The 118465-nt window shown below is 36.5% G+C and overlaps 16 protein-coding genes, 1 non-coding gene and 2 pseudogenes across 29 annotated transcripts; 13 read left to right on the top strand and 6 right to left on the bottom strand.

The window, feature by feature from the left end:
- Positions 1-6974: 6974 nt before the first annotated feature.
- LOC125194416 (uncharacterized) lies at positions 6975-9140 on the top strand. Of its 2 annotated transcripts, none has more exons than XM_048092614.2 (3): positions 6975-7224; positions 7319-7394; positions 7789-9140. In XM_048092614.2, exons 1-3 carry the CDS (start codon positions 7201-7203, stop codon positions 8979-8981), a joined length of 1293 nt encoding a protein of 430 aa, XP_047948571.1. In that variant the 5' UTR covers positions 6975-7200; the 3' UTR covers positions 8982-9140. The 2 variants fall into 2 exon arrangements, with proteins under 2 accessions (XP_047948571.1, XP_047948570.1); XM_048092613.2 differs by having other exon boundaries at positions 6977-7230.
- Positions 9141-14608: 5468 nt separating this feature from the next.
- LOC125192909 (uncharacterized) lies at positions 14609-20230 on the top strand. Of its 2 annotated transcripts, none has more exons than XM_048090585.2 (9): positions 14609-15664; positions 15910-16260; positions 16345-16413; positions 16962-17453; positions 17580-17648; positions 18109-18255; positions 18516-18732; positions 18875-19207; positions 19698-20230. In XM_048090585.2, the coding sequence occupies exons 1-9, from the start codon at positions 14774-14776 to the stop codon at positions 19808-19810; spliced, it is 2682 nt and encodes an 893-aa protein (XP_047946542.2). In that variant the 5' UTR covers positions 14609-14773; the 3' UTR covers positions 19811-20230. The 2 variants fall into 2 exon arrangements, with proteins under 2 accessions (XP_047946542.2, XP_047946543.2); XM_048090586.2 differs by having other exon boundaries at positions 14610-15664; positions 18148-18255.
- Positions 20231-20594: 364 nt separating this feature from the next.
- Positions 20595-23426, bottom strand: LOC125193326 (uncharacterized). The gene is made up of 8 exons (XM_048091095.2): positions 23258-23426; positions 22294-22350; positions 22086-22199; positions 21723-22001; positions 21502-21615; positions 21137-21209; positions 20990-21051; positions 20595-20804 (listed from the first exon to the last, which is right to left on the bottom strand). The coding sequence occupies exons 2-7, from the start codon at positions 22348-22350 to the stop codon at positions 21014-21016; spliced, it is 675 nt and encodes a 224-aa protein (XP_047947052.2). The 5' UTR covers positions 23258-23426; the 3' UTR covers positions 20595-20804; positions 20990-21013.
- A 265-nt stretch (positions 23427-23691) lies between these two features.
- On the top strand, positions 23692-27001 carry LOC125193325 (DUF1995 domain protein, putative (DUF1995)). Its single transcript, XM_048091094.2, has 9 exons — positions 23692-24005; positions 24147-24234; positions 24693-24806; positions 25249-25331; positions 25760-25874; positions 25970-26061; positions 26173-26238; positions 26472-26565; positions 26739-27001. Exons 1-9 carry the CDS (start codon positions 23770-23772, stop codon positions 26844-26846), a joined length of 996 nt encoding a protein of 331 aa, XP_047947051.1. The 5' UTR covers positions 23692-23769; the 3' UTR covers positions 26847-27001.
- Positions 27002-28471: 1470 nt separating this feature from the next.
- Positions 28472-32262, top strand: LOC125193327 (deSI-like protein At4g17486). Its single transcript, XM_048091097.2, has 5 exons — positions 28472-28645; positions 28873-29143; positions 29911-30198; positions 30938-31018; positions 31881-32262. Exons 2-5 carry the CDS (start codon positions 28984-28986, stop codon positions 32021-32023), a joined length of 672 nt encoding a protein of 223 aa, XP_047947054.1. The 5' UTR covers positions 28472-28645; positions 28873-28983; the 3' UTR covers positions 32024-32262.
- A 5557-nt stretch (positions 32263-37819) lies between these two features.
- AXR4 (alpha/beta-Hydrolases superfamily protein) lies at positions 37820-40701 on the top strand. The gene is made up of 2 exons (XM_048094335.2): positions 37820-39126; positions 40293-40701. The coding sequence occupies exons 1-2, from the start codon at positions 37921-37923 to the stop codon at positions 40542-40544; spliced, it is 1458 nt and encodes a 485-aa protein (XP_047950292.2). The 5' UTR covers positions 37820-37920; the 3' UTR covers positions 40545-40701.
- A 2876-nt stretch (positions 40702-43577) lies between these two features.
- Positions 43578-50016, top strand: LOC125197298 (putative linoleate 9S-lipoxygenase 5). The gene is made up of 8 exons (XM_048096025.2): positions 43578-43959; positions 46570-47112; positions 47582-47923; positions 47995-48080; positions 48156-48263; positions 48341-48645; positions 48759-49022; positions 49100-50016. The coding sequence occupies exons 1-8, from the start codon at positions 43761-43763 to the stop codon at positions 49851-49853; spliced, it is 2601 nt and encodes an 866-aa protein (XP_047951982.1). The 5' UTR covers positions 43578-43760; the 3' UTR covers positions 49854-50016.
- A 233-nt stretch (positions 50017-50249) lies between these two features.
- LOC125196155 (sucrose nonfermenting 4-like protein) lies at positions 50250-57125 on the bottom strand. Of its 4 annotated transcripts, none has more exons than XM_048094550.2 (14): positions 56735-57123; positions 56319-56636; positions 56132-56219; positions 55705-55878; positions 55262-55369; positions 55100-55159; positions 54192-54281; positions 53667-53801; positions 52703-52847; positions 52456-52629; positions 51970-52033; positions 51796-51865; positions 51110-51227; positions 50250-50812 (listed from the first exon to the last, which is right to left on the bottom strand). In XM_048094550.2, the coding sequence occupies exons 2-14, from the start codon at positions 56441-56443 to the stop codon at positions 50721-50723; spliced, it is 1443 nt and encodes a 480-aa protein (XP_047950507.1). In that variant the 5' UTR covers positions 56444-56636; positions 56735-57123; the 3' UTR covers positions 50250-50720. The 4 variants fall into 4 exon arrangements, with proteins under 4 accessions (XP_047950507.1, XP_047950508.1, XP_088913412.1 ...); XM_048094551.2 differs by having other exon boundaries at positions 56739-57123; XM_089057286.1 differs by having other exon boundaries at positions 56319-57123.
- Positions 57126-58430: 1305 nt separating this feature from the next.
- On the top strand, positions 58431-63963 carry LOC125195780 (dynamin-related protein 5A-like). The gene is made up of 16 exons (XM_048094011.2): positions 58431-58734; positions 59404-59467; positions 59572-59676; positions 59946-60050; positions 60313-60363; positions 60477-60538; positions 60757-60847; positions 61067-61131; positions 61319-61513; positions 61641-61760; positions 61924-61994; positions 62095-62320; positions 62736-62786; positions 63013-63241; positions 63328-63467; positions 63632-63963. Exons 1-16 carry the CDS (start codon positions 58606-58608, stop codon positions 63758-63760), a joined length of 1833 nt encoding a protein of 610 aa, XP_047949968.1. The 5' UTR covers positions 58431-58605; the 3' UTR covers positions 63761-63963.
- A 347-nt stretch (positions 63964-64310) lies between these two features.
- Positions 64311-64383, bottom strand: TRNAA-CGC (transfer RNA alanine (anticodon CGC)). Its single transcript has one exon. It is a non-coding gene; the product is annotated as a tRNA-Ala (tRNA).
- A 664-nt stretch (positions 64384-65047) lies between these two features.
- LOC125193768 (protein REDUCED CHLOROPLAST COVERAGE 1-like) lies at positions 65048-77597 on the bottom strand. Its single transcript, XM_048091640.2, has 25 exons — positions 77420-77597; positions 77041-77130; positions 76898-76959; positions 76251-76343; positions 75453-75525; positions 74970-75341; positions 74384-74454; positions 74168-74299; positions 73718-73759; positions 73107-73631; positions 72856-73013; positions 72094-72622; positions 71952-72014; positions 71769-71870; positions 71231-71548; positions 70580-70672; positions 70376-70477; positions 70020-70124; positions 69738-69871; positions 69135-69318; positions 68708-68839; positions 68406-68518; positions 68097-68187; positions 65618-67913; positions 65048-65278 (listed from the first exon to the last, which is right to left on the bottom strand). Exons 2-24 carry the CDS (start codon positions 77099-77101, stop codon positions 65790-65792), a joined length of 5679 nt encoding a protein of 1892 aa, XP_047947597.1. The 5' UTR covers positions 77102-77130; positions 77420-77597; the 3' UTR covers positions 65048-65278; positions 65618-65789.
- Positions 77598-85015: 7418 nt separating this feature from the next.
- LOC125192235 (putative F-box protein At3g61730) lies at positions 85016-87472 on the top strand. Its single transcript, XM_048089748.2, has 8 exons — positions 85016-85170; positions 85658-85857; positions 85940-85984; positions 86199-86363; positions 86466-86513; positions 86732-86902; positions 87021-87128; positions 87249-87472. The coding sequence occupies exons 1-8, from the start codon at positions 85082-85084 to the stop codon at positions 87329-87331; spliced, it is 909 nt and encodes a 302-aa protein (XP_047945705.1). The 5' UTR covers positions 85016-85081; the 3' UTR covers positions 87332-87472.
- A 1987-nt stretch (positions 87473-89459) lies between these two features.
- On the top strand, positions 89460-91882 carry LOC125192358 (putative F-box protein At3g61730). Its single transcript, XM_048089898.2, has 8 exons — positions 89460-89548; positions 90098-90297; positions 90379-90423; positions 90680-90844; positions 90928-90975; positions 91120-91290; positions 91399-91506; positions 91648-91882. Exons 1-8 carry the CDS (start codon positions 89460-89462, stop codon positions 91728-91730), a joined length of 909 nt encoding a protein of 302 aa, XP_047945855.1. The 3' UTR covers positions 91731-91882.
- Positions 91883-92429: 547 nt separating this feature from the next.
- Positions 92430-94428, top strand: LOC125197148 (putative RING-H2 finger protein ATL21A). The gene is made up of 2 exons (XM_048095858.2): positions 92430-93108; positions 93879-94428. The coding sequence occupies exons 1-2, from the start codon at positions 92430-92432 to the stop codon at positions 94286-94288; spliced, it is 1089 nt and encodes a 362-aa protein (XP_047951815.1). The 3' UTR covers positions 94289-94428.
- Positions 94429-94984: 556 nt separating this feature from the next.
- On the top strand, positions 94985-97691 carry LOC125196330 (uncharacterized). Of its 2 annotated transcripts, none has more exons than XM_048094807.2 (2): positions 94985-95821; positions 96151-97691. In XM_048094807.2, the coding sequence occupies exons 1-2, from the start codon at positions 95227-95229 to the stop codon at positions 97557-97559; spliced, it is 2004 nt and encodes a 667-aa protein (XP_047950764.1). In that variant the 5' UTR covers positions 94985-95226; the 3' UTR covers positions 97560-97691. The 2 variants fall into 2 exon arrangements, with proteins under 2 accessions (XP_047950764.1, XP_047950763.1); XM_048094806.2 differs by having other exon boundaries at positions 94994-95833.
- Positions 97692-98034: 343 nt separating this feature from the next.
- On the bottom strand, positions 98035-100176 carry LOC125196333 (uncharacterized; annotated as a pseudogene). The gene is made up of 4 exons (XR_016128902.1): positions 99483-100176; positions 98718-99029; positions 98467-98611; positions 98035-98356 (listed from the first exon to the last, which is right to left on the bottom strand). The product of XR_016128902.1 is annotated as an uncharacterized LOC125196333 (transcript).
- Positions 100126-104991, top strand: LOC125196334 (beclin-1-like protein; annotated as a pseudogene). Its single transcript, XR_016128811.1, has 10 exons — positions 100126-100821; positions 101756-102071; positions 102198-102365; positions 102690-102817; positions 102996-103044; positions 103252-103410; positions 103493-103578; positions 103776-103847; positions 104272-104421; positions 104581-104991. The product of XR_016128811.1 is annotated as a beclin-1-like protein (transcript).
- Positions 104992-105920: 929 nt separating this feature from the next.
- On the top strand, positions 105921-110319 carry LOC125196331 (long chain acyl-CoA synthetase 4-like). Of its 2 annotated transcripts, none has more exons than XR_007171881.2 (18): positions 105921-106114; positions 106568-106900; positions 107089-107152; positions 107250-107339; positions 107471-107576; positions 107742-107818; positions 107901-107940; positions 108017-108111; positions 108195-108362; positions 108443-108553; positions 108656-108743; positions 108829-108895; positions 108992-109067; positions 109146-109263; positions 109346-109591; positions 109695-109772; positions 109902-110084; positions 110164-110301. XR_007171881.2 is itself a non-coding variant. In XM_048094808.1 (18 exons), the coding sequence occupies exons 2-18, from the start codon at positions 106746-106748 to the stop codon at positions 110317-110319; spliced, it is 1980 nt and encodes a 659-aa protein (XP_047950765.1). In that variant the 5' UTR covers positions 105925-106114; positions 106568-106745. The 2 variants fall into 2 exon arrangements, 1 of the variants encoding a protein (XP_047950765.1); XM_048094808.1 differs by having other exon boundaries at positions 105925-106114; positions 109695-109834; positions 110164-110319.
- A 10-nt stretch (positions 110320-110329) lies between these two features.
- Positions 110330-114623, bottom strand: LOC125196332 (uncharacterized). Of its 4 annotated transcripts, none has more exons than XM_048094811.1 (9): positions 114248-114623; positions 113132-113261; positions 112682-112840; positions 112464-112569; positions 112139-112321; positions 111706-111871; positions 111282-111598; positions 111086-111175; positions 110330-110740 (listed from the first exon to the last, which is right to left on the bottom strand). In XM_048094811.1, exons 2-9 carry the CDS (start codon positions 113144-113146, stop codon positions 110670-110672), a joined length of 1107 nt encoding a protein of 368 aa, XP_047950768.1. In that variant the 5' UTR covers positions 113147-113261; positions 114248-114623; the 3' UTR covers positions 110330-110669. The 4 variants fall into 4 exon arrangements, with proteins under 4 accessions (XP_047950768.1, XP_047950767.1, XP_088912386.1 ...); XM_048094810.1 differs by having other exon boundaries at positions 114402-114623; XM_089056260.1 differs by lacking the exons at positions 113132-113261; positions 114248-114623 and having other exon boundaries at positions 112682-112882.
- Positions 114624-118465: the final 3842 nt, after the last annotated feature.

The following is a 118465-nucleotide window of genomic DNA, read 5'->3' as shown; positions in this document are numbered from 1 at the left end:
ATCGGGAGTTCGGGACACACTGCACCCAGCAGGTGGAGCATCCTAAACGCATATTTTGTTGATGAAAACCCTTTTCTCACATGTATAAATACCCTTCTTTCATTATGGAGAGAAATGTTTTTATATTTTTTTGAGAGCGTACCTTCCAATTGTTGGGTCGAGATGATCTTTAAGTTCCATAGCAATGGCGACATTGGGCCATTTAGAAGTGTGCCTCTAATATGGTGTTTACTTAGAGCATCTCCAAGGGAAGATGTAAATGGAGAGGTAAAGAAAAATAACTACCATATTTTTTTCTTCTATATAAAATTTCATTTTTCAAGGGGAAGGGTAATTGAGAAGGTATTATACCTTCTTTCATTTTGAGAATGTATCTTTACCTCTTTTTGGAATAAAAGGAAAAGTTAGTTATTTTATTTGTTTTTTTCGTTTACATTGTTCTCTTAGAGTTCATTGCTTTTTGAGAAGGTATAATTGTATAATTTCCTGTTTGATAAGGTAAATGAGAAATATACCTTCTCAATTTTTCTTTTTCCCTTTGAATTAGGGGTGGAGTTTTGTAAATAGTTGCTTGGATAAAATTCTTTAGTATCCTATGTTATTTACTCAACACTTTTCTTATTGTCTTAATTAATTTTATGCTTGTTGAGTTGTTTCAATATTTGGTTAGTTTAAAACGTATTATTACTTTCTTCGTTCACTAATAAATCGTCTTATTTTGTTATTTTCATCCGCCCACCGATAAATACTCATTTACTTTTTTACTACTTTTGATAATAAACTCGTATTATACTAATTTTATTTCATTCATATTTTATTACTATGACTTATTTTATATTGATTTTTTTTTATTCACTTTCCATTACGTTCTTTAAAACATATGCTCGGTCAAAATGAGCAACTTTTGGTGGAGGAGTGTCATTTGTGTTTATTTCTAATGTTGCTTACAAGAATTTATCTATCCTATATACTACATCGCAATTTAATTCTCTTATAAATTATGGGGGAAAATCAGTCGAAATTTCATGCCCATTTTGAGGCTCTTATTATATATTCAGACCAACACATTTAAGCCCAAAGCCCACCTCTGCATTCGATTTGCTCCTTTTGAGGCTCTCACTATACATCCTCCTTTTCAGCCCGCGACTAATACGACTGATATAAGATTGGTTTATAATTGTATCTACTCTATTGGCGTAGTTTCTTTCAAATCTATTTTATTTCGTATTGTATTATGCCTGACAAATGTTTCTGTACCACAATATCAACATACTAGAACTATTACTAATTAAATTCAAAATATTTAATTATATTAAGATTCTTTTTGTTCATGCATATTAATATGAGTAGTATATGATTTCATTAAATTATAGTATTTGGAGATAATTAGTCATGATGGGACAATTATATAATAAGACGGTGCATCATATATAGACTATAACGTTAACTCACTATACTAGGCTTGATAAATCACCATTTTTCAACGACACTAATTGCAATATATCATTTCGAATCAATAATACTCTTAAGGTAGTCCAATTTATAGTATATGGGGAGACGCCCCATCAAAAAAGATGTCTCAACCATCATCGCATTGAAGATTGAAGTGACATTTCAAATATTTTTCAAAAAAGATAATCTTATAGCAATCACTAATTCAAGATCAAAATAGTAATAATCATGTATTGGCAATAATAAAGTCAAACTCCATCAACCTTATATTGATGATTAATTGATGCAATTATGCAAACTCAAATGCTAGTTATAACATCCACAAATATCATGGAAAACAACATCCAATTTGAAATCAAGAAAATAAATCCCCCCGAATTAATATTTGTCGAGTAAAAATTCGAGCATAGAAAAATTTGATCCGTTAACTGATTTTCCTATTTCTTTTTTCTTTTTCTTCTATTTCATTTTTGTTTATATTCACTTTCTCTTTTTTTTTTTGCCTTTTTCCCTTTTTTCTACATTATTTGTTTTTATTTATTATTTTTTGATTAAAAATATGTGCTGTGTATTCTATAAATGAGACTCTTAGTATTAATTTTAAAAATAATTTATTCATGTTAGTAATAGTCAAATTTTCAAAAGAAAATTATAAAAATATTAATTAATAATTATGTGTGTATCTATGTAAAATGTGTTGTAAAAATAGAATTATGATAGGTAAATTATAGTACGTCTTACTAGTACTCCATATTTGGATAGATTCCTTATTGAAGTAGATTTAGAGAATTTTGGAATATATAATTATGGATAGGACACACATGAATAGGAATTTTTATTTTCATTTTCATTTTCATTTTCATTTTCATTTTCATTTTCTACCATGACCTCAAAAAGAGAAAGAGAAAGGGATAGAAAAACTGAAAAGTGAGGAGCTTTTGTTGGTTTCGATCGGAAGGGGCCCCTGGCATGTGTTCTTTTCAATTTTCTTGGCATTGTTCAAACCTACTTTTTCTGTCCAAAGTAGATTTTGAGAGCGTCGAAAATGGTTGGAATGTCTCATCAACCTTCACATACAAATTAATCAATTATTGCGAAATTTTTATTGAATTATTTAGATATTTTAGTGCCTTACTATAATCTAATCTGTCTTGTTCTTATTGGCTTAGGAACAAATTGCACTGATATTATTGCATGATTAATTCTCCAAGTATAGTATTTTAGCTACTTGTTTAATCATTGTACTAATTTTCTAGGTAAAAAGATCAATTAATAATTGCACCATCTTATCTTGCTAAATAAAGTTGAAGTATGATGTACATTAGTCAATCAATAATTTATTAAGGCCATGACGTTATTAGTTAAGCAGGGTGTGATTTGTTTTTAATCATGAAATGCATAAATTTAAAGATCGTATCACGATGGAGCCGAACCCAAGACTTTTGACCTTATACATTAACGTTATACTACTAGCGTCTATGCAAACACTCACAATCATTTTCATTATTATGCTAATTTAGTTATATGTGTATTTCAATAAATAATTTAACAAAGTAGAATGTTAACCATTCTTTTAAATCTTAATTTATTTTTACTTTCCATTTATAATTTGAATCATGTAAAAATCTTTTCTATCCCTTGAGTTAAGCGGGTTGTTTTTCACATGATTTCATAAAAATTGGTAGTTTTGCATTTTGCTTATGAGAAGTGGACTGTATCACCCTAACCCATTCACACAAAATTTATCACTACTAAAGACAAACTACAATTCACACTAATTATACAAATTCGATTAATAATTATTTGTGTTATCAGCATTAAAAATTTTCTGAAAAATGCTTCCCATTTTTATTTTTATTTTTCATTTTAGAACCCCACAGCCCCCGAAAAGTCAGAAAACACTCAAAATTGGACATACAAATACAAATCAATGTACATCTTGTACGTTTATTTAGTGTAACTAAACCAAATGATAGTCTATTTTTTAAAATTTGTTAATTTATTAATATTACTAATAATTATACTGCTTGGCAAAGATGCCATTTTATTAATGAATGTTTCCTTTTCACAATTTTGTACGAGTATATATAAATGATACCACATGATGTGGTTGTAGTGTCACATGGTGGTATCAATTATTCTTAACTTGGGTCATAGGTCCACATTAATTTCTGGATCTTACTCATATTAATGATGACGATGTAGTCTTTTCTATATACATGGCCCATTTCCACCCTTATCATAAATGGATATTTTACACTTTTAATTTTTTATTTTTTATTTTGGTGCACTATAACATTTTTCTTTCATTTTTAGAAACGCACATGATATATTTTACTCACTGATAAAAGTTGGAATAGTTGTGAATAAATTTGGACTTAGAGGCAAAAGTTTATTCAAATAAATTAAATTAGATTTTCCACTGGAAAATGGGAAGATTATATAACCTTCACAAATTATTATCTAGATTTATCATTTTTATAATTCAAGCATATGATAAAATTAATACAAAATGTTTGCACCAGTGAAATGTGAAATGGTTACATTTTTCCACCTTTAAATTAAGTTGATTTTTGTAACATGCAATATAGTACTAGTATATTTTTACATATATATGTGGTTTATAAACTATCTAGTATAAAATAGTTTCTCAAAATATAAAATAGAAGTAGGAGTATTTACTTGGAAATGGCAAATATTAGCTAGAGAGGATGAGGTCCCTCTATAGTCTATATACCAATGTGGTGGTACATTTTCATAAGACAACAACTTCACAACTGAAACTATTATGAAGCAGACGTAGGCATGTCTATCAAATTAAATGTATATATATACTCCATAAGGTTGAATGAAAGTTCACAAAAAATAATCTTATTCCTTAAAATGTAGTACTAAAATTTTTGCTTTCATGCTTTACCTTTATTTTCCCCTCTTTTTCATATTTTACCCAATTTTCCATCTTATTTCTCATACTTTATCTAGTATTTTTTTTTTCATTCTCTCTTAAATATTTTACTAGTTTTTTTTTTTAAAAATTGTGTCATTCACAATTTTTTTTTTTTAACATAGCAACTGGGAGTACTTTATAATTTGGTGGCAGCAGTGTTAAATTTTTATACGTACATGTTGTATAAGCTATAGCTGTCAGTGGTCAAATTCCACCTGTTTCCACATTCATTTAAATTTCTATCATAATGCTTGCTTTTATTTTATTAAATTATTATTTGGCATATATTAAGCCGACACAAATAAAATTTAGAATAAAAAAACTCTTTATTGGGATAGCTGCTGTCCTGCCTCCTGCCCAACCCCAGTCGCTATCTTCTTCCCACTTACATAAAGTTGCAATATTGTCTCTACTCACCAAATAATTTTAGTACTTTGAGATGAACATACTCTGATAAATAATTTCAATTATAGTGATATTTCACACTGTTTGTCAAATTTATAATACTCTAAAACTTAATCATCCATCTTTATAATTCGACGAAGAGTTTTTAAAGTTTGGTAAATATTGTGTCAGAGAAAAATTGAAACTCATTAAATTCACATAATGTGGTACTAGTAAATTGATTTGACATCCAGTCCACTAATTAGTTATATTTCCATCACGTCTTCTTTAATTTTTAAATAACCTTTTGACGATCTCGATACCTTTTGGATTTTTTAGAATTTTTGGAAAAGAAAGAAATTGAGTAGTGTTTTAAGGAGTATTACTCTTTATTCAGAGTACAAAGTAGGTAAATCTAAAATGAAAACTACCAAAATAATTATAATGATTAATAATAGAGGCATCGCAGCGATTGGCGAAAGTACACTATGATTTCGAATTGACTGAGATAATTTTGTGGAATTTTGCAGTGAGAGTACGATCTTAATTTCCTATAGTAAACTGCCAAGTTCATGATATAATTTTAAAAATCAGTTAAAAATATTTCTTGATATGATGGAAGTAGGAATCACACCATTTATAGATATTAGATTTTCTTTATATATGTTATGATAAAAAAAATAGATTTACTTCTGTAGTATACTAATGTCATATATTTTCAAATAAGCAATGACAATTTTTTTTTATAAATAAATAATGTTAATTTATTATCCATGACATCCATACAAAATTTTCGAGTATTAATATAATACTACTACAATTTACCAAAAATTACCATTGAATAATTGAGACAATTCAAGGTTTATTACTACTTTTCTAAACAAAATTTAAAGTTATTTATCAAACCAGAATTTCCACATTTTATATTTTTTTATAAAAATTATCCTTGAATAATTTGAAGATATTCTCTCCAATTATATATTGTCACTGCACTTCATTGAAGTGTGTAAACATGAGACACGATGAGCTTACAATTTCTTTGTAGATACACACTTGTACAAGCTCGCGTTTCATAATATTTAAAAAAAGCAATGATAAACAACTAAATTTTGTACAACTAAAACAAGATTATATCAGTAATTTTAATGTGTTAATTAAATATTAAAATAATAGATATAGTTAGTTAGCAAATTAAAACCAATTTATTAGTTTTTAGTCTCATTTTCAATTTTTTATTTTTATATTTGAATTATTTCTTTATTATTTTTAAAATTTGTATTAAAGTATGCATTAATTACATTTTATGGTTCAAAAAAATTTAAAAAAATTATACACAAATACCATAATATTGTGCACATTCCCTATACTATATATATGTCTATACTTTTTAATTAAATGCATAAATAAATTAACTTTTTAATCAAATAAACCAATTTTTGGTTGTACAAAATTTGGTTGCATAGACTTATTGTTTAAAAAATGATACGAGATTTTTTAGAAGACAGTATCCCTTCCGTTATATAATAATAGAGTCATTTTATCATTTTAGTACGTTTCATAGCAGTAGAATCATTTTCTTTTCTATTAAAAGTCAATATATTTTTACACACCTACTTTATTCTCTCTTACTTTTTTTTTCTCTCTCTCTATCTTTTTCATTTTCCACTTTACTCTCCATTTGCTTAACTCATAGTATAACACAATTTTTTTAATCTCTGCAACGAAAAGAAACGCCTCCATTATTATGGAACGGAGGGAGTATTGTTTTGTGTGGAGACAGAAAATAATATAATTATATTAACATAAGATAATTTTTTTTAAAAATAAATGTAATATTTTTTATGAACAAATTAAAAAAAAGTTATGGGACGAAGTAAGCACTGTACTACCTAATATACTTTAATTTCTTAGTAGATGCACAGTCTGAAAAAATACATATACTTTAATTTCTTTGTAGATACATACTCCTAGATGAAAAGAAGATGCTTATATTTAAATGTCTTTGTAGATACACACTCATAGATAAAAAAAAGATACTTATATTTGAAAGATTTATTAGGATTTCTAGATAAGAAGATTAAATAGAAAAGAAAATTGAATAGTAATTGAACAATTATGTTCCCATTAAAATGTTGATGAAGAAAGCAAGTTGCAATGAAACACACTGCTGCTTTTACACCAGTCAACAGCAGGTTTAGCATGTTTTAAAACATCACACAAAACAGCAAACCGCCTTTTCTCTCTCTATCCATGGCCGGTGCTCGGTAAGATACATATCTCCATAAATATCTCTTCCTTTATCGCATTTCAACCATTCTCTCGCTTGGAGAGAGTGAGTCGGTGAATAGTAAGTTCCTCTTTTTAAGAAAAGATTTCCTGTGTCCTATCGATCCATCATCTTCTACTCCTAGGTCGCCATGAGCAAACAGGATATGCTGAAGGTTCAGGTACTTCTTCTTCTTCTTCTTATACTAGTAGGAGTACTATTTTAAGTTTAAGCCTCTCTCTCTAAATTCAGCTGTTTAATCTGTGCAGACATGTGTTCTAAGAGTGAATATACACTGCGAGGGGTGTATGCACAAGGTCAAAAAGAAGCTGCAGAAGGTTGATGGTAAGTTCTTATTTTCATTTGTTATGATTGTTTTTGACAAAAAAAAATTGTACGAGTGTATAAAGTGATTCTATTTAGTAGGAGTGTTATTTTGGTTTCAAGGATATTTGGGTGAGTAATTATTTGATTGTTTTTGGAAAAAAGTACAAGGTGATTCTATTTAGTAGGAGTGTTATTTTCATTTTAAGGTGAAAAATTCTTTGATTGTTTTTGAAAAAAAATATAAGGTGATTCTGTTTGGTAGGAGTGTTATTTTGATTTTAAGGAAATTTGGGTGAAAAATTCTTTTGATTGTTTTTGGAAAAAAATGTGTGCATTTAGTATGTAGTGTTATTTCAATTTGAAGGGAATTAGGATGAAATTTATTTTGATTGTTTTTTTGAAAAAAATGCAGGAGTGTATAAGGTGAGTATAGATGCGGAGCAGGGGAAGGTGATGGTGTCGGGAAATGCGGATCCGGCGAGCCTCATCGAGAAGCTGGAGAAATCCGGCAAGCACGCCGAGCTGTGGGGCCCGCAGAAGGGAGGTGGAGCGATGCCGTTTCAGATCTCTCAGGAGCAGCTGAAGAAGTTTCAATTGGAGAACTTCAACAAGAATAATCAGAAGAAGGGAAACGACCATCACCACCACAACCAGATGAAGAATGGATTCGTTGAGCTTCCTTTTAAGAAAGGAGGGGGCGAGAAAGCTCCGGCCAAGGAACAGAAGGCGGTCAGATTCGAGCTCCCCGAAGATGAGGATGACTTTGATGATGATGACGACTACGATGATGATGATTATTCGGATGACTTTGATGAGGATGAGGATGATTTCGAGGATGAGTTTGAGGATGTGAAGCATAGTAAGCCACTGAAAGGGGGAGAGAAGCCGGGTAAAGGGGATAAATTAGATAAAGGAGGTGGTGGAAAAGAGGGGAAGAAGGCTAAGAAGGGGGGCGGCGGCGGTGGGATTGATATGTTTTTCAAAGGAATGTTGAGCAAGGCCGCCGGCGGGAAGAAGGGGAAATCGGAGAAGAGTGGCAAGAAGGGTGAGAGCAAGAAAGAGGATGGCGGCAAGAAGGGTGGTGGTGGATTTGAGTTGGGAGATGGTAAAAAGGGGAAGAAAGATGATGATGGTTGGGGCAAGAAAGGTGGAGAAAATTTCCATGGAGGTAAACAGCAACAACATGGCTTTGGTGAGATGAAAGCCAACCATAAAGGCGGCGGTGGCGGCGGAGGTGGTGGAAGGAATATGGAGATGATGGGGGGTTTTCCGGCGGTGGCGGGGATGCCGGCGATCAACGGTAGCCGCTTCCCGGGGACGGGACAGGGGAATCCGTATAGCCAGCAGCAGCAATACATGGCACAGATGATGATGATGAATCAGATGAATCAGCAGCGTGAGCATGGTCATGAGGCGGCCTATCATCCGATGGCGTATGCAAGGCCGCCGCCTCCCGCGCACATGGGCTATGGATCGGTGCAGCCCATGGGGTACGGAGGGCCGCCCCCGATGCATCCCATGGGATACGGGCCGCCGCAACAGGCCACGGGGGAGTATGCTCATATGTTCAGTGATGAGAACACTGATAGTTGTAGTATTATGTAAATTTTTGGTTGTGTTTTGCCATGAATTAGTATTATTATGATCGATTGTTATTTTTATCAAGTTTTAATGTTATGAAGTAGTAGTAGTAAAGTTGATTATGAGGAGAAACTGGGATATGTTTTGATAACTTTTATTTGAATGTGGATTTGTTTGGTCAAATATTGTCCGTGACAGCTTGGGAATATTTTATGGCAGGAAACAGCAAATGTTATTGATTGTTGCATTATTTATTTTGTTACAGCTTTATTTGGATGGATTGTTGAATTTTGAAAGAGATAGTCCATTTATTTGGTTTTGTGCACATGCAGGATTTGGACGTTGGGATAGTTGCTTTCTTTGGTGTGTGTCAGTGTGTGTTTTCTTTTTTGTTTTGGTTTGTGTGTAGCGTTACATCTACACTTTTAGACTCGTGAAATATCAATTTTGACTTGGGATATAAATATAACTGAATAAATTTTATTTACTCAACTAGTCAATAGATTATTATTTGCATAAGCCAGTAATTAATTAATAAATGGAGTAGTTAATAGATCCAATATTTTATTACAGGTGATTGGATCGTAGCCAGACATGCTACCATTGCTAGAGTCGAGTAGTACTAATATAAATACTCATGTATTGAATCTCAGGCAAATATAATCAAGAGATAAGATATACTGTCCCCCCACGGCCCCACCCCACCACAAAATAAAATTAATGAAAACAAAAAATAGTGGAGTAATATTATTATAATGATAAAATGCAACTGAGCAGTCTGATCCAACTAAGTTGGGATATGAATAATATGATACGACAAGCTGTAAAACTCCAAACCATTTCAGGAACCCAACATTTTGTGTGCAATCCAGAGCATCCGCAACGCTGCCTCGTTGCGGACTCGATCTCGTCTTGACGAGACGAGACGCCATCGAGACAGCGTTGCGGCTCCCGTCTCGTCTCGACGAGACGAGATGTCTCGACGCCCAACGCGTCCCGGCGAGGCAAGTCTCGAGGTCGCGAGACACGCGCCCGGCGCCACGTGGCGCGCGCGGGCTGTTGGCGTGACGCCCACTCGCCGACCCGCGAGTGAGCGTCGGATTTATGATGTCATAATTCAATTTTTTAAAAAAAAAAAATCAGATTTTTCAAAAAAAAAAAAAAAATTAAAACAAAAAACGGTAATATTACCGTTGAACGGTAATATTTTTAATTTTTTTTTTTTATATATTCTATATATACTCTTCTCCATTCTCCATTTTACACACAAACACACATTTATCCTCTCATCTCTCTTTCTTTCCTCTCCAATCACTTCTATAAAATCATTCCTTTATTTTTTTCTTCTCCCAAATTTAATCAATTATGGATCCATTTGAGCAAATGCGTCGAATAATGGAAGAATCGCTAGAAGCAGATCGACGTAGGGAGGAGGAAGCCGCCGCGCCTCCTAGGCAACGCCGGACATACATCCACCGTAACCGGGAGGAAGCCGCCGCAAGGTTGGAACGTGATTACTTCAGTCCGAACCCGGTGTGGGGAGATATCTACTTCCGTCGCCGTTTCCGTATGTCACGCCCGCTATTTTTGCATATCGCGAATACATTGGCGGCACGGGAACAGTTCTTCAGAGAAGGGTTCGGCGCTGTTGGCCGTCCTAGCCACACGACGCTCCAGAAATGTACTGCGGCGATCCGTCAGCTTGCTACTGGACAAACGGCGGATGCGTTCGACGAATACCTGCACGTCGGAGAATCCACTGGGCGACTTTGTTTGTTGAACTTCTGCAAAGGCGTCCGGGCAGCCTCACCGCCGAATTTCTGAAGAAGCCAACCACCGCAGATTGTCAGTTTCTGCTCCGTCTTCACGAACAAGTGCACGGATTCCCCGAGATGCTCGGGAGTGTCGATTGCATGCATTGGCAATGGAAGAATTGCCCTGTGGCGTTGAAGGGGTGATACACGAGCGGCCACAAAGGCACCCACCCCACCGTTATACTCGAGGCCGTCGCCGACTACCGGCTATGGATTTGGCATGCGTATTTCGGGGTCCCCGGCTCGAACAACGACATCAACGTGCTCAACAACTCCGACCTCTTCGCTGAAGTTCTGAATGGTAAAGCGCCGGCCATCAACTTCGTCGCTAACAATCGCCAGTATAAAATGGGGTACTATCTTGCCGACGGCATCTATCCGAAGTGGCCAACCTTCGTGAAGACGTTCAACAGGCCTATGGACGAAAAGCAGTCTCTTTTTGCGCAGAAGCAAGAGTCTGCTCGCAGGGATGTGGAGAGAGCGTTTGGGGTTCTCCAAGCTCGATGGAACATTATCAAAGCCCCGGCTCGACAGTGGTTTATAGAGAATATGGTCAACATCATGTATACGTGCATAATCTTGCACAACATGATTGTCGCCGACGAAGGACCTGAGGCGGGAAATTGGTTCGACCCTGAAACCCCGGGAAGCTCAACCGCAAGTAGTCCGCCTCGAACGGGAGTGCATCCGTCTTTGCAAGAGCGGTTGTCTATTCGGGCAAGGACACGTGATTCTATTGCCCACGCCCAACTCCAGGAGGATCTAATGGAGCACATTTGGGCAAAATTTGGCAACCATTAGATGATCGTCACTAGAGAACTCCTTCTTCTGCTTCTTTGCCTCCATTTTTTTTATTTTGAGTTTAAGTGTGCAATTTGTAATTTCTAGTTTTTTAATTATGTCTTTTTTATTTTTTTATGTATTTTAAATTGTAATTTTATTTTATTTATAATGAAGTGTGTTTTTTATTAATTGAATTTGTTGGAATTAAAAATAAAAAATGAAATTGAATGAATAGTTAAGAGATGGTTAAGAGATGGAGGGTTGCAGGTGCTGTCTCTTAGTTAAGAGATGAGCTGAAAAGTACAGTGGGGCCCATAAATAGTGAAGAGATGAGACGGTTAAGAGACGGATAAGAGATAGCGTTGCGGATGGCCTCATCATCTTTGTTTATCAACATAATTCCATTCCAAATTTTTTTTTTATGTAACATTGCTAGTAAGTTTAATTGGAAAATTGTAATTTTGGCCGGGTTTCGTGTCGAGTTTATTTATATGCTAATTATTTTGAAGATTTAAAATGTTTTAGATTTGTTTTTATTTTAATCGATATATAACTAAAAAAACATTTTTTTTTCATTCAAATATCTGCTTATTTTTCTTTAATAATCATTTCTAAAAATAGGAAGCAATTATGAACTAATAATAATAACAATTTGTATTTTGCACAATTATAACATTAATTTCTGTTTTATGTAAAGAAATTAAATGTCATGCAAAATAATAACCAGGCCCAATAAATTCAGCCCAACATTCAAACAAACTTCAAATTTGTGGCCCATCGCAGCTCTTTATAATAGCCCGTAGACAATTCGTTAGGCCCAAGCCGCTCATTCTCTTCTTCACTAAGCAATTTATGTCGCTACAAAATATACATGAGTATTAAGCATTATTCTACTTCACTAAATCTATATCTTTTAGTAATTTAATTTATTGATGACTTTATGAAATATAGGTACTGTTGTAGTATTGTACTTTAAAATAGGTTTAAATATTCTACACTTTTTTTTGCATCCTTTTTATGTGTGTTTCTGCCAATATATAAACAAGTTAAAATTAGAAATCAAAGATATTAAAATCATAAATTAATGACATTAGAAATTGATTAGATACCACACACAATGAAAAAGATTAAAGTGATTATACTGTTATAGTGTATCAAATACACTATATATTATTTTAATAATGTAGCAGAATAATAAATACAATAGATCATCTACCAGTATATTAAAAAGTCATGCATTTAAATTAAATTGATAGTAACTACTCAAACTGGTTTATAATTAGTGTATATTTTTAGACTATTAGTCCTAGACTCCTAGGTGGTAGTAGTTGAAATATTCATTACTAATTTATTGCATAAATTACACAGATATATCACCAACCGACTTTCCTAAACGTTATCTACATAGACCATAGTCTTGATAATTCTTGCTTCAAGTCACACTATGATTCCACATTTAGTCATTTATCCGTATACCCTCTTTGATTGTCGGCTAACTATTTAAATTAATATAAAATGTTGGAAAATGCACACTTTGCTGATATCAATATAATTTACAATGAAACTTATAGTACTCCTATCATTTTAGATAATATTATCTTTTTAATACTACTAAGTTATTCATTTTAGAATTATTCAATCTCCGAATAAAGAAAATAGTTCTCTATTCCTTAAACTCATAAAATTTGAACATAGTCAAACTCAAAGTATAAGATTTTTACTTCGATGGTAGAGTTAAGATAATTTACACTGGTAATACTCCGTATTATATTAGTATTAACTTAAAAGTAAAGGCCAAATATTGTCTCTAACATATGGTTGTTTTGTCAATTTGCTCTTTAACATTATCTTTATGATTATTTGGTCCCTCACAAATAAATTTGGACCCGAATCGGTCCTACTTAACAGAACCGTTAAAAAATTGACGGTCAACATTATTTAATCATGTTTTGACCGAAATTAACCATTTTTAATTAACATCTTTAATTATTTCAGAAAGATAAAAATATAATTGTGTAAAACACACAAAAAAGAACGATGAACACGTCTTCGTTCTCTTCATTCTCATTCTCCTTTCTTCATTCTCTCTCTTCCGGCGACGGCTGCAACTGGGTCCGGTGAGAGTAGCGGTGGTCGCGACCTCCGATTTCGGTACGAGTTTTGCAATTGCAAGAAACTTGCTTCACTCCGAATCGTGAGAAGCAATGGCAAACCGAGTAAAGGGAAGCTCTACTTTGTTTGTGAGAGAAAAGATTTTGAATTTTTTAGATGGTGCGAGCCAATCGACTCAATCGATGACGACGACGACGACGGAGATAAAAAATTTACCTTTATGGCTCGAATGCGACTAAATTTGAGCCGGAGCTCGTACAGGAAGGTTTTGAGGCGGCATGGGTTTTGGCGGGTTTTGAGGCGGCGAGGGTTGCGGCGGGTTTTGAGGCGGCGGAGTGATTGAGGCGGGCATCGGAGCTGAATTTCTTTGGGAAGAAGGAGAAATTGAAAGTCGCATTTTCCAGTCTGTGTGTTTAATTTATTAAGTGTTGTATTTGTATTTTTTACGTTTTTTTTCCAATTTTTTCTAATAGAAATTAAAAATTATAATTAGACATAATTAATTATCATTATTAAGTTAATATAGTCAAATTGTAGTTGACCGTCTATTTTTTAACAGAACCGTTAAGTGAGGACCGATTCAAGTCCGAATTTATTTGTGAGGGACCAAATAATCATAAAAATAATGTTAAGGACCAAATTGATAAAACGGCCATATGTTAGGGACCTTATTCGCCTTTACTTTTAACTTAATTATATCATCCATTTTAAAAATATTCAATTACCGACTAAAGTAAATAATTCAACGTCTCTATTCCTTAAACTTACGAATTAACATAATCCAATTTAATACTACAAGATTTTTTACTCAGATTATATCAATTTATGGTAATATTTTCTTATTTTCCATAAAAGTAAAATTTTACTACCAGTAGTAGTATTGCAGAATAAATACCAATAAATTGATTACGGAGTAAAAAACAAAAATAATAAAATATGCAGCGTTAGCAAGTAGAAACAAAAAAGCTAAGCGTGGTGAGGAACAATCCATTTTAATGGCAGATCCATCTTCTCAGTGCCTTTCAACGTAAAGCAAACACAACTTTTTTTCATTTCAAGGATTATCATCGAACAGAAGAGGCGCAATCGATCCGCGTCCTTCTCCACATGGCGGAGGACGACGATGATGAGGCGTTCGGAGATTTCTCTTTCGCTCCCTTCCAATCGAATTCTCTATTCACCGCGCCAAATTCGTCGCCCGCTCCCGCCGCAGAAGACGAGGACGACGAGTGGGGAGATTTCGTGGAACCGCCGTCGCAATCGAAGCCATCGGGAACTGCTGTGAATGGAGATCATCGATCGGATGTTTCTGCATCGCCGGCTTCGTGGATGAAGCCGCGAGGCGCTCTGCCGCTTTCGCTGTTTGGGGATGCGGAGGAGGAGGCGGTCGCAGGTGATTTGGCTGTTCCAGTGGATTTGAATCGGCAGAAGAGCAATGGAATTTCTGAAGGAGGCGTCGGTTTAGGCTTAGCTGGTAATGGTGTGTTGAAAACAAAAAGTTTTAGTATTGCCGATCTGTACGATAGGTATTCACAGACGAAGCTTGAAAGCCGCGATTTGGTTGTTAAGGATGATTCAGTTGTCAATGGAGTTTATCCGAGTGCGAACCAGAGTACTGCAGAATCAGCTGTTCCTGAGATGAAAAATGTGGAGCTGAGTAATGATTTGGTTTTGAGTGATCATATGCAGCTTGCAAATAAGAGTGATGATGTGGAGTTCAGTTTTAACTCTTATATGTCGGATCCGAGCAAGGAGGAGGACCTCTTTGGCGGATGGAATGGGGAGTTTAATGGAGTTGGATCTAATTTGAAGACATCTCCTGAAAAGGAAAATACAAATGCGTTGAAGTTGAATTTAGATTTGGATATGAATGGTGATAAGCAACAATTGGATGGCTCTATTACTGCCATTAATGATGAGGATGATGGTGATGATGATGAGGAGTGGGACTTTAAGGATGCAGACTCGGAATTTCAGGCTCAAGATATGAATAATAATGTAAGCAAGCATTCTGATACTGCAAAGCCAAGAAATGAACTTTATATTTTACTATGCATATGATCTTAACTTCTTACTTGGACAATCGGCATTAATCAGCTGTAGAATAGGTGGAATTAGCTTAATTCAATTACATAAAGTGTGGCTACTTGTGTTAGTCTACATAATGAACTGTATATGTCTGAGGAAAACTGTGTATTGTCTTCCACGTTTACTTTGCTGAAAGTGATGAGTTTTGTCTGAAGGTCGGGTTGATGGTACCAGAGGCTTCTGAAAGTAGTCCATATCTCTCTGGGACTGGCATTGACCCAACTAAATCACTTGATTTGTTTGGGACTCCTAGTGGATCCTTTGATTTCTTTGCAAGCTCAAATGAACCAGTTGATTTTTTTGCCAACCCAAGCAGTATTTCTACCACTTCCCAGGAAGTGGATTTGATTGGTATTCCAAGTTCATCTACTCCAAATGGTTTTACTTCATACGAAAACTCAACTATTGATCACAATAATGTTGGAGGTGACCATGGGATTGAGGAACTTGATGATGATTTTGGAGATTTTAGTGATGCTTCTGCAAAAACTGGACCAAAGCCAAAGGTAAGTTACTCTTGTTTTGTATTTGTCACTCTAAATACCTATATCAGAGTATTGTGCCTGATAGACTCACAATTCTTGGTTCAGGAACTATTTATCAATGGTATTCACTCACCCGTTAAAGATGCAGTGCAAACACCAGATGAAAAAGACCAGGTGAAGTCACAAATTGTCTCACATGCAATCCCCCTTTTTACCTGACTAACTCCATGCTTTCTTTGTACTACCAAGAAATGCCTTGCAACTCTAACAAATACTACTAAAATTAACAAAAGATTAATCTTGGAGGGGTGAGGGGTAAGACAGAGATCTTTGGCTGATTAATCAATTTCTAATTGTTTCCCTTTAATTATTGCTCTCATTAAACCGGTCTGTGCTCCCTCCATGTTTATGGCTTTCTTGATATTTTAAATTGAGTTCCTCAGTTGAAGTGATGATTATATATATAATGACCTAAATATTTTTATCCCATGTCTGTCTTCATCCAGATCTCTACTTGGATTTCAGGGGTGATGTTTTGGCTATCTTAGTTATGTCATTTTAATACTCTTCTCCAAATATTAAGCATAATAATTCACTATCTTTAACCAAAATCTATCTTAATCTGTCCCGACCTCGCACATCCCGGAAGTCTTGGTTCCTTTACTTCCTAGATAGGTTTATTTTTCATTATTTTGTTCACTGGTGGAATTTTGACTTTGCAGGAGAAGGATACAAATTTAAATCATCACAGAGGAGTGATTCCCCTCTCCATATTTGGTGATGAAGAGCCAGAAAGTGGCAGTTCCTCAGATGTTCAAGATATTTTTTCACACCAGTCTATTCCTGCAAAAAAAAGTGATCATATTGCTAGCAGTGTTAACTCTATCAGTGATATGATATCAAATTTATACAGCCAAGCTGAGCAGACTTCTTCTTTAAAAACTGAGCATAACCTCAGTGAAAGTCAGTTAAATCCGCTCAGTGTAGTTTCAAGTTCTGATTTGGTAGATAATGATGATGACGATGATGATGGTTCATGGGATTTCAAGGATGCCTCAGAAATGGGATTTGATATTAAGGCTTCTCTTACTAGCACGGGAGATGCATACATGAGCAAATCATCAAAGCTGAAGCTGGATAGTTATTTGGCTTTCTATTTAAAATTGAAGGAAGAGTTGTGCTTTATTGGGAAAAACCATATTGACGGGCTAAAGGTATTTACTGTTATTATATGCTTTTCTTCTGAAGTGACAAAATGAACTTCAGTTCACTTGCATTTCACTAGTGCCATCATTAAGCTCCTCCGCTAACTCTACATGATTTTCTGTTTTTCCAATTAGAATGACCAAGGTAATACTGTCCTTTCTGTTGAAGGTGCAAGAGCTGAATCTTTTGATAGTGAGTTCCAGGTGAATGATCTACCAGTCCTATCCATGGTTGTTTTTATGTTTTGGATTTGATTATTGAAATTTTGATTTGCCGAATATCCTTAATATTTTCTGTGAAGATGCATATTTCTTATACGTATGTAAATATAAAATTAGCCAAGGTATGACATAGGTGTGTTTCCCATTTGTTATATCATCACCATAGTCTTAGGCTTAGAATCAGACAGCTGTCTTCCAGGGTGAAAGGCTTGTTTTTTTAACCAGGTGTAAGTCCAAAGACATTCTTAGTTTGTTAACAAAAGGGGATGCTTTTTAGTTGATGCAAACTTAATTTCTTGATTAAGTTTCTAGAAATGTCTCTTCAGGGTTGCACTTTACCTTTGTGCAAGTAACTTTTGTTTACTCTTATTAGTTGTTAACCCTGTTGTCTTTTGCAAATATTATGGAGTGATTGGTGACTGATTTCCTCAATCTCCTGTAGTTTCTCTGCAATGAACTCACTGAAGACGGTGCTTTTCAGGATCACAATACAAGAGATAGTCATCTACATGAATTTGCTGAAGTTTTGTTGGAGCCACAATTTCAACGACTTGAGTCAGAGTATCACTTATCACAGAAGTTGTTAATAGTATGTAGCTTTTTCCTTTATATTCAGCTGTCACTTATGAGCACTGTACTATTGATATGTTCAATTGATTGAATATGAATTATGGAGGTACATAAATTTTTATCTGCACAAATATCAAGCACTCATAATATGGCTGGATTTTATCTTTTAATTTGTTATCCTGTGTTGGAAGATTTAGTTTTTTTGAGTTGAGAACTGGCTGGCTGGTCTTCTCCCCTCGTCCTTTGATTTCTTTCTTTCTCCTGGTTTTTGGACAATAGGTGGAGAAGGATCTGGGATCATATATGGAACTCTTAAGACATACAAATGCAATGCTTAAGATCTTGAACATAGGAACGCAGGAAGAACAAAAGGTATATCTTTCCTTATGGTCTGAGATTATATCTGTCTGCGCTCAAGAATTAAGACACGGTGCCTCAATTTGGAACGATGCACTGATGAAGCATGTTCATAGCCAATTTCTATCCGAACCTCAAGGTAAATTCTATATAAAATGCTTTGTTAAAGGAACCACTGCACAAGATTAGCCTTTCCGATTACAGTAATAAAAATAAAGTAGCTGATAGTAGATTGTGTTTCATAGATGATGAATAAGGCTAAACTTCCTTTCTGATTACAGGACGGAATTTTGTTTTGGCCCTTGGAGAGGTATATAGGGTGGTTGTAGTTCTTGGAGCTTCAGCCAAACTTTTCAAGCCTTGGATTTTATCCAATTCAGTAGATTCGCCTTCTATCTATATCTTACTAGAGGAATGCCATGCTGTATGGTCAACTTCCAGACTTGAAGAAGCTCTTGCAAGTGTATCAGCGCCAACTACTTTGAGCGAGACATCATTATTCAAGTCCATCATACATATCATTGGTCTAGATGTACTTGAGCTTGAGAACTATGTTTTTGCAGAAAAAGAATCTAGGTGTTGGCTGTCTCTCCTAACAGCTGGAGTGGTCCCAGGTACACAACACTTTCAAACTTAGCTCTAACATCTTTGTTCCTTGCTTTCCCAAACTCATCAGTGTCCTTTGCGTGATATATTATGCATGAATGTATCTTGTTAGTCTTGCCATTATCTTCTGAAATCATCAATTTTTCCTCCTCAAAAAATGCAGGGTCTTTCTTTCTTTTTTTCTCTTAAATCTTTTGAGCTTATTCCAAAATTGAATACTCCATATTGGATGACAACACTTTTCTCAGAAAATAGTGGCATTATGTATAGATAGAAGGTGCCAAACTGGATTAGGACGTGAAATTGTCGTGTAGGGCATATTTTCATGTATGTTCAAGGATAAATAGAAGAATACTTGAGCATGGCTCCCAATGTTCTATTTTCATTATAATCGTATTACGGAAGCTGATTGCTTAAAACCATCTGCCTCCAAGCTCATGGGGTTTAAATTTTACGGAGTTCTACTAAAATATTTTTGTTCGATTAATCTTTTTACAGACTTGAACATCGTAACGTGGGGAAACGAGCAGTGCTTTGTTACACTCGCGAATCTGTGGACAAATATGATAAGCCGTTATCCCCCGAATTTGCCACAGTTAAATCTTGGATGAAAAGGATAATTAGTGGACACATTCGAAATCCCAATCTTTTGTATCCAGAGTGGCTTTGTGGATATTTGCTATGGCAATGCATACTGGAAAAGATCGAGCGATGCCTGGTTTGTATTATGTTGAAGAGGTTGCGTTCTTGGAGTTGGCGCCTCTATCTGCTCGTCAAACTGCAGAATCAGTGTTTTGAGTTGCAGAAACAGTTTTGTCCAAAGAAATGATTCTTTTGTACTTGTCCCTTTTAAAGTTATTTGTATCAGTTAGAGAAGTTCTGTTTTGTGAGGCATCCACTTCTCTATGTTTGTAGTAATGTGAATGTAGCTTTGTTTTGTTGTATCAGTGTGTAGTTCTTGTACCTAAATCATTATTTACCCCAAAATTCAGGTTAATTATATAGTAATTTCTTACTACAGTTTTAAACAAGCAATGTCCTCATCATTCTTACATTCAGTTTGTAATTAACTTTATGGCCAGTGCAGCCACATTCTCACAGCCAGTATCTTATATGCCTAAATCAGTTCCATTACTTCATAAAATATCGTAAAAATTAGGACAAAATAATCAACTTCGTCACACTGTTCTAGTGTTTTAACAAAAATGGCTCAATTTTTGGGTAATTGTAAAGAAATATCCAGTGTATAAATTTTCGTTTAAAAAGTTTAGCATAATTTTACAGTATCTCTTGGCTTAATTTTCTGAATCAAAAACAATATTTTAATCGATTTATTTCCTCCTGGGCATGGTGAGGTAAAATCTCTCTCTAATGAAGTTACAAACATGCAAAAGATGATAGGGAAATACGATACAAAAATGATGTAATAAAATGGTGATTACAATTTCCAATCCAAACTTACAGGCCAATGATTAACTAATGTCTTTGCTTTCAGTTTCGAACATCAACTCATACCCAAAAGCATAAGTTTACTAGTGAAATGTAAAGCCCACATAGCTTCTGCTATACCTTCATATCCTTTTTAACCAACGATTTATGATATCACTGCACACCAAACACAAAGGAAATTTACAAAACCTGTATGCTTCCATGGTAATAAAAGATCCAACAATCGAGAAAAACTCAAGAGAAGACAAAATCAAATATTGCATTCAAAATTTCAAATTCCCACTATTCAATTACTCCATATCAATTCATTATGAACACACTATCATATTTACAAGTCTTACCTGGTCGAGAGAAGGGCGAAGAGCTCATCCGATCATTGTGCGTTTTCTTCCTCTGTGTCGCACTGCAATCAGAAATATATAATTGATCAAATATTGCTTTTTGGGAAGCAAAAGATACGAGAATCCAGAGCACGAATCAAGTGGTACCTTGAGCTAGCTTGTTCAATGTTGCACACCACTGCTTCGAGGATTTCCTGTATGCAGCAAGGATACGGTCCATCTAGAAGAGACGATGAAATAGAAATTGGCAACATCAGTTAACATTTCTTTTCCCAATGATCACTACACAGCAAAGTTTAGCAACACAACAATTTCTTTTTGATTAGTGAGTACCATTTTCACTACTGAGGAAAAATTAAAATGCATGTATGATACTACTACTAGTACTAGCCAAATATCTAGGAAAACTATTTTCAGCTAAAAGAGGAATGGCATAAAACAAAAATATTTGATTCAATGCTTCAAGTCATTTTTGAACACCAACTCTCTTATTGAAAACGATGACTACTCACCACATTCCCACATGAAGAGTGCATAGATAGCAATGCTCTTTCAAGAACATAAAGATCCACAGCTTTATCTTCTGGAAGTGTTGAAGTGAAGCTTAGACCGAAATCGATGAGAGCCTTTGGTAATATTCAGCAAATTCATTGAAGAAGTCAGCAAAATAAGCAACATGGAAAGTATACCACAAAATATGCTCACACCCAAAAAAGAAAAATTAGTGACCTACCAACTTATTAGTACCGTTTTGAACTAACATGTTTGATGTTGTCAAATCACCATGGATCAGGCCACCATCATGTAGTTTCCCAATGGCATCACCGATCTGTGTTGCGATATCATCTAATCGCTCTTCAACAATACCATGCAAGCCAAATTCGAGCAATACATCTTTCACAGCGGGACCTTCAACATACTCAAATGTGAGAGTATGTAGCAGAGGATCAACAGCATAGAGGGCTGGAGTCGAGACCCCAAGCTTTCTAGCTTTTGTCAAGCACCGAGCTTCCTGCTCTAGGATTCAGCGAGAGTCAAGCAAATGGCAAAGGAATTGACTGCTACAGTGTGATCTCTGATTAGAAGACTAACTAACCGCATTAAGACGTTTGAGAGTCAGCTTTGAGTCCAGCAACGGATGCCGATATTTTTTTGAAAACCGTTCCTTAACAACCGACCTTCTACCAACAAAATTCGACTCAAACACCCTCTAGAAAAACAACATAAAATCAGATATTAACATACGACAAGAGACACTAACAAGATGCAACAAACATTTTAACAAGGTTTGGGATTTAACTTACAGCCTCAGCGCCCTGCTTCATCAAAACTAAGGATCCTTCTATTCCCTCTAACTTCATCTACGCAGTGAAAATTTCAGTAACTCAGATGTCAATATAGAAAATTTGTACTAAACAAATGAAAACAGTAAGACTCTGCAGTCATCAGTCAGTCTAGTGTGTGCAGAAGTTGTGAAATGTAATGCATGAATGGTTGCTCCTACTATCATATTTTACAATATAAATATGAATGTGTTCCTTTCTCATCAAAGAATCTAAATGAACTTTGATAGATATCGTGAAAAAAAATCACGAATCCCTCAGCATGGAACCCATTTATTTCGTTGGTTACTTTCATCAGACTCAAACAAAATGAAGCAAACTCCAAATATAAAATGATAAGTATAAGCATTCTGAGCTAAGAGATGACTACTTTGATATAAAATTACAAACTCAACTTGCAAAATTGGGTGATTCATTATCAATCCTAATTTGGAACTCTAACAATTCCCCCCCCCCCCCCAACGTCTTTTTGCTCATTTCGCACTCAGTAACACAAAAGCTGAATCTACTATACAAGGAGTATAATTTAACCTTCATTTACTTGTTATCATCACAAAGCCATTAAATCCAATCTTAATCTACATAAGGTAATCACAGAATAATGTTCAAATAAATGTCAACAGAGTGAGCTGAACCAACTAATAGTACAAAAAAAATGTCAAAACTCAATGAACATATCACCAGCTAGTCAAAGAAGAAAACCTAAACAAACGATAGCACAAATAAACATTGTACAGCTTAATCCAATAGGGACACCGGACACCAACTAATCATCATGAAAGTTATCGTTCCGGGGCCAAATACTGACGCAAAAGCATAATTAGAATAGAATTCAGAATAAATTATGATTAAAAGAGAAAATGGCCCAATAATAAACGCACTTTTACAGAAATGCAGCAAAAGAAAGGTAACTTGAAATAGATACCGATAAAGCGGAAGCAGAGAGGAAGAGCGTGTGGTGTGTTTGTGCGGCAGAGTGTAACCTTGTTTTTACTGTGTTGGAGGAAGAAATTGTCTGAGAGAGAAGAAAACGAAAAAGAGAGGAGAGGGAAAGAGGGAAAGAAGAGTACTGTGCTTGATTTAACTGATGGTGGAGTGGATGAATTAAGATTCAATTAAAATTTTATTTAGTCCAACAAAATTCATTATTTGTAGATGAAAATGAAATAATGAATTAATTACTAGTGTATTTAATTAAAAAAGTTAATTAACATTCATTTTATTTTTATACTATAAATTAAAAAATGGAACCTAATTAAGATCAATTTTAATCGTTCTTAGCAATACTAATAAGCTCTTTTTATACGGTCTGATGTAACGTGGCATAATATGATTGGCATTTGGCACGATTTACCGTTAGCTACTTGCAAGACGCAGAATTCTAATTCTATCTCTACTTTCTGAAGCAGTTGAGGACGGAGAAGAAGGAGAGAGAAGATGGCTTCTGCTACCTTCTCAATTTCAACAGTTGCTGCTTACACTCACCTTCCCTCACTTCCCAGACTCCCCTCCATCTCTCATTTCTCCATCACTCCTACTTTCCCCATAACCCAACGCCTCACGCTCACACGTGCCAAGTTCGACAAGTTTCAAGGCGATGATAGCGTCGAGCCAGATGATGATGGCGGTGAGGATCCACCGCAATTTCAAATTTCCGAAGAAGAGGATGACAGGTGCGCGCTCATTCCGATTTCTCATTACCACTCCATCCATATCCCATTTGCTCCTGAACTATAATTCTAATATCTAAGTTGTTGCAATTTGTGAGTTAAAGTGTGATTTTAGGTCAACGTTCTCTTAATCGTGTTTTTCAGTTGCCTTCCTTCTGATTTGGAGGGTGCAGTTCGCCAGTCGGGCCAAGCAAGTGCGCAGTTTGTTTCTGCCGGAGGACTAAGAGCCATAGTAAGTCATTGAGGAACTTTCAATGGAATTGCTTATTGACTTTAGTGATGGATGAGGATGTTTTAGGCTAATTGATTAAAAGGAGTTTCTATGTTGCTCTTATGCATAATCAAATTATAGCTGTGTCGTTAGGCTAAGTAGATGCTTGATGCACATCCACGAAGAGATTGTTGGATGTATTTCTCTGATCTTTTAGCTTCTTAATAAATTAACCAGCGTTGTGATTTTTTCTTCGTTGTAAACTGGAACTCAAAATGACTCTTCTGTTCTACTGCTATTTGCTAGTACTATGGAAAGGGGCTTGGGGATCTGTTGTTCATTTGGCTGTATGTTTTTTTTTTCAATCAAAGGGCAATAGAGAATGAGCAACTACTCACATCATGTGCTCATTCATTTTATACTTGTATAAATTTTCATAGTAAACCATCTTCCATGTAATTTTCTCCTTTACGCTGTAGGTGGAGCTTTTAATTCCACAGTTGCAATTTCTTGACGATGAAGGAGCACAAGCTGAGCTTTGGGGGCTTTCAAGGATCTTCTTGGAAACACTTATTGAAGAAACAGGGGGCCAGGTTGGTTTGTCATGTGTTAGAGTTATGTTACGTATCCTGAAACTCACATGGTCCTGGTTACAGACTTTGTTAGCTTGCAAGGAATTATTATATCCACATGTACATATCTATGAACTTTGTATGTACTTTTCTGCATATGTACATGCTTAGGTACATATATACATATAAATATGGATATCCATAAGTCTATAGAGAGAGAAAGCTCATAGCTAACCAGTGTGGATATATATATAGGATATATATACCAATATATCCATATCCTTTAATATATTTGAGCTGACTCTTTGCTATGGGCTTTCTTCCACTTCTTAATATATATTTTTGTGCCTTGTTTTGTTCGCATGACCACCCTTGTTTTGAAGTGTTTTTTCTTCCACGTGCCACTTTCTCCTAGTTTAATCAAGTAAAATTTTCAGAATGAGATGTAAAATTCTGTATACAGAGAGTTAAAGCCATATTTCCAGATGCTGGTGCTGCTGCACTGCTAAAGTATCAGTGGAAAGATGCTGCATTTGGTTTCTCCAGGTAAATGGTGCACAAGCATTATTTTTTAACATCAGTGGAAACATTGTTTACTATGAAGTTTGGTTGTGTCCTTGAATCTGATTGCAGCTTCTTAGGTTGGACCGTTGTAAATGTATCCATTTCATTCATTTTAAAGTGAAAAGTAAATCATTGTTTATTATTCTGACTGTCTTTTAAATATAGCCTTGAAACATTGAGTATCCACAGTGCTTATATATTCTGTCGATTAAAAAAAAAAAAAGAAGAAGAAGAAGAGATCTAGCCAAGATAACTTGAATTTTCAACATATAAATAAAGAAGGGTCATTAGTCTTGACATGAAGAAGTGATTGGCGAACTTAAATAAAAGTTCTGTAACAGCACACCTATACTTTCCTCTTATACCCTCTCTGTGTCCCTATCGTTATGTGATTCCAGCTAATTATCCAGTCTAGGTGACCGGAAGCCTGTGAGCAGTGAAGACGAGATTATTGTGATGGTGGTTCCTGACTATCAGATGTTATCATATGTTGAAAAGGTCGCATCTGAGCTTTCAGATGATCCGGTACTGATCTGATTCTCTTCCATGGTTCTGAACCAAGCTTAAACTGATTCTAGCATACTGCACTCATCTAAGACTAGGTTCCCATATTTTGTTAGCCTAGGCCTCTTATCATGTGGAACCCCCGCCTTATTAGCGAGGATGTTGGAGTTGGGATCAATGTTCGCCAGTTACGACGAAACTTTTTAAGGTACTTTTAGTCTTTTTGGCCGTCTATCTTTGTCACCCTGAAATTGTTCTGTTTGGAGTTGGCCGTCAGAAGTTGTTAATATATTGGTACTCATGCATGATTTCTCTACAGCACATTTACAACTGTCTACTCAATGAAGCCTCTTCCAACAGGTGCCGTATTTAGATGTTACCCTGGGTAAGCTTTTAACAATTCCATGGAATTCCCATATGGTCAGTCATAGATCTTCATATTAAAACCCTTGTATGATGTATCCACAAGAATTATGAGAGGCCGTGAAAATATTATGATGCTTTAACTTATGGTAGTATTTACAATAAAAGATCTTACCTTGAAATTATTATTCAAAGATAATGAACTATTATTCTGGTTTCAATTGAATGGGGATACTTTTACTTTTATTTTATCAGGATGTGGAAGGTTTTTTATGATGATAAGGAGAGGCCCAACAGGTATCTGCTCGCTGAGGAATTGATACGACGTCCTGATATAGAGGATCTCGAGGTTGGTTTCTCTCCCATGTCAAAAGCCGAAACCAATCAGATAATCAAACAGTGGCTGCTTCCTCTTGTTCTTTTCTGTGATGATTAGTGAATTGCTAATGCTACGGTGTTCGAACCACACACTTAAAGCAGAATATAATGATAATGTGTTTGGTTTATGGTGAATTTTGGCAGATTATTTTTGGTGGACAAGATAAGTCGGAGAATGGACCATCTCTGTTTGATCAAGCAGCTGGCATCTTCTCCTCGTTCAATCGTTTCATGAAAGTCATTTCAAGATAAAGTGTTCTTATTTTTTTTTTTTGCAGCAGTTGTATTCGAAATATATTTCAAACGTCTGTTTTGTATCATCATCATCATGTGAAATCCTTTGTGTACATGTATTGTTTAAATGTAACGTCGAGTATCTAGCTTATGAAATCATGTTCATTGACAAATCTGGATCGTCGGATAGGATTTTTTGTGAGAGATGAGAGAGGAAGAAGGGCTTCTGTTATGGCCAATCTGTTGGCGAGTTCAAACACGCCATTGTCATTGGCATTAGCCTGTTCAAGTTTCACGAAATGAGTAGATATGGGCTTATTTCTTGGTCTTAGTAGCTGTTCAAGTTTCATGATTTTTAACCTACTGAAGCCCGCTGTACAAATCCGAGCCCGCACTGTTTGACTCTGAAATACGCCTAGTTCTAAACGACCGAAGGAGTTGCGTTATTTTTCTTGCCTAGAAATTCGGATCCAGAAATGAGTTGAAGATTACCATTTAGCCCCTGCGATTTTCAAATCAACCCCAAAATAGAGAGCCCTCACCATTTTCCGGCTTACAAAAAAATGTCAGACCCAGATTTGCATAAATCAATTATGCGGCGGAGCTCAAGTCTGATTCTGGGGTGTACTGAAAATTTCCGTTGCTTACTTTCTCCGCTAGATTTGCAGAAATTGATTCCGCGGCGGAGCTCAAGTCTGATTTGGGGGTGTCCCAACTGCATTGTTCCGTTTGGCTTCCTCAATTTGCAGACAATAGCAGCGCCCATTTATTTATCCCCAAATTGAATTGAAATTGAAAAAGGTTTGCCGCATAGAAAATTTGCGGTGGCGGGCTTAAAAATTTTTGAGGGCATTTTAGGAAGTATACAAAATGGACCCTTCAAATAAAAAGGGAAAAATAATGAAAAGCCCATATCCGCCTTCATTTCTGACATCTTGAACACTAGAAACACTTGGAATATAACGTGATGGAACGGTAGGAAATCTGGATCAGATTAAATTCTGCCCATTTCATTTGAAGAAACTTGAACACCCCTGCCTTTTATTATTCACGCCAATGCAATTGGTATCTTTTCTAGTCTGAGAACTTTTTGCCGTATCTCCTAAAAGGAGAATTTTGCCAGCATATTTAATTATGAATTCATAAGCACATTAATGAAAGATGACACGTAAATATGGAAATGAATAAGGGAGTATTTTTTTAAGACTATTGGTTTTAACCTTTTGTTCTTATTTTAATTAATCCGTGAATTTTTAAAATAAGCTTATACAACACGCAACCATTACCACAAAAAGAATGAAATAAACATGCTTTTTCATAAGTTCGAACTAAACAGAAATAAAGAAAGCATACAAATGCCAAGAAAATTGGAACAATATGGTAAAAACATGATATTAATTCGGATGATAAAATAATTTTATCATTAAATACCAAAAAAAATTGGGAAGAATATGGTAAAAATGATAATAAATATTTTTACCATCAAATTTCAAGAAAATTTGAATATTATGGTCAAAGCATGATCTTAATTCGGATGATATTTTATCCACAATTGTACTCGAGTGAATATTCATTCATAAACAATTAGAGTTAAAAAAGAGTAGTAGTCAAATTAAACTAAATAATTGTGAAAAAAAAAGCCTTTTAAAAATATCAACCTCTCTCTCTCCTCCATCATGGGATTGCGAAGCTGTAATCATCCCAAATATCACATCTGCGAATTTCCCTTCAAATTTCTATAACTTCTCTCCTCTCTCAAGATTTTCATATATACAGCTGTATGTGTTCACGAATTTATCGCACTGGCTCCATTGAAGGTATGTGGAAACTGTGCACATTAGCCCTAGTCGCACAAATCGCCTAATCACCATTTTGATTTATTTTATTTTGATTTTTGGTTGTGAATCGAACTCTGTTTTTGCAATACTACTGATCTATAGATTGCGTGAAAACCAGAAATGTTCGTGTGATTTATTTTGCAATTGAAGTGAATTGGCTGACAACCTAATATAATTGCATCCCTAATTTTATTCTATTTCGCCAGGGATAGTGGAGTTCTGCTGAGTTCTTGAGATTTATCAAACAAGTGTGGATATTCATATTGATATACGTTTAGTCTGGAGCATTTTCTGGTGTGGTGGAGGTGATTGATACAATGCGATTGTTTCCAATTTCTACGAGCTCAGATAGTTCACCAAGGGAGCGGAATTCGGAGAAAAGTCAGTCGCCGATTTACCTAAATATATATGATCTCACTCCCATAAACAACTATCTTTACTGGTTCGGATGTGGGATTTTTCACTCTGGCATTGAAGGTATCATCAACTGTACCTTACAGTATTTTTCTAAACAGTTACATTGTTCTGCATAATTTGTAATGCTGGTAATCTGTTGCTATTTGGTTAATTAATCTGTTATCAATGGGAAACTAACTTAGCCAAAAAGGGTTGGGACATTTATCAAAGATCTATTCATTTCTTGTGAAAGCTGAGTGATAATGATAATTTGCATATGTGATAATGATAATTTTCATATTCCTGTTTTAGCTGGACACTGACAACAGAGAAGGAACATTCACTGCTAGACTAGGTCAAGTGCTTGTATTTTATGTAGTACTAATTTTTTGCTGATGATAATTGATAGATATTATTTGCTCCATTATTTACAACCCCTTGAATTTTGGAGAGGCTTATATATGATAGTCGTATCGTCCACCATAACTCTGCAATCATGAGTATATAGTCTGCATGACTAAAATTTCTGCTTGACGATTCAGTTTTCATTTATAAATTAACCAGTCAACCAATTTGCTCAATCTTGTTTCCTTTTCGGTATCCAAAGTGTAATCTTATTCCTGGCATTACATTAATGACCCGTGAATCATATATAAGACTGGCAATGAAACTGCCCAGCCTTTTTTTTTTTTTTTTTTTTTATTTATTTTGACACAGGACATGCCATTTGTAATGACGTCTTGACCTGTTAGTTTTGTCATATTTATGTGATGTATCTCTTAGATAATTTCTCTTCCTTTTGTAGTTAACTATCTTTTGTAATCTGTTTTCTCAATTTTATGAAATAGCACATGGTCTGGAATATGGATTTGGAGCTCATGAGTACCCAACAAGTGGAGTGTTTGAGGTTGAACCCAGAGGTTGCCCTGGTTTTATCTTTAGACGTGCTATCCATTTGGGAAGTACCGACATGTCTCGTTCAGAATTTCGGTCATTTATGGAACATCTCTCCAGCGACTATCATGGTGACACATACAATCTAATTTCTAAGAATTGCAATCATTTCACTGAAGAAGTTTGTCAACAACTCACTGGAAAACCTATACCTGGGTGGGTTAATCGATTGGCACGATTAGGTAAGAGTTGAATAGGATTATGTGGAATAAGCTTTTTATGTTCAGAACCCCCAATTAAGAAATCCAAACATTTATCTGTCCAGCCATAAGTAGATCAGCAGTGACCTCTCCGATATGAAAACAATAATGCATCATGTGATTTTTCTTGTATTTCTTATGTCAATATGGAGTTAAGCTGTTTGATATGTTTCTAGTCCTAGGTTAAAATGATATCCTTTTATCAGGATAGTCTTCTGTATCATCTACTGTATATATTTTCAAATATCTAGGAATACTTCTGATTTTCTGAGCCAAAGTAAAACACAACTCTCTCTCTCTCTCTCTCTCTCACACACACACACACACGAGAGAGAGAGAGAGAGAAACCCCATTTTTTACTCGAGTTCTTAACATGGAAGCAAGCCTATTTTGTAAAAATATTTCGTTGTCATTGACGTTAAATTTATGCTATAAAAAAGTAACAAGTCTATTTGCGAACATGCTAAACTGTGGTTTTGGTGGTCCCAACTCCCAAGTAGTTCTACATTAAGTCCATTTCTTCTTTTTCCTTATTTTTGCATGGTCCCAAGTAGTTCTGGATTAAGTTATGTTTAAACCATTTAAACCAAACACCTATGAAGCACTTTGAATATCCATTTGAGAAACAAACTTATGGGATACATGCTTGAAATAAATTCTTTTCAAATGATGTATAAATCTTTCCTGCCTTCCACTCTTACATCATAATTTCTAATTTCAGGCTCTTTCTGTAACTGTCTGCTGCCTGAAAGTATCCAGGCTACTCAAGTGACACAGCTTCCTGATGTTGAAATGTGTTCAGGCAAGTTTTATAAGATCAGACTAGATGGTATATGAGCTTTATCATGCAATTCATCATTTATTGTTAACTAGATTGAAATGTCCGAAAAGCTTAGGCTACTCCCATGATGCAGGAGTGAAAATAAATAAACTGCTATAGTACTTAGGAGAAATAGACAAATCCAGCATCTCCACTAGCTATCAATCATAAATCACCAAATAACATTGGATTGTATCTGTTGTTCATGCATTCATTAGAAATTTTTTACTCTCATGTATATGATCATTTCTAATCCCTTTATAAAATTAGTCATGAATAACAGAGCTAAAAGGCAGTCGTTTTTAGTCATGTAAATATTATAATTAGAAATTGGCAGCAATTTGTTTTTGGCTTAGATTCTTTAGCAGTTACTGTTCCATGGTCTTTTGCCTATTAGAATTTTGTGACCGAATACAGGTTCCAGAGGATAAGTCTTATCTCCTTTTCTGAATCAAAGTAAAATTTTACTGCTACTTGAGTTTTGTTAGTTGGTGACACCTCATTTTTCTTCAAGTTTCGATCAGTGCATAGGAAAGAGCCAAAGGCCTTAACATGGTTTTCTGAATGGTTGATATGCTAGAAGCCAATTATCAGCAAATGTATAAATTGATTGGAGTGATTTTTTGAATACTGCATACACTTCACCATAGAAATTTGTGACATGCTATCTGGCTCCCGAAGTTTGCTTCAGGTTTTAGAAATATTCAAATAGACTTGTCATCACTGCAGCTCTTCAATAACATGATTTGATTAGATCAAGTCCTTTTTTTTTCTTTTTATTTGTTTGGGGTGGTGCTTGTTGATCAAGTCCTAATAACAATTTCAACATGTGTTTTATGAACAGATGATGGTACCGACCCTGGTGCATCATATGCAACAGGAGAAAGCGAAGAGGAGGAACTAGACCACCATCTGATTACCACAGCAAGCAGTGACATAGCATTTTTGAAAGACAAACCAGTGAGGCTAGCAAAAGAAATTCATTGATTTTGATTTTGATTTCGATCTCTCTCACCCTGCACTTTCTTAGTTCTCTTGTTTGTACAATTAGTGTGTAAATCTCCATTGTATTTTCTTATACATGATAGTGTTGAAACAAATTCTTGGTGTGTTCGTCTATTATTTGCTTGTGACAGCCGGAAAGAAGCGTGGCTTTCTATTGTTAAGAATGTATGGGCAATGCCGCTTTGGACTGGAAATGTCATCCTCTACTTGTTTTTTCTCTATGATTCTGATGTGGTCTATAACTTTGTCTGTATGAAATAAGCGTAGTCTATACAATGCTTATTGTTTCTCAATTGTTCGGGTTTTTTTTTTCTGGTTGAAAACATGTTTCTGTGACGAATCCTGTGAATCTTCTCCTTTGTTTTTAGGTAGATTCGTTGCAGCTGCCTGCAGTGAATGATTTTGTGCATAATTAATTTGATGCATGAATGGATAAAAGATTACTACGTGGGATATACTTATAAATAATCCTAGTGAAATATTTATAAGTTTATCATTTCATTTATTTGTGTATTTGATGTGAAAGTATATTTGCTTGTGTATTCACGAAAAAGGATAATTCATGGGACAGGTTGATATTTAATTACATAAGAGCATCTCCAATGCTATTAGAGCATCCGCAATGGCAAATAGGTCAGTCATAGGCCAGCCATTCTCTTCCCTGCCACGTCAGCAACACTAAAAAAACCACCTGCCACGTCAGATTTAGGCCAGCCATAGGCCAGCCGCAATAAAAATAATTCAAAATATACTACATTTACGGAATTAAAAAATTGCGATATACGGAATTAAATTTACGACGCATATACGGGAAAATAATCCATTTCATAAAAAAAAAGTACAGAGATTTAAAAAAAAAATACATGATTTTTTTAAAAAATAAATGGGCTTCAACACACGAGCCCCGCCACTCTCTACTCCTCATCGCCGTCGCCGTCGTCCTCGTCGTCGCCGCCACTGCCGCCGCCGCCGCCGCCGCTGCCGCCACCCGTGGTATCTGAGCCCACGTCGGAACCCCCCAGCCGTGACCTCGCGATCTCTAAATCAGCACGCATGCTCTCGAGCATCTCGTAAAGAAACCTCTTCTCCGTGGGGTCAGTGGCGTTCTTCCACTCTCGGAAGACCTGTAACATCTGAGCCCGCGTTTGGTTACGCGAATGGAGAGTGTACTCGAGTGGGGCGGCTGGGAGGGCGGAGGACTGGACCTCGCGGAGCGATAGGGGGGATCCGCCCCTCGCCGCCCGCTGCGCCCGCTTCTGTCCAACCGGGCGGGGGCGACCAGTAAATGAAGGAGTGGGTGGAAACTCCTCAGCATCTGGGGGGAGGTCGTGGGATCCGCCGCTGCTGCCGCTGTAGTCGCCGCTATAGTTCAGTCGCTGCTTCTTCGGCCACCCAGCGTCGCACCCCGCCCGAAACTTCTCGGAGTCCTTCAACAACAAGAAGCACTCCTAGAAGGTGAACTCCTTATACCTCCCCTCCAAGGGGAACTGACTCGCGGCTATCCTCCGGGCGTCGTCCTCATTCTGCCCACTTCTGAGCTGACGGAGGGCGTTGGCGTACAAATTCGAAAAACGGCCAACCGCGGCCCTGGTGCGCTCCCACCCCTTCCGGACCTCCTCGTTGCTGAAGTCCTTCCCACGCGGGCAGTGCCTCTTATAGGCAGCTTTGATCTTCGCCCACATGTTGACGACCCGCTGGTTGTTCGCAACCAGTGGATCGTCGCACACCTCCAACCACCCCTTGGCCACCGCGACGTACTCATCCTCCGTCCACTTCCTCCGGCCAGTGGCAGCGGGCTGCGATGACTCGCCGACCGCCTTGCCCTTCCCCTTCCCCCTCGTCTTCTTCTTCGGCGCGGCCGGCGTGGCTGGAACGGGAGTATCGTCGTCCCCGAGATCGATCCCCATATCATGCAATGACAGAAGGTCATCGCCAGAGAACTGCGTCTCCACCGGGGTCGACGTGTGAGACGAAGCCGTCAAAAAATCAAGCGAGGGCCGATATACCGCGTCCCCGCCCGGTGACCCCTGCACCCCCCCCCGGCATCCCGGGATGCATACCGTGCGGCATCCCCCCGGCATCCCCCCTTGCCACATCATCCCCATCATCTGCTGCAGCATCATCTGCTGCTGCATCTGGGGCATACCCCCCCACCCGGGCGCTGACTGCCCGCCGCTTCCCTGCCCGTCGCCCGGCATCCCCCACGGCATACCCCCCGGCATACCCCCCTGGTTCCCCCCCATCGCCCCCCCCGGCGCACCAGCCATCATCCCCATCATCTGATTCCAAGGGATGTTAAACCCCGGGCCCATCTGCCCCCATCCAGATCCCACGGGTACTGTGGGAGTCTGAGAGCCGCTCGTCGCCGGACTGGACTCGTTGTTGTGATCCATTACTCGATGATGCTCTTGAACAGAAAGATAGAGAGAGAGAAAACTCGTTAAAACAAGTGGTGCAAATGAAAATGGAACGAAAATCGCGTTTATATATGATTTAAAAAAAAAAAAAAAAAAAAACGGAAAATCGGCGCTCGCCGGTCGCTGGCCGATCGGGCCTCCACAATGGCGGCTAGCCGATCGGCCAGCGCTTCGGCCAGCGACGAGCGATCGGCCAGCCCACGCCGATCCGCTCGCCGAAATCGCGCTCGCCGATTGCAATGGTTCGACTAGCCGATCGGCTAGCGCGACGAATCGGCTAGCCGGTCGCTAGCCGACCATTGGAGATGCTCTTAGGCCAGCCATAGGCCAGCCACTCTCTCTCCCTGCCACGTCAGCAGCACTAAAAATCCACCTGCCACATCAGATTTAGGCCAGCCGCAAAAAAAATAATTCAAAATATACTACATTTACGGAATTAAAATTACGATTAAATTACGGAATTAAATTTACGAGACATATACGAGAAAATTTATTAATTGCATTTAAAAAGGTACATAGATAAAAAAAAATTACATTTAAAAAGGTACATAATAAAGAAAAAAAACTATCGCCGTGCAATCCTCCGTGCCCACAACTCTTCAATTATATTCTTTTGGAGTTGAATATGAACATCCACTAGGCGCATGTTGGCAACCCTTGAGGCGGCCGGCTTCATCGAGAGGTACCCCACGTCGTACACTAGGGGTGGCCGTTCCGTGGCTTGGACCGGCTTCATCGTCATTGGCCCAACTAGTCAGTTGTACGCCTTCGTCTTCGACGATCATGTTGTGTAGGATAATGCAGGCGTACATTATCTGGGAAACGCATCCGACATCCCACAAACGCGTTGGACCCTTAATTGCCGCCCATCGAGACTGGAGCACACCAAATGCGCGCTCCACGTCCTTGCGTGCCGACTCCTGTCGTTCCGCAAAGTAGGCCTTCCTTTCATCACTTGTTTGCCTGATCGTCTTCACAAAGACCGGCCACCGAGGGTATATCCCATCCGCCAAGTAGTAGCCCATATCATGCCGGTTGCCGTTGGCCACAAATGAGACGGCTGGACCGACGCCCTGGCACTTCTCGTTGAAGAGGGGAGACGAGTTCAGGACGTTGAGGTCGTTGTTCGACCCGGCTACCCCAAAATACGCATGCCAGATCCACAGCCGGTAATCAGCTACGGTCTCGAGGATCAACGTGGGATTCTTTGACTTGTAGCCGGTCGTGTAGGCCCCCTTCCAGGCAGTCGGACAGTTCTTCCACTCCCAATGTATACAATCTATGCTGCCTAACATCCCGGGGAACCCATGCTTCTCCCCGTGCATCTGCATCAAATTCTGACAATCTTCGGGAGTAGGGCTTCGAAGGTACTGCTCACCGAAAACGTTTATCACGCCCCCACAGAAATTCTTCAGACATTCCAGGGTTGTCGACTCACCGATGTGGAGGTACTCATCCCACATGTCTGCCGTGTCTCCGTAGGCCAACTGCCTGATTGCCGCCGTGCACTTTTGAATAGGGGTGTGGCCGGGTCTACCAACCGCATCGTGCCTGAAGCGGAAACACAGATATCGACGCTCTAATGCGCCAACGATGCGCATAAACAACTCCCTGCGCATTCTAAAACGCCGCCGGAATATGTTGGCGGGAAACCGCGGGTTCTCTGAAAAGTAGTCGTCGTACAGCCGCTGATGTGCAGCGGCGTGATCCCGATCAATCACTGCTCGGCGGTGGATAACCCGTGGAGGGCGAGGTATCGCCTGCTGTTCCACCCTACGCATGTACCGCTCCATCTCGCGGTTCATGTAGGCATTCATAGCCTCGTTCATCATCCGTTCGTACTCCTCAGCATCCCCACCACTACCACCACTACCACCACCGCTACCACCCGCGTTACTCATCGCTCGATGATGCTCTTGTACAGAAAGTTAGAGAGAGAGAAAACTCGTTAAAACAAGTGGTGCAAATGAAAATGAAACTAAAATCGCGTTTATATAGGTTTTTTTAAAAAATTATATATATATATTCGGCGCTGGCCGATCGGGCCGCCACAATGGCGGCCAGCGCATCGGCTAGCGCCCACCAATCGGCCAGCCCACGTCGATCGGCTCGCCGGTTAGCCGCTCGCCTGCTCCAATGAATCGGCTAACCGATCGGCCAGCGCGAAGAATCGGCTAGCCGGTCGCTAGCCGATCATTTGAGATGCTCTGATGCTTTTCTGATATACTACTATCCATGCATTGAGTGCTGCAATCTTATGTTTTTTAAGTGAACATGTTTCGATATAATATGCGAGGTTTGATTATTAGTTGAATAAATATACAAGAATTTTTAAGAAACATAAGCAAGTGAAAAATTAATCCTATCAGCATATATTTTAAATTGTGAAAATGAAAGCAAATAAAAGTTAATAAAAGATGAGCTATATTTTATAGAGCTGTGATTTATGCAAAACTCAATCTTAGTATAAAATGCAGAACTTATACGGAGGTCATTATTAGTTTATTTAAGTAAGGACGACCTAAAGTGATCTAAAAATGATTTTAAATCCAAATTTTATAAAATAATTTAAAACTGATTAATAATGATCTTTCTATTTCGATTAATTATTGATATTATATTGATAAATCTCATGATTAGGATTACTTAGATCAATTTTTGTATTAGTCACTTTCCATACTTTATATACTCTTATTAATTTATAAAAATGTAAGTGATTAAAACTTAATGGATAATGTGGTTTATGGGCGTGATTCGTTGCTAACTTTTCATAAGTTGCCAACTTGCTAACTCATCAATGCAATGCATTAAAAACGTTAACACTATGATACTGAAATGTCGACATAAACTTAAGTTGATATTTTCATACACTATGTTGACATTGATATTTAAATGTCAACGCAATTTATTAAAATGTCAACACAAATATGTGTTGACATTTTAATGTGATCGTGTTGATATTTTTAATATATTACGTTGATGAGTTAACAAATTAGCAATTTAAGAAAAGTTAGCATTTTAACGCATCATATGATCTACTCCATCCGTTCTATAATAATAGAGTCATTTTACCATTTTAGTATGTTCCATAGTAATATAGTCATTTCTCTTTTTAGTAAAAGTCAATACATTTTTTTACACCTGCTTTACTCTCTCTTACTTTTTTTCTCTCTTCATCTCTCTACCTTTTTCATTTTCCACTTTATTCTTCCTTTACTTAACTCACCTAACATAATTTTTCTTAATCTCCGTACCGAAAAGAAACGTCTGCATTATTATGGAATGAACGGAGTACTCTACTATACTAGTATTAAAAAGCAATAAAAAATTAAAAACTTTATGCGCGTGCAAAAAGAGGAAGTGTTTGAATCTCGTGGTCGCACATTCTATGACAAATCCCTCATTTTATTGTGTAGATTTTCTTCCACTAGACCTCTGTCAGTCCATGCCTGCTGCCCAGCAATGGCCATCATAACTGAGGAGCCACAATCACCGCCGCAGCTCCGCCACCGCAAATCCAATCCAAAACCACCCAACCCCGCCTCGCCGCCCTCCACATCACCACCATCCAAATCCGCAGAAACCACCGTGAACCCATTTCACTTCTGGTTCTACTTCACCCTCCTCGTCTCCCTAATCACCCTCTCCTGCGTCCTCATCTCCTCCTCCCTCTCCCATCAAGACCCCAAGGCCTGGTTCCTCAGCCTCCCCCCACTCCTCCGCCGCCACTACTCCAATGGCCGAACCCTCAAGGTCCAAACAGCCCTCAATCACCCCCAAGTTGAAGTCTTTTCCATCCAGCAAGGCTCAATCGACGCAGAAAGCCGCGTCCTCATCGTCCACGGCGCAGGTTGTAGCTCCTTCTCTTTTCAAGATGTTGTTAGGGAGTTAGGCAGTAGGAAGAATGTGCGCGCTGTAGCGATTGATCTCCCGGGATCCGGTTTCTCGGATAAATCGGTTGTTGTGATGGAGGAGAGTTTAGGTGGGAGTGATCCTTTTAGCAAGATGTGGGATGTGTATCAGGAGATTAGGGAAAAAGGTTTATTTTGGGGATTTGATCAGCTTGTTGAGCAAGGGTATGTGGAGAATGAGGTGAAGGTTGTGAAGAGGGAGAGAGTTAAACCTATAGAATTGGGGAGTGAAGAAATGGGGAGAGTTTTAGGGCAAGTGGTGGATTCGATGGACCTGGCTCCTGTGGATTTGGTGTTGCACGATTCGGCCTTAGGGCTGAGTGCCAACTGGATATCCGAGAACCGGGGATTGATTAGGAGTGTGGTGGTTCTTGATGGTGCTCATAGTGGGATGGCGTTGCCTCTTTGGGCTGTGGGAGTACCTGTGGTGAGGGAGATTGTGTTGGGATTTAGGTCTGTGTTCGAGATGGTTCTTGGAAAGTGTTGTGTGAAGTCAGTTGTTGCAGCCGAGGCTGAGGCGCATAGGATTCTGTTGAAGGGGAGGGATGGGGCAAGTGCTGTGGTTGGGATGGGGAAGAAGCTGAATTGTAGCTTTGATTTGTCTGAATGGAGTAGTCGGGATAGTGTTAGAGGACTGCCATTCCAAGTGATTTGGTCTGGTGGCTGGTCTGATGAATGGACCTCTGAGGGGCGGCAAATGGCTGATGCTCTTCTTCAGGCTAAATTTGTCACTCATTCTGGCGGGCGATGGATGCAGGTGGGAGATTATTATCACTGTGCCTTCTCATACTAATTGTTGCATACCTCTTATGACAGTTTTTGTGGTGTTTTAAACTGGTGCCTTTTGTTTCATGGATTCTTAGACGTATGCACAAGTTTGTTGTTTAAGGCGCTTCTGATCCCGTCATGTTTTTGAAGCTGAGAGTCTTCCTTTACTTTAGCTCTAATTTTCACCATATTTGAACATTGTGTTGGCATGAAAAGATGCTGATTTTCCTATAATCACTGTAACATGTGCTTCGTCGACATTTGATAAAATGCCACTGCATGAGAACCAAAAAGATCCAGCCAGTTATGTGCATAGGCTTGAAACCTTATCATTTAGATGTATCCTTTCAGCAATCATATAATATCTGACTATTAAATTCCCTTAGTTGCGTTTAGTCATCTGGACTTGGACTTTCCAATGCTTCCTTATATAGATTATCTCTCCCACTACCTCTGCAAGAGCATATGATTGTTCCTATTATCATCTTCTTTTTCTCTACTGCTACAATATTTCTGTTGCTATCAATGATTCGAATTTTATTGTATTACACCCTTTCTAAATTCCAAAAACACAGTGAATAATGATTTCATAATCGGATTTCGACAGTCACTTAGGGGGCATTTATTGATGGATTGATTAATTTACAACTTGTTTGATAATCCAATCCGTCATAGACTCAAATCATATTCATATGTTTCATATCACACTACATAACCACCTTCTTTGTGGCTTGCTCTCTGACTGCGTTTATCCTTGTTTGATACAAATGAAGCTCGAACTAGGGGCTATTATATTACCTTCCCTTTAGATTTAATTGGTAGTCATGTATCTACCTTGATTAACTCTTCCTTGCTTGGATTTTGCGTATCATCCTTTTGATCATATGTTGCTTCGCATTTCTACTTATATGATTTAGTCGAACTATTAGAATGCATTTCAAAATGTACTTGAGACACGTTTTGATGTTGATCTCGTGTACTGTAGCATTGTTGCTCAATGGCCATATATATGAACATTTAGCAGCTTCGAATTTTGTTGGAGTATGAACCCCAGTTCTTCTATGCCATCTCTTGACATTGCAGCTGTTTTATTTGGTATTTGTGTTGATTGCTGATGATATTTCAGTTTTGACCAAAAACTGTGTGATGTTATAGGAACATAATTCAGAGGAGGTAGCAGAGAACATCTACGAGTTTGTGTCCTCGTTACCAAAACCATCCAGAGAAGTCGTACAAGAAACGATCCCTAATCATTCCCAGGACAAGTATACTGATAAAAGCAACCACCAACACGACCAAGGCCACGGGCACGGTCACAGCCACCATGGTCATGGACACGGGCTCGGCCACCACGAGCATGCTGGTTACATGGATTCATATGGTATGGGGCATGGATATGGCATGTGATTTCATTTTGTTGGTCTCGTTCATGCTCCCCCAATAGTGGCATTTTGGACAGAATGATCTTTGTAGCATTAGTGTTTGTTGTAATTTTAGCAAAATTGGCCTATAAATTATTCATTTTCTTGTTTTATACATTTTGCATCTTTTTTGTGGGTCTCAACCTCCATTGTGTATCAGTCATTGTGAATTTGTCCCTACTTTTGTTTTGTATTTTGTTGTTTTGTTTGAGTTGAGGGAAGAGAAGAGACTACTTCATCCTAGTAGAATATTTTTAAAAGTTAATGGTATTTATATAGTACAAAAGTATTTATTTTGCCTTTTAAAGCAAACATATAAGTTCCTTTTTAGGTATTTTATACAATATGTACGTAGTTTGATAGTACCTTCTGATGTAACTTTATCTTTATTTATATTTATATTTATATTTATATTCATAGACAATATTCATTTTCAAATGAAGGTTCATTGACATATATTTTTTGTATTTACTTTTAAATGAACATTTAGTGAGACAATTGTGTGAAACAAATCACTAGTAATTAGCTATTTTCATATGTGGGCTGTGGCGTAATATTCATACTTTATCAATCTTAGTAGCTCTTATCAAAATCAAAATGTATATGTAATTGTTACGTTTAAATTGTTATCCAAAAATTTCAGAATATGAAAAAATATACTCGTACATAAAGTACTATAAAAGACTAAATGATACTGTTATCAAGGTATAATCTTCTTTTACATTAAAACCATTGTTCTATGTTTTATAAATTACTTGGGCCTCTAGATTACATTACCCATACAAATCAAGATACTGATATTGATGAGCATTACAGAAACATTGCAAATTATTTATTAACTATTTTCCCTTTGAACAAAAAATAAAATAAAAACCGAACAATTTCCCCTCGAGAAAATGAAAAAAGAAATCAAACAATTAAATTGACCATCGTTTTCAGGCAAGATATTAATATCTAACAGAAAAGTAAATGGTCCAATCCAAATACCTCAAGAGGGACAAAATATTAGTATGACATTTTTTTCAATTTTGTCCTTTAATACTTTCTCTTAGTTGATAATGAGTTGTATGTACGCAAATATTATGGAGTAGCAATTCACCAAGATAAAAAAAATTGTTATTTGCTTAGTAAGTGTATATATTTTGATGGAGTATGTAGAATTTGGTTAAAAAAAAAAGAAAAGAAACTACATGGATTTTGCAGAGGTGATATGAGAAAAGTTGTTTGTTGGCATTTATTAGTCATAATTAATTGTGTGGTGGCCTGCCTCTATAAATATAACCGAATTAGAGCCAACAAAAATATGGGTAAAATGAATCAAATAAAATTAACTAACACCAAATGTAACGCAATTTGGTTTTCATCATGAATCATGAAGTGACTTAGTAATTGAACAATGAATTTTGTCACGCAAAATGAAATTCACAAACTCATGAAATGAGTAGTTTATGTAAAAATAATACTAATATATTTACTCAAATTTATGGAAGTTGGAAAAAGTCAATAACTGTATGAACACGTTTTGAATAGATTGAGCTATCATATTCTGTGAGATATTGTGTCAATATTATAGTGCTCCTTATAAGTAATAAAAAACGTTGAGTGGTGGTTATTGAAACACGCAAAATCATAGCAATAGACATAATATAACAATATAAGAAAACATTTTGAACCTTCCATAAATATTAAAATATAAAGAATTCAACGGTATATCTACATATATACATTAAAATAATTACTTTAGCTCGAATAAATATGTTAATTAATAGGTTAATTAATGTAGAAGGTAGTTGTGATTAGGTATGGGCCAAATTTATAATAAGATCATCGATCCTACCTGTACTTGCGGCCTATTATTTTATAACTTTATGCTATGTACAATTTAAATATTGTAAAAATTCAAACAAAAATCACACGGATCTTTTCCCTTTTAAAAAAAATCATTTAACAGTAGAGATTAATAATTACTACTACAATTAATTCTCAGTTAGCTAGTTAGTTCCCATATTCTTGAGTTACAACTCAAATAACCACACACACAAACATTAATTGGTGACCGAACTTCGATTTATTAATTGGATGAAAAATATTTTATCAATTGAAATATGATTATTGTTTTCTACAAAAGTCAGTACTCTATTGAACATGCTCTTTCTTCGTACTTGAATTACTAATTAGTTTCAAACTTTACTTTGCAAATCCTCTCAATGTATATAATATGTTCTTCGTCGCCAATGATATATATTGAATAAGATTTTCTCAAGTTACTTGTATGTAGTTGTATATATTTTCTTTTGAAGAATGAAGTTATGCATCATTACTCAAGTTTATACTATTTCTTTCAATTCTTAGTATGACTTGGGAGCCAGTAGAGACTAATATTTGATCGGACTAATAGAACTCAAATTTAATTGCAATTAGAATCTTTCAAAATGGACAAATTCATGACCATATATATTAAAATGTCCCAATTTTTAACAATTTAAAAAAAACGCCCAAACGTTTGACTCCCTCCGTCCGCGAATAGGAGTCTCGTTTTTTCCATTTTAGTCCGTCCGCGAATAAGAGTCCCGGTTCACTTTTACCATAAATGGTAATAGGGTCTCACCTTCCATTAACTCATTCAACTCACATTTCATTTAAAACTAATATATACAAGTGGGCTCTCTATTCCACTAACTTTTTTCCACCCACTTTTCTTAACATTTCTTAAAACCCGTGCCACCCATGAATGAGACTCCTAATGGCGGACGGAGGGAGTAGCACCCAATCTCTTACAATGAAAATATCTCAAATCCATTTTTCCGAGTCCAAACCCTAAAAATCCACGAAATATATACCAACAATATATATTGTAATTAATTAATCTTACATGACATGCACATTTTGGTAGCTTAGTAAAAATTAGACGCATAATATTTAGTTTATTTATTAAAAAAAAGTAGTTGAGACATTATTGTACAGCATTCCCCTTTATACTATAACTTCAAATTGTAATAACTATTAGAAGTCAAACAGTAGTCATTACACAATTCGACACAATCGACACGCACGCGCACTTTTATCAATTTGATGTTACTAATGCTATCGTAAACGTATGAATCAAGAGATGAAAACGTGGTCGCGCTTCTGAATTCCTATCTCTATAAATACATACACATTTCAATTCGACTTCATTCATTCATAGTCCATAGAGAGAGAGATGTTGAAAGGCATGGTGGAGACGGTGAGGGGGAAAAATGGGGAAGAGAAGAAGAAGATAAAAGGAAGAGTAGTGTTGATGAAGAAGAATGTTCTCGATTTCAACGATTTAGGAGCATCTCTTCTCGATCGTCTTCACGAATTGGTCGGTAAAACTGTTACTCTTCATCTCATCAGCTCCCTCCATTCTCACTCTTCAGGTCCTCTCTCTCTCTCTCTCTCATGTTTAATTGTATGTATATATTTAATAGTATTTGGTTGTTTGTATATCGGTGTTTATGCATGACTTTTCTTTATGGTGATGTGTGGGTGAAATTTAGTTAGTAGTGCTAACTTTGATTGTGGAATATGGAGTATGTTTTTGGCTTGTATCAATATGTCCAAACATATATAGATCATATGCTTGTATTTTTCTCTTTATATAAGAGTCGAATCAAATACAAATTTAGCTTTCTAACTAGGATTTTAAGATGGGCTGTTTTATGAATAAGTTTGGGTGGACAAGAATTTATTTTATGTACTATCTAAATGTGTGAAGAAAAAATTTCAAAGTAAAAAAAAAAAAGTTGTTGTGTGCGTATTTAATGTATTTAAATGCATTAAAAATACTACTCTCCCTCTAGCTTGATTTGTCGCATTCATCACATCTCCAAATTTCCAATTAATGCCGTTTACGTGTATATGTGTATGATATTAGTATTTATGATTGTAAAAATAATGTAAATTGAAAGAGAAGTTAACATGAATTAACTTTCACGATATACCAAAAAATAACAGGTAATAAGAGAAAATAAACTCTACTTTATATTTATCGAAATTCCCCCTTGAATACATACAATTAAACTAACTAAAAAGGTTAGGCTTAATTTAATTAAACAAAATTAATTTCCCATCAAATAGCAATTAATTTCCCAGCAAACAATAATGAGTCGTGCATGAACCAATCACCCAAAACCAAAAAGTTGAAACACCACGTAGTAATACCTAACACGAATATTTAATTTAATCAAGATCAAGTTTAAATTATGTGATTTTGACTAGAGTAGTTGCCGAATCAATTCTCACGGAATCGATAACAACTAATTAATGGTAAAATATAGTTAGACGTCCTAGCTGGGATGTTTTAATAGTCTCTTACTACATTTAATTAAAGATTAAAAAATAGCCACGTGATAGATAACTTATTGTTTGTTTGTGTCATATATATAGTATAGTGAATAGTGAGATCAATATTTTATCCCAATACAGAATATTTATTTCCTAATGGAGATATGCCTGCCTTTTATTTTTCTAAAAAAACTTAGGAAGATCATCATAATTTTCCATGCTTAACGTGTATACGTCAAAATTTGATGGTCCTTCTCAGCTTTGATCAATGACTTATTGAGATATACTCCTAGATTTTGATAGTTTCTCTTAATTTATAAAGGCAGGTGGGTCCGTCCAATTTTAAACTTAGATACAGTTTAGTTGACTATAGTATAGATATAGTACTATTAACATTCGTCCTTCACAATATGAGCCCCCATTATCATATCCAATTTATCTTTTACTAGTAAATAGAGATTACATTCATCTAATTTACTAAACTTATATCTTATTATAAAAACAAGTTAGACTCTCATAAAAATTCCACTAAATTGGTACACTGCCATTCACTCATTATTAGTACTATTCCCTCAATTCCATCATAAATGAGGCCATCATAAATGAGACGTATTTCTTTTTGGATAGTCCCACTAAATTAATATGGTTTTCTACGTGATTTTTTATTACACTTGTCTCGAACATAAAAAGTGGTCTAAAATTAGACATTTTGTCTGGACTGGGTTATGAAATATAACAAACAAAAGTATAAAGTTTGTGATTTTTTTGACTAATTTTAAAGTTCTTGAGAAATACCAAATTGGGGAGTGATCAATTGCTAACTATCATTTAATTGCTAACTACAACTAATTTAAGGGCATAAGATTTTAGAAAACGTGTGGTCTACAATTTGCCACATGTAATTTTCGTTTTTTATTAATTAAATAGAAAAAGATAAAAAAAAACTCCAAATTAGGGTTTTGGATGAAAATGTCAATATAGTGTTCCGAAAATATCAACACAATGCTTTGAGAATGTCAACACAATGCTTTAAGAATGTTAACCCATTGCTTATATTGACATTCTACATGTATTATATTGACATATTTTATATAGTTTGTTGACATTTCTGCTTGTACGAAAAGATTAAAAATTTTCGAATTTGTTTTCAAATTTTGACGTCGGAACATATGCATGTATGATATCGTTGGAATCCTTATGAAATTATCTTTAATTTGATATATGTTATATGAATTTTAAGTTTTGGGATTTCTTTTAAAAGTTAGTTATAACTAAACATGTAGTTAATTGACATTAATACCCCTATTGATATTTTTTGGAATTAATCTTATGGCATTATTGACGTTTTTCGCTGATCGTATTAACATTTAGGATTAATGATCTAAGCCCTTAATTTAAATATCTAATGACTATTATTAAGTTATGAGTTAACAATATAACACTCCCTATACCAAATTTTGCTAAAGTTGATGGTTTTAGAGACCAATATTCCTTTTATTCATTTAAAAAGTCAACATTACAACACTATTTTCATAAATTGGGTTTGATTAAAAAATTTAATAAAAAAAATGTGAAATGCATGTGCATGTCTAAACCAACATATAATATAAATATCTGGCTTGGGTCCTATGAATATATGATGAAAATTAAAATGAAAAATCCACAGAGTTGTAGTATAAGCTGATGATGAAATGAAAATGCAGGAAACAAGCTGAAGGGGAAGGTGGGAAAAGGAGCAGAGCTAGAAAGATGGATCACAACAATCACATCTCTGACACCAGAAGATTCAGCATACGACGTCACATTCGACTACGAAGAAGACATCGGAATCCCGGGCGCATTCCTCATCACCAACTCCCACCACACCGAATTCTTCCTCAAAACCCTAACCCTCGAGGCCGTCCCCGGCCACGAACACGCCCCCATCCACTTCGTCTGCAACTCCTGGGTCTACCCTTCCCACAAGTACGACTCCGCCCGCGTCTTCTTCGCCAATCAGCCCTATCTCCCCTCGCAAACCCCGCCCCCGCTCGTGCCGTACCGAGAGGAGGAGCTCGCTATCCTGCGTGGAGGTGGAGATGGGACCCGCGAGTTGCGGGAGTGGGATAGAGTGTATGACTATGCTTATTATAATGATTTGGCGGATCCGGATAGCGGCCAGGATTCTGCCCGGCCCGTTCTTGGCGGATCCTCGCGATATCCGTATCCGCGTAGAGGGAGAACGGGAAGGCCTCCTACTAAAACAGGTGATCACTTATGCTAGTAATTACTATCCCATATTTTGAATTGATTTATATTTGCAATTAAATATGTGATCATTGTTTTATATTGATAAAAAACAATTAAGCTGGAGTAATTGATAGAAAACAGTTCATTCGGTCTCATTGTGACATTGTGATACATTTTGACTTAAATGTCAATTTTCGATTAAAACAATATATTAGGGTTAAGGATTTACCGTAAAATTGGCTTTTAGGTGATCTCCCCCGATTGCGATTACTTGGATGCTACATAGGAAAATTGAAGCATTTAAGTTGATGACTCGGATGCCACATAGGCAAAAATTGGCTTGATCGAACGTCCGTTGACAAAATATATTGTACTATCAATTATGTCAACTAGAACCTTTTTGAGCCAACATGAAACAATGATGAAACTTTTTGTATGAATCGTGTAAGTATTTGGGACGATGGAGTTAGTCTTTGTGATGTGCAGATCCCAATACGGAGAGTAGGATACCATTGCTTATGAGCTTGAACATCTACGTTCCAAGAGACGAGCGTTTTGGGCATCTGAAGCTGTCTGATTTTCTTGGTTATGGCCTCAAATCTATCTTCCAGTTCCTTCTGCCTGAGTTTACGGACTTGTGTGCCAGCCTCAGCAACGAGTTCGAGAGTTTTGAAGACGCTCTTGAAATCTATGAGGGAGGCTTCAAGCTGCCAGAGGGGCCTCTGCTCAAGAACCTATATGATAATGTCCCTTTGGAGCTGCTCAAGCAGATTCTTCCTAGAGATGATGAGGGCCTCTTCAAGTATCCGGTGCCCGATATCATCAAAGGTACCTTCCTATCACATTCACCAACCACTGCCAGAGTCTGTTGATTGACTAGTGACAAAATGTTGTTGCAGAGGACAAGACTGCGTGGAGAACTGATGAAGAGTTTGCACGAGAGATGGTAGCAGGGATGAACCCTGTCATAATTAGTCGTCTGCAGGTATGTTCGGATCCCATCAATGCCTCTGTAGGTCTTAATTTTGATGTTTGTTGTATCAACATGTGAACTTTGTAGGAGTTTCCTCCCAAGAGCAATCTTGACCCTCAACTTTACGGGAACCAGAGTAGTATGATAACGTGGGATCATATCAAGAATGGAGTGGACGGGCTCACACTTGAAAAGGTGTGGATGGTTGTATCAATTTATGGTAGCAGGGAAGATGCCATGTCTGACATGCAATGATTCTGACTGAATTGCAGGTGTTGGAGAAGAATCGGTTGTTCATACTGAGCCATCACGACTCGTTGATGCCGTATCTGAGGAGGATCAACAGCACCACCACGAAAATGTACGCCACGAGGACTCTACTTTTCTTGCAAAACGATGGGAGTTTGAGGCCTTTGGCGATTGAGCTCAGCCTCCCACATCCTGATGGGGATGAGCACGGAGCCGTGAGTCAGGTGTATACTCCTGCTCAAGACGGTATTGAGGGTTCGATTTGGCAGCTGGCTAAGGCCTATGTTGGAGTTAGTGATTCGGGAGTTCATCAGCTCATCAGCCATTGGTAACTTAAGCTACCAAAAAACAGTGCTTCATTTTCTTATGATATATCAATTGTGATTATTAAATTCTAATCGAGTTTTATTTGACTGGTATTTGCATATGGTTTATCTGCAGGTTGCATACACATGCTGTGATAGAGCCAGTGGTGATTGCAACAAATAGACAACTGAGCGTGATGCACCCCATTCATAAGCTTTTGTATCCTCACTTCCGCTCCACGATGAACATCAATGCTTTCGCGCGACAAATCTTGATCAACGCCGGAGGAATTCTTGAGGCAACTGTCTTCCCTGCTCGATACGCCATGGAGTTGTCTTCCTTTATCTACAAGGACTGGAATTTCCCCGATCAGGCACTCCCAGCTGATCTACTCAAGAGGTAGTAGTGATCAAACACCTTCATTGATATGTTTCGTGTTTCCATTTAATGTGTATCTTGTGTCTTAAACTCTACAGAGGCATGGCTGTGGAGGATCCAGACTCCCCGCACGGGATCCGCCTTGTGATGGAGGACTATCCATACGCGGTAGATGGCCTCCAAATCTGGTCCGCCATAAACACGTGGGTCGATGACTACTGTAACCTGTACTATCCATCAGACGAGGCTGTGGTGGACGACACAGAGCTACAATCATGGTGGAAGGAGCTCCGGGAGGAAGGGCATGGCGACAAGAAGGACGCGCCATGGTGGCCCAAAATGCAGACGCGCAAAGACCTCATCGACAGCTGCACCATCATAATATGGATAGCATCAGCGTTGCACGCGGCGCTCAACTTCGGGCAGTACGCGTACGGCGGGTACATGCCCAACCGTCCCACTGTGAGCCGGCAGTTCATGCCCGAGCCTGGCAGCGAGGACTACGAGTTGCTGAAGACAGACCCCGACAGGGTGTTCTTCAAGACCATCACCGCAAGGCTGCAGACGCTGCTGGGCGTTGCGCTGATTGAGCTCCTGTCGAGGCATTCCTCGGATGAGTTATATCTCGGGCAGAGGGACACCCCGGTGTGGACCAAGGATGCGGAGGCGCTGGCGGCGTTTGAGAGGTTTGGGAAGGAGTTGGGTGGGGTGGAGAGGAAGATCATGGAGATGAATGGAGATGAGAAGTGGAAGAATAGAGTTGGGCCTACGAAGCTGCCTTACACGTTGATGTATCCTACGAGTGAAGAGGGAATGACTGGTAGAGGGATTCCTAATAGTACCTCTATTTGAAGTCTTTTATTTCACTCATGGAGTTCTAGGCTTTCTTCTCGCTCATAGTTGTGAGTTGTTAAATAAATGGATTGTAGATTGTGTAGGGATTTGTGTGACGTAACTTTGTTCTTGTCACGTATTGCTATGAATAATAATTTGCTCAAGAAAAGTACTATAACAATGATGATGGGAGAGTGAAATTTCTTCAAATTTTCGAATGTTGGTGGTTTGTTTATCTATTGGTTTCCTGTGGAGATCCATTCAAGCAGGTTTTCTCCCACAGTGTGAGTGCAGGAATCGAATCTAAGACCTTTGGCCTCCGAACTCTACCATTATAGTGAACGAAAACTCACAAAAGTTTTTGTTAATTGTATATAAATGACTTTCAATTCCAAAAACTAAATAAAACTAACATTCAGAGATGAATATTTTGTTCAATAATTTCGATTATCTAACCATCCTCAAACTAACCACAGGTGAGCATAGATATAATGAGTACACAAAATGCAGGTTTATCTACAGAAATTAGTACACAATCTATACAAAGATATTACTAAATTTTGCTTTCACAATTTATACCTGCAAGACTCCAATGAGTATTGAATCGGAAGATTCTTAATCTTTTTCCATGACTAAATGTACATGCTACAATCTTTTTTCATGGACATTACTGCACGTGCACGACCATCATCATCAGGTGCTACAAATTTATTCCCGCTGAATGCATTCAGTCGATGGAAATAGCAAATTTTGTGGCTATGCCGGCAGCAGATGGACAACTAAAAAGTCAATATATAGTGAAAAATCAAGTGAAATCGTCCTAATTTACACATAATTTTTTCCTCATTTTGTGGGAGCATAATGAACAGGCAGACCCCTTCTCATCTAGCCAAGCAAGAATCTGAACACGTCACTCAGTGAAATGATACCTTCAACGCGCTTACTCCCAGCTTCCACTATTATGACTCTTCTCACCCCTGGAAAACGAGCCACAGTTCCGTAGTACAATGAGAAAATACTCTTTTCAATGCAGACAAGATGAGCACATACTAATGCCACTAATAATCATTTTAAGTAAAATGGTTGGGAAACATGAGCACAGCAATCTATATGAGAGAGAGAGAGAGGTGAGGGGAAGATGTGACAGACTTTGTAGAAGCTTGGTGAAGCTTCATATGTAATATCTTCAATGGTTGTTTCTTTTGTAATTAATGACCATCCCTAAAAATTGCACCAAAAGTATGAATCGAAAGTCAACGTTCAGATGTAATTACCAGGAACAGACAGTCGCTCCATCACTTTGTGCAAAGGATCAGACCTTAAGCACATCTGACATCTCTGACCATTAAAGAGGCCACGAGGAGAGGTAGCATCTTGTCCCAGCTGTATGGCCTACAGATCAAAGAACAATATCGTAACTATAACTCTCTGGTCATATCCTTTTTTTTGTGAGACCCACCCAGTTTGAGGTTATAATTACTACTAACACAACCTTCCAACCACAGAAAAGAAAACTGGCTGAGATGGGGAAAATTACCATGCATTTCTACTTGCTAAATATGATCCAGTATTACAAAGGAAACTTAGGAGATAACATGTTTTTTTCAATGCTACCTTTTCTTCCCAGGGTGTCGTAGCACAGAACAAAAAATTTGTTTCACAGGATTTTTTATAATTCAGGGTTTATCAGAAGAAATCATATTCAGAAAACTATCATTATTCACTAGTTTCTCTACTGGATAAAGTTAGTGTTTAAATGAAGTCATGAAACTTTTATATGATAAAAAAAACTTAGAACTCTATATCCATCTATACAGCAAAAATCAGACTTTCAGAGAGCAGGGTAAATGCATCAAACATATTCCTGAAGCAAGAATTTATATAAATGTTCTAGAGCCACATGACAAGACTTTAATATATCTGAGGTAAGTGGAAGAATGTTATGATCAACTGACTGTACCTGATGAACACTCAAGTCATCAAGATGAACCTGTGCATACACTCTATCTTTTGCCAAAGCAGTGATATCACTGCCATCATATTAGATACATAGATGTTTAATAAAAGGGTGCCAGTGAAATCAAAGAAAGGATATGTTTTCCTACAGCTATCTCAGAAACAAGTAAATATGTACCTGCGGCAATATATATCCACCAAAGAATCATTCTCATCCACGATAGGTATGGAGCTAACATCAGCTGATATATCAATGATTGTGAAGTTAGAGGATACAATATACAAAACACATAATAGATTCTTGACATCAAGCCACCTTCATAGAAGGAAAGACTTCACTTATTTTAGAATTTCACAATGGCCAGCTCAGTTAAGGCAGAATGATAAGCTCTAAGACTATTAAACAAGAAATACTAAAAAAATAAGAAAGGGAATTATAAGGATAATTGTCTAGAAAAATAAAATACATATATATATATCAAAAGATGTTCAAGAGAACTATAAGGATTGATCAGTATCAGTCTGTGATAGGCTTTTAAAAAGGAAAGATCAAACTGACACCTAATAGAAAAGCATCAGGTGATAGAGACAGTGAAGAAACTGAAGATCATTTAACCCCAATTAGAGAAATGAATATAAATATACCAGGACAAAGAGTTTATACCTTGGATTAACAAAGAAAGAGCAGCACTTAACAAGGCATTTGGTCTTAGCATTGCAATTGGCTTTCCATTAGTCTCCCCAATTTTTGGAACCCAAGTACCCAAAGGAAATGAACATATTGGTTTCTGAAGAATGGGCAAGGAGCTCGAAGAATACTTGAAATGACGGCATATGCCTGGATATTGAACCAAGTTAGTCAAGTCATGAAGTTAAACAAATGCGCAAATTAACGAAAATATGTTTCTCACATTTAAGTATTCCAGAAAGGGAAGCGAGGTGTAGGAGATGAGGACATGACCCATCCTGTGATGAGGAGTGAATAATAGGAACTGTGGAGAATTTAGATTGCAGAAGTTTCAGCGCAACATCCTTCAACGAATCGTAAGCCCCAGCCTGCATTTATTGAACATCAATGTCAAATAATTACACTAAATGCAACTCAAAACAGTGACTAGTTCCAAGAATATATACTAAGAAAAAAAGAAGATTAGACAGTTAAGAATGCAAAATCACTACATGAATCATCTTATGCAAGAATATTGTTGGAAAAATATATGGTCGCACTCGCATGGAACAAAATTTAATCAGAGAATTCCAAGATAACATTAAAATGAAAGAGCTGAACTGACTCTGTTATGGTTTTGACAAAAGTGTATTCGTAGAGTAGTAGCAAACAACTTGTCATATTTGTTAGGAACCAAGTAAACCGCATCCCCGTATTACTCTCATAAAACATGTTCAGTTGTTCAAGGAACATCACTATTTTTGAAGCCACATATTACTTGTCTTAATCCTAAGTTTATTCACACTCCTGCTCAATCTGCTGAACATGCCACTAGTCAATGCACTTCTTCCAGCCAAGGAACTCTCATGTCCCTTTTCAAGGCACAACTAGTGTCTGCTGGTGTTATGCACATATTCGTTTTGGTCTAGCCATCTCACAAAAAATGCTCTACATACACAAGTGGAGTGTTGATTCCTTTACATATTAAATTTCATCTTTAGCATAAATGAGAGCCAAACTTGGACTTGCAAGCTTTTGCCATCTATTTCTGGCATTTATAAAAAATATGTGTCAAAGTAGTCTCCATAACATGCAAGCAACTCAAATGTCAAATACGAACATAACCAGATCGGAAAGTACATGGAAAACAATAAAAATATGGACCATAAATTGTGTGTGGTGCTTCTATCAACAAAAAAATTGCTTACACGGACAAGACGATTCAAATATGAATCATATGATGCAGAAATCTGTTGAGTAAGATGCGCTTTCCCTTCTTTCCAGGCGGATATCGTATGTGTCTCAAGTTCTTCCTCAGTCAAGTTAGATCCATGATTCCCAAGCTGGATTTGAACAATTGAACATAATTCCATGACTTCACTAAACATAAATTTTAGTATGTAGAACAAAAAGGCACGTCCATCAAAGAATTTGATACACTGCATTTCATATACTCTATACTCCATGAAAAAAATTCTCAGGAAGACCATTAGAGGATAGGAAACTAGCAGAAACTATTCCTGGTACTAAGGGGGAAGGGGTGCAACAGAAAATAAGTGGGAGTGAAAATCAAATCAAGTCTGAGTAATGAGGCTCAGGGAAAAAAACAAAGAAGAGTCACAATGAGCTTAAGAAACCAATTTTGGCAAAAAATTAAGTTTGCAGTTTTATTTCAATAATGTTATAGTCTTGAATTTCAAACATGATATGCAAAAATGTTGAGTTCAGAGTACCTCTCTGAGTATCAAAATAAAATCTGATGCACTGAGAACTCCAACAAACTGACTCTTGCAAAAGTCCCACAAAGGAGCAACAGAAATTCCCTGCAAATAAATATCTTTTGCTATTGAGATTGCATCTGAGCTAATAACCGAAGTAAAAAAAATGTCTCGTGCATATGTGTTTACATATGTGTGCAGGTATATAGTGGTAGACATGTCAATAGTAAGTAATGTACTCATTTTCAAGGAATTTGTGCCTGGAACAGTAAGAATAAATTCTCAATTGACACACTAAATGCTTAATTGACACACTAAATGCTTGTAATATTTTACTCATAGTATTTGATAGTGGCATTCAATATCATTTTGAATTACAGGTTCAAATGAATTTACTATAACTCAGATACAACATTCCAGATAATGGAACAAACGGAAGCAGATAGCCGGAGAGAAACGAGCAAAGTGGAGTAGTCTGAATGTTCAAAGTTGTCACTTGGTAGTTCGCTGAAAAAAAATATCTGATGACATAACGTGTATGGAAAAAAGAAAAAATACCAAAAACTTAAGTACTCCACTCACTGCCAAATGCTAAAAACTAAAAACTTAGTCTCAACTTGATGTCAATAGTTTGATGCTGGCTAGGGATCAATTCTAATAGTATTATATGCTGCCATGTACCTAGCAATAAAAACCTCATGCTCCTATGGTCTGGAGCAATAAAGTTGAGCAAGAATTTAAGAGAAGAGTGAAGGTAATGATGTTTCTGTATTAGGAAGTTCTGTATACTTTTTATGCCAGTATTCTTTCTTAAAAAAAGTCTATAGCTATTAGCTCATGATGAAAATGGCTAGGGAGCCCAGCACAATCTGGTTGAAACTTCTGCACATCTTGAGGACAAGAGTAATTGGCATGAAATATACCTGTTCATAAAGAATGTGAAATGCCTGTTTCACTGGTAAATTTACATCCAAGGCGATCACCTGCCAAAGAAGTTTAGCTACATAATTACAATGTGGACAACTAGTAAAGTATATCCCTTCACTTTTTTATAATGCACCTAGTGAAAATCATACAATGAATACCTTTCCAGATTCCGGGAGCAACTCATAAGCAGTATGTGAGGACAAAAATGCAGACACACGATCGCGAGATAGATCCACTTCTGCCTGCGATGCACTCAAAATCGCCTCCTGAAAGTTGTCATGCAACATGCTTGTTTTTATGAATTGCGAAAATAATCCAGTGAGCAAAGAAAGGGATATTGAGTTGGATTGCCCCAGAGATTGTTGTTGTGTGACTGTGTTAAAACAATAATCTTTTACACATGCCACTAAACAAGTGACCATTAGGAAATGACTTATGCATTTTTCTACTTCAGTAAAAATCAGATTCTATACACATTTCAAGTAAGTTGTGATGGAAAGGGAAAATTTCAAAAGCAGTTGGACATAATTTCATACTACAATATACACAAATGATGCTGCTAAAACTCGTAAGTGTATAAGCAAAGCACGAGAGGACGAACCGGCGGAGAAGGATCACCATCAACTTCCATCCTACCAGCTGTATCAGAGCCCAAAATTGGAGGAATCGTATCAGATTCTCTGGATAAGAAAATGGTGTTCACCACTCCATAATTTCCGCTTACATATGGTTGGTGTTCATCATGCCGCCATTCACCATCAACAAAAAACTTGTACTGTATAGATGAGGCAAACAAACTTTTGTAAACATACTTGTCTATCACATAACTTCGAGGCACTGATCTCAAGCTAGTTCTAATAAAAATGTATTTTCTTCCTCCCTCCCCACAATATTAGCATATGTATAAAAAAGAACTCTCTTTCTCTGGTTATCCAAGACACAACATATATGGACATCAAAATAGCATAAAACACCTCTAGACAAAGGAATAAATGAAATAAACCAATGTAGGCGGATGAAGTCTTAACCTGGTGGTGACCGGGCGTCAAGGGGTAGATAACCTGAAATACGGTGGGGCAACCCTCCATCGGCGACATAGGAACGTGATCTTGCCACCTCCAATGCCGATAATCACACACTTAGAAAACACACTAAAGAAAAAGAGGCACTATAAATAGCAAAAAGATCCTAACACTCAAATTAATCACAAGTCACCTGGTGAAAGAGCCACTAAGCAACACTCTTCTTCCCCCATAAGGCCAGACAAATCGAGTAGGCATCACTACAGTCCCATGCTTGTTCGTCTCACTATTCGCACCGCCAAGCATGCTTCCTTGCATTGGTAGCTCTAGACTGTCTAGGAATATCCAATCCAAACCAAACTGCAACTCTTTCTCCAACACTACTCAATCAATCGAGATTCCGAAGGCTACGAAAACTCCTTGTGTGCATTGCTGAGATATCTTTCCACAGCTAAATGTCGATAAAACAGCACTACTTTGGGATCCTCCCCAAATCCAGCAGAGGACCCCTCTACAATTCACTCATGAAAAATCCAACACAAATTAAAATCTCCAACAACTAAAAACACGAAATGCAGCAAATATAAGCCGAGTCCAAGCTAGCAGCACCTACTAATACGACTGTGAGCTGCTTTTCGATATAATTGAGACGCTGTTCAGTTCCCACGGATTATCAACTGAAACTTGCAATTAGAGTGCCGATCTGTGATCAGACCTCGGCTTCTTATCCACTTGATCTCAACCGCAAAAGAAACCCTATAGGAAGAATCTGTCCTGTATCTTTTTTGGAATCAAATTTGACGACAAATGAAAAAAATCTCAAACAAGAGAAACAAAACAATAAAATGAGAAAGAGAATGGTGAATTAGGGAAAAGAGCGACAATATCGGCTATAAATGGAAGTATTCGGCAGATCTCCATGCGGCTTGAGCAAGATTAGACAATTGAGAGAGAAGAATCATTGATTAATTCATAATAGAAGTAAAACTGTAAATGTGGGCAGTTGTCACCTGATAAACGACAAATTTTATGGTTAAAGTGATTGGCTTAGAGAATTTATATTCCGTTAATATCGATTTAGCCCTCCAGCTTTTATTATTGTTTAATACTCTCCCATTTACTTTTCTTTTTCTTTCTAAAACTGAATTGACCATTTTCTAAGGAAAAATAAATGAAATTTTTAAGACCGTATGTCAAATCTTAATATTTTGACATCAATCATTAACATTCTACCGCTAAATTAATTTTTTAGGCACAATTAAAAAAAAGAACAAAACTAAAAGTCATACCACATCATCAATTTTTAGGGTGCCCTTTCTTTCTGCAATAGTTGCCCGTAGTGTGAGTCCTATCAATTAAACTCAATTTGCATTTAATTTTTAATTATTAAAATATCTAAATATATTATATTAAACACTACAGATTTGAAAAAACAACTACATTATTTAATTAAAAAAAAACTACATCATACTTAACTAAAAAAACATTACTAATTACTAAATTGCTTTTAAAAAGCTTTTAAAAAAACTACATTACTAAATTAACTCGGTTCCATTCTTGAAAGTGTGAAAATGAGAAAAGAGAAGAGAAAGAGAGTAGAGTAGAGAGTGTTGGTGTGTGAAAAGTGAATGAGGATTATGGTATTTAATATTTATAGTAGTTTAATAAAGAATAAAAAAAAAAAAAAAAAATTTGCAAAAAACGTCGCGATCGGGCTCGGGCTGAGTGTTACAATGGGCGCCCGATGGAGGGTGCCTGCAATGGATGCCCGAGGACGACCGACATGATCTCGCGCGATCGGATTCCAGATTAGGCATCCATTGCGGATGCTCCTAATGACATCATAAGCCACTCGAATCTTAGCTTGATTGTTTGTAGAATCATTGAACTTTAAATTCATATGTTTGTTCAATGCTTTTTATTCTTTAAAAATAAGAAAAAATAAACCGTATGATGATATTATCATCATGAATTGGAGAAAAACGAAGAAAAATAAATTTGCTTGATTTTACTTTTAATCACACCAAAAGGAAAAAAATTCGACGATATAAAAAATGTGAAAATGTGTAATTAAAAAAATGTACCATGAATTTATGAATTGATCATAAAAATTTAAACAATTATAATTATTAATTACACATTCGTACCATAATTTAATGCATAGGTGTGTGGGCCTTGAGATGAAGCTAATATGGGCCGATGCTTGGCCCATTCTTCAATTGAGCTACGAAATTTGAAAAGCAAAAAAAGCCAAAGCACAGGCCGGCGTCACCCACTGACGACGCCGTTTAATCTCACCTGTGTGTGTGTGTCCATTCATTTTCAAATTCAATTTCTTCACCTGCTAATCTCTCTCTCCACAACTCCGAGATCGAACAGTAGATTGTGATAAGGCTGCCTCTCTCTCTAGCTATACAACTGCGCAAATTCTCAAGTGCAGTCTTCGCCGAGTCAAGTCCAAGGATCATTGACTCGAAGCTATGGAGAATCTGATTTCATTGGTTAACCGGTTGCAGAGAGCTTGCACCGCTCTCGGAGATCACGGCGAAGAGACCGCGCTGCCTACTCTCTGGGACGCCTTGCCTTCTATCGCCGTTGTCGGCGGTCAGGTCTGATTTTTTGCTTTTAATTCGCCATTTTTCTTTCTCTTTTTTCTGTTGGATTAATCTTGGAATTATTGTTTTTGACTTGATCTGAGCGGAAATAAGGTTTATGATTTCAAGCGCGTCTACTTCTTGTTTCTATAGATCGTGGTTAATGTTGATTGAGTTAGTATTTTGATTCGATTTCTTTGGGGATCGGAGTTAGATCTGCTTCGCAGCTGTTGTCGATTTGAATTCGTTTCCTTTACATGCTTGTTGGATGATTTTTGATTTCATATTCAGTTGTGCTATTTGCTTATATGGTTTTTTGCGCTTTTAAAAAATGTTAGTATATGGGTTAATTGCTGTATATAGAGGAAAATGGATATAATTATTTGATAAAACTTGTTGCAAGAATAACTTTTTCCCATACCCGAACTTCTTGGAGATAAATCTGCATAGAGAATTAACTGGAAATGCTAGCATGTGTTTTTGTATTTCTATCTGATTTAACTTTCTACAAGAAAATCCATAAAACTTGTCTGTTTGCACCTTCCGAATGGATTCTTAAGCATTCGGATCTTTTTCATATGTTAATGTGATATTGCTACTATCAATTGCACCTCACCACTTATGTTTTTTATACTTTCTTACTTACCCATTTGCATTTTGGTTGATTTGATCCAACTGTTGTAGAGTTCTGGAAAGTCATCAGTGCTTGAAAGTGTTGTTGGGAAAGACTTTTTACCTCGTGGATCCGGTAATGACTGTGCATTCATTTTAAAGTTATAATAATAATAATAATAAAAATAATAATCATGAAATCACTTTTCTTTAACAATTTGATGGCCTTGATACAAACAGGTATTGTTACTAGACGCCCTCTTGTTCTGCAGCTTCATCGGCTTGATGAAGGCAGAGAATATGCAGAATTTGGACATCTCCCTAGGAGGAAATTCACTGATTTTGGTAAGTTTCTTTATTGCTGGTGCTCAAATGTGGATGTTACTATGATATGAGATCTATGTTCAAACTTCTCTTTGATTGTTCCAACACATTGGTTTTTTACGAGATACTGAAACCACCCAACTAACAAGGAAAAAATTCTAATGGATTTATACAAATTTCCCTTGCATTTGTTCGACACTTCTTACGTAATTGTTTTGGGTATACTTCTCCTTGAAAGCTTGATGCCTTGACATTATCTTTTTCTGCTTTATCTGTCCTATCATGCACAGCTGCTGTCAGAAAGGAGATTGCTGATGAAACTGACAGAGAGACTGGGCGTTCTACTAAGCAAATTTCCACTGTTCCAATATATCTTAGCATTTATTCGCCAAATGGTAAGGCAAATTTAATCATGATTATTTTTCGTGAGGACAATGCATTACTTGACTTTAATAAATAACAATATTTATGGCCGCTGGGTCCATAGTTTATTAGTTTTGAGAGGAATTGCACAGAAGCTTTTGCTCTACTTTTCTACACTCTCATAATATCTATTTTTCTAAGAAAATTACAGAAATAAGATGATGCCTTTTTTTTTTCTTTCTAATTTGATGTTCAGAGTGGAACAATTAAGTTTGACAAATTTTCTTATTGCAGTGGTAAATCTTACTTTGATTGATCTTCCTGGACTTACAAAAGTGGCTGTTGGTGAGTTTGTCATTTTTCATGTTACTTCTTTATTTTCTTATAGCTAATGTTAGTTCAAGCATAACATCCTTTCCTTCCAGTTTTAACAAATGATTGTTTGTTTGTTTTCATAGATGGTCAGCCAGATAGCATTGTGATGGATATTGAAAACATGGTCAGGTCTTACATTGAGAAGGTATTGTACAATTTTTATAATTGTTTGGTCATTGGATTCAATCAATTTTAGAATGTTTAGGCACATGATATAAATTTATCAAAAACATTACAAACAAACTTATGAAAAACTATTAAATCCTCTGTTCACTTCTGATGCTTGATATTACTATTAAGGATATGATTAGCCTCTACTTGGTTTTACTGACAGATCCATGCCTATGTGATTTCTTTTTTCAGCCCAACTGTATTATTTTGGCTATTTCTCCTGCCAACCAAGACCTTGCAACGTCAGATGCAATTAAAATTTCTCGTGAAGTGGACCCTAAAGGTATAATATGTTGGTACTGTTGCAAAGCTATTTGACTGTGTCATATTCTTGCATGTGATTGTCGTTTTCAGAAAGACAATGGGATTAGTCTCACTGTCTGTGAGTTGCACTGTTTTTACCAAATTATTCGAATGACCAAATTATCAATTTTCTGACACGTCTTTATTGTTTATAATAAATTTGTACTAATATTTTGACACTCATCAAATCATATTTCAGGGGAGAGAACATTTGGAGTTCTGACGAAGATTGATCTTATGGACAAGGGTACTGATGCTGTAGATGTAAGTTTACAACTAAGGATATTGATCTTATATTTTAAGAAAACAAGTAACAGTACATTAGTTTTGATACTGAGTATATTACTATATTAAATCATCTTGTCTTTGTAATCTTTCTTTAGTGTGTGAATGTGTGTGTGCCTGCCTGCCTGCCCTAAACATTCTGATTGTTATTTATTTGGATATGTAGATCTTGGAAGGGAAAGCATACAGGCTGCAGTTTCCATGGATTGGTGTTGTTAATCGCTCTCAACAAGACATCAACAAAAATGTTGACATGATCGCTGCTAGGCGTAGAGAGCGGGAGTATTTTGCTCAAACTCCAGAATACAAACATCTTGCTCACCGTATGGGCTCAGAGCATTTAGGGAAAATATTATCTAAAGTGAGCACAACTCGTCTTAAACCTTACTGACTTATTTTTAGCTTAAGGAGATATTCAAAGTTTTCTATATGCATACAATGCATGTATCTTTACTGTATATATTTAATTCCCTGCTGCTGTTTTCTAGCATTTGGAAGCTGTCATCAAATCACGAATTCCAGGACTTCAGTCGCTAATCAACAAAACTGTAATTGAGCTGGAATCTGAGTTGAGTCGTCTTGGAAAGCCCATTGCAACTGATGCTGGGGTAAATATTACCTTATTACATTTGCCACTAATATATCTCTCTTATTATAAAGGTTTTCTTGGTAGACCTTGTATTCTACCTTGCACTTCCTTTTAAAGTAGGACCATCCATTTATGGTTCCGTTGATGATCTGAAATTTTATAAATCTGGATTGCTAATCCAGGGAAAATTGTACATGATCATGGAAATCTGCCGTACATTTGATGGAATCTTCAAAGAGCATCTTGATGGAGTGTATGTATTTATGCTCTCTACTTGTTCTCATTAGGATGTATAATTAGATGTATTTTACTTTTGAATTAATCCTTATTCATGTCATGCCTTATTTTTTCAGTCGACCTGGTGGTGATAAAATATACAATGTTTTTGACAACCAATTGCCTGCGGCGTTGAAGCGCTTACAGTTTGATAAGCATCTTGCCATGGAAAATGTACGCAAGTTAATCACTGAAGCTGATGGGTATCAGCCTCATCTCATAGCACCTGAGCAGGGTTATCGCCGTCTCATTGAAACTGCTTTGATCCTTATCAAAGGTCCTGCAGAAGCTGCTGTGGATGCGGTATGCATTTTAACTACGGGTTGTCTATATCCAGATTCCATTGATGTTGGTGGAATTATAGAGGATTTTTTTATAGGGGGGGGGGGGGATCACCCGTTTAAATGAGTCCCCCTTAATACCGTGAGTCAGTGAGTCCCCTTTTTATTACTGCACCAGATATTTTTTTTAGTTCAATAAATTATAGTACAGCGGATTCATTAATTTTATACATATGGTGCATCAATAAGGAGGGGACTTGGGGACTCATTAATAACCAATTACTACTAATTTTCTCCATATATGTACATATATATCTTCATGCCAAGAAGTCATATCCGAAGTCTTCCCATCTAGTATTTGTTACGATATTTCTTTTTGTATGAAGCATATTTAATTGCACAATAATTATATAATTTTCTCTCTTTTCTCTCATAAGGTTCATGGAGTACTCAAGGAACTGGTTCACAAGGCAATTAATGAGACTGTAGTAAGTCATCCAACTTCATTGTAGTCTATGTTATGATATGCTGGTATATACTTGTACCAAGTTATAAGTGACTTGTCGCAACAGTCTTCTACCATATTTTCCTTCTACCTCATAATGCAAAAAAGAAGTGCGATGACTTGATTGAAACAGGAAATTATGCTACGATAGAATCGTTTTGCATATGATGGTGTCTGATAACTGCTCGATACTTATCTGTTATTTGTAGGAGTTAAAGCAATACCCTTCTCTCAGAGTAGAGGTCGGGAATGCTGCTATTGAATCATTGGATAGGATGAAGGAAGAGAGCAGGAAAGCAACTATACAGCTTGTTGAAATGGAAAATAGTTACTTGACTGTAGATTTCTTTAGGAAGCTTCCCCAGGATGTCGAGAAGGGTGGCAATCCGACGCACTCAATCTTCGACAGATACAATGATTCATATCTTCGCAGAATTGGTGAGTGAGAATCACCCCTCAGTTATTACAGCATGTTCAGATCTCAACAGTCCTCTTTTACCTAATGGTGTCTTTTACTTCATCAGGAACAACTGTGCTGTCTTATGTCAATATGGTGTGTGGAAGCTTGAGAAACTCCATTCCAAAGTCTATCGTATATTGCCAAGTCCGTGAGGCGAAACGGAGCTTGCTTGACCACTTCTTCACTGATTTAGGCAAAAAAGAGGTAAACCCTCCCTCCCTCCCAAAACAATCTGAAATGGAGTACCTTTGTGTGAATCACCTTCTCCTAGAAGAATCATCTAGAAAGTGATACATTATGTATAGAAAAAATATGAAAATCAAAAAGGGAAACAGTTACTGAAACAAATGAGCTACTTGGTTGAACAGGGGAAGCAGTTGGGAAAATTGTTGGATGAGGATCCGGCTATCATGCAGCGGCGCATCTCCCTTGCCAAGAGACTGGAGTTGTACAGAGCTGCTCAAGCAGAGATCGATTCAGTCGCATGGTCGAAATAGAGATTCGATGGATCATGTTGCTTGCGCCTTTTGCCCCTCCCTCCCAACCCTTCATTACTACCTATATATAGTGCTTTCATTATGTGTGACCATTATTCTTTGTATGCTCAACTCAACAGATATTTAGGTATTATGTGCACTCCAGTTTTGTTGTATAATTATGTCATCTAATTTTGATATTGCAAGTTGTGATTCTTGGCAAATCTGGCAATCTTTTTTTGTTTCTTTTCCCCCCCAGAATTCGAGGTTTAGGATTTTTGAGAGAAGTTTTGATTTAACATACATTGAAGGTAAATATTTTGTTATTTTCAAAAAGTGCAATCTAATAGTACAATGTAAACAGAAGATTAAAGCTTGAAAATTTGACAGTTCTTGAACAAAATTTTTGCGTAATAAACTTGTGAGTTGAATATGCAATGTGTGTATTGTGCAAGACCAATTGAGCGGTAATGAATTAAACTAAATTTGGCTAAAAAATAATTGAATATGCAATGTGTGTATTGTACAAGACAAATTGAACGGTAATGAATAAAATTAATAAAATAAAATATGGAGGTGCGGGGAATCGAACCCCGTGCCTCTCGCATGCGAAGCGAGCGCTCTACCATATGAGCTACACCCCCAGGTTGATTTAGAGGCCCTTAAAGCTTATAAAATATGAGATAATTGAGATAAGAGGCTAAAAATCAGAGTAGCGATGTATGTTTTCTCTACCATTATTGAGGTGCTACATCTTTCTTATATGATTATATATCTACCAGTGAAATAAATTGACCACATATTGATGTCATTTTGAATGACTTTGCAGCCTTCTAGTGAAATTCACATCTCCAGGCTACAAACATTTTTCATTATCGCCTTGCTTATCATCTTTTTCTTTTTCTATCTCAATATCATTTTCCTAACAGTTTGATACATATTGACAAATTTTGTTTGTGTTATTATGCTATATTGTTCAAAAAAGCTTTTGAGAAATTTGTTTGTGTTAGGCGTAGAAAACCTTGTAGTAGTACTATATAACACTCAAATCTTGATTTTTCTATGAATTTTCAGATCGGTAACTGCCCATTTGTTCCGTGAAAAAATGGACTACAATTTAGTGTCACAAATCATCCAAGTGATTTTTGGGAAGGGGCCCTTGGCACGACACTACCCGAAATCCGTTGACTGTGATTTCATGAAGGGTTCATAAAAGGACAAGGAGAAGTTCTGAAATTTTTAATTTTGATCACACATGACAGAAAAACATAGCAAACAGAAACATTAAACAAGGGAGATATCAAGCACTGAATCAAAAAAAATTGTCACATTATATTATCCAAAATATTGATATCAGAATTGCTTTCTATGAAAGAATTAATCAGGACTTCAAAAATATCCATTACGCACTGTCAAAATTTGTCTCAAAATAAAGGAAAGAATGTATCAATATGCCCGAACTCCTTTACTGAATGGTTGAAGAAGGCAATACCAGGATCACCACATCCTTGAAGACCTAGAAGAATTTCCAAAGAGAACCTGCACGTTTAAAGATCACACTGATCAGCGCATGAACAAAGTTCTCGGAATATATTTGAAAAAAAATTTCACTTCTTTTGAAAAGTTGCTCATCTGTATTGAACAGTTGTGCTAGTGACTGAAAGCAGAAAACAACTAAAAGAAACAAAATCTTACACAGGCAATGCATGCACCATCTCAATAGGAGCAGCTTTCAGCACTTAACAAAGGTATGGGAATAATCTATTTAAACTCCTGATATGATGATAAGAAAATATGCTATCGAAGTTTCAAAGGGGAAAATATCAAGACAGATCAGTTGCTGGAAAGTTAGAAATAAAAGGTATATTTAGGACTAACCTTTATCAGCTGATCAACGTGCTCAGCCTGTATCAAACATCCAACAAATTGATCTAGGTATCATCACTTTCGCATTACTGAAATGTAATCCAGTCTCTTCTCAGCTATCTTTCTGTAATCTCCTCATGTAGCATTTGCTTAGCTGGTCTCTTTGGAATCAAATCTCGGAGAACTAGGAAGTTTCCCTGACAACTCTACTATATACAACTTTGAATGGCTGTGAACTATATGGTCGTTTGAGTAAACTTAATGGCATTCTCAACATATGCTTTTTGTTCCTTTTCCCTCTAACTAAAACATTGATTGTTTTCTCACTGTCAGGCTTACACTGCTGTCTCTGAACATGATAATCATTGCACCTCTCGGATTCTTCAGTTGGACCATTACTGCTATGTAAAAGGTTAACAGCAAAGGGCAGACCATGGAACTTGGATTCACTGATTTCCTCCCCATTACCTGATTGAACCACATTATCACGTAAGTTCTCCACTGCCTCTGATGCTGGAAGATCTGTTTCTTTCTTAGACTCATTCCCGGAGTCAAGATCCAATGGTAATGACAGATTTAGGTTCTCTGAGTTGATAGTTTGTTCCTTTTCCTCCAAAATAGGTTTAGCAATTGGTTCAACCACTGTTGGTGAGGGAAATTCTAATGGATGGCAGCCAGGCCAAAGTGTGACAGGAATGTATTCTTGTGTGTTAGCACGTACATTGCATTGCCAAGCAAATTGACCATGATGAAACTGGTTGCTGGTTAATTGAAAAGTGCTAGGTGGTAGCGATGGGGCGGGGCCCTGTGTGTAAGGAGGGTACACAAATGGTAAGGGGTGGAGCATGTTTGGTGTTGTTGGGGGCGAAGGATACGGGTGGTGAGGAGAGGAAATTGGACTGGGCAAAAGAGTAGCATGTCCTTGATGAAGTCCCATATTTATTGGCCAAGGACCAACAGGTTGAACGGCTCCTGGACCTGAAGAGAGAGCAATATTCATAGGCAATGGTGCAACACGTGGACTAACGACTGATGGATTGTATGGAGCTGCTAAAGCTGACAACTTCTTGTTAGAAACTTCTCTAGAGTCACCTTGACATGTAACTGGAAGTTCTAATTTCTGTTCTTCTACCCCTTGCAAAGTGGTTTCCGAATCATTATTGGATTTACAGACCAATAGATCTTCAGTACAAGTACCAGTTTCCGACGAAGAGTGAGCACAATTTGACACATTATCTGTGTGAGTACCAAACTCTTCATTTTGACTGGACTCATTATGGTTGGACTGCACTTCTTCCATACACTCAGATACAACCACCAATTCTTCATGATTCTTTGCACTATCGGGGTGCATTTCCTCTTTCTCTTCAAGAGCTTTGTTTTCATTTCTCAGTTGATCTTTGGAACCCATGACTGAATCCTGGATGTTGCCTTCTTGATCATTCTGTGAACTTTCTGCTGTGGACACAGATTTTTCCAGGGCTTGTTTGTCCTGTTCTTCAGGTTCCTCATCCTCGGGATGTCTCACCTGCAACATAGATATGGTACCAGGTGGTGCCAGAGCTACTTCCTTATATGAAGGCGATTTACCCAGACTTACTATTGAACTTCTCTTGGCAACAGCTCCAACCTCTTTCTGTGCAGATACCGGCCTTGAGTCTGTTGGAGAGCATAATGTCTCATCTTCATTTTTGGAGTTCTCCCCCGAACCATCTATGTTGGTTGATGAAACGGACTTCACCCTATATGCCACAGTTTTCACAGTTTTCCGTCCATACTTAGCCCCTGGGGATGAAGTCTTCGCTACATAATATTCTGCTATGCTTCCTGCAGGAACTGCACGTTTCTTTAAAACATAAATTTTTCCACTTTGGTGGTTATTCTTCAGTGTGGCATGTTCCAATTCAGCAACAAGATCATTCTTCTGTTGATTAAAAACCTTAGTTCCATGCTGACGTCGCTGCCATAGTCGTTTTCCAAACAAGCCAGATGATCTTGGTTTTTGAACTGGCTGCCACCCATCTTCTCCTTCAGCAAGTGTTTCATGTGATACATCATTGGAATCAGGAGTTCTGATTTGAGGTTCCCTTATTAATGGCTGTTCAGGCTGGACAAGTTTTTCATCATGAGATTCTTTCACAGTATCTTCGGACTGAACTGGCCGAGAAAATGAAGCATTGTTCACAGCTGCCTCAGCATCAGAGCTGTGGACTTGTTCATCTTCCTTTGACTCCATTGTAAGGGAAACTTTTGGGGGAACTTCAGTATCTGAGGTGGCTGGATTATCATGAATAACTTTCTCCTTAGCCTATAAATCAAACATAAAAGAACACGGAATTCAGATTATCATATAGAAATTTGAGTTGAGCACTTAATATGAAAAGCATATTTATTTGTTGCGTTAAGAGAAAAGCTGAATTTTCCTTCAGTCGGAATGGCTATTTGGTTATCTAAGTAGGAACATGAGCAACATGAGAAAAACAAGAAAAACCTTTGCAATGTGATTTCGTCTCTTTGATCCCATGGCTTCTTTCCCTTTAGCATCCTGACTGGGATTTATGTAGTCAAGCAAATCTGATACACTGGCAATAACAATTGTGAGTAACTTAGTACCAATCTAGATTGCTGATTTGATCATTATCCAATACACGAAGCCTTGCTGATTTGTTTTTTTCTTAAAAAAAGAAGCCTTGTTAAATTTGAAGTGGTTAGAGAATGCACAACACATTAAGAGAAAGTTGCTAAATTTAAAGTGGAAATTTACATGCATGAATCGCCAGATCCCCAAAAAGTGATTTACCTTAGGTGGCCCTTGCTGGCTATAGAAGCATCGGGCTTTCGTGTCCCATTTCGAGTAGCTTCTTGCTGCTCAAAAGCCTTTGATTCAAAGTATTCAAGCCACGCAGCTGCATCCTGTAGCATATACAAATAAAAATCATGAATTGTTCAACCACACTCTCCAAAAAGTTTGTGGCAGAAATATTCACAACCAGAGACTATATAGTACATGGATCAAGAATCTCAGGAACTTAAAGAAAAAAGAGTGCAAAAGAACTGGCTTCAACTTTATTGCATTTTGAGGAATAAGAAAGACACTAATACCTGAGTTCGGAGGTCATCTGGTCCCAGCTTTGCCCTAAGTATTTGTAATGTTGTCTGTTCATGCTGAACACTTAGAGCGTATGCTTCCATCAATGAGAGGGCTATTGCAATGGCATGATAACTTGCAGCTGTCTGAAATGAATTAAGAAATAAGCATATGTTTATCTGAAACATGCGAACCCAAGCTTACAAAGATTATCGAAGTACTGTTCATTTAGGTACTCATTTTCAAGTAAAAGACAAAGCACCCAAAGGCTATAGTAGAGAGGATGGACGTTCAAAAAAATTCAGTAATGAGAGAATCTAGCATATCTTCATCATTCCATTGGAAGGAAAGAAATCAATTGATAAATAAATAAAATCACATAAGAATACATGAATAAGGCAGTAGTAAGAATGCTAATTATTAGCTCTATTAGCACGCAACCTGAATATGGTCTGGGCCAAGAAGTTTTTGGTTGCATTTCAGCGCTTTATGAAGATATCTTAGTGCAACGTGCACATTACCCAGGCCTTCCTCCATCATAGCCACATTTATGTATGTTGCCGCAGTATTCGGATGTGATGGGCCACAAGTGAGATGTAAAAGATATAATGCTCGCTTCACGTATCTAGATGACGGAAAATCAAAGGATTATTATAATATCGTATCAATCATAAAACAAGGACAGAAAGTATATTTCAAACCTAGAAAAGATCAATATCTCAGAATTATAATAACCAAAAGGGTGAAATGCACTGGAGTAAAATCACACACAAAGATAATTGAATAAAAGGGAACAGTCCCTGTAATCATAGTGTCTTAGTAGTATGATAACTGGAAGCTAATACTCCATATATAAAGTTGGAAAATGCAAAAGGTTCATCTTTGTAAAGAAACTAATACTCCATATATAAAGTTGGAAATGCAAAAGGTTCATCTTTGTAAGAAAAAAGCAGAAAGTTCTTCCATATTTTAAAAAGGAAAATTCACAGGTAGGAATTTGTGGAATAATTTCAGAGTGCTAAAGGCAGTGAGCAATGAACATACTTGAGAGCCAATTCCGTGTGCTGTAGCCTGTAATAAAAAACAGCAAGATCCCCATAACTTTTCATAGTATCAGGATGATCAAGACCTAGCTCTCGCTCATTGATATCCAACGCTTTTTGCTGATAGATAGTGGCCTGTATATAATGAACAAATAAACAGACTTCAGTACTGAAATAGACATGTAAAATGCAGATATAGTATGTATAAATTCAGTTGAGAAATAAACTTCCATAGTTTCCCCAATATGCAAATGTGAGATAGTACAAAAGATTTAGCAAGGACCTGGTTGAAATCTCCAGTGTGATATAAAACAACTGCAAGAAGGCTGTAAGCACCAGCTGTCATGCGGTGATAAGGACCACATACTGCTACCAACTTTGCGAGGGCCTAAAGTCATTGATAAAAAGTACAGCTGTTCAGTAGCCAAAAATCAAGGCAGTAGCATTAGATTAATTCAGCTTTTTACAGATTGTTTTATCTGAATGTCTTTCTGGAGTTAATCTACAAGAAAGGAGAAGAAAAAATCCAATGCGCAGTTTTTGACCCAACTGCTGGATCTCCAAGTAGAAAACATTTTAAGGAAGCCCCACAAACTTATCATCTCCAAAAGATATGTAGGCACATTGCATATGAAATACCTTTGTTCCATAGCTAACAGCTTCTTCAAGTTTTCCTTTATCCAAGGCAGTTTTAGAGGATTCCAAGAGTTGCCGTCCATCAGCGGATGAGCATGCCGCTTGCTACAGTACAAATATCACATTTCCTTTTAGGTGAAGAATTCAATATGGAAAGGTGAAATTACAAAATCTACTTCATTATGGTGGATAAGGATCCAAGCTCACCTTATGCACTGGTACAAGGCTGACTATATCTTCCTTCTGAAAAGGGCTTGCAGATTTCATATCAAAGTCTCTTGGTACAAGCTCAATACCCACCTAGGAACAGATAAAGGCAGACCTTCAAAGCATTACCATGATGTGAACTCTTGCCTATATCATTCTTTCTGACAACTACTAGAGAGGCTGACTACGTAATTAGTTTGTGATGTTGATCTAACCAAACAGCAAAAAATTTACATCTTGATTTTGGGCCAGTGTTCTTAATAAGAAATCTAACTGAGAGATGCAAAAACTATCTACATACAAGTATTTGGCACGCAAACATCGTGCTTTGAAAAGCATATGCATAAAAAGATATCTTGCTTTATTTGAACCCTACAGATTTAGCAGGTACACATAGGTGTAGAATATCGATCTTGGATTCAGAACAATATGCCAGTTGAAATAACTTGGGGAGGCAAAAAAAATTTAGGTAGCAAGAAATTGTAAGTCTGCCAATTACATGTATGCATATTTGATAACCTCATGCTAGAGTAACTTTCCAGTATGTTCCTGTAATTAGTTAAACAAACATCACGTGAAAGAAAAAAAAGTTGCACATTCCAAAAGAAGTTCCATTCATATTTCATCTCTTGAAGCTTAAATCTAATATACCTTATGGCATAAACCACGAAGGATCGCAAATTTTCTAATGTCTTCGTAGTTGAAATTCTTTATATTCCATTCGTAGCGCTTCATAAGGAACACTTCAAGCCAATTCCACACAAGAGAATTGACACCAGATGGCTGATCAGGTTGTTTACTTTCAGGAACTCCAAGCATTAAATTCAATGCTGCTGCAATTGCTGCTGCCATTTTCTCAGGCTTCTCAACTGCTGATATTACTGCCTGCAGGATATGCTTAAAAGCGCGTACTATCATCTCATGTATGCAAAGAGATTGCACATGTGATAACTTCTCTGAAAGCTTAACCTGGTAAAAGGAAGAAACATTATGCATTAATCATTATGTTGTACTCAAGGAAGATAATATGGGAGGCTATTCCCCATTCAAATAGCAAGTGGCGTTAACAACATCTACATACTACAGCAGGACAACTCATGCACCCAAGTATGGTGTGATGGTGAGCCGAATAGAAAATATCCTAGAATGCATGAAAAACATATCAGTCACAGGAACTGCAAAAACCTACAACTTGTCCAAGTGATCGCATCCGAAGACCTCTAGTATGCATGAAATCTGTCAATGTCCGACCATCTACTGGCGAGAGCTCTAAAGAACCAAAATCTGCAACCTGTTATCCATGATAAATGTCACATGTAATAGAAATGATACTTCCAATCTGATTTATATTAAAGCCAATATATATAGTTACCAGTTTCGGCAGTGCTACATCATCATAATATTTTTGGGATAACTCAATCAGTTCGTGCAGTGACTGTCAAGATTAATAGCAGTCAAAAACCTGTTTTAACATTGGAAGTACAGATACTGAAACCACATATATGAAATGCTACCTTTGCATGAAGTCCAGTCTCTGACTCTTTTAATCGAGAGAATGCAGCATGAGACAACAATGATTTTAACATAATCTCATTTTCAATTGCACCATTATCAATCTGAGATTCTGCCACATTCAATGTTTTTTCAGCTTCATCCTTCACATCATCAGCAGCAGATTTAACGATCTCATTTTGTTGGTCTACCGCAATTCCATCTAATGTCTTCTTTCTACTTTTAAGGGATTTAAGCGGTGTTCCTAGTCCCTCAACCTTCATTTCATTTTTGGTTTTCTCATTAGACAGTTTCTTCTCTTTTTCTGTTTTCTTCTGATCTTGTAAATGTTGTATCCAGCAGGCTCCAAGTTCCCATCTCACAAAAGCATCCAGATCACGTTTTTCTTCACAAAGCTCACCCAGACTGTCTTGCAACAGTCTCTCAACAAATGCTTGGGAATATTCAAGTTTCTCAGATTCCAATGTTTGAGAATGTGCAGATGCTTTATTTTGTTCAGTTGTAGCATTTTCATGTAGTAATACCCTTAAACTGCAAAACATGAGGTCAAAGTAAGAACTAATTGAATTAATGACAGAAAGCTAGAAAATCCTAATAAGACATAAGATTAGATATTGGTTAAGAGCAGACATGCATGGTTGCACAAGCAACTTCTTTTGTGAATCAATTTGGAGGTAAAGGAACAAATTGTGTAAACAAAGAAGAATCAATAGTAATTAATATGCTACTAAGCATAATTACTAGAAAAAGTAGATCCCACAAACCTATCAATATTTAGGGCATTAGCACCACCGTCAGGCTGTTCAAGAAGCAATTGGCTTCGCAGTGGAGTATTTGCACTTGCATTGTCTATCCCTTGGACTTTCACACATGCAATATATCCACAATGCCTCACATTTACAACACCTAAAGTGACAATATCCTGCAAATATTTATTTAATAAAAGTTCTATCAAAATGGAGCAAGATAATAATGGACAACAGCAGTACTTTTCTAATTCCCCTAAGTTTCTTACATGAGCAGCCGTATTTTCATCAGCTGTGATCCCCTTAAGCAGGTTTCTTTCAACCAGTTTCTTGTCATCCAATCCTATAGCTTGTTCTCCATCAATCTTAGTATCGATCTTGCAACTAGCATTAGATGCATCTTTCATGACAGTTATGCTCAAGTCCCCAACTTTCTCTGTATAGATAATTTGACTTTTTGAAGAAGAATTAGAATATTCTGGAGTTTGCATTACATGTTTCATAGATGCAATGGCCCTGAAAATTGCAACGTCGACAAATAAACTGTGAAGCAGAAAAGCTTTTCTATCTCTAATTTGCCTCTCCTCAGCAGTTTTGCATGGCATGGATGCAAGAAACAAAAGTTCATTTGCATAAGGTAGCAGGTCACTTTTGCCATCTCTGCCTAGACCACCTCCATTCCCACCCCATTTTTCGTCTTCTGTGGGCAGAGGGGGAAATGTAGATGGTGACTGCGCCGCTGCAGGTGGGATAAGCCATGTGTTGGCTCTGAAGCCAAAAGGAAGGTTTCCGAACTGCAGTAAGAAAATACCAGGTCAGGTATATAAAATGACAGTTTATCAGTGAAGCTGCAGCAAAAAGAGTAGTAGTATTCCTCTACCTTATTCCTTTCTGAGAATGCTTTCATGAGTTCATCATAAGCCTGAAATGCATAAATTAAGGTATGTCAAATCTCATAAATATTTACAGCCTTTGAAAGGGAACAATCACAAAAAAAAAGTGCAACATTGTTGACCAGCAACATATGTTTAGCTATCTTGAGCTGTCAACCTGGAAAGAAAGCACTATCTAGCAGAATTCTTACAACGATTCTTGGAACTGCAGCTCAGTAGTGCACTAGATTTTGTTTAGAATCCCAAGTACCTCAGATGTAAGAAAGTACAGTCTACACAGCTCAACATGATGAAATGGAATATAAAGATTTGTATCCATTGAAATTTAAAATTTAACAGGAGCGATGACACTTAAAAGATCTGTGCATAGCAAAAATGGATACTATTAAATATGCATGGCTAGTTTAAGTCCCTGCAATCAAGGTTGGAGTGCTTACGTTATCGAAGGCTCTGCTGAGCTGTCTCAGCAGGTCAACCAGATTGTGACAAAATATCTGCTGCTTTCCAGTGCCATAGAAACCTTTCCTGGAAGCCTCTATAAAAATCAATTTGCCATTGCACAATTTCACCTGCAAAAAAAGTTGCTCAAATTCATGCATTATTGTAAAGTCAAAGCTCAGAACATTCGTTCAAGAGATAGAAACAGGTCTGACCTCAAGAAGGAAAAGATGATCATCATCACCAGAAAGGTCATCGATGCTTTTCCTCTCCGCCCTCCTTATAACTGCAGAAAGGATTTATAAGTGTACACCTTATTTTCTCATAGAAATCCCTAAGGAAAAGTCTACGACAAAGCAAGAAACTAAGAAACCGGACACACGTAAACCAACATTATCAGTTAAAATCTGTGTTAAATCTAACGAAAATGGAACAATGCATCAGCTATGCATAGTAGAACTTGCAATCGTTTCACACATCTTAACATATGCGTTAGATAATAAGTATGAAATACACCAACAAACAGTTCTCTATCGTGATATCACCACCTACTGTTTATCTATGTTATCTATCATGATTTGCACATCGATTCCTCCTATCCTATGCAGTATGATTATGCACCTCCAAACAGATTTCCGCCGAATTGTAAATCATAGTATCAGTTTCAATTTCTGGCGCCAATTTCATTATACTATTAAGTTCAACTGTTCCAACGAAATCGGAAAAAACTACAGAGCTGGGAAAGGTAATTCCAGCTAATAGATGCAAAGAGACGATGTAAAAAAAAGCGGCAGACATTACATTGAAGAGGAGGCGTGAGGTGAGAGAGAGAGAAGAACTCGTAGAAGCTCCCAAGCTTCGGAGAAGTGTTGCTCATCTCTCCTTCTCTATCAATTGCAGCTGCAGACCCGTCCTTCGGATTTGACTCCACCGGCAGCGGCGGCGGAGAACTGTCTTTCTTATTCTTCGCGCGGAGAGACTTGCTTGCTTTCTTAGAAGCCTTTCCGTCCTGAGTTCCACGGCCATCTTTGGCCTCTTCTCCGCCCTTCGAATCCGCGGAGGCCGCCTTAGGAGAGGTTACCTTTTCCGGTGACGGTCCAAACGACGTCGTGCAGGCGACGATGTCCAGCAGCCGTCTAACGTGCGCCGTGGCGCTATCTTCATCGTAGTCCTCTGCATTGAGATAACGGAGGGCATAAATGGAATTTACACCTTTTAGTTCTTACGACACCGTATTGGTAAATTCATAGAGTTTTTAATTTTTGCATTTTCTTTGTTACTTACCTTCCACTAGCGTGACGGTGCAGGGTTTCAGTGCGGACACGTCCACCGTATCTTTTAATCGTGGGCCCCTCACCTGTTTTTGAATGACAACAATATAAGAAAGTGGGTAAATGATTATTGTTTGTACTCCAAATCTGCTTTGGGAAATGGAATGACACTACATTTTTAACTAATTAAAAATTATACTCTCTCCTGTCACTCATTAAATATATCATATTTGACTTATTCGTGTTTTAAGAAATTGTTATACTCGGTGGAGAAAAGTGGGTAAAAAAATAATGGAATTTGATTCATACTTTTATATAATAGTTTTATAGTAATAAATTGTGAATGAGAATGAATTAGTGGAATGTGAGATCCATTATTAAAAATAGTAAAAATGAAATGAGACATATATTGAACCGTATAAATAAAAAAATATGTGACATTTAATAAAAACCAGAGAGAGTACTACTCATGATAATATCCTCGATAAAATATATTCGTAATTTAAAATAAAATAATAGTGATGTCAAATGTTAGAGAAAATCCAATTAAAAATTACACTCATGATAATATCATCGATTAAATATATTCTGTGATTTAAAATAAAATAATATAGTGATGTCAAATGTTGGAGAAAATCCTTGAAATAGACAACTGCAGGAGAATTATTGAATATTGATCAAATGACACTATTTTTAAAAAGAATTTAGGCATTAACTTACTTTTGAATAAAATAAATTTTTTGGATATTATTTAAAATATCTTTGACAATTAATGAAGGGTGATCGAAAACGTTAAATGCCACCTAATTACCTCATGAGATAACGAGTAGTTAGTGATGTTGCTCGTTACGGTATTGACCGACAATAATCGACGAACATCTATGATTCGGTCGGTAGAAATTCCCTGCATTAAATTCAAATCCAAAATTTTAAATTATGCATATGCAACAACAAAATAACATATCCATTTTATTGAATTCGCAATTTGATTATTAATATTCCCTCCATTCAAGATCTCACATTCAAATGGAAGCTCAAGTCTCTCTCTCTTCTTTAGTATTTTTTCCATTTTCTTTTTTCAACCACGTTGTGTAGGCAACATTTTGAGATCAATTTGTGGGCAGTCTATATTTAATATATTTCTGAGTGAAAAAATTTCTACCATCTCCAATATTTTCCAATAATAAATTATGGGGGAAGAAACTCACGCTTGTTTGCACCTAAAATTCCTTCAAGAGAAAAATGTACTGGTGATTGCAGTGTTTAGAAAAAATAAATAAAATTCAGATTAACACTTTAGTTTGAGCAGACAAATATAAAAACTTTTATCCTAATTAAATACTCCTACTACTACTCCATTGGCCATTCGAATTTGCAGCATATCTACATTTCATTTTATTTAATCTGCTCATCATGTTTTTGTATTCGAATACATTTACGTAATAAACAATCACAAACCTTCAAAATAACATGAGTCTCATCCGGCAGATTCACTTTAATATCCACAACAACTGGAAGAACTGCAAAAATATAAAATAAATTACTACCATTAATCGTAAACTTAAAAATAATTCGTATATATATAGTTAAAAAATAAATACCCTTTTCTTCCTTCTTCTTCTTGTCTCCCTTGGTCTTGCCGCGACCACTCTTCGGTGCCATTGCAAAACTAGATTGATAGAATGAAGACTCTGAAGATTATACGTTTATATTAATCATATATGCTTCATGTTATATAAATAAGATTGAAGAACCTATGATACCGCATTAAATTTTTGCTGGTTAGTACAGATGGGTATTAGCTACAAGATTCTTGTTATTTACTGTATTTAATTTTAACAATTTACAGAAAACAACAAATTGAAGATAGTAATGAAATACAGAAGTGTCAATAGTAGAATGAGAATCTGACAAGCTAGAATCCAGGAATTAGTTGAAATGGTGATTTAATGCGACTTTTTTAAGGTGAGAAATACTAACCTGTAGTAGAAGGTTGTAACCTGCTGTGTAGAGCTGCTGCAGAAGGTTGTACTTTAAAGTTTAAATAGTAATGAAAAAAAAGTGCAGCATCAAAGACTTAAGTGTTGAAGCTTTTCAAGTACTAGAGAGAGAGAATGGAAGAAGAGCTAGAGAAAGAGATATAGAGAGAGGTGGGGTGTGATAAGGAAGGAAGGGTTGAGATTTAAGAGTCAGAATTATAGTGGCATTTTATGGCAGCTTCTGGCCATAGGCAGTGATTAGATTTTCTGATTTTAAACCTATATTCTTTTCTTATAAATTACAAAATTTGTATTCACAAATATTATTTCGAATAAATAGATCATTTTTATATACTACTATATATATGTCGAGCAATGATTCGAGTTCGGCATAGAAACTGTATCATTACTCGCATTTTTGCGCTATGAAATTTTGTTCCTTTCATATTGAAAATGTTTAGTATAATATATCCAACCACTTCTTTAACACCAATATCTACGTGGCAATATATTTGGTTTAAAAACGGTACTATATTATTATTATATCAAAATTTATACTACTAATTTTGTACCAAAAAGTAATTTTAATTGTGGACTACACAAATTTTTATATCATTACAAAAAGCTTAGAATTTTTGAAAGACATAATTGCGTTGAAAATGTTTAACAAAATAGCAACAATTTATGACGCAAAAATTAAGAACAAATTAATTTAATTTTTTTTTATTTTTTATGACTTTTTTATTTGCATTCTTTAGTTTTTGTTGGAACACAGATAATAAGGACGTTTTTGGTCTATTTAGAAACACAAATTATCCTTAATTGCATTAAAAAAGGTTATTAGTGGATATTTTTGCTGTAGTGCATATAGAGAAAGAAAAAAAAATTGTTGAAGTATTGTTATTGAAAAATGACTTTATCTTATATATGTAAAAAAAGAAAAACTATCGGCGTGTATATTGTATACAGCCATGCATTTCATCAACTGCACATGTAATTAATTATAATATGATTTCTATAAAAAAATAATTATACTATAGTAAACTGCAAGACTTTTTATAATCTTATTGAAAGCAACTCAAATCACAAATACTACTATAATAATGAGAACAATATTTTTTGCATTTGTTTTTCAATTTTCTATATAATTAAGGTTCGAAATATTAAGCTTATGTAAAACTATAAAATAAAATAAAATAAAATGTGGAATAAGAGGAGTTGAAATTCCAAACGGTCATGACTCTTGGATTATATTAAAACTCATTTTAGAGTTTTATTTTGTAGCACGGATGTCGAGTTCCAATATTGATTATTCAATAAATTTTGTTGCGCAATTTTCATCAATCTTGACCATCTTGTGCTTGTTTTAATTATTTTTCTTATTCATCTTCGAAATGTTAAAAGAGTTTAATGGAAAAATGACCTTTTTAACAATACGAAAAAAAAAGCGAAGTGGAAGGAATTTATATGATGTGATCAATCCGCGTACATGTTTTTCCTCATCTTTTTAAATGACTAGGTGAAATTCATATATACACGTATTTATTTTTGTAAAAAAAACCATTCCAATTTCCCATCAAATTATTCTGACCTGGAATTAGATTTAATTGCTTTAAGAATTTTATTACTATGAGTTACTATATAGTATTTCTATTTGCGTCTGTGACTCTATGGGATAACACAGTTGGCACCACAAGTATTTTGCATTTAGCGAGTTTCTGAATTTAGAAAAAAAATAGTCAATTTTCGGAAATCGACCAAAAAGGATGAATAAACAATACAGACAATTTTTTTGTGGTGCAATCAAGTACTATTATATTGCACGCATGTCTTTTCATGTTTTTCTAACCTCATTTTAATACTACTAACGATTTAATTTACAAATTACAATAATAAATATGTAAAATTGTACTCCCTCCGTACCCAAGAATTATGAATATTTGGTTCGTCACATATTTTAATGAATAATTAGAAAAGTAAGAGAGACAGAAAGAAAAAATTTTAAAAATATTGTTGGTGGAGAATGAGTCTCACCTCGTTAAAGATAAATGAGTTTTCAAAATTAGAAAGTTTATACATTTCAAAGACGGAGTAAAAAGAAAATAGTTTATTCTTTTGAGGGACGGATGGATCATTCTTTCACAAAATTGTTTCTCCGCAAAAAGTCTAGGAAACCAATAACAAATATTATGATTTGAAAGTTAACTCATAATTAGTTTGATTAGTAATTTTCATTAAATCTCACATTAAAATTAGTTTTGTGAAATGTGTCTATTTTATATGGACGGGCTAATATAGTTTAGACCTGTAGCATTGGAATAAGCCAATTAACGAGCAATGATCACTAAGTAATTAGCGAATAGAACATGATTACGATAATTAGTGGTGCGGTAGAAAGTAGAAACCCCAACTTACTAATTTATTCGTTCATACTAAAATAGGACATTAGTTTACATAATCAATTTCACTCTGTTGAACTTCATATTGTTAAAATATTAAAGATGTGGTAAGTGCAATATTTGAAAATTGTGTGAGAATGAGAAAATCGACTAAAATTTTAATTTCAGCCATCCACTAAAAAATAAATCACCATCAAATGGGGCACAAATTTCATTTAAAATAGTCAAAGACTTAAAAGGTACGTAGAGTTGTGTATAAACTGAACAATATTTACTAATTAAAAAGTATACTAGGAGTATCAAAAAGTATACTAGGAATTGAAAAAAATGAATGGAGAATGAGTCATAAATCTCACATTAAAATTAGTTTTGTGAAAAATGTCTATTTTATATGGACGGGCTAATATAATAATATATGTCTATTTCTTTTAGATTCATTTCGTTTTTATCCATTTTTTAAAGTTTTTATTCGTTTATGTTAGTAATCCAAAATGAGTTCTTTCTCTAGTCTCACGAATACCGAAAACAAATTATACAATTGTTTTATTTAATTATTCATTTGTGATAGATAATCATTCCAAAATAATTTTTATGAAACTAATTAATCTCCGTGCAATGAATATGATATTAAAATGGAGTATTTGATTTGGTTGATGACTTTGCAATTCTTCTACTATATTCTCAGTAAGATGGTTTTAAAAAAAATTGGTGAGCATCATGAGAAAATGCATTCTTGTTTATTTACTATATGAAGTATGTGTGTGACTGTGTGTGAGAGAAAATAGTGAAAGGGATTTTTTTAACAATAAGCAAAATGCTCAAAGCCTCAAATAATGTCAAATGATTAGTTAGAGGTTAAAAATGCGAAAGTAAACAAGCCACAACATTTATACTTTTATTTAGAGTTACTAGTGACAATCAAAAGTAGGTAAAAGATATCCCAATAGCAAATCAAGAATATAAGTAAATCTCAATACCAACTAAATTTATATGGCAATTACCTTTTTTATAAGAGTATCCATCCAGAAAATCTCAATATCAACTAAATTTATATGGCAATTACCCTTTTTATAAGAGCATCCATCCAGAAAATCTCAATACTAACTAAATTTATATGGCAATTACCCTTTTTATAAGAGCATCCATCCAGAGTGGATGCCTTAGCAAAAGCCCTAACAAGAGTCCTAGTAGTTGCCATATCAGTATGTCCTATCTTTATGCAATAGTGAAGTTTTAGTGAATACCTTATCTCTTATCTACTTTTCATTTTCATTTTAAATTATTGTTTTTTAATTTTTTAATTAAACTAAAATACTAAAATATATTATATAAAACAGCACAAATGCAAAAAAAAATGTGGAAACGGTTGTCGACATTATGGGGGTTTGGGAATTGACTCAGATCCATTGTTGAAAGTGTGGATATTGAGGGAATAGAGAAGAGAAAGTGAAAGATTTGGTGTGTGAAAAGTGAAGAAAAATAGAGTATTTGTAGTGGTTTAATTAGTGTTTAAATAATTTAAAATTAAAAAAAAATGGAAAATGATCGGTCTCGAGCATTGGCCTGCAATGGGCGCCCGATCTCACGCCCGATGGATCGGGCGAGAGATGGGGCGCGACCGAACTCTTGGTCGTCCTCGGGCATGTCCGAGACTTGCAATGGATGCCCGATCATGCCCGAGCCCGATCTCGGCTGATCGGGCGTGAGATCGGGCATCCATTGTGGACGCTCTAAGAAAATTAAGCCAGCGTACCAACTAGGGGTGACAAATCGTGCGTGTTGTGTCGTTATCGTGTCGACACGATAACAACAAACACGAACACGACCCGTTAAGAAAACTCCAAACACGAACACGAACACGAACACGAACACGACCTGCTACCCTCAGACACGAACACGACACTAACACGACACGAACCACTTCGGGTCAACACGACACAATAACAACACATATATGACACAACACAATAACGACACTATAATAATAATATTATAATATATTATATTATTTTTAATATGAAATTTTAAATTTTAAATTTTTTAAAATAAATAAAAATAAAAATAATATTATAATATACTTAATGTGTAACACGAACACGACACGAACATGACACGAAATAATATTATAATATACTTAACGTGTAACACGAACACGACACGAAATTTTCGTGTCGTTATCGTGTCGACACGAACCCAATAAGCTTTGACACATACCCATTAATTTCGTGCGGGTTCGTGTAGTGTTATCGTGTCGTGCCAAAAATTGTCAGCCCTAGTACCAACCAAATTTATGCGACAATCAACCTATATAAGATGCAAACCAAACTTATTATAAAAGATAATTTAGTGATAATAAAAATAATTTGATTTCATTCAAATATATTTTTATGTAGTTATTAAGTAGACGAATAAAACAATCTAGGAATAACATTTTTATTCCAATATGTCTATCAAACAATAGAATTATCAGTAGCTTTCTATTTTAGTTCATTTCACGGTTCATCCATATCATCAGTGGTGGATCCAGGTGGGATCGAGCGGGGTCAGTCCTCACCTCTGGCCAACAGAACTCCATTAGTTCCACCCTTTGAAGTCACCGTAGACCACACAGTGCACCGGAGCGGGAAAGAGAGTTGTCACTCTTCTTAATGAAATAGTTAAATAAATGAGGGGAAGAATTTGAAAAAATGAAAATGTAGAGAATGAAATTGGAGTTACAGGCGAGAAGAGGGGAAGAAGAAGATGAAAAGGAAAAAATACTTATTGTGGGACCCACACGTTTGGTTATTTGAATCACTTTTATATGTTTTGATAATTGCATATTAAATTAATGGAAATTAATATAATAGTTTTAATTTTCAATTTTAATAATTCACTTAATTAACTTTTCAAAGTGTGATCACTAATAATGAATGCTAGTACTAGAAATTAAATTAATTAAGTAACTTAATGACACAATATTAAATTAATACCTATAAAATTAAATACTGTAACTAATTTTTTTTTCCAAAAGTAATGGATTGGTAATTATATACATATCTATCTTATTTTAATAAAAAATAATAAAAATAGATAATTTCAAAAATATAAAAAAAGTTGTGTTCAATAATTTCCAATTCTTTTAAGTAATTAATCATGAGACCACCAGAAGTAGTATTTTTATCTAATTTTAATTAAATTTCAAATATCTATTTATCTATTTTATTACTTTTATCCAAAAGACTTAGTATCGAATTATGGAATTTAACAATTTAATTTTTGTAAATGAAGTCAAAAAAGAGATGCATATTGTTTAAGGCGAATTGTGATTTTTGAGCTACTTATTTCAACAACGTATTCAAGCATGAAAATGTATTTACGAAGACGATGATATTACAACACGTTGTTTAATTACTTTTATAGGATTTATGAGGAGAATGGCGAATGAGGAAGCAACAAAAAGGACGCCATGAAAATCGAAAAATAATAAAATTATCATTCACTATGTACGACCCCACGAATTTCGATTTCTGGATCTTCCATTGCATATCATACTATAAAATTTATTCTAATCTGAAGGTTGGAAAACATTCTATAAAATTTATTCTAATCTGAAGGTTGGAAAACATTCACCAATAGAGGAAACAATTTAGGTGTACAGTTTCCACTGAGTGTGCGCCTTATACATACAAAATAATTTCTGTTTTTTATAATCATTGACTTTTTCTGGGTTCGTCTTATTCCACTTAATTCTTGATACGGTGTCGCACTCCTGTCCAATTTAAAAAGAGAAAAAATAAAATAAGAAAATATTACTGTACAATTGAGATACAATATTTTAGGACCTTTTTAATTTAAGATGTAAAGAGATTTGAACTCCTAATTTTATGGAGTACTATTAACCAACCAGAAATGATAAAAACTGAATGTTTTGATTACGATGGAACATACCAAACATTTATACTTTTATTAAGAGTTACTAGTTCAAAAGGAGTTAATAAATTATTTTATTTGTATTAAATTGATTAATAAATTTTAATCAAATTATAAACAAAACTCATAGTTCTTTATTTTGCATCATTCAAAATTTTAATATTTAAGTCTACTCATTCAAATATCTGTCACATTCCCTATTATTTTATGACGTACAAGAGAATGTGACAAATATTAGTTACTCCCTCCGTCCCACATAATTTTATCCATATTTCATTTTGAAACGTCCCACATAATTTTACCCATTTCACTTTTACCATTTTTGGTAGTGGACCCCATATTCCACTAACTCATTCATACTCACATTTTATTATAAAACTAATACTTTAAAAGTAGGACCCACATCCCACCAACTATTTCAACTCACTTTCCATTACATTTCTTAAAACTCGTGCCGGATCAAAGTGTGTAAAATTATGTGGGACGAAGGGAGTATGTATTTTGCATCATTCAAAATTTTAATATCTTTTTCATTAGTAGGAAACCATTTCAATTTTCAACATTAACATCGATCCCGGATGTCATAAAATACTTCCTCTGTCCTATAAAATTTGTTCAATTTTTTTACCATTTCGGTTCGTTCCACGAAATTTGTTTCACTTGGAATCTACTAGAAAACAACATTAAAAATAGACCGGGACATTTCTTCCAATGTGGGACCCTCATTCCACTATACACCTCCATTTAATACAAAGTCAAATAATTTCTTAAAATCTGTGTCGGATCAAACTGGGACAAATTTTGTGGGATAAAGGAAGTAAGAGGGAATGTGGCAAATATTTTAATGAGTAGACTTAAATAGAAAAAAACATATGTAAAATATTTGTGGTGATAAACTAACCAAAAAAGGTTAAATTCTTAAATACTATAAATATAAGTTTAGTATTAATTTTTTAATAAATTTAAATTTAGTAACTAATTTGATAGAAGCATTATAATTTATAGTAACCTATAATTAACCCCTTTTAGTATTAATGAAAAATGGCTAAAACAATATGTATATTCATAATATGGGCTTAAAGCCCAATATGTCTTTCTTACTTGCAAGCCCAAGTGACATATCAGAATCAGAAAAAGTTACCCGACTTAGACCGAATACCCGCAAATATTTGAATTCCCTTTTTTATCTCGCGCCTATATATACAATCTCAGAAATTCAAAATATACTATGCTTTCAAATCCGTCTTAGCTTTCAGCTCACACACAATCCATGCGCTATAGCTCGACGAGATACAAAAGATCGGAGCAGACTTCAAATTTAGAGAGTTCGAATCAGCAAACTCAAGTTGAAAATGGGGAAGAGATTGAGGAGATCGCGATCAATATGCTGCTGCGCCTCCCCACGCTCATCGCACCGGACTCCTCATGCGATTTTCAGCTGGTATGGATCTGAGTTTGTTTCCTTCCAATGTTTGTCTACGAACTTTAGTTTTTTTAGTGTCGAAATGTGCGAAGATGAATAATATTGCTGATCTATATTCTGTACGTGAGACTGTTTCGCTTGACTGTGGTTTCGATCGAGTGAGAAATAAGGATCTAATTTGTGGTTGAATGTTTTTGTTGTGTTTCGAATTCATGAAAGTGTTGTGTGGCGTGATCCGAGTTTACAGAAACACTGTTATTCAGCTGACATTTGGAATCAATTTTGAGGTGGATTACATCTGTTTTTTCTGTATATGCTGTTCCTCAATCAGTCTCACTGATTTTAGTTATTGAACTTTCCCATTGATTTTTGAGCTCACCACGAATGATTAAGAGATTGCACCAAGCTTCTCCATACTTTGATATATGACTATTTATGCAGTAGCATGTTTATGATCTGAAAGATATTAATTCCTTCTTAATTCTGTTAATATTTAACATGAAAGGTATGAAGAGGATGTATGGACTGAGGTTGCCAAATATTTGGATGGGAGATCTCTAGTGATGCTTGCTGTAACTTGCAAATGGTTTCATCGCATTATGATGGAAGACAGTGTGTGGAAATATGCATGCTTGCGCGACCTTCAAGTTCCTGACCCTGGAAACGTCCCATTCAAATGGATCGAACTCTACACCACAGCTTTCGGTATTATCAGTACCTTAGACATTTGTCCAATTGTTGAAATAAAGAATTTCTTTCCGCTGATATATAGAGTTCACATTTGCAGATGGAAGTCACACTTACATGTTTCGTCAGCAGGAGAAGCATATTGGTAATGCATTTTGTTAACATTTAAACGTTTGAGAATGTTGATAGCTGTTAATGTCATGACCTGAAAATATGTAATAGAGAAAATTTAAGTTACTTAGGATAGTTATTTCTAGAATGGCATTATGAGCTATTCTTTGATTGTTCATGCTTCTTTCTGTTTTTGAGTTCAATAAACAGTCTTCTGTCAAAACTCATTTTACATTTACCTGGTATAGATTGGATGCGAATTGGAGCTTTCTTGTTTGACTCACCCGACGCTCTCCTTACTGAGAGTCTAATAGAAAGCATAAAAACTCCCAAAGAGGAGACAACGGAAAAGTTGTTTCACAAAGAAGGCTTCTGTTTGTTAAACAATATTAAAACTGGAATCTGGATTGCTGGTAATTCAATCGTATTGTACAGTTACTGCCTTTGATTCAATCATGTACGATATAATATGAGTATCCATACTGCCTTCTATTCAACTGCGTTTCTGTTTGAAGACTTGCAGCTAGTCCGGTGTCCTGTCTGTGACCTTGACACATGTGATGGTGAGTCAAAAACTTTGGAAAGTTTACATTTCTAACTGCCTTTCTGTGGTTTGATTCAGACCACATGCCAAAATATTTGCTCAGCTTCATTAGCACATTTCACTTATAGATATCCAAAAATAAAACAAGCAAAGTCATAGTCATTATCTCATTTGACATGCTCGACAATGAAAAAGATCGGTCACTAAACTGGACAAGTATTTTATCATTTGATGCAGGAACAATGCAGACATTGGATGCAAGGCATATTGAACTCTTTTTGAGTGAGGAATATCATAGTGGGATCTGGGACTACTATCTTTTAGGATCCCATAACATCAACAAGCAGGCTGATGGGGCTTCTGGTGGGATTTTCGACCTCAAACATATCAACGATGAATCAACCTCTGGTATATATCATATCAAATCCAATCCTTTTTATCTTCATCAACTCTCAAATACTACACTCTGTTTACCTCTACAATCATCCTTATGTTATCATGTGTCATTCTGAATAAACTTCTTCAGATATCTTTGATTACAAAACATGGGTGGGAAAACGAATTGACTGGCAACCAAAAACAAAGATAACTCTTCACGCGGTAGCAGTAAACACTAATTTGCAAGAGAATGAAGGTACCATTCCCATTTTTGACTCTCTGAAACAGTAACAGTACTGCATCACAGAATGATTAAGTTGCCACAGCTCAAAAATATGAAGTGATAAGAATACTATTTCTGATTAACATGATTCAGGTCTTCAGATCAAATACCATGCAATGAGGGCTGGGAAAGGCGGTGAAGTCGTATCAATTCGTATATCTCAACAGCTGCGCTAATTTTGCCCTTAGCCTATCCATTTTCTGAATAAGAATTTTCGTCTTTAGCTTATAAATGTCTCAACATATACAACCATTTTTAAGGCTTATCATAAAGCAGGCTAGCCATGTACTTTAACTTCATTCTTGCACACCAAAATATGATCCAGAAATTCTTTTATCGATGCAAAGATAATTTTTTTTCAGAAGTGTTTAGTTTTGATTGAAATGTCCATAACTAGTGTTTAGTTTACCTTAATATTAGCATTTAGCTCTACCTTATTTCTTAACCATTTGAAGTATGTGTGTGATGAGAGACAGAGAATAGTGAGAAGGATTTATTTAACAATAAGCAAAATCTTCAAAGCCTCAAATCATGTCAAATGAGGAAGTAAACAAACCACAAACTCTAGTTAATCATTTTGCATGCAAAATGTAGAAAAGGTAAAGAAAAAAAAAATGAAAGTGATCAAGAACAGAAGTAAATCTCAACACCAACCAAACTTATATGGCAATTAGTCTTTTTTTTAAGAAAGTAAAGCCAGCGTAGGGAACCAAATTTATGCGACAATCAACCCCTATATGAGATGCAAAGCAAACTTTACTTGGTTATTAATTTAATTAATAAAAATAATTTTATTTTATTCAAATATATTTTAATGTAGTTATTAAGTACTACTACTACTATATGAGTAAAATCAATCTAAGAATAACATTTTTATTCCATATGTCTATCAAACAATAGATTATCATTCATTTTCTATATTAATTAGCTCTAAATTCTACTGTAGTCCATTTCACCCATATCATACCAAAATTTATTCTAATTTCAAGGTTGGAAAACATTCACCAATGGAGGAAACAATTTAGGTGTATTAGTGTATAGATTCCACTGAGTGTGCGCCTTACATACAAAATCATTCCGTTTTTTTATAATGATTCACATTTGACTAGGATCGTCTTATTCTATTCTTGACAGGGTAGGGTGTCGCATTCATGTCCAATTTGAAAAGAGGAAAAGTGAAATAAAATATTACTGTACAATTGAGATACATATCTTTTAGGATTTTTTTTCAATATAAAATGTAAAGAGATTTGAACCCCTAATTTATATTAACTCACCAGAAAGGATACAAATCGAATGTTTTGATTACGATGGATACAACATACCAAACATTTATACTTTTAATAAGAGTTAGTAGTTCATAAATAGTTAATAAATTATTTCTTTTGTATTAAATTGATTATTAAATTTTAATTAATTTTAAAATAAATACTAACTCTGTATTTTGCATATTCAAAATTTTAATCTCTCTCTTTTCAATCTGTAGGAAATTATTTCAACATCAACATCAACATCAACATCGATCCCAGATGTATTAAAATAATAGGGAATGTGACAAATATTGTAGTGAGTTATGAGTAGACTTAAAAATAGAAAAAACATACTCCTATGTAAAATATTTATGGTGATAAAACTAATCAAAAAAAGTTATATTCTTAAATACTACTCCCCCGTCTCTAAAATATTTGAACATTTGGTAGACACGGATTTTATTATATAATTATTAAAGTAAGAGAGAAAGAAAAAATATTGCAAGTGGAGAGTGAGCTCCACATCATTAGTAGTGTAGTGTAATGACATAAGTTGTAAATAAAATGATATGTAGGCAAGTGTTGTTTAACTATTCCAAAATTATAATGTTATTTTTTAGGGACATATTTTTCAGGGACGAAAGGAGTATAAATAAAAGTTTAATAGTATTCATTTTTAAATGAATTTTAATTTAGTAACTAATTTAACACAAGCATTAGTAATCATGAAATTAACTCTTTTTAACAATTAATGGGCTAAAACAATATGTATATTCATAAAATGGGCTTAAAGCCCAACCGTTGTTTGAACTTACAAGCCCAATTCAATATGTATATTCATAAAATGGGCTTACAAACAAATGCCCGCAAAAATTTGAAATAATTTTTATCTCTCGCGCTTATATATAGAAATTCAAAATATAATTTTATATCCGTCTTAGCTTTCAGCTCACACGCAATCCATGCGCTATAACTCGACGAGATATAAAAGATCGGAGCAGACTTCAAATTTGGAGAGTTCGAATCAGGCAAACGGAAGAAATTCAAGTTGAAAATGGGGAAGAGATTGAGGGAAGCGCGATCAATATGCTGCTGCGCCTCCCCACGCTCATCGCACCGGACTCCTCATGCGATTTTCAGCTGGTATGGACCTCATTTTGTTTCTTTCCAATGTTTTTCTACGAACTTTGATTTATTTAATGTCGCGATTGTTGATTCATATTCTGTACGTGAGATTGTTTTGCTTGAGTGTGTTTTCGATCATGTGAGATACGAGGATCTGAATTGTGGTTGAATGTTTATGCTGTGTTTCGCACTGATGAAGGTGTGTGTGGAACGTGATCCGAGTTTACAGAAACACCGTTATTATATTTAGATGACATTTGAATTCAATTTTGAGGCAGATTACATCTGGTTTTATGCTCTCGGGAGATATATTTGCTCTTCCTCAATCAGTATCATTTGATTTTAGCTATTGGACTTTTCCATTGATTTTTGTCTTGAGATCTGGTTTTCCACCTTCAGTATCAACTTCAAATAGTGCTGAGGTCACTTGGAATGATTCAGATTTCCGAGATTGCACATTTGCACCAAGCTTGTCCATAATTTGAACTACGACTAATTATGCAGTAGCGCATGTCTTTGATGTTGAAGGTGTTTTAATTGAATTCCTTCTTAACTCAACATGAATAGGTATGAAGAGGATGTATGGACAGAGGTTGCCAAATATTTGGATGGGAAATCTCTAGTGATGCTTGCTGTAACTTGCAAATGGTTTCATCGCATTATGATGGAAGACAGTGTGTGGAAATATGCATGCTTGCGTGACCTTCGAATTCCTGACCCTGGAAACATCCCATTCAAATGGATCGAACTCTATACCACAGCTTTTGGTATTATCAGTATCTTAGACTTTTGTACAATTGTCGAAACAGAGAATTCTTTCCACTAATATATAAGGTTCACATTTGCAGATGGAAGTCACACTTACATGTTTCGTCAGCAGGAGAAGCATATTGGTAATGCATTTTGTTTAACATTTAAACGTTTGAGAATTTTGATAGCTGATAATGTCATGACCTGAAAAAAAGATAAAAGAAGAATTTATGTTACCTAGGATAGTTATTTGCAAAATAGCATGATAAGTTATGATTTCTGCTCAAGTAATAACTTGACATCTATCAGTTATATTTTTTGATTGTTCATGCACTTTCATGCTTTTGAGGACAATAAACAGCCTCCTTTCAAATCTCATTTTACATTTGCCTGGCATAGATTGGATGCGAATTGGAGCATTCTTGTTTGACTCACCCAACGCTCTCCTGACTGAGAGTTTAATAGAAAGCATAAAAATTCCCAAAGTGGAGACAATGGAAAAGATGGGGCACAAAGAAAGCTTCTGTTTGTTAAGCAATATTAAAACTGGAATCTGGATTGCTGGTAATTCAATCAAATTGTATCCTTACTTCCTTTGATTCTGAGTATCCTTACCTCCTTCTGTTCAACTGCTTTTCTGTTTGAAGACTTGCAGCTTGTCCGGTGTCCTGTTTGTGACCTTGACACATGCGATGGTGAGTAAAAACTTTGCTCAGCACATTCTGTTAGATATCCAGAAATTTGAGATATAACAAACACACAAGCAAAATAGTGGTCATTTGATATGCTCGCCAAAGATCAGTTCCTAAACTTGACAGGTGTTTGATCATTTGATGCAGGAACTATGCAGACATTGGACGCGAGGCATATTGAACTCTTCCTGACTGAAGAATACCGTAGTGGGATCTGGGATTACTATCTTGTAGGATCCCGTAACATCAACAAGCAGGCTGATGGGGCTTCTGGTGGGATTTTCGACCTCAAACATATCAATGATGAATCAACCTCTGGTATATATCATATCAAATCCAATCCTCTTTATATTCATAAACTACATTCTGTTTACTACTACATTGAATATTATGTTAGCCTGTGTCATTCTGAATAAACTTTTCCAGATATCTTTGATTACAAATCATGGGTGGGAAAACGAATGGACCGGCAACCAAAAACTAAGATAACTCTTCATGCGGTTGCAGTAAACACTAATTTGCAAGAGAATGAAGGTACCATTCCCATATTTTTACTCTCTGAAGTAGTAGCAGTACTGCATCATAATTTTGAAACAAAAAAACAAACAGAAAGATTAAGTTTTCAGAGCTCAAAAAAATATGAAGTGATAAGAATACTATTTCTGATTAACTCAGGTCTTCAGATCAAATACCATGCAATGAGGGCCGGGAAAGGCGGTGAAGTCATATCAATTCGTATATCTCAGCAGCTGCTCTAATTTTGCTCTTAGCCTATCCATTTATGGAATAAGAGTTTTCATCTTTAGCTCATAAATGTCACCACAAATGTAACCATTTTTAGGCCTATCTTAAAGCAAGATAGCCCTGTAATTCATTCCTGCACACCAAAATATGATCCAGAAGTTCTTTCATCGGTGCAAAGACAAACTATCCGAAACTATGTCTAGTTTTGACTGAAATATCCATAGCTATGTTTAGTTTACTTATATAGCTCTACCCTACTATTTCTTAAACCTTTGAATCTGTTTCTTAACTGAAATGGCCAAATAGTCCCAGCAACGCCAACTGTTCATGTCAACTCCATGGCTGCATTTGAAAAGGTAAAATCAATACTACTTTTTTTTTTCTTTCCAAAAGTCAAAATATACCATCAGCGCATGTATTTTTTAAATAAACACAAAAAAAATCATTATTGGAAACTAAGAGTATAACCAAGCGTCCAAGCCATGTTTCATTTCTTGATTATGACTTGATTAATCCATGTCACCCATATGAATTAAGCAATCACCAATTTTGTGAGATAATGAATGACATTCTATATTCCAGTTGAATTTGATGATTTGGTTAGCCCACCAAGGAAGCAAAGCATCTGACTTGTTTATTTTAATTTATCAAAGCTACACATATATGCATAATATCTGCCTACTTAAACTAAATGAAATGAAATGAAATGTGTAATGGAACTTGTCAAACTCTTCCTCATCTTAACCACTTCCCTCCTCTCCCACGCTGCAAAAAACCCGTGCCCACCTCAATACTGCGGCACCAACCCCTTACCCATCCGTTTCCCCTTCACGCTGCAGCAGCATCCCGGAAACTGCACCGGCTTCCCGGGCTTGACCTTCACATGCTCCGTGGATGAAGGAAGAGGAGACGTCCCTCTCCTGCACCTCCCGCATTCCGGAAGCTTCTCCGTCCGCCACATAAACTACCTCATGCAGGAGATCCACCTCTACGACCCGGCCGGCTGCCTCCCGAGCCGCCTCATCTCCCTCAACCTCACCTCCTCCCCCTTCGCCGCCGCGCTCACGGAGGAGCTCACCTTCCTCAGCTGCCCCCGCGGCGCGGGGCTCGCTGAGGTGGAGTGCCTCAGGAACGCCACGTCGGCGGTGCTGGCGGGCCCCGCGGGGAGGCTCTCCGGGGCGATGGGCGTGTGCAGGACTATGTTCACGGTGCCGATCGCGGTGCCGTGGGATGGCAGCGGCGGCGGAGGTGATTGGGTGACGGAGGATCTTAGGCTGACGTGGAGCTTACCTGAATGCCAGGGGTGTGAGGTGGGTGGTGGGGTTTGTGGGCTTGGTCGGAATCGGAGTGGTGTGGTCGGAGAGATTACTTGCTATTCTGATCATGGGACAGGTATACTATTGAATTAATAGTAAGAAACGCAACTTTAAAATCAGTTGGAAAAATCTTAAAATTTGGATTTATTTGCGTTGAACTGTAAAGAAAATCATTTCACGTTAAATTGTTTTGGTTATATTGTACACATGACAACAAAGAAATATATATTAAATATATAGTAAATATAAAGAAACCAGCTTCATTTAGTTGAGAAGTAGCAGAACTTCTCCGCAGTCGAGTAATTTCTTTTTTTTCATGTATTTTTGAAAAATGATAAATATGTGCAAAAAGAAAGTGACTCGATACCTTGAGACGAAAGGAATATTACATTTTGATATTAATGAACGCGAATAAATTCAAACTTAATGGTATTTCTGGTTTAATTTTTTAATTTTGTTAAGATCTGTTTCATTATTTCTTCCTTTTTGTGCAGTAGTATTAATGAAACTTACCTAATCAAGATGCTTTTAGATATGTGTCATTTTTATGAACCTTATGTTTTTAACTGTTCACGAGAAACTAATGTAATTAGTGCCGATTTTAGTTTTTTCTTTATCATTTGTATTATTTTCTAGCTATTTAATATTTAGTTCAACTAAATTTTAGCCACACAATTAGTCAAACCATATGAGCCACCCTTTCGTAATTACTATATAATAAAATTCTGGTAAACAAGAACGTTTTTATTTAATTGAATCCCATCGTCAACTTTATACTTTATGCTTCTATTAATTCTTTGTTGATTCCTTCATCCAAGAGTTGTAACAAATTGTACTAACCCACAGGTCGAGGCCTAGAGGTTTTCAAAACCATAGCACTATCAATAGTGATACCAGCCATCATATGCTCCATATGCATTTCATGCTTTGTATGCATAGTGGAATGGAAGGCAGTTCGGAGTAGGGCAGCCGCTGTGGCGGCCCCGTCACTGCATCCACCGGCTACCGTGGGGCTCGATGACTCGACCATCGAGTCGTACGAGAAAGTTGTACTGGGCGAAAGCAAGCGCCTTCCTGGACCTAATGGTGTCACATGTCCTATATGCCTAGTTGATTATTGTCCAAAAGACATACTCCGATGCATACCCGAATGTCAACATTGCTTTCATTCCGAATGCGTTGATGAGTGGTTGAGATTGAATAGCTCGTGCCCTCTTTGTCGAAATTCGCCTTCGAATTCTTTAGAACAAGTATGAGATGTTTGTTTAGCGATATCCTAATTGTATATGTTTTTTAGGAGGGTGGGATGTTCCTTTAGTAGTACTATCCAATTTGTAAATTATTTTTGTGTTGATAAATGCTTTAAACACCAGATACAGTAATATTCTGATTTAAGAAAAAAGAACAGAATAAAGAAAGATCTGATTTTGTCTTTAAAGTATGTTTCTTTCTGTTAAAACTCAAACTAATAGTTATGCTCACAACAATCTTCGACGTATATTCGCCTTTTAAAGCTCATAGTTAGAGGCACCACCACCACGATCAACATAGCACCACAACCAGCAGCCACTGCAGGTGGCCTCACCAACAACGAGGCCTCTAAAGTGGAGAGTTTCTAACAAGTGCATAGATGTGTTAATATTCCTTGAAGAATACAATGGCAAAGATAGGGTGAGAATTAAGAAGTTTGGGCAATGTGGGCCCCTTTTTCATGCTGAATCAACGGCTACAGGAAAGCAATAGTTGCCAGATCTGTACAAGTACCCTTTCTGTTTTCTGAGTGAGTATATGTGTTTCTTTATATATGTGTGTAAGTGTAAGTATATATGTTCATATATAAATGTCAAATTGTCATTTGAATGGAAAGTTTTTTCTTGAATTCCAAGATCAGGTCTTGAAAAGCAAAGCCACTAAAGAGAGTGAAAGTAACTTTATTTCCACCAAAGCTTACAACTTTATCAAAGGAACTTTTTATTCACATCCTTGGATGAATATGGAAAAATAAAACAAAAACACATCAGCTGATGCAGAAACCTCTTATCTTCTAGTCATCAACCGCGTCAAATGTACGTAAGATTAGTGGAAACATTGTACAGATTCTTCTTAAAATAATCAAAATCTGTGAATACTTAGCCAGCTACCTATAAACCTTCATATTCTGCTCTTTCTCCAAAGTGATCAATGCCTAAGCAATATGGCCTCATTGCAACTCAAGTTGTTTATGGTTCTTCTCATTTCTGCTGTCTGTTCCAAGATTTCTGTCCAAACCCCAACTTGTGGTAACAACACATTCTTCATACAATACCCTTTCACATTGCTTCAAGAAGGCCAAAATCCTCATCACACAACCCCCTATAATCTGAAATGCAATCGACAGAAGCTAGTAGCCCTGAACCTTCCTTTCTCTGGGGAGTTCTACGTTCGAGACATCAACTATTTTCAGCAAAAGATACAGCTCTATGATCCAAGCAACTGCCTTCCAAAGAGGCTGAAGAACTTGAGCCTCCCATCTTCTCCATTTATGGCTGTGAGCTATCAGAATTATACCTTCTTCAGCTGCCCTCTTGGAAGCCCAAGTTCTCGTAATCTCACTGCGATACGCTGCTTGAGCAACTCGACAGCCTCAGTCGTGGCTGCTTCAGAGACTTCTATGATGGATGGGATCAAGAACTTGACAGCTTGCAAAGTGTTGTATAGTCTTCAAGTCCCAGTTTCGCAGGTTTTTGAGTATGCGTATAATGGCATTGATGGTGATCTTCAGTTGGCATGGATTGATCCAAGTTCTAAAGGTAACAGCAGAGGTTAGTGATATTTCATTGCTTGATAAGTTTCAGCATGCAATTTGGTAGATTCTTAATCAGGAAGTTATGTCTATTTTCTTCTGTGAAAGAAAAAAGAAAATGAAGAAAAAGTTAATCCAACAACAGCTTTTTCAACAGTGATTCCTTAAAAAAACATTTGAAAATGAGCTTTTTTTTATGCTCAACTGTCAGCATTTCATACCTTTTTCAGATAAAGTTCCTAACGTCTCACTTTCATTGCACTATTTTCCTAAACAAACTTTATTACTCTCTCTGTAAAGCCTAGCATACAGACAGTTAAAAATTAATTTATGCAGGCATAACATCAAGCAAACCTGGAGCTCTAACCATCATCCTAATATGTGCCATCACAATTTTGACTGCCTTACTAGTCGCAATGCTCTGCCTAGGATGCGGTCTGACAGTCGTTGTAGTGATGCTTGATATTGAAGAGGCAAACAATCAAGGATCTTGGAGTTGCAGTACAAGAGTATGGGAAAGGGCGAGATTCAGATTATCTAGAGCTTCGAATGGGACTGCAGGCCCCCTTGATGAAGTTTCATTCATGTCTACAGCTTCACAGCAGCCCCAATCGGCTGTTCCCAGAGGAGCTGCAGCCCCCTTGAATGAATCATCGTCCACGCTTCCACCTCCAGTTCCACCCCCATCTCCACCTCCAAGAATTGCTGCAGTCCACCCTTTTGGCTACTACCTCTCGTTCATGCCTTCTTCGCCTCAAGTCCCAAGGGAGGCTCTAGGCCCCCTTGATGAACTTCCATCCACTTCTTTGAGTCCAAATGTGGCTGTAGAAGCCCCCGATGGCTTCGCCACATTCATGTCGTCACCTCAAGTCTCAAGCATGCCTGCAGCTGGTGATCGTGAGGTCTTTATCGAGGCAACCCCTCCTGGTGACTCTACATACAGGTCTCTCACCCAATTACCAATGGGGGCTTCAACCCCCCTTCATGACTCCCCAGACGTATCTCTTCAGACTCCAAGTGTTTCTGAAGTCAACCCCTTTAGTTACTTCCTCTCCCCCGCTGCTTCACCTCAAGGCCTAAGGGGTGCTTCAGCCCCCCTTGATGAAGTCCAATCCAACCTCTCGAGTCCGAGTGTAGCTGCAGACGACGTTGATGGTTTTGTCTCAGTCATTCCTTCGCCTGAGCTATGGAGCATGCTTGCAACTCGTGAGGATGGATTCTTCATTGATGACTCCTCGGTCATATCTTCACCTCAAGTCCAAGGGGGAGCTGCAGCGCCCCTGGATGATTCTTCATCTGCCCTTCCGCCTCCACCTCCACCTCCAAGTGTAGGTGAAGGCCGCCCCTTGGATTACTTCTTGTCATTGCTTTCAGCTCATTTCAGGAGGGGGAATGCAGTCTCCTCCGTTCATGAACTTTCATCCATTCCTCCAAGTCCAAGCGAACTTTCATCCACTCCTTCGAGTCCAAGCGTGACAGGTGACTTGTCGTTTATACCTTCGCCTCTCGAAGATGAAGTCCATGACAACTTAGAGGAGCTGCCAACAGAAGACATAATAATAGGTGGGAGTGAGTGCATTTCAGGGCCTAATGGCGATTCTTGCCCTATATGTTTGGAAAATTACAAGGCATCAGAGAGGCTGAGGGTCATCAGAAATTGCAACCACTGCTTCCATTCAGATTGCTTGGACCTATGGTTGCAGAGGAAAAGCACCTGCCCTATTTGCAGAACTAATGTAAGTTAAGTCATCATTGGATTATTGGAAACGTAGAAACATTCAAAAATAGAACATTTAAGTTCAGAGGTGAATTATTCCTGGAAAAAGGTAAATCTTTATGAGGCTAACAAATTAAAAATGATGCATGCTACAAGTTCAGTTGTGGAGTGCAGAATTGTTTATTGCAAGTAAGAAAAGTTCAAAAAACAGCTCCTGAAACGACTTTCCTAGCTATAAAACTTGGAAAATAATCATTATTTCAGGTGCTTTTGATGGAAATTATTAACTACTTTCTGCTTTTGATTTGATTAGATTATGATTAATATTAATGATGACAGCACAGCTGCACATACGTTTAACACAAGTTAACTCAAATATTATGTTAAAGATGATTCACAACAAGACAGACTCATTTGAGCAAGCCAGTGTCATATGTAAAAGAAAATTAAAATTAAAAAAATCAGCAGAATAAAGTTTAGATTGTAAGAGTAAGACAGATATATGAGTATATGACGCATATGTGCATTTCTTGAACTGCTCAAATCAGCATACAATTTGCATAGCAAGTTAGCAGCTGAAAATATTTCACATGCATAATCAGTAAAAACTGAAGATTTCATCATTTACTACAACCAAAATAGCTCCCCAAAATAGTAAGAAGAGGAGTACTAGGCGTTTCATTTCTTGGCGAACAGTTTCTTAGGAAGCATCTCCAACGGGGTAGTTTTGAGAAGGAAAATCCTCTCTGCGCGTTCTTTCAGAGTGCCGCCACACTTGAATCCACGAGCTTGAAGTTCTGATTTTAACCGTTCCAAGCCAAGAACCTATAACAGGTCAATGATACGACGGATAAGTTTCCAACAACATTAGTACTCACAACTAGGCATGGACATGAAGTTGAAATATAGCATCGGCAGAAGAATATGAGACGTACCTCCATTTCAGAAGGCGAATGATAATCATCAAAGTTGAGAGGCTTCTCTACATTTTCAACACTCACAGCTGCAGACGCTGATTCAATTGCAGAAATGTCTCTTGTTTCTGAAGCTGAAACCACTTCACCTCTGAAACAGAGGTATCAGGGTGTTGGCTAACTACTTCGTGTACCTCACTCGGATGAGATTTGCTGGGAGAAACGACTATATCACCGTCTTTACTTCCATCGGGGCTATCTATCACTATCACGAGAGTATCCCTGTGTTTACTATTGCCATCTTCACCACATCCATCAGACTTTTTACTGATTTTAAAGACTCCTCGGTGCCTTCTTCCTCTGAACCATTCCCTGAGGAACCTTGCCCGATAGATCCAGCACCAAGTTCCCCACCAGTAACTGAATCTGAACTTGCATCTACTACCCCTCTCCTTGAATCTGAATGACTCCCATCATCTATGACCACAGATCCCTCATTTTGCTCTTCTTCTACGGATGTATCATCCTCATCCTCATCCTCATCTTCTTCACTGTCACTCTCACCCAGTTTTCTCTTTCCGAACCTAAGGAACAAAGTGTGAAGTACATTAAACAATTATGACCAATCTTGTGGACACAGAGCCAACAAACAGACTGAGATTTGGGGCACGGTTCTCCACAGTTTATAATTATGTTTACATAACATATGTATATTCTCAAACTACCAGAAAAGCATTGGTCATAAACAAATGATATTGAAAATTAAATTAGAAACTTTAAGTACAAAATAACAAGCTTGAGGACCATATCTTTCACAATACCAACAAAGAATAAAACTAAGATGCAATGAAATAAAAAAAATTCAGTGTCTTCACCAACAACCCTTAATCATATAAAACACTCAGTGGCAGCACATAATTAAAAAAAAAATCTACTATAACTAATCGCCCTATGATTACTATAATTTGAGATACCAACTCAATGCACACCATCACAAAGCAAATGCGTCACAGTGCAGAGTTTCAGAAATACCATACCATATCTTAAATTTCTTGGACGTAGACGCATTCCCCTCATCCCGACTCTTCCTCTTCGAGCTCACCAACCCCTTCACCGACTCGCGCACTGACCTCTCCACCTCTTCCCTACATTTCTCGGAATCCTCCCTAGACTTAGCCACATTTCCCTTGTCACTCTATTTGATCTCTTTCGCCTTCTTCTTAAGGAACTCATCTGCCTATCTTCTCCAACTTCCTCTCCTACGCCTCCGCCCACTCATATCCCTGCAAGCATCAAAATTGTTCGTTTTCTTCTGCCCCGCCCCTCTCAGCAACGACCCGAACCCGCCTTTCCCACCCCAACAGGAAACTTCCCAAATCCATCCGAACGGCATCGAGTGAAGCCTCGATCTTGCTCCAATTCGATACTGGAATCGCAAAATAGGGTTTCAGAAAATTGAGACTTCCGGCCGGATTGGGTGATGATTAGCGTTTGGTGATCATCAAGCTGGAGGCCGGAAGGGATGGAGGTTACGTCGAAATTTAAGATTCGGTGGTTCCCATGTAGCAATTTGAGAAACACTTGGTGAATGTCGGAGTCGAACGCATCCATTGAACAACTTGTGATGGACGATCTTGGATGGGGTCCGGTTGCTTGAAGATAACGCTTGTTCTACTCTGCTATCGTGTGCGCGCGCTTCAAACCGAATTACATTATGGACTAATTTATAATCGTCAAATCTGATTAGAATTTGAGGATAATTCCTAACCAACTTTATATAATTCCAATAAATACAACATCCCTTTTAACTATGCATGGTTACCTTTTAAATTTTTATGGACTGATTTTATTACTTTTAATTTTATAAAAATAAAAGTGATGATATATTAATTAATGTAAATAAACTTGAGTAGATTTATGATATTATAGGAATTGTGATCTGACATTGAATTTGAATAAATGATGTTTTAAAAGTGTGTGTTCAAGTATGAAATGGGGAATAAAAGTGTGGATTATGGATAATCTTCTTTTATAAAATTCACTCCATCTATTTAAAATGTTTTAAAAGTGATTCTAATTTGAAGAATCCAACATATATGGGATTTAGGTATGAATCACTCTACGAATATGCCAATCACCCAGATTTCATATACTATATTTTTTGTCAGTTGTTGCTTTGCAATGAAGAAATTGTGCTGGTGACGCACAATCAAATTGATCGAGTGAAATGGATTGAATTTGATATGGAGAGACACGGAAGCTCGATCAATGCTTCCGATAAGGGACGGATCATAGCGGTCGACCCCAATCTCCCGCGGTTTCTCTGCCAGAATTGCCGCCAGAGCCTCTGCATCGTCGGCGTCGATTCGCATGCCGGTAAATTCCTTGCCTCAGGTTTCAATTTTATGATTCCCGCGTTTCAGTTTCAGTTTCCGTTCCTCTTTTATATGCCTTTATTACTCAAGCTGATTGTTGTTGAAATTGTGGTAGATAAACGGGATTTATGGGGGAAATGCTATTTCAGTTATTTATAGTTTGAGTAATCGAGATTTTGTTTCAGCCGGATTGACTGACAAGTGTGTAGTTTGCTGCATTGCTTGTAAAAGTATTTGTATTATTGTGTTTATATGTGTTAAATTCTTTAAATTCTATCCCACATCGACTTGGTGATGATCCAATCTAATCTATATAAGTGTGGATAACCCTCCCCCTTATGAGACATTTTAAGGGGTGAGTGGCTCATTTCTAATATGCTACGTGAGGGGGCGTGTTAAAATTCTAATATCTTGTCCCACATCGGCTTGGTGATGATCCTATCTCTTCTATATAAAGATGGATTAAGGGGTGAGTGGCCCATTTCTAATAATATGCATAGCTATAATGTGTAGTTGCTTTAGCTCATACTCCCTCCGTCCCACAAAGATTGTCCCATTTTTCCATTTTCGTCCGTCCCACAACGTTTGTCCCATTTCCTTTTTACCATTTTTGGTAGTGGACCCCATATTCCACTAACTTATTCTTACTCACATTTTATAAAACTAATACTTTAAAAGTAGGACCCAAATCCCACCAACTTTTTCAACTCACTTTTCATTACATTTCTTAAAACCCGTGTCAGGTCAAAGTAGGACTATCTTTGTGGGACGGAGGGAGTATTTGAATTTAGCATTATTTATATATCCCTGTTTGATTATTGCCGATTATGTAGATGACGCCCTCTTCAAGTGAAACTGTGGAAGTGAGAGTTTTATATAGGTGCAAGTTGATAAGTATTAGTCTTTCGCATTGAGATTTATGGTGTGTTGTGCAGGTGTGCAAGGTTCTTCATTCCTTGGAACGGGTAGTATTTCTGGTTCAACACGGATGGACCACTCATTTGTTGTGTTGCCAAAGCAAAGAGATCAGACATCTGGTATTCCTCCTCGTCCTCGGTCTGGGAAGGCAATAGATGAATCATTCGTTGTGTTACCTCCGCCAGCTGCTTCAGTGTATAAATCGGAGCTTGGAGCTGATGAAGGTGGGACCAACTTGCCAGCGCCTGAGGGTGGACCCGCTAGCTCCCTTAATAATTCAGGCTTCCACTCCATGATAATCGTGCATTTGATATAGCCACTACACAAACTCAGGTGCACATAATCTGTGAAATCCATGTTTATTGCCAAAGATTGTGCCACATTGCCTGAGATTCAAATAGCCAAAGATCAAATTGACATTTTTCTAACTCCTTTATCTTCTGTTAATCTTATGTGCAGGTTGAGCAGCCTATGTGTCTGGAGTGCATGCGTGTTTTGTTCGATAAACTTGATAAGGAGGTTGAAGATGTGAATATGGACATCAAATCATATGAAACATGTCTTCAAAGATTGGAAGGGGAAGCTAAACCTGTGCTTAGTGAAACAGAGTTTCTTAAGGAGAAATTGAAGATGCTTATCTTACGCTCATATTATATTCGACGTAGTTTTGGATATATGAATTATATGAAGCACATTGCTAAGTTTGTTTGCTGGTTTGTCTTTCATCTAGCAGTATGTTCAAGTTGTTTGTTGGTGTTAAATCTCATGATGGAAATTCAATGTAGATCAAGCTTCATATTGCTTGCGCATGATCTCTAGATATTCTATATTCAGTCAAAAGAGGAAATCGCGAATCACTTTATGCTGATCTATCAGCATTGAGCAACAAGTGTCCCCTTTAGTATCTAATGAGGAATTAACAGATTGATTTTGCCATATTTGGTAACTTATAAGATTGAAGAAGTAAAACGGAAGCTCGAAGCAGCAATTGCAGAAACTGAGACAAAATGCGGTGAAGTAACTGCGGAACTAAAGGAGCTGGAGTTGAAGTCCAACCGGTTCAAGGAGTTAGAAGAGAGGTAATCCTCAATAAACTTCATTATTTTATTCTGGGACCTGTAACTTTGAGTTGTTTATACGTTGATGTCTGAGAAAAATATACTGATTTTGTTCATTTATTCTTCTTTGCTTTCCATTTCTATTCTCATATTTCTTTGCAATTCCTTAGATAATTCATATTGTGTTCTGTCTTTCCAGATACTGGCAGGAGTTCAATAACTTCCAGTTTCAGTTGATCTCTCATCAGGTTTTTCAGTCCCCCCTCTGGAGCTTTAGTTTTCTGTCCATTCTCTTCCTTGGAGCCACTCCTACGGGCATCATACGAGCTATGCTTCATTAAGATTAAAAGATAGAAATGCTTTAAAATAAAAGATCCATTTCTCCTATCTGTCCCTTTTTTTTCCTTAGAAGAATGTTATGTAAATATATTTAGCTTCGAATGTATGGTCGGTAGGACGAGCGGGATGCTATTCTGGCAAAGATTGAAATCTCACAAGCTCACTTAGAGCAGTTGAAGCACATCAATGTGCTTAATGACGCCTTTCCTATTGGGTTTGATGGAGCTTTTGGAACTATCAACAACTTTCGTCTGGGAAGACTTCCTAAAGTCCAGGTATATTAATTGTGTAACTGATGATGTTATTTGTTTCTTTGAATATCTACCGTTTTTATACTTCCCTGTGGAATCGTGTTAGGTTGAGTGGGATGAGCTAAATGCTGCTTGGGGGCAAGCTTGCCTTCTCCTTCATACGATGGCTCAATACTTCAGGCCAAAGTTCCTGTATCCTTTTATAATAGCATATATCTGTAATTTTAAAAATTATCTCGCGGTGAACTTGTGTTCAAACCTCAGTGTTACCTTTCTGGTTTATCCTCTTTTTTCTGCTCAAGCATGTCTGAATGTCATTTTTGTAGAGCTGATATTGGACTGAACGTGCTTTTCCTTTTCAACTGTCATTCCTTAGTTCAAGCTTTCAGATATCGCATTAAAATCCTTCCAATGGGAAGTTATCCTCGCATAATGGACAGCAGCAACAATACGTATGATCTGTAAGTTGAAAACAATGCCCAAAATAATTCAGTTTACCAGATTTGGTATTATTAATTAGCCACATCCAAAGGAAAGTAAACCACTGATGGTACATTCTAATGGGATTAATTCTTGCATCTATCATAATGATCCACACTGTCAGAAACCAATTGCATCGATATCCCATGACCTTCTCTGGACCTCAGCTCTGATTGTTCCATTGTTATAAAATAAATGGATCATGCCTTTCATTCCATTTATTTGACCATCTCTAGGTATATGCTTTTCTTTCTACAACCTTGCTGGGGTAGCCTGCCATTTTCGAACACTCTGCTGCTCTTAATTTTTAATTGGATGTCTTCATATCTTGTTTGAACTTTGATGTCTATCTAATCAAGCACAGTGGTATGTTCTTACTTGCAGCTAATGTTAATTATGTCTCAGCTTTGGTCCTGTGAACATACTCTGGAGCTCTCGTTATGACGACGCCATGGTGTTATTCATAACGTGTCTAAAGGAGTTTGCAGAGTTTGCAAACTCAAAGGATAAGGAAAGCAACGTTGCTCCTGAGAAATGTTTCAAGCTTCCATACAAGTAAGTTGATTTACATCTACAATATGCATTTCATTGGTAGTACTATCATTTAACTGTTGATTCATAAATTTACTTTAAAAGCTCAATGAGAGTGACGATGTGTTGCCACAACACTAAGCGATCTACTCTGGTTTTCTGACTTTGATGATGTATTTACAGAATCGAAAATGACAAAGTCGAAAATTACTCCGTATTTCAGAGCTTCAAGAGGCCGGAGATGTGGACCAAAGCTCTCAAATGCACCCTTTGTGATCTCAAATGGGCTCTCTACTGGTTTGTTGGGAAAACTTCCAGCCACCCACTGCCTCTGTTGCACCTCATGCCGACGTCTCCAGAGCACGATCAATCTGCAGTAAACAACCGGTAGATACCAGGTTACAGTCGTAGAAAAGATATTAGAGACTAGGAATGCTTGTACAGTGCACAGTTTCTTTATACTGCTGTGATATATAGGCATGGATCCAACTTACTAAATAGATTGTTCAGTCACTTGCAAACTCAATAATCTGATTCGACTTTTGACCTCGAGCTTAACTGTATGAGTTTGAGCCACTTTAATCTGAACTCTAGGATTTGAGAATTTTATGAGGATTGAGGATTCATGTTCCGATAAAAGGAAGAAAAAAAAACTCAATACGCCCACAATCAATGTTTATGTTTGAGTTGCCAACAAAAATTACTTAAAAATATTGAAGCATAGTATTTTAATAGTATCTTGAATTTTCATGTTTTTTTATAATTTAGTTGTCAACAAAAATTATACAGTACGTATTAGATTATTGAAGCATATGGGGTGTGATCAATTGTTAACTTTCTTAAGTTGCTAACTTGTTAACTCCTCAACGTAGTACATTAAAAATGTCAACACGATGACATTAAAATGTCAACCCATACTTTTGTTGAACTCCAATATAATGTGTTGATATTATGTGTTGACATTTTGATATCATCGTGTTGACATTTTTAATACATTGTATTGATGAGTTCGCAGAGTTAGCAACTTAAATAGTTAGGAATATAACGCACTCCTGAAGCGTATATTAAAATATCTTAATGCATTCTTTTTTGTGTGTTTATTATGAGTTAAGTACGCTGAACTGAGACGATTTGTGCAATCTTGCAATCAATCAAAGTGAACTAAAAAAAATCAAGACATAAACCCTGTAAACTTTACACAAATCTTGAGTATGAAACATCAATATCACTGATTTGTTTTTTAAAATTATAAATAAGATAAATTCAAATATAAGAAAATTTTCTAAAATTAATCGTAGTGAACACAAGTGTCTGAGAGTAGTATTTAAGTTTACTAGTATTTGGTATTAGTTTATCAATACCAAATTTTGTTTTCTGTGTGTGTGTTGAAACACACATTTTGTGAGAAAACATAAACAGAAAATCATGCAAATAGCACACCAACAAAGCCGGACAAGAAACATATAAGCACTAAACAAACTCAATTAACCAACTTAACAAACATCTGCAGCTTCTTACTAACTCTTAACTTAGACTTGTCCAAAAATGAGTCGCCTTCATCTCAAAATACTTCGTCTCTGCACCCTCGTCGTGCCTTCCTTCACAAGATCGTAGCACCTTGTCTCAACTACCTGCCTCCCCTTAGTGGCCTAGCCAAAACCAAAGAAGATCGAACCGACATTTGTAACTGTTTCAAGGTGGCTCTTTTTCCCTACAAGTATGATCTCATGCTTATCCCTCTTGTGTTTGTTTGTTTTTTTTACTGTGTTAAACATTTCACTTTTGACTGTGTTTTGTTTGGATGGATTAATACAGTGCTTATTGCGAAGGTGCAGATTTGATTTGGTGGACAAGACGAATCTTTAGTTGTTAGTATAAAAAAGGAATAAGTTGAACAAATTGTTACATGATTGATGTAATCAGAATTTGAATCTTGTAGAGATAGAATAAACATTAATTTGGATAAAAAGTAGGTACTTGCTTTTGTTTCTTGTTTTACATGTATGTTTAAGGGGTTGAATGGTTGATGAGGTTACCTAACATTTTATGGAACTGAATCAAATTTATGACTGCAGTATTTTAGTTTTAATTCTTATTTTCAATTGTTTCATGTGAGCCTAATTGGTTATTCCTATGCATGGATGAATTAACTGTTTCCTTCCTCTTAAAGCAAACTCTACAGTCAGCTAATTGGTGGGTGGGTGGCTTTGACACAAATAAAAACAGAAACTTATGTTTTGGCCACCAAGAATCTTGAAAAGGCTCCATAGAAAGTTTCAGTTCATCACCCTATAATAAGGCAGTTTGAATACTCAACTTCTGTGTACAAAAAAACTAGAGGAAGAGAAATGGCAGAAAGCAAGAAGTTCATCGTAGAGATTGAGAAGGCAAGGGAAGCTAAAGATGGAAAGCCATCAGTTGGGCCGGTTTACAGAAACGCGATTGTCAGAGATGGATTCAGGCTGCTGCCCCGAGGCCTTGAGAGCTGCTGGGATAGTTTCTGGTGAGGAGTTTATCAGTAAACAAAATATAACAGTGACTTCATATGAAAAATATTGCCAAATTTTGTCAATTTTATGTTCAACCTTCCTTTGAAGGACATACAAGATTTTAAAACAGACATTATAAGCCAAATGTTGAGTCTTCCAAAAACTAGCAATAATTTCTTGATAACATACGCAAATTTTGCAGCCAATCTGTGGAGAAATATCCTGATAGCCCAATGCTAGGTGAAAGAGAAATGGTGGATGGAAAGGTATCACAAAGAGATTTTGATCTATTTGAAAAAAAAAATGTTGCATCTCACTTGTTACACTTTGTTTAAGCATGTTTGTCTTTCTGAGTGTTTCCAGGTGGGCCGATACGTCTGGTTAACTTACAAACAAGTGTACGATTTAGTCCTAGCAGTCGGTGCCTCCATTCGTTCCTTCGGTGTTACTCAAGTAAAACTTTTCACATAGTATATTACATTATAAAATATCTTGATTTAGCCTAGTTTTTGGTTCAACATTCATTTTGTTCATGTTTAGAAATTTTCTGCTGAATTATGACAGAAGGTTCTAAACATATGCAGGGTGACAAATGTGGCATATACGGTGCAAACTGCACACGTTGGGTTGTAAGCATGCAGGCATGCAATGCGCATGGTCTCTACTGTGTACCACTATACGACACTCTGGGTAAGCTCCGTGCTATTTCCTTCACTCGTCTCTCATCATCCAAAATCAACACAGAAAAGTAGCTGCATATGGCGATTCATTAATGGATTCATAATCACTACAGACTAGGCAGCATGAGTTTTCGACTAATTTTGGTTCTCCCACCTCTTCTGCTTCTGATACCAGGTGCCGGTGCAGTGGAATACATCATCTGCCACGCTGAGATCTCAATTGCCTTCGTAGAAGAAAACAAAATCTCCGAGGTAATGGTTCACTTCATCAAATTCTGCAACATCTATTTCTTTTTCTTGTGGCAATGACCATTCTCAACCATCAATACTTCAGCTGTTGAAAACATTTCCCAGCTCTGGAAAATACATAAAAAGTAAGTTTTTCTTCCATAGTTAGTGAGTGTGTGGTTTTTGAACGATACATCCCCCGAAACTCACAAAATCCTACAGTTATTGTAAGCTTTGGAGAGGTGACTCAGGAACAAAGGCAGGTTGCTGGAAATTTTAGCTCGAATATATATTCTTGGAGTGAATTTTTGCTTCTGGTACAATTCCTCTAGGCCTAATAAACTTTTTACTTGATTTCCAAACAAGAGATTTATAGTAATACGACGTGTCTCCTCTGCAGGGAAAGAGCAAGAAATACGACATCCCAATGAAGAAGAAGACCGATATCTGCACAATAATGTACACTAGTGGAACAACAGGCGACCCAAAGGGAGTGATGATCTCGAACGAGAGCATTCTGTCAATCATTTCTGGAGTAAATCACCATTTAGAGAGCATGAATGAAGAGGTATGTTTACATTTATGCCATTTTATAAGACATTATCATTTCTTCATCTGTTTCTTTACATGCTTCTCTTGCATTCACAGTTCAGTGAGGCAGATGTGTACATTTCCTATCTCCCACTGGCTCATATATTTGACCGTGTTATCGAAGAACTCTTCATCTCAAAGGGTGCATCGATTGGATTCTGGCACAAGGTAAGTTTTGGAAAATAGAAAAGTTAAACTAGACTCTATGCAGCAGCATACATGAACTGTTGAACTGATTCAAAATCTGATGTTAGTGAGTGGTTTCACCAGGATATCAAGAAGCTTCTAGATGACATTCAAGAGCTCAGACCAACGGTCCTATGTGCTGTTCCGCGCGTCTTAGACAAGATCTACGCAGGTATAAAAAATCATGTCCTAAAAATCTTGAAATAGGGGCTCAGTTACAATGATTTAATAGGTCTTTTTTTACAATGATTTAATAGGTTTGGTGGAGAAGATTTCTTCTGCTGGTATAATCAGACAGACAATCTTCAACGCGGCATATGCCTAGTAAGTATTCAACGTTCGCTCCACTCATCCACTAAAATAATTTGAGCAAGACTTGTATAGTTCACACATGTAACCCTGCATTTCATTAAAATGCAGCAAGCTACATCATATGAGGAAAGGGTACAAGCATGCTGAGGCAGCTCCAAAAATCGACAAACTTGTGTTCAAGAAGGTGATAGAAATGTACAACGATGTGAAGCTTGTTAGTTGCCTTCAGATTCTACAAACCTCACTACTTCCTAATCTGCAGGTCAAAGAAGGCCTAGGAGGAAAACTGCGCCTTATCCTATCTGGAGCAGCACCTCTTTCTCCCAGTGTGGAGACATATCTACGCGTTGCTACCTGTTCTCATGTCTTGCAAGGATATGGTAAATTGGACATTATTATTTGAAAAAAAAAAAGGAAGAATGTTTTCAAGACTTGTAACAGAACTGTTGTGATGTGACGCAGGTTTGACAGAAACATGTGCAGGATCGTTTGTTGCAAGGCCAGACGAGCTAAGCATGGTTGCCACAGTTGGCCCTCCCCTCCCAGTTGTAGACGTATGCCTAGAATCTGTTCCTGATATGGAATACAACGCGCTTTCTTCAACACCACGTGGAGAGATATGCATCAGAGGGAAACGCTTGTTCTCGGGCTACTACAAACGCGAGGATCTCACCAAAGAGGTCATGACTGATGAGTGGTTCCACACAGGTAGGTAGACAGAATCATCACACCATAGGTTTACAGCTTTCAAGATTCTTGCAACAGCGCCTTGTTGTTTTAGTACCAATAAGCCAACGCCTATATGCCACAGGGGATATTGGTGAGTGGCAGCCAGATGGGAGCATGAAGATCATTGACAGGAAGAAGAACATATTCAAGCTCTCACAGGGTGAGTACGTGTCAGTCGAGAACTTGGAAGGCATCTACTCCCTCGCCTTCGCCATAGACTCGGTGAGCTTCCTGCTACACCGCTATGGTTTTGCATGATCAGATCATTCTGATGTGTTTTTGTTGGCAGGTATGGATCTATGGCAGCAGCTACGAGTCATTCCTTGTTGGTGTTGTCAACCCCAACCTTGATTCCCTTAAGCATTGGGCTGAAGAGAACGAGGTTGATGGGGACGTTGGCACCATATGCAGAGATGCAAGAGCTAGAGCCTACATTCTAGGAGAGCTAACAAAGATTGGGAAAGATAACAAGGTTTGTTTCCATCCATCACTGGTTAATATATTAAGATTTGTTTTGTGGATGAAGATTTTGTTTTTCTCTTTGTTTGCAGTTGAAGGGATTTGAGTTCATCAAAGGTGTATATCTAGACCCTGTGCCATTTGACATGGAACGTGATCTTATAACTCCCACTTTCAAGAAGAAGAGGAACAACTTTCTCAAGTATTATCAGAAGTCCATTGAAGATATGTACAATAGCACCAAATGAGAGGGAGAGAGATTCACAACCATTTCTTATGGTTGATTAAACAACATACTGTGATAAAAACTTGGTTTATATGACTGTTATCACGGTGCAAAAATCCTCATACGACAACAATAGTAACGACAACGACAAAATGGTAGGGAACCAAAATAACTGCTTCTACAACATGAGCGGCTAAGGCTATCTGATACCTCTGGTGGTGTCTAAACGTTGTTATAAACTAGGCCCTCAACACTGTATCCTAATATAGATAAAGCTACTTATGTTGTTTCTTTAATGCTTTATTGTGCACCACCTCAACCTAGACTAAGTTTCGAAACTTGAATCAAACTGCCTCGCCTTAGCTCCCCTGGCTACGACTTCTCCTCATCTGCTGGCAGGCATTGCCCTGGCACAGAATCAGAATCGACAAAGAACTCCTCTGCTGAAACAAAGGTGGACACGAGTAAGGAAATGGTGGTAAAAGTTTCGAGCAAACATTTAGCAAAACCAAATGTCTGCAAGACTAGGAATGTGCCTAAATATAGACTTTCTATGTTGGAAATTTGAATAAGTTGCAGCTTGTGAATGGTGACAAAAGAAACAACGAGAAAGGTAAGATCATGCAGTTGGAAACACGAAAAAAAGTTATTGTCTATGATTTTATAAGTTTTCAAGATCATTAAGGTTTATCACAATAAGCATCATCAAGTCACACTTCTATGTCTTCCAACACCAAAATTTTCGATCAGCAAAAGGTAGTCGAGAAAAGGGTAATTTTGGTTCTCACCTATATCCTCTTGTTCTGGAGAATCAAGCAGAATATCAGAATCAGAAGGCAAAAATGGAGAACCGGGATAGTTTCCGAGCGCTCCTAAATCTGCTTTATATTATTTTTTAGAAACAAGAATCACATTAAATATGAAAAATCAGGATCACAAAAGTTTTGTATTGAAGAATCAGATTTCAATCTAAACAGAAATTACCTCCCAAGTTCGATAAATCTGCTGTTAGGTCTGAAAGGCTAAAATTCCACGGAATCTGAGCCAAGGATCTGAGGGAATCTCTAGAGTTTCCAACCCCATTATCCGGAGGAAGCTGTAGTCCTACTGAACTTGCAACATCAGATGTAAAAGCTGTGTCAAGTGCGGAAGCGTCGACCCCCATGTCCGATGCACTAAATGGGAAATGGCCGCTCGATGCCACTGAGGTTGGGCTTACGGGTATATCCGAAATGGACGACATTGCATTGTTTGGTGGCATCATGGGGGATACATCGGCTGTATTTGTGCCGATCACCATACTGCAAAGAAAGGACGAGCACAAGAAGTCAACTTAAGGAAACACTTCAGAACTATTCCTATATTTGAAACGCCAAACAAAAAAATGAAGTTGGGAACAAGGACTCACTCGTTTCCAGAATTCATTCGCATAGGATGAAAATTTCCTGGGGCAGGAACGCCATTGACAATGTGACAGCTAGATGTCGAATAGCCCATAGGATCAATATGAGGTTGACCATTAGCTGGAACAGGGGGATGCTGTATAACGGGGTATCCCATTGGTAGGTTGTTGGCTGCACTGCAAAGAAGCGACGCTGAATAATGATGACGATATAATAAAGGAATAGAGATGTGTGTATAATACACAGAGACCATTGTTCCGATTAGTTGTTCGTATATTGAACATACAGCAAAGCACAAAATTAGAAATGCACTAAAAACCATAATTGCTGGTACAGGCAAAACACAACAGCTTAACTTTAACATAAAACTTCACATGTTAAGCGAAAACTGACACAAGATTGAGGCTTTGATGCTTTGAATAGGAAGATAAGGTTTACCAGGCATTGGATGAATCCCGTTCTGCATGGGAGCTAACGGAACCTTTGAAGGCATGGGATATTTCATTAGATGATACTGATGCTCTAGCAAGTTGTTAAATAAGATAATTTGTTTCTTCAACTTAAGCCTTATGTAGTAGGCCCGGAAGAAGTCGGCATTTTCTTCCTCTAACTTCTGCCACACTGTCGACAGAGAAAAAAGTTACAGGTAAACAAGCAAATAAAGTTAAGCATTATAACAATGGTTTAATGTCTCATCAACGATACATTTAATAAATACAGTAGTAACAGTGGAAAGTAGCCTTAATAATGTAGAAATACCTACCTAATGTTGTGAAAGCGGGATCAATTTTAGCACGGTTGACAAGGGTCTTTACAACCTCATCTTTATTCATATACAGCTGTAGACATCGCTCTATCAAATTCTGAACCTACAGCAAAATAAAACATTTAAAATCAATATGCAGCTTGATATTAATTGTTAAAGCCCTCAGAGAGGTGGGGGAGACGGAAAAAAGAATAGGAGAAATATTATAGCCTTACAAGTTCGATATCCCCACGGGATACTTTTCTGTTGTCATTACTTGATGCCGAGACGGAACCTGAGTCTGGTATAGCTGCCTCGGTGGCATTAGTTGGTGGCTCAGTTCGGGAATCATGTGAAATAATATTAGGCTTTATGTCCTGTAATTTCTGTTGATCCTGAGAAATGTTCGAGGATTTCATCATTTTTTTTATTGAGAGATGACAAAAAGAGAAAAATCAGATTCAGTCATAATCTGAATATAAACAGTATAAAATCAAGTAGGCGCCATCTTGTGGAAGATCATGCATAATTTGGAACAAAAATATCTGAAATGTAAAAAGTGAAAACCTAGACAACACGTAACAAGCATTACACGACGTAATAATCTGAAACTCGAACAGTAATAACGTACTACTTATACATCCTTCAGAAAGCAGAAAAAAACTATTCAAATCTAGGAGTTCAACCTGCACGTTCTTCATTTTAACAACAAGCTAGCCGGGAGCAGTTCTCCATGAAGCTGTATTGTCTTATGGTGGTAATTCTCCACTCTGAACTACTAAATAAAGGAACAATGAAAGCTGAGCACGCCTCTACCTGAAACAGAAAAATCAAGTGTTACATAGCTTTTACATTGTTGTCACATGCAGCCGATAAAGAAATGCATTATTACCACATCTTGGTCAGCACAGATTCTTTTAAGACTTACTTGATCAAAACACAGTTCGGGATAATATGAAAATGCCAACATGCTAAGGTAAGACAAGTACATTCAAGCAATCCACTAGTATGTATTGAGTTTGGGATACAGTGCCAACGTGTACAACTTCTATAGTATAAAAACCTCACTAATGACATCTTCAACAAGAAAGTCGGAAATTCTCGTCAATAATAGAAAACACTCTTGGCCTTCATTCTCTTAGTAGAGTTGTTCCATAATGCTTAATTTCGAACAACTATAGCATACAAAGTGCACAAGATGTTTATCCAATGTAGTATACAAAAGAAATAAACTAGTGCCTTGCATCTAAAATCCCAATATCAAAACAACATGACTTCCTTCAACCACACAAATTAGAACCAAACACGAACCTGAGGAAGGAAAAAAGCAAATGAACTATGTATGCGAAGAGCTAAATCACTGCTGAAAGCACTACCTAGTTAAACAGAAACTTCTACATCAAAACTTCCAGGCCACTTCCTAAAGTTCAAATATTCTCATCCTAAAAAGAATATGCATTGGCCTCAGTTTATTACTTTTGGCCAAACTCAACAAAGATTCGACACATTTTAAACCAAGATTCGAACTTCAAAATGAAAAGGCCATAACTCCAATAATTCAACCAGCAAAAATAAGCAACTGAATTAGGTTATTCTTCCATAGCAAAAAATGGAGCAAAATAATATTTTCAAATTCGATTATAAAACAATGGTGTTTGTGAATGAAAATACATAAAATTAACTAGCTTTTTCATATGCACAATAAATCAACTCTTACAAAAGATCCACAGAATCTAAGAGGCGTGTGTCATCACCGAGTCATAGAAAATACAGTAGTACTTACTATAATAGAAGTGAAATACCTTTTGAAGAAACTTTGGACTTGTTTATGATTATTTCGACAAATTAAGAAAGCCCAGGTGAGAAAAACAAGAGATTTTACCCGGACAATAAAAAAAATCCCAATAGCTAAACCAAGAAGGCTATAGATGATGAGCAAGGAGGTCACAGACTCACCGATAAGTTTACAATTCAAAATCAAAAGCTAAAATTTCAAGAAAGTTGCATTCTTGCAGAGAAGTTGAATTGATTATTTAAGGAGATAAGTAAAAAAGTTGCATTCTTGAGAGTGGTTTCTTATAGTGATTCCGTTGTTGTTCTGAAATGAAGAGAGAGACCATTGATAACCAAGAAGGCAGGAAGAAAATTTGTGAGAGGGGAAAAAAATCTGTAGTTTATTTTGTCTGAAATTAATTTTCCTTTGGAACCTATAGTAAATTGGAATATAGTCAAGTCCTCGTCATCCTTTCTATTCTAAATGGAGTAAGTCCTCTAAAATTTTTAACCTCAACCTTTCTATTCTAATTGTAGCATTTCTCTTGATACAAAATATTAAGAAATTAGTATTTCCTCTGTTCTATAAAAATTATTACTCTTTTTATTTTAGTACATCCCATAATAATTGTCACATTTCATTTTTACAGTAAATAGTAAGTAGATCTCATGTTCCACTAACTCATTTCACTCATATTTTATTATAAAATCAATATAAAAAAATGAATCTCACATTCCACTAACTATTCCAATCAATTTTACTTTACATTTTTTAAAACTCGTGTCCATAATGAAAGTCTTGTTGACAATTATTGTGGGACGGAGGGAATAATATACTACTTTTAGAGATTAAGTATATAGAGCAAAAAGTAAAAAATGAGTAATAAAATAAGAGAGAGAAAGAAAGAGAAATTTACAACAGAAAATAATTTTTTAAAAAGAAACAACTCAATAATTTTAAGACGATCCAAAAAAAGAAATACGACCGAATTATCGTGGAATGGATTATGGATTGAGAACTTATTTTAGAGTTATTTAAATTAATTAAAAACGAAAACAGTGAAAAATGAAATCTGATACTAGTATTCGTAAATGGCAACACTTGACTGAACTTCTTTTACTGCAAAAAGAAAGCATAATCCATGAATGATTTTTGATTGCTATGTGTACTTATTTAAGTGGCAAATCATTGCATTTTTCTAATAAATTCGATTTCGTCTACGTATCAATAAATTTTGGTATTCATCCATCTCATTTAAAATGTTAACTTTTTGCTTATTAGTTTATGTCAACTAGATATTTTATTTTTTCACATTTAAGAGTATTTATTTTGTCACCAAGTTAATATATTCAAGTACATTTATCTCTCTGTTTATTCAACAACATACACTTTAGTCTTGTAACGAAGTGATCATTTTGTAATGAGAAGTACTATAGTAGTAGTAGTAGAACTTATTTTGTTGTTGAAGTAATTTCTGAGCAATACACAAGCTATTGCACTTCTAAGTTCTAACAATTAATTATGAATCATTAAATTTTAGTACTGATAAAAATTATGAAATGATTCGCGCATGCATTTCACATAAACACACCAAATCGAAATATACAAAGTTGTTGGAATAAAGTAACTCAAATTTAGGTGAATCACTTATTGTTGATGGAAAGTTGTTTGTGTGTTAAAAAAGGGAAAGAAAAATAAATGTCCAAAACTTTTTTGTCACTTTTTTCTCTTGTTTTATTAGATTTGAACAAAAGAAGAGGAAAAGAAAAGCTGTGGGCGAAGAATACTAGATGTGGGCCATATAAATACAAAATTTATTTGGAAACCACCAGCTCTTTCTAATCTTTATTTGCAACTAATTTGGTTCCTATATTTCAACAAATTTATTTGTTTATTAATTAATTTTTTTATTTTTATTTTCATAAAGTTAATAATTATTTCAGTTTTGTAAATACAAAATCCCAAATTGTTTTTTGTTTGTTTGTTTTGCCAATGATATTCTTGGCATTTTATAATATTCTTGTTAATATAAGTAAAATGCATTTTGTAATATTATTTGGGTGTGGTCCCACTTCCTATATCTCATTACCCATCAAATTGATATTTTGAGTAAGAGATCCTAAGTTGTGACATGCAGCAGGATGGACCACTTTCTCTAATAATAGACAATATTTATTGTGTTTAAAAAAGTAAAAATATTGAAAATTGTTCTCAAATAACTATACCGTAATTTTTTTTTGAGTATATAAAAACATTTACTTGTTGAAAGCCTATATGCTATTGGCCCAAATTGGCATTTCTGATTGGGTTTGGCCAGCAAAAATGAAATGAGAAAACATTAATCTTCAGTTAATAAAATACTGTACTGCTATATTCTTTATCACTATATAATCTCTTTTTTAAAATTAAAATTTTTTTATTAAGTTAAGAGCATCAGCAATGGTGCTTAGGTCAGCAATAGGCCAGCAATAGGCCAGCCATTCTCTCCCCTGCCACGTCAACAACACAAAAAAATCCACCTGCCACATCGGATTTAGGCCAGCCATAGGCCAGCCGCAATAAAAATAATTCAAAATATACTACATTTACGGAATTAAAATTACGATTAAAATACGGAATTAAATTTACGACACATATACGGGAAAATTAATCCATTCCATTAAAAAAAGTACATTGACTAAAAATCAAAAAAATTACATAATAAAAAAAATCCGAGCTTCCACACACGAGCCACCACCCCACTCTACTCCTCACTAATTTATTAAAAAAATACATTAAAAAATGTTAGTATGCCTTGAATTTGTGTTAGTTTGCCGCTAGCTGAACGGGGGTCTCGCTGGATGTTGCTCTTGTACATAAATTTAGAGATAGAGAAAATCGCGTTTATATAGTTTTTCAAAAATTAAAAAAAAGAATTAATTTTTTTTAAAAAAAGAATTAAAAAAAAGAATTAAAAATAAAATAAAATTCGGCGCTGGCCGGTCGGGCCGCCACAATGGCGGCCAGCGCATCGGCTATCGCATCGGCCAGCGCCGAGCGATCGGCCAGCCCACGCCGATCGGCTCGCCGATTTCGCGCTGGCCGCCTCCAATGGTTCGGCTAGCCAATCGGCCAGCGCCGCAAATCGGCTAGCCGGTCGCTAGCCGACCATTGCGGATGCTCTAAATACATATACAAACACATCGACAAAGCGACAATAGAAAACCATGCACGCAATAAATTTTGGAAATTTTCTTTATAATTTTATATGATTAATACATTTAAAAATAATACTCCTATCAAATTAGTACTAGTAGTTAGTTTTTGAGAGTTTGGAAATTTATTTTATTGGAGCTTAGACCCCACTCTACATAACTCTTATGTCTGAGATTTCTCTTTGCTCCAAAAATTAATACCAAGAAATTATAATAAAAAAATAAGACTTATATTTAACATTTCTTTCGTACGAGAATAAGAGTTTCCCTTTTTTATTTTAGTCCATCCACGAATAGAAGTTTCAGTTTATTTTTACTATAAGTATAAATACTCTCACATTTCACTAACTCATTTCACTCATATTTTATTTAAAATTAATATACTCATAGAGCATAAGTGAGACATGTATCCCACTAAAAAACTCGTGCTGAAAATAAATAATCATCTGTCTCATTAAAAGTAAAATGTTTTTCTTCGTGGGATGTCCCATTAAAAATGAAAAGTTTCATAATTTAGAAATAACACTCTCTCTACTTTATCATATCTCTTACTTATTTTCTCTTTATTACTCCTTCCGTCCCGCTTTAGAAGTCCCGGTTGATCAATTTTGGACGTCCCGCTTTAGGAGTCCCGGTTGAGATAAATTAATAAAAAATGACTATAAAGTGTTAAAAGTGGGTCCCTACATCCAATACGACACAACGCTACATTAAATCCTACAATATTTATTGTGTTAAAAGTGGGTCACAATCTCCACTAAAATATTTATTTATTGGACACTCAATTAAAAGTGGGTCCTAACATTCACTACAATATTTATTTATTACACACTCAAACACGTTTTTCTTAAAACATGTGCCCGACTCAACCGGGACTCCTAAAGCAGGACAGAGAGAGTAACTCACGACACAACGCTGCATAAAATCCTATATAAAAAAAGTACACTAATGAGACCGAGAGAGTATAACTTTTTATTGAGAATGAAGTATATGTCAACATTTACGTGATCAGTGGTAAATTGGTAATAATGTAAAAAGCTTATTCCTCAATT

This window comes from Salvia hispanica, chromosome 4, assembly GCF_029641045.1.
Source record: "Salvia hispanica isolate PSC_SH4W2 chromosome 4, Shi_PSC_v1, whole genome shotgun sequence".
Lineage (NCBI taxonomy): Eukaryota > Viridiplantae > Streptophyta > Magnoliopsida > Lamiales > Lamiaceae > Salvia > Salvia hispanica.
The sequence above is the reverse complement of the archived record's forward strand: the minus strand, read 5'-3'. Positions and strand labels throughout refer to the sequence as shown.

Excerpts from the sequence above, each read along its gene's own strand:
- LOC125194416 (XM_048092613.2), top strand. The coding sequence starts at position 7,201 with ATGAGCAAACAGGATATGCTGAAGGTTCAG. Across the intron at positions 7,231-7,318 it reads AGGATATGCTGAAGGTTCAG|ACATGTGTTCTAAGAGTGAA; the intron begins GTACTTCTTCTT and ends TAATCTGTGCAG. Across the intron at positions 7,395-7,788 it reads GAAGCTGCAGAAGGTTGATG|GAGTGTATAAGGTGAGTATA; the intron begins GTAAGTTCTTAT and ends AAAAAAATGCAG.
- LOC125192909 (XM_048090585.2), top strand. The coding sequence starts at position 14,774 with ATGGCGGAGGACGACGATGATGAGGCGTTCGGAGATTTCTCTTTCGCT. Across the intron at positions 15,665-15,909 it reads CTCAAGATATGAATAATAAT|GTCGGGTTGATGGTACCAGA; the intron begins GTAAGCAAGCAT and ends TTTTGTCTGAAG. Across the intron at positions 18,733-18,874 it reads ATTTCTATCCGAACCTCAAG|GACGGAATTTTGTTTTGGCC; the intron begins GTAAATTCTATA and ends TTCTGATTACAG.
- LOC125193326 (XM_048091095.2), bottom strand. The coding sequence starts at position 22,350 with ATGAAGTTAGAGGGAATAGAAGGATCCTTAGTTTTGATGAAGCAGGGC. Across the intron at positions 22,200-22,293 it reads TGAAGCAGGGCGCTGAGGCT|AGGGTGTTTGAGTCGAATTT; the intron begins GTAAGTTAAATC and ends TTGTTTTTCTAG. Across the intron at positions 21,616-21,722 it reads AAAACGGTACTAATAAGTTG|GCTCTCATCGATTTCGGTCT; the intron begins GTAGGTCACTAA and ends ATATTACCAAAG.
- LOC125193325 (XM_048091094.2), top strand. The coding sequence starts at position 23,770 with ATGGCTTCTGCTACCTTCTCAATTTCAACAGTTGCTGCTTACACTCAC. Across the intron at positions 24,235-24,692 it reads CCGGAGGACTAAGAGCCATA|GTGGAGCTTTTAATTCCACA; the intron begins GTAAGTCATTGA and ends TTTACGCTGTAG. Across the intron at positions 24,807-25,248 it reads TTGAAGAAACAGGGGGCCAG|AGAGTTAAAGCCATATTTCC; the intron begins GTTGGTTTGTCA and ends TTCTGTATACAG.
- LOC125193327 (XM_048091097.2), top strand. The coding sequence starts at position 28,984 with ATGCGATTGTTTCCAATTTCTACGAGCTCAGATAGTTCACCAAGGGAG. Across the intron at positions 29,144-29,910 it reads TTTTCACTCTGGCATTGAAG|CACATGGTCTGGAATATGGA; the intron begins GTATCATCAACT and ends TTTATGAAATAG. Across the intron at positions 31,019-31,880 it reads TGATGTTGAAATGTGTTCAG|ATGATGGTACCGACCCTGGT; the intron begins GCAAGTTTTATA and ends TTTTATGAACAG.
- AXR4 (XM_048094335.2), top strand. The coding sequence starts at position 37,921 with ATGGCCATCATAACTGAGGAGCCACAATCACCGCCGCAGCTCCGCCAC. Across the intron at positions 39,127-40,292 it reads CTGGCGGGCGATGGATGCAG|GAACATAATTCAGAGGAGGT; the intron begins GTGGGAGATTAT and ends GTGATGTTATAG.
- LOC125197298 (XM_048096025.2), top strand. The coding sequence starts at position 43,761 with ATGTTGAAAGGCATGGTGGAGACGGTGAGGGGGAAAAATGGGGAAGAG. Across the intron at positions 47,924-47,994 it reads GGTGCCCGATATCATCAAAG|AGGACAAGACTGCGTGGAGA; the intron begins GTACCTTCCTAT and ends ATGTTGTTGCAG. Across the intron at positions 48,264-48,340 it reads ACGGGCTCACACTTGAAAAG|GTGTTGGAGAAGAATCGGTT; the intron begins GTGTGGATGGTT and ends ACTGAATTGCAG.
- LOC125196155 (XM_089057286.1), bottom strand. The coding sequence starts at position 56,443 with ATGCAAGGAAGCATGCTTGGCGGTGCGAATAGTGAGACGAACAAGCAT. Across the intron at positions 53,802-54,191 it reads TTATTTTGATACTCAGAGAG|CTTGGGAATCATGGATCTAA; the intron begins GTACTCTGAACT and ends GTTCAAATCCAG. Across the intron at positions 51,228-51,795 it reads ATGACTTGAGTGTTCATCAG|GCCATACAGCTGGGACAAGA; the intron begins GTACAGTCAGTT and ends TTTGATCTGTAG.
- LOC125195780 (XM_048094011.2), top strand. The coding sequence starts at position 58,606 with ATGGAGAATCTGATTTCATTGGTTAACCGGTTGCAGAGAGCTTGCACC. Across the intron at positions 59,468-59,571 it reads CTTTTTACCTCGTGGATCCG|GTATTGTTACTAGACGCCCT; the intron begins GTAATGACTGTG and ends TGATACAAACAG. Across the intron at positions 61,761-61,923 it reads CCATTGCAACTGATGCTGGG|GGAAAATTGTACATGATCAT; the intron begins GTAAATATTACC and ends TTGCTAATCCAG.
- LOC125193768 (XM_048091640.2), bottom strand. The coding sequence starts at position 77,101 with ATGGCACCGAAGAGTGGTCGCGGCAAGACCAAGGGAGACAAGAAGAAG. Across the intron at positions 70,125-70,375 it reads CTGTTAGCTATGGAACAAAG|GCCCTCGCAAAGTTGGTAGC; the intron begins GTATTTCATATG and ends CAATGACTTTAG. Across the intron at positions 69,319-69,737 it reads CACACGGAATTGGCTCTCAA|ATACGTGAAGCGAGCATTAT; the intron begins GTATGTTCATTG and ends TCCGTCATCTAG.
- LOC125192235 (XM_048089748.2), top strand. The coding sequence starts at position 85,082 with ATGGGGAAGAGATTGAGGAGATCGCGATCAATATGCTGCTGCGCCTCC. Across the intron at positions 86,514-86,731 it reads TGACCTTGACACATGTGATG|GAACAATGCAGACATTGGAT; the intron begins GTGAGTCAAAAA and ends CATTTGATGCAG. Across the intron at positions 86,903-87,020 it reads CAACGATGAATCAACCTCTG|ATATCTTTGATTACAAAACA; the intron begins GTATATATCATA and ends AAACTTCTTCAG.
- LOC125192358 (XM_048089898.2), top strand. The coding sequence starts at position 89,460 with ATGGGGAAGAGATTGAGGGAAGCGCGATCAATATGCTGCTGCGCCTCC. Across the intron at positions 90,424-90,679 it reads TCAGCAGGAGAAGCATATTG|ATTGGATGCGAATTGGAGCA; the intron begins GTAATGCATTTT and ends TGCCTGGCATAG. Across the intron at positions 90,976-91,119 it reads TGACCTTGACACATGCGATG|GAACTATGCAGACATTGGAC; the intron begins GTGAGTAAAAAC and ends CATTTGATGCAG.
- LOC125197148 (XM_048095858.2), top strand. The coding sequence starts at position 92,430 with ATGGAACTTGTCAAACTCTTCCTCATCTTAACCACTTCCCTCCTCTCC. Across the intron at positions 93,109-93,878 it reads CTATTCTGATCATGGGACAG|GTCGAGGCCTAGAGGTTTTC; the intron begins GTATACTATTGA and ends ACTAACCCACAG.
- LOC125196330 (XM_048094806.2), top strand. The coding sequence starts at position 95,227 with ATGGCCTCATTGCAACTCAAGTTGTTTATGGTTCTTCTCATTTCTGCT. Across the intron at positions 95,834-96,150 it reads TTCTAAAGGTAACAGCAGAG|GCATAACATCAAGCAAACCT; the intron begins GTTAGTGATATT and ends TAATTTATGCAG.
- LOC125196331 (XM_048094808.1), top strand. The coding sequence starts at position 106,746 with ATGGCAGAAAGCAAGAAGTTCATCGTAGAGATTGAGAAGGCAAGGGAA. Across the intron at positions 108,112-108,194 it reads GGAGTGAATTTTTGCTTCTG|GGAAAGAGCAAGAAATACGA; the intron begins GTACAATTCCTC and ends TCTCCTCTGCAG. Across the intron at positions 108,744-108,828 it reads CTTAGACAAGATCTACGCAG|GTTTGGTGGAGAAGATTTCT; the intron begins GTATAAAAAATC and ends ATGATTTAATAG.
- LOC125196332 (XM_089056260.1), bottom strand. The coding sequence starts at position 112,867 with ATGATGAAATCCTCGAACATTTCTCAGGATCAACAGAAATTACAGGAC. Across the intron at positions 111,872-112,138 it reads CGGGATTCATCCAATGCCTG|CCAACAACCTACCAATGGGA; the intron begins GTAAACCTTATC and ends TTTGCAGTGCAG. Across the intron at positions 110,741-111,085 it reads TCCAGAACAAGAGGATATAG|CAGAGGAGTTCTTTGTCGAT; the intron begins GTGAGAACCAAA and ends CCTTTGTTTCAG.